General features: G+C 50.6%; 5 protein-coding genes and 1 pseudogene across 17 annotated transcripts; 3 read left to right on the top strand and 3 right to left on the bottom strand.

Annotated features, from left to right (window-relative positions):
* Nucleotides 1-5,506: 5,506 nt before the first annotated feature.
* On the top strand, nt 5,507-47,234 carry DOCK6 (dedicator of cytokinesis 6). 6 transcript variants are annotated; one of them, XM_081135909.1, is made up of 50 exons: nt 5,507-5,622; nt 11,677-11,764; nt 12,485-12,660; nt 12,931-12,999; nt 13,257-13,386; nt 14,237-14,449; nt 15,742-15,827; nt 17,586-17,652; nt 17,753-17,902; nt 18,962-19,042; nt 19,155-19,308; nt 19,465-19,592; nt 19,697-19,790; nt 20,176-20,338; nt 23,400-23,517; nt 23,588-23,658; nt 23,946-24,084; nt 24,171-24,272; nt 24,992-25,078; nt 25,479-25,710; nt 25,969-26,130; nt 26,800-26,963; nt 27,923-28,027; nt 30,041-30,133; nt 30,389-30,484; nt 31,040-31,180; nt 33,456-33,569; nt 33,681-33,851; nt 34,309-34,448; nt 34,535-34,704; nt 36,522-36,682; nt 36,833-37,015; nt 37,358-37,484; nt 37,799-37,883; nt 38,016-38,112; nt 38,247-38,381; nt 38,703-38,855; nt 38,992-39,150; nt 39,274-39,374; nt 40,529-40,721; nt 40,798-40,941; nt 43,241-43,372; nt 43,468-43,482; nt 44,798-44,923; nt 45,021-45,110; nt 45,423-45,659; nt 45,949-46,092; nt 46,175-46,281; nt 46,433-46,594; nt 47,009-47,234. In XM_081135909.1, the coding sequence occupies exons 1-50, from the start codon at nt 5,579-5,581 to the stop codon at nt 47,049-47,051; spliced, it is 6,342 nt and encodes a 2,113-aa protein (XP_080992035.1). In that variant the 5' UTR covers nt 5,507-5,578; the 3' UTR covers nt 47,052-47,234. The 6 variants fall into 6 exon arrangements, with proteins under 6 accessions (XP_080992035.1, XP_080992034.1, XP_080992038.1 ...); XM_081135908.1 differs by having other exon boundaries at nt 45,949-46,101; XM_081135912.1 differs by lacking the exon at nt 27,923-28,027 and having other exon boundaries at nt 45,949-46,101.
* On the bottom strand, nt 20,437-22,155 carry ANGPTL8 (angiopoietin like 8). Of its 4 annotated transcripts, none has more exons than XM_081135915.1 (4): nt 21,815-22,155; nt 21,467-21,628; nt 20,823-20,932; nt 20,437-20,713 (listed from the first exon to the last, which is right to left on the bottom strand). In XM_081135915.1, the coding sequence occupies exons 1-4, from the start codon at nt 22,103-22,105 to the stop codon at nt 20,686-20,688; spliced, it is 591 nt and encodes a 196-aa protein (XP_080992041.1). In that variant the 5' UTR covers nt 22,106-22,155; the 3' UTR covers nt 20,437-20,685. The 4 variants fall into 4 exon arrangements, with proteins under 4 accessions (XP_080992041.1, XP_080992040.1, XP_080992042.1 ...); XM_081135914.1 differs by having other exon boundaries at nt 20,582-20,702; nt 21,815-22,121; XM_081135916.1 differs by having other exon boundaries at nt 20,603-20,713; nt 20,823-20,889; nt 21,815-22,121.
* An 892-nt stretch (nt 47,235-48,126) lies between the features above and the next one.
* On the top strand, nt 48,127-71,375 carry KANK2 (KN motif and ankyrin repeat domains 2). Of its 2 annotated transcripts, XM_081134377.1 has the most exons (13): nt 48,127-48,211; nt 49,378-49,580; nt 50,534-50,648; nt 51,087-52,310; nt 61,142-61,309; nt 61,406-61,508; nt 62,462-62,698; nt 63,299-63,386; nt 63,917-64,136; nt 65,066-65,208; nt 66,778-66,978; nt 67,057-67,146; nt 69,304-71,375. In XM_081134377.1, the coding sequence occupies exons 3-13, from the start codon at nt 50,612-50,614 to the stop codon at nt 69,355-69,357; spliced, it is 2,565 nt and encodes an 854-aa protein (XP_080990503.1). In that variant the 5' UTR covers nt 48,127-48,211; nt 49,378-49,580; nt 50,534-50,611; the 3' UTR covers nt 69,358-71,375. The 2 variants fall into 2 exon arrangements, with proteins under 2 accessions (XP_080990503.1, XP_080990504.1); XM_081134378.1 differs by lacking the exon at nt 49,378-49,580.
* Nucleotides 71,376-77,636: 6,261 nt separating this feature from the next.
* SPC24 (SPC24 component of NDC80 kinetochore complex) lies at nt 77,637-82,596 on the top strand. 3 transcript variants are annotated; one of them, XM_081134375.1, is made up of 5 exons: nt 77,637-78,065; nt 80,817-80,961; nt 81,122-81,226; nt 81,351-81,427; nt 82,199-82,596. In XM_081134375.1, the coding sequence occupies exons 1-5, from the start codon at nt 77,906-77,908 to the stop codon at nt 82,303-82,305; spliced, it is 594 nt and encodes a 197-aa protein (XP_080990501.1). In that variant the 5' UTR covers nt 77,637-77,905; the 3' UTR covers nt 82,306-82,596. The 3 variants fall into 3 exon arrangements, with proteins under 3 accessions (XP_080990501.1, XP_080990502.1, XP_080990500.1); XM_081134376.1 differs by having other exon boundaries at nt 77,890-78,065; nt 81,131-81,226; nt 82,199-82,414; XM_081134374.1 differs by having other exon boundaries at nt 77,890-78,065; nt 80,817-80,995; nt 81,126-81,226; nt 82,199-82,414.
* Nucleotides 82,597-89,244: 6,648 nt separating this feature from the next.
* Nucleotides 89,245-124,095, bottom strand: LDLR (low density lipoprotein receptor). Its single transcript, XM_081136425.1, is given in 19 exon segments — nt 89,245-90,930; nt 91,653-91,810; nt 92,740-92,814; nt 94,697-94,798; nt 96,842-96,994; nt 97,104-97,245; nt 98,289-98,428; nt 98,746-98,864; nt 100,057-100,281; nt 100,361-100,532; nt 102,367-102,492; nt 103,195-103,314; nt 104,989-105,111; nt 106,053-106,175; nt 108,582-108,965; nt 111,939-112,061; nt 113,204-113,326; nt 123,921-123,985; nt 123,987-124,095. Coding segments are annotated over 19 exon segments (2,613 nt in total). The 5' UTR covers nt 124,091-124,095; the 3' UTR covers nt 89,245-90,894.
* Nucleotides 110,293-110,661, bottom strand: LOC308555610 (DNA-directed RNA polymerase II subunit RPB11 pseudogene; annotated as a pseudogene). The gene has a single exon. The product of its transcript is annotated as a DNA-directed RNA polymerase II subunit RPB11 pseudogene (transcript).
* Nucleotides 124,096-125,034: the final 939 nt, after the last annotated feature.

The following is a 125,034-nucleotide window of genomic DNA, read 5'->3' as shown; positions in this document are numbered from 1 at the left end:
CAGGAGCTCAATAAATGGTGGTAGAATGAATGAATGAATGAATGAATGAATGAATGGGGAAAGGGGAAGGGACAGGCTTATAGGGCAGATGAGGGGGTCTATAGGCCACAGGGAAGGGCATATCTCCCTCCCGGGGCAATGGGGTAATAGAGCAGGTTTTAAGCAGGGTAGAGGCATGTTGGGAAAATTCCTCTTATTTACAGGGGCCCTTTTTGTGCCATGGGCCCTCAACAATGGAAGTTTGTGAGTGCATAAGATAAAACACTTTGATCTCAATGGTAAAGGAAACCCATTACAAATCCATTACATTGGGATACAGTTATCAAAATATGTTTTGTGATGAAATGTGTGCATCTTTCTAAGCATACTAAATAGTGAGGCAGATCGGCAGGTCTAGTGACTTATCATTAGAAGCGGAGTGAGTGTGAGTGATACAAGCTCCCCCCCCCCCAAGTTTATGCAACCCCCTGAATTCTATTTGCAGACCTCTTGGGTGTCTGGGGACCTTGATGAAAACCCGTCAAATGCTGGGATGTGGTGAGAACACCTGGAAAATGAGCAAACTAGACAGAGGTGTCACCAAGAGGGACAAGTGATTTCCAGGGATAATGCAGGCATCCAGGCAGACAAGCGACAGGGAACAGGCAGCTGGGCCATCTGTCCAAAGACAAACAGGAAGCCTGTGGCCTGCCCCTCCGGCCTGTCTGGGCCCAGCCTTTGTGCTTTAAACTCCCAAAGGCAGGACCCCCCCAGCTGGCTTCTAGCTTCCTTCCCCAGCTCTGGCTCCGGATGCTGCAGGAAAAACAATCTGACAAGGCAGCACCTCCCCAAGTTCTGTGCTCAGCGTCTCCTGGGCTCTGTGCTCTCATGACAACACCTCTTGGGCCCCCATCACAGTCCCATAAGGGCCAGCTCAGAGAGTGCCGTCCAAATTTCACAGATGAGGAAATCGAGGCCTAGAATGGCCCCAGGTCACCCAGCCTGGCTGTGACTAAGCCAGGACTGGAATCTAGGTCTCTTTGGACTCTAAGTCTTGCTTGTGACAGTTCTTACTCTGAGTTCACCATTGACTGCAAGACACCCACCCATTCATTAATTCATTCATCAAGTGATTCACCAAGTTGTCAAAATGCATCTGAAGAACCAGGGGAGAGGTTTCTCTGAACACAGCAGACCTGGTCAACAGACACAGTTCAAGTTCTATGACTCAACTGGTGTGTGATTTTAGGCCAGTGGCTGTTCCTCTCTTGGCCTCAGTTTCCTGCACCTATAGGTTGATGACCTAGGGTGATGACACCACCTCCGGGGTAGTCGAAGCCTGCCCACAGCCGGTGCTCAGGAGATGCTTGGATGGATGTCCTTGCACCCTTCACCCCCACCTTGTGTTATCTGCTTACTCCCCCCACTCACCTCACCTTGTGGTGAGAGGGTTCCCTGCCCATGGGCAGGAGAGCTGGGGGCAAGACGAGTGCCCTGGGCTGACCAGTCCTGCTATCCCTGCTGTGGGCACCAAGGGGCAGTGGGCACCCCCATTCTGCCCCCACTCCCCATCCTCATGGCCACCTACCACCAGTGCCTCCTCAGTTTGGGAAGCCGAGGAATTGATCCCTCTGCCACCAGGCTGGCTTCTCCCACCACACTGATGGTGGGAATGGGAGGCACCAGGGGAGAGGAAGGCATCAGGGTCTTCTGGCCACTAGACCCCTGTCCAACTCTGCCTCATTCATTCTCTTATTGAGCACCTGCTGTATGCACAGCCCTCTCTGGTGCTAGGGACACAGCAGTGAATAAAACAGAAAAATCCTTGCCCTGATGGAGCTGACATTTGAGTGGGATAAAGGATACCAGGAGATTACAACTGAGGGTGGTCAGAGCTGTGATGGGAAACCCAGGGACTTGGGGAGGGGGCCCAGGAGAGCAAGCCCCTGACTCAACTTGGGCAGGGGAGAGAGGTGGTCAAGGAAGGCTAAAACCTAAGGAATGATTAGAAGTTCATTCAGGCAAAGAGTAGGGGAAACGGTGCTCCAGGCAGGGGTAAGGCTTCTGCAAAGTTCTGGAAGCAGCTGCACTCCCCGCCTGCCCCCAAGCACATGCACACATGCGCAGAAAGATTAAAAAAGCAGCACATTTTAATGCTACACTGATTCAAGGTGTGAGGTCCTGGAACAAGCACTGAACAGCAGATTAGAAAACAGAAGAGGCCAGAAGTAGATATTTATGGAGCACCAACTATATGCCAGGTGCTGGGGGCCTCCTGAAGACACATAACCTAGCCACATGGATGCAGCAAGATCGGGGCGGCGATGGGGATGCACAGGCAGCTGTGGGAGGCAGGCATGTCCAAGATGAGATTTAAGGTTGGAGAAGGAGTCCGATGAGGAGTAGGTGGAACAACATTCTAGGTGGAGGGAACAGCATTGGACATTGATCGGTGTGAAGAGAGCTGGTCTTCAGCTCCACTCCAGTGATCACACAGATGTTCCACTTGCCAGCAAGTTGATCTTCAAAAACCCACCCTCTCTGGCCATCTCCTCGGCCCCACTCCCACCCAGCCCAGCCGTCCCCCACCTGGACCAGTGCAGTCCCTCCTCCCAGGTCTGCAGGTTTCCACCCTCAGATGCAGTCTGTTCTCCCACAGCAGCCAAAGGAGGCCAGAGTTCCCACCAAGCTTGGCCTCTGTTTGAGCAGCTGTCTAGGTCACCCGGCCCCGCCTAGCTGAGTCAGGCCTGCGTGTACCCTGAAGAGGACCTGCCTCACCAATCAGGTCTAGCAGGCACCAGGGCAGGTACTCTGCTCCAGGCAGCTGGGCAGGGCCTTTCCTTGTTGGGATCGTTGCAGCGTGTTCCCACCAAGACAGGGCTTGGAGTTTATAGCTCTCATTGACTCTGGTGTGGAATCAGCCCCCACAAGGCCTGGAGCGTGGTGTTCCCAATGTCTGTGCCTCATGCTGTATCTGACCAGGAGCCCTCATGAAGCAGGCAAGGAAACAGAGACTCAGAAAGGTTGAGAGATTTACCTTGGGTTACACAGCCTGGCCTAGATGGGGGCCAGGCTGGTATTTAGATACCACATTGGGGTCAGCATCCCTGGGTCACAGATCTGACACTAATTCACTGGCCAAATGCAGCAAGTCACTCTGCCTCTCTGGGACTCAATTTTCTCATCTGTAAAAGGGAGATGATGATGGCACCCACATGTGGGAAGGGGAACAACACGTGCAAAGGCCCTGAGATAGAGCTGTGCCCTAGAGTTTAGAGGAACATTAAGGAATTGAGCCCCTGGAGTGGAGTAATTGAGGGAGAGAGTGAGAAGAGGGGAGGACAGGGAGGTGACAAAGGCAGATCATGCAGGGCAGGCCTGTGGGGCGTGGTAAGGACTTTGGCTTTTATACTGAATGAGGTGGGAGCCATGGAGCATTCTAAGCAGAGGAGGGACATGACCTGGAGGGACATTACCTGACTTGTGTGTTTCCATGCCACTGAGGAGTTAAACTGTGAGGGGTGAGGGCAGGAACCAGGAGACCAGGTATAGTGAGGCTGGACTGGAACAAGAGGGGAGGGAAGAAATCCCCCAACCTTTACTCATCTCCATATTTCCTGCCCACCTAGGCTCCCAGCAGTCTGAGAGGTGAGGCTGAGGCTTCAGCCCAGGAGGCTGAAGGTTGGGGTGAGGGTGACTTGGGGTGGGTCACAGCAGAGAGTGATGGGTGGGGTCACACCTGGCATCTCCCACACCAAAGTGGCTGGACCACTTGGGCAGATGCGTGGGCTGCTGACACACGTGCACATGCCACATGCCGAACTGGGAGCAACCCTGCTATGCCCTCACTGGGCTGGGACAAAGTGGCCAGGTATGAGGGTTCCCCTTCAATCCAGGCATCCCTCCTATGGGCTCAGGATCTGACACTGATCCACTGGGCAACTGGGGCAACTCTGCTTCTCTGGGCTTCAGTTTCCTCATCTGTAAAAGAGGAATAATAATAGTACCCATACACCGGAAAAAGAATAACATATGCAAAGGCCTTGAGGTAGAGCTGTGCCCCAGTATTTTTCAGCCTTAAATTCTCCCTAGGGTCCTGGCCCGATAGCTCAGCTGGTTAGAGTGTCGTCCTGATACACCAGCCAAGGTTGTGGGTTTGATCCCCGGTCAGGACACATACAAGAATCAACCAATGAATGCATAAATAAGTGGAACAACAAGTCGATGTTTCTCCTCTCCCTTTCTCTCTCTCTCAAAATCAATTTAAAAAATCTTTAGCCCTGGCTGGTGTGGCTCAGTTGGTTGAGCATAGTCCCATGTACCCAGAGGTCACCAGTTTGATTGCAGGTCAGGGCACATGCCCTGGCTCAGTCCTGGGGGCCGGGGGGGGGGGGGGGGGGGGGGGGGGAGGCATGCAGGAGGCCAGCAGATCGATGTTTCTCCCTCTCTCTAAAAATAAAAATTTTAAAAATCAATAAAAAATATTTAAAACAATTCTCCCTAGGACTGGAGCTGGAAAGGCCATCAAGAGGAAGAATCTGCCCTAGCCAGTTTGGCTCAGTGGTTAGAGCTTTGGTCCTCGGACTGAAGGGTCCTGGGTTTGATTCCTGCCAAGGACAGGTACCTCTGTCACAGGCTCCATCCCTGGCACTGGTCAGGGTGAGTGCAGGAGGCAACCAATTGATGTGTCTCTCTCACATCGATGTTTCTCTCTCTCTCCCTTTCTCCCTTCCACTCTCTCTGAAAAAGCAATGGAAAAAATATCCTCTGGTGAGGATTTAAAAAAAAAAAAAAAAAGAGGAAGAATCTGCCTGTGCAAAACGTGGAGGTGAGCAAGGGACTGGCACATCCAGAGGATGAGTGGGGGTTTGAGAATTCTCTGACTGCTGCAGTGGGGCTGGGAGAGGGGCCACCGGGGTAGGGTTGAGACTAGAGATTATTAACCAGCACATCCCCACGTCTTCCTCCCAGTGGAGGCTGCGGGGCCGGGCCAGCCCCCCGCGCCCGCTCACGCAGTCCCACCGCCGGAGATGTCCTGATTCACATCTCCTGGCGCATCCGAGGGCAGCTGGACCCCCGGGCTCCTCTCCCCCGACTGGGGCTCATCCCATGGAGGCCTCGGAGGCGCTGTGGTCACTCAGGCCCGGGCAAGTGCCGAACACCTCTGTGCTCTGTTTACTCACCTGCGAAAGGGGAGAAATGAGAGTTCCTGTCGCACGTATGAATGCAGGGCTGTGCTTAATAAGCGCCCGAGATTACACTGATTATGGTGATTATGGTGATTATTAGTCACCTGGAAGAAAGAGACTCCCCCGGAGTTCGAGGAACCCCCATGCCCTGGCCTCAGTCCTGGCGCCTCTCCCCCCCCCTTCGGAGCCTCAGTTTCCCCACCCCAGCTCCGAGGGGGGCGGCGGGGGCGCAGGGGCGGCGGGGCACCCGCCTCTGTGGCCGGCAGGGGCAGCACGGAGCGGCCCGGGACGTCCGGAAGGGCCCCGCCTCCGCCCGCCGCGCCCCGCCCAGCCCGGCTGCCCGGAGCCAGGACGCGGCGGCGGTGGCCGGGACCCGGACGGCGCGGCGGCGGTGTCGGGACGCGGGCGCCATGGCGGCCGCCGAGCGCCGCGCCTTCGCGCACAAGATCAACAGGTAGCGCGGCCGCCGGGCTCCCTCCTGGCGGCCCCACGTGCCCGAGCCCCGCCCCAGGGTGGCCCGGCCCCACCCCGCCCGTGCGCCCCCCTTTCGAGCCCCTTCCGCCGGCCGCAGGTCCGCCGGGGCCGCGAAGGCGGGAGGGCGGCGGGGCCGGGCTGGCGTCGCGTGTGGGCACCGAGCGCGGTGGCGGCCGAGGTCCCCCCTCGCAGCCGTGCACCGTGGGGGCGTGGCCCGGGGGCCTTCCTGGAGGCGGTGGTGCGGGGATAACTGAAGCCGGGCGTCCTCTGCATCCGCTCCCAACCTCCTGGCCCCTCTCCGGCCCCCGAGTCCGAGGGTATGGGAGTGGGGTGCGGCCTTTATGTCCCATCCTCTGAGCCTGGTTTGGGGCTCAGGGATTTCGGAACTGGGATAGTGCTCCTGGCAGCCTTTGAATCCCGTGGAGAAGTTTCCCGTGCTCTTCCCCCCACCAGGGTCCCGTGTCCAGCTGTCTGGGGGGCAGGGGACAGCTGTGGATGCCCCCCCCCCCGCCCTGCTTCAAGCTCTCCTAGCACCGGCTGGACTGGCTGGGGATGGATGGGTGATTGAATGGAGAGAGTGGGGGCTGGGGACGGAACCAGCTGGTGGGCAGACGGGGGAGGGGACAGCACCAGGCGCTGGGGGATCCATTTCCGTGACTGAAGATTATGAGAGGGATGTCGGACTCTGGGGATGGACAACCTCTTCCCTGTTGGGGCTTTTGCCTCTACAGAGGGATCAGAATCTGCTTAGTGGTCCTCTCCACAGGGACCTGACCTGGCCACCCCCAGGTGAAAAAGCCACCCTGTGGGTCCACCCCTGACCTGATGGAGACACAAGAAAAAAATCTCACCCTTGGAGGCAGATGCAGTGGGGGAGACAGATGAGAAGCACAATAAAGTGGATTATTTGTTAGTGACAAGTTCTGTGGGGATACACAAGGCCGAGAAGGGAGACAGGGAGGGTGGGAGTTATTTTAGTTATGGGAGGTGGGTCAGGAATGCCTGGGTGAGAAGCTGACGTTTGAACAAGTATCTGAAGGAGGTGAGGAAGGGGTCCATTCCCATATGTGGGAGGAGGGTCCAAACTCAGGGAAGGGCCAGTGCAAAGGCCCTGTGTGTTCACAAAGGCATAGTGTGCGAAGAGATCATCTGAGACTAGCCAGGCTGGTGAGAATGAGGAAGGGGACAGTGGTAACAGATTGTTTAGGGCCTTGTGGGTTGTGAGAAGGACTTTAATTTTATCCTGAGTGAGAGATGTGGCCTGGTGTCTGGGGCAGTTTTTATGTCTGTCGTCGCTATGTCTCTGAACTATCTCTCTGTCTTGGAACTTTGGTGTCTCTGAGCCTGTTTCTTTGCCTTTCAGTCCCTATGTCCTTGGGTGCTGGCTTCCACTCTGTGAGTAAGAGGGGTCCTGGGTCCCACTCTGGGGAACAGATGCTACCGAGCCCAGGGTAAGAAAAACAGAGAAGTTCCTGGGACCCCAGTGAACCATAAGCAAATGCCTGAAATCTTCTAGTTACTCTGTGATGAGTTCCCCAGAACTGTCCAGTGGACACCCAGATGTCTACATACTCAGATCTGGGCCTGTATTCATTCATTCATTCATTCATTCATTCATTCCACAAATACCATATTAACCTGAACATAAGATAGTCCCCCAGTTTCCTATTGAACAGAGTCTAGAAAAAAGATTTTGGAGGACAACTTCAAAGTACAAACTCCTACGAATGTAAATAATATAGATAAATGTTATTGTATATAATGTAATTTGTTCATTTTTTCACTTGTACTATTTAAAATAAAATACAATATAGAATGGTGATAATGACGAGCACTTATAATATGCTTATCACATGCTTATTTCCATCTGGGATGTCAATTGTTTGTCACCAGAGTCTCTTGATATAGGTATAACTACTGAAACTGAGACTCAAAGTGGTTAGGTCATTGTTGAAGGTCTCTTGTGGGGAAGTGAACCCAGGAGTGTGTGGCCCCAGACCACAGAACAATCTTGGAAACTGCCTCTTCCTGCTACCACATCCCCCTAAGCGAGTCTATTCATTCTTCCTGGGCATCTAACAGCAGCATCTTCATTCTGCCCCTCAGTGGTTTGATATGGGGCAGCTTGCATGTCTCATTTAAAGACATAATGATTTGTTGGACTAGTGGAGGTCCATGAAACAGACATTGACAAAATTCCAAAGGTACCTCTAGGATTTCAAGGAAATGGCTCCTTCCTGCTCTGTCCCAAAATATATCTGCAAATATGAGCACATGCAAATATCATTACCTTTTTAAAAATTGTTATGTAAAACATGCATGCAGGAAAGTGCAAAGTTCACTTATAAAACAAATGCCAAGGAAAAATCACTTAGGTGAAGATGCGGGCTATCTCCTGCTTCCTGGGCCTCCTCACTCCAGCAGCCCCTCCTGAGCTGCACCTGGTTCTGCCACTTGGGACCACCTTGCCAATGGTGGCTGCCATCCCTTCCTCACTTGTGTTATGGTTTCTCATCCAAGGTGGCTCCCTGTCTACTGTGGGTTAGTTTTGCCTGTTTATTTATTTATTTTAAATTTTAATTTTTAACATTGATTTGTTGTTCCATGTGTTTATGCATTCATTGGTTGATTCTTGTATGTGCCCTGACTGGGGATTGAGCCCACAACCTTGGTGTATCAGGACAATGCTCTAAACAACTGAGCTACCGGTCAGGGCTTAGTTTTGCCTGTTTAGAGCATCTTATAAATGGAATCATGTGGGATGTCTAGTTTGGGGCACAGCTTTCATCCAGCATAATGGCAGGAGGAGGGCTTATCTGTCCCCTTGCCTGTAGTCAGGTTCGTCCTTTACATTGCTGCATAGTATTCCCCCGCCTGTGAATTCTCTGTCTTTGGTCAAGGAACATGTCAGTTGTTTCACGCTGGGGCTGTCACCATCAGGGCTGCTGAGAACATTTTCGGCCATGTGTTTCCTGCTGAGTATCCATGTCTCCAAGTGGAATTGCTGGATGGGCATATCTTTAGTTTCCCTTGAAAATTACAGGTGGTTTTACAAGGGGGTTTTACCGCCAGCACATGAGAGTTACTGCTGTTCTACTTCATCACTGGCGCTCGTAATATTTGTTTTTAAAATTTTCTGCCAGCCCAGGGGCGTAGGGTGGGGTGTGAAGAGGAATCTCTTTGTGGTTTTATTTGGATTCACTTCTTCCCTCACTTTTTGCACAAGTGGGAACACACAGCATTCGGGGCTTCTGTTATTCTTGTTCTGGTTTATCGTCCTCCTCTCCTGTGAGGGTAGACCTCTGTTAATCCGGCCAGCCCTGGGGTAAGGTCCACAATCTCACATGAATTCCCAATGATGCTCTATCTTCCCCTCTGAGCATCTCTTTAGTGTCACATAGGGTTGTCAACTTTTTACCTTCAGAGGGTTGATCTCACTGATAGCAATAACCCACCACCTGATCTTTAGTTTCCCTCGTTGCAATTGTGAGATCACTTCCTGGGAAAATCACTCAGCTCAGCAGTTTGCTTGCGTTTTTGAAACCTGCTGTACATGGGGGCATCTGATATGGAGGTAGAAAGACAGGAGTTGGAGGTGACTCCCAGGGGTGGGTTCCAAACACTTGAGAGGGTGGGGCTGCCCTTAGTGAAACAGGGAGACAGTGGGAGGACAGGTGATGGTCATGCTATGTGTGGGATGCCTGTAAGACCCCCAACATGGGCACATGGAGGAGGCAGGTGTCACATGGGGCGGGCCAGAGGATTCATTAGTGTTTAGAAGGTGTTGAAGCTCCAAGGCTGGGTAGGACTGGTATGTAGGGTGCGTGTGGACCGGGATGAGGTAGGTTCGGGAGCCCCCTGTTCTGGGCCCTTTTCCTCGTCATGGGCCACATGGAGTGTCTAGCACTGAGGGGCACAGACTTTGACCTCCAGCCGCCCAGGGTTCAGTTCTGGCCCTGTGGCATTCAGCTGCTGACCCTGGGTGGGTTAGGACTCCTCTGAGCCTCCCTCACATTTGGTTCCAAAAACAGGGCCAGAATTCCAGTTTCCCAAGGTCCTCTTTGAGGCAACATGGTGACAGCGAGCCTTAATTGACTCCTTACTGTGTGCCAGGCCCTACACTCAAAACAGCTCCATAAAGTATGGATACTGTCCCCCCGATCTTGAGGCCCACAGGGGGGAGGTCAGCCACTCATGCTCGCCCAGCTCCAAGTGCAGAGCCCTGTGACTCAGCAACTGGCTCCAGTGGCCATGGCGTTGTGGTCCTATCCTTTTCACACTTCAGGGGCCTCTCCAAGCCTAATGACAAAATGAAGCTGGAGCTCCAGCCCTCCCCCCGCCCCTCTCCCTGCTCTGGGGCAGCAGCTGCAGAACAGCTGGGACCAGGACACAGACGGGTCCCCTATCCCGGCATCTTTTGTAAATTACCCCCAAAGTCCTGTGTGCCCAGGCTTCCAGAGGAGGCAGCCCAATTTTGGGAATTTCAGGACAAATCCCTAATTTTGAATACCCTTTGAATTTTCTAGAAGTTCCCCCTCCCCCACTCAATAGAAGCAAGACTCAGGGACAGTTGACAGAAAATAAATAGAATACAGGCAAAGCAATAGAATACAGGCAAAGGCTGGGGTCTCAAACTGTAGGCCCCATGTTGGATCAGGGTCATGGTGAAATTTTGTTGCACCCACACGAATTTGAATTCAGAGGCTTCTGGAGGGGGCTAAGGTTCTCAATTGGCCTCAGTCTCCCCCACCCCCATCCTGTCTTACCTGGGCCTACTGCAAACATCCATCTCATTGGTGGCCTGTGGGCCATCAAGTTTGCAATCCTCAGCATAGTACTTTTTGAGGTACAACTTTTTATTTTGAAAATTTCCAAGCACATAGAAAAGTGGGAAGCAGAAAGGAGGTCTGAACACTCGGGCAACTGCCTTCTCAATTTTAAGAGGAATTGAGGCCCAGAAAATGTGTTTCAACTGCCCAAAACCATACCGCTAAAAGGTCTGGGGCTTTCCCCAACTTTAAGTGGATTTAAGAAAGTTGGAACTGGTGGGAGTTTGGGAGGGATTCACTCATTCCATCAAAAAAACACATTTATTGAGCACCTGTTATAGGTAGGGTCCAGAGTTAGGGTTTCCATGGGGACCACACAGTCCTGGCTCCTGCTTCACAGAGATCTCAGGGAGCAGGAGTCCATGCTCAGAGCAGAGAGCCCAGCCTCAGGGCCTTTGCACTTGCTGTTCCCACTGCCTGGTACACTGTTCCCCCAGACAACTGCATGACCCTCTGTCCTTCCCTTCCTTCCAAGCTCTGCGGAAGGGTTGAGGGCCTGGAGGATCCCTGCCCCCACTGGGTCTGTCCCACATTTTCCTGCTGGCTCCCTCCCCTGTGGGTCTTCTCCCTCCCTGACTTTGAAAGGCAGTGCAGGTTTAGATTACTGAGGCAGGCCACAGCCCTAGCCTTGGTTGTGGGGTGTGCTCTGAGAGTTATCCTGGCCTCATACATCAGCAGCCTCACCTCAGACTCCCTGGGAACGTGAATGTGTGGAGTGCCCTCTGATTGCCAGGCCCCTGCTCAGCTTCCCACAGCAGCCCTGTGAAGTCAGGGCAGCCACAAATGGGTAAACTGAGGCTCAGAGGCAGGAGTGATCTGTCCAAGGCCCCCCAGAAAGCATGGGATGGGGCACACATACTAAATGAGTTGTTTGAGGGACCCCAGGGTGGACAGAGGTCCCCCAGATGAGAAAGCAGAGACCAGAGGGCTGGCTGGTTGGACAAAGAGGGATCTATGACCCCTCGTGGCCCTTCCCAGTGACAGTTGTCCCTGTGTGTGCTTGGAGAGGTGGCTAAGAAGGGCCCAGAGTATGAGATCTGTGGGTCTGGAAGCCTAAGTTCTCTTGGCCAAGTGGTCTGTTTTTTTCTTGCCACAGCCTGGATTTTTCTCTTGTAGAATGAATTTGTTGGCCCCAAAGCCCAGGTTCTCAGGGCTCCGCTGCCCAAGTTTTCCTACCCCCAGTGGCCCCCTTCCTGTCCCCACAGGACAGTGGCAGCCGAGGTGCGGAAGCAGGTGTCCCGGGAACGCAGTGGCTCTCCCCACTCCAGCAGACGGTGCAGCAGTTCCCTGGGGGTAAGTACTTGGGAGGTCCCCCTACCCAGACCCTGCCTTCTGGCAGAGGTGGGGTTCCCCTGGGCCTGGCCTCTGTCTCACCCACTCCACTCGCTACTGCCCTGTCCTCTGGGGAAGCTGAGATGACTTCAGTCCAGCTGTGGCAGGGGAGGGGTTCCTGGTCTGGCCCCAGTGCTGTCCCCATTCCTGCTTCCCTGTGAGTCTGGAGGGTGATTCCCCTCTCTGCAGCTGCTTCCTGGGGGCCAGGGTGGGGGGATCCCAGTGGGTGGTCAGGGTGGGTGGGGGAGAGGCTCCAGCCTGATGTAGCTCCACTTCCTGCTGCCAGGACCACCCAGACGAAGATGGGGGAGGGCAACCTGGGGGTTGGGAGGTACATCCAGCTGCAAAGGGAAGGGGGTGGGGCCATCTTGTCACTGGGCCTTAGGAATTGTCTGTTTCTTTGCTGCAGTCAATAGGCCTTTCCTTCCACCATTAGTTCCCTGCCCTTCCAGGCACAGGGTGTGATTTCCTGCCTGGAAAGAGGGGTGGGGCCGTCCAAGCTGGAATGAGAGAGGAGAGTCTGAGGTCACTGCCCTTCATAGAATCTCTACAGCTCCAGCACCCTCCATGGCTCCCACTGCCCTCTTATTTGAGTCTGAGGCCAGCCCATACCCACACTCACCCTCCACCCCCACTCCTAGTATCCAGGACAGGGGTGACAGCCACTTTGCTCTGACCCAGGTCCCACTGACTGAAGTCATTGAGCCCCTGGACTTTGAGGATGTGCTACTAAGTCGGCCACCAGATGCTGAGCCTGGACCCCTCCGAGACCTAGTTGAGTTTCCAGCTGATGACCTGGAGCTGCTGCTGCAGCCCCGAGAATGCCGGACCACAGAGCTCGGGATCCCCAAGGATGGGTGGGTTCAACTCCACTCCCTCCCTGTTCATAACTTCACTCTGCCTCCATGCACCCCCTTCTCATCAATACTTCCTTTCCCATCAAACTCTCAACAGCCCTGAATTCAAATCCTGCCTCCTCTGTGTGACTTTGGACAAGTCACCCTCCCTCTCTAAGCCTCTATTTCCCTATCTCTGAAGCAGGCAGAAGGGCATGCCCCACCTCACTAGTCACTGGAAGGACTAACACTAGGCCCTGCCTCTGTTTACCCTGATTTTATTTTGTGCAGAAAGCTAGATGCCCAGGTGAGGGCCGCAGTGGAGATGTACACAGAAGACTGGATCATCGCCCACAGAAGGTGGGTCTGGCTGGGGGCAGCTCAGGGTGGAGGGTCAAGAGGCCAGGTCTGAGCCCAGAAGAGCCCATTGTCTGCAGCCGGTCCTCCTGCTTATCTGCCCATTGTCCCTGCAAGGGCAGCTGGGCTTCAATGATGGTGTACGGGCGAGGTGGATGGCCTTGCAGGTATCATCTGGGCCTTGCAGATGTGTTGGAGTACATCGAGGAGCCCTGGGGATCCCTGATCCCTGCTACCTAACCAGCCCTGCCTCCTCCTAGGTACCAGCATCTGAGTGCAGCATACAGCCCTATCACCACAGAGACCCAGCGAGAGAGGCAGAAGGGGCTCACACGCCAGATTTTTGAGCAGGATGCTTCTGGAGATGAGAAATCTGGACCAGAAGACTTGGTGAGGGAGCCCCGGGTGGGGGTCACTGAAGGGGTGTATATGTGAGCTCCAGCCCCAGCTCTCAGTCACATGTGATGGCAAATGACCCAAATAACCTTGAATTTAAAAGGAAATATATTGACCCCATGAGCGGAAAGTGAAGGGTAATAATTATAAACATTTATTAAGCGCTTAGTGTATAGTAAATATTTAATACTTGTCTTTGTTTTGCATCCTGTGAGGCAGGGCAACCATTACACCCATTTTACAGATTAAAAAATTGAGGCACAGCAAGATGATTAGAGGGCCTTTACTGTCCCACAGCATCTCTAGCCTATATTTTGTCGACCGACATTTATTGAACAGCTATTTTATACCAAATAATAATTATACCAAGAATTATTGTTATTGTTTTCATTGTTACTACTTATAGATGTAGCTGGGGAAACTGAGGCCCTTACAGTTATGGTCCAGACCTGGGGTCACAGAGCTGAGCTGGGATTTGAACCAGGGCAGTCTGGCTCTGACCATAGTTCTGTCTGGGAGGTCACGCAGGATCCTGGGCCAGTGACAGTCCCCTAAAGGAACTCTCCCTCCCTTGGCAACAGGGAGCAAAGTCCCAGAGAAGGCTTTCATTGGCCCAGCCCAGGTATGTCCTTACCTTGGAGCCCATCTCTGGGACTGGTAGATGTCGTGTTCTGATTGGCCAGATGAGGGTCCTGTGAAGCTCAGAACATGGGGATAGGAGTAGTCTTCCCAACAATGGTAAAGGAGGGAGGCTCGCCAAATAAGTTTCTAGAAAGAGGGTCAGCAAAGCCCCTAGGTCACCCTTGTAGTGATGACTAAGTGCTTGTCCATTCTCTACTGGCAGGATGACCTCCGGCACTCCTCAGGCTCCCCAGAGGACACGCCTCGAAGCAGTGGTGCCTCTGGCATCTTTGACCTAAGGAACTTGGCAGCTGACTCACTGCTGCCCTCGCTGCTAGAGCGGGTGGCCCCCGAGGACGTGGACCGACGCAATGAGGCCCTGCGGAGGCAGCACCGGCCCCGCACCCTGCTCACCCTCTACCCAGCACCTGATGAGGTGGGAGCCTGCAGGCCCACATAGGCCCCGAGGCCAATACCCGTCCAACTGACATGTATCTCTATATCTTATCCCACCCACATGTACTGGGTGCTTACTGTATACCCTTTATTTTTATTTAGTGGCTTATATTGGATGCCTAATATGTACCCCCCATATTTATTCAACCAATACTTATTGTATACCTTCTCTATAGACCTCTCTTTAATCAAACAGGATTTATTTAGTGTCTAGTATATGCCTGTATTTATCTAACCAATGCTTATTGGACACTCAATGTGTATTTTTATTTATTTTTTCATTTAAAAAAATTTTTTTAAATATATCTTTATTGATTTCAGAGAGAGGAAGGGAGAGGGGGAGAGAGAGATAGAAACATCAATGATAAGAGAGTTGTCATTGATTGGCTACCTCCTGCATGCCCTGACTGGGGATCGAGCCTACAACCTGGGCATGTGCCCCGACAGGGAATTGAACCCCGATCTCCTGGATCCTAGGTCAATGCTCAGCTGCTGAGCCACGCCCGGCCAGGCTACATACTTTATTTTCATTCAATGGCTTTTATTAGACATCTACTATATACCCTTATATTTATCCAGTCCACTTTTATTGGGTACCTAGTATTTTCATTCAACCATTTATTGGGTCCTTACTGTATCTACCTATATTTATTGAATCAGTGCTTATTGGGTATCTGGTATATATATCTATATATGTCCAGTCAGCATTAATCGAATGCTTTCTGTATATATCTGTTTATCCAACTTTTAGTAGGTACCTACTCTATACCTCTATTCAGCTGACATGTTTGGGTGACTGTTATATGACAGGCACTGGGAATAAAGCCATGAACAAGACAGACCCAGTCCCTGCCCCCAAGTTCGCAGTCTAGTGGAAGAGAGACCCTACTACCAGGAAATTACAACCCAAACAGAGTAATACCATAATGATGTGCTGATAATTGTCCTTCATGTGGCCCTCAATGTCCCAGCCACATGGCCCATTGCAACAGAGCATTGTGAGCACTTGGAGGAGGTGCCTGCCCAGGCTTCTGTAGTCAGGAAAGGCTTCCTGGAGGAAGTGCCAGGTAAGCTGCAACTTAAACCATGAGCAGGTGTTGGCCAGTAAGGAGAAGGGGAGAAGAAAGGCATTATAGGAAGGGGAACAGCATGTGCAAAGGTTCAGAGGCAGTGGACTTTAGGTTTAGTCAAGCTGGGGGTAGAGCTGGTCTCAGGCTGTACATTCCAAGCTCTTCTTGGAGGATGTCCCAGCTGCCCCCCGGTTCTTGGCAGGACGAGGCCGTGGAACGCTGCAGCCACCCGGAGCCGCCCTGCGAACACTTTGGACAGAGAATCCTGGTCAAGTGTCTGTCACTTAAGTGAGTGTGCTTACCTACCCCCCTTCAGACATGCAAGGGGACCAGATAGATTATAGTGTCATACTATAATCTATCTATTTTGCAAAATGGGACTTGGTGCTCACTGCAAGAGCAGGACCATTAATGTGCAGCTATAAGACTCATGAGGCCTTGGGTTTTTAGGCGGGAAATAAGACTTCCTTTTTTGTTATTCAAAGCCACCAATCCTTAAGTGCTGTGTGCCAGGCTCTGTTCTCTTCGCTTCACATATATTAATTCTAATCTTCACTACAACCTTGGGAAGTGGGCACAAGCTGGGAAACTGAGGCACAGAGTGACAAAATCACTTTGCCTAAAATCACACAACTTGTGAGGCCAGATTCCCCATGCTCCCACTCTGTTGCTGGGACCCAGGTGGAGGGGGTACTGGTGACTCTGGGATTTGAGGCCCCCTCCACATCAGCCCCCTAGGGAGCAGCCAAAAATGCTTGGGAACTGAGCTGAACAGGATGTGGCCTTGGACCTGAGCCTGGCCCTGCCCCTTCCCACCCTGAGTTCCTGCTTGGACAGGGGCAGGAAAGGGAGGCCTGGTCTGGCTTGAGGCCCGAGTGGGCGGCCTGCCCCAAGCACAAGGGGTGGGAACTGGCTCTGTGGGCTCATCCAGTCATTCAACACTCATTGAGTGCCTACTGTGTGCAGGGTGTTTAATAGTAGGATGACCACACTGGGACACAGTACACACAAAGGCAGGGAGACATCTGAAAAGGGAAAAATGAGACCAAGAGGTGGGGTGGGGCCGAGCCATGCAGGAATTTGTGTTCAGTGCAGTGGGAAGCTTTAAAATTTAAGTTTTAAGCCTGGCCGGGTGTGGCTCAGCAGTTGAGCGTCGACCTGGGATCCAGGCGATCCGGGTTCGATTCCCAGTCAGGGCACATGCCCAGGTTGTGGGCTCGATCAATGACTCTCTCATCATTGATGTTTCTATCTCTCTCTCTCTCCCTCTCCTTTCCTCTCTCTGAAATCAATAAAGATATATTTAAAAAAATAAAAAATAAAATAAAATTTAAGTTTTAAGATGCTTCCTTAGAAGGCAGGTGGGGTGTGGCTCAGTGGTTGAGTGTCGACCTAGGATCCAGGGGATCTGGGTTCGATTCCCGGTCAGGGCACATGCCTGGGTTGCAGGCTCGATCCCTAGTCGGGGTCATGCAGGAGGCAGCCAATCAATGACTCATCACTGATGTTTCTCTCTCTCTCTCTTCCTCTCCTTTCCTCTCTCTGAAATCAATAAAGATATATTTTTTTTAAAAAAGAAGGCAGGTGGTGAGTGGGAGCCAGCAAGGCAGAGTAAGACATGCAGGTGGTTACAGTGGCCATTCAGGCAAGCGAATATGAGACTCGGCCCAGGGTGGCACAGGTGACAGAGGACACCGCGGAGAGGGGACACAGGAAGACCCAAGAGTGGAGAATTTTAAGCTGGGGGGAGGGGTATTGTGCCAAAAGCGGCTTCTGTGCCAGTTGAACAAGGGCCTTGATTTTGGTGCGAGGGGCTCTGTGTGTTACTGACAGAGGAGGGGGAAAACTCAGTGCCTCAGCTTCCTCTTTTGCCAAATGGGACAGGCCTTTTCTGCAAACCTGTAAATGGTAGTTCTGTGTAGCTCAGTGGGAATTAGATGCCCTCATGCTGTGCCAAGGTTGAGTTGGGCCTCAAGAGGGAGTAGAGGGTGTGGATGGTGGGAGTATCAGGGACAGCCTCTGCCAGATCGTCCCATTCACCCACAGGTTCGAAATCGAGATTGAGCCCATCTTTGGCATCTTGGCCCTGTATGATGTGCGGGAGAAAAAGAAGGTAGGAGCCCCTTTCTTCCCCTTCCTCCTTCATTCCCCTCCTTGTTGCAAGGCTGTGGACTTCCTGGAGGTGGTGGCTCAGCTTCCTTTTGTGCTCCCAGATCTCGGAAAACTTCTACTTTGACCTGAATTCAGACTCCATGAAGGGATTGCTGCGGGCCCATGGCACTCACCCGGCAATCTCCACCCTAGCCCGCTCTGCCATCTTCTCCGTGACCTATCCCTCGCCTGACATCTTCCTGGTCATCAAGGTGCCCACTGGGACTGGGCAAGGGGGGGTAATGGTGAATGTCATAAGCGTAGTCCCTGCTCTCATGGAAGAACACAGACATGTCCCAAGAAGGATCAGGTCTCTTGTGGGGGAAGCACAGGCAGTGGGCAAGCCTGGAGGAGGCTCCTGACCCAGCCCACGTCAACAGAAATCACTGAGGGCTTCCATGGAGAGGTGACAGCTGAGCCATGAGTGGGCAGCTTATAGAGAAATGGCATCCTGACATAGGGGGACAGACCATATATATATTGATTTTAGAGAGGATGAGAGAGAGAAACATCAATTTGTTGTTTTACCTATTAATGCATTCACCAATCAACTCTTATATGTTCCCTGACTGGGGATCAAGCCACAACCTTGGTGTGCCAGGACAGTGCTCTAACCAACTGAGCTACCCGGCCAGGGCCTAAAATATTTTTTTAAGCTGAGAGCTTTTCAGTTTATTAGGGGAGGAAAAACCTAGTTGGCACATGTATTTAGGATTTTCTCTTTCTAGGAGTGAGCTTAAATTTCCTTTCCCAAAACGTTCAATTAGGTTACACTAATGACATTAATTGAGCACCTATAGGCCTGCACTGGTCAGTCAGGCTTCACAGGGATTCCCACCTTTAGTCCTCACAGCATCTCTGGGAGGTGGGGGTTGCCATGGCTCCATTTTATAGGTGGGGAAACTGAGGCACAGAACATGTAAGGGACCTGCTCAGGATCCCACAGCCCAAAGTGGTCAGGATTGAAGTCTAGTCTTATGGCTCAGAGCCATGCTTGGAGTGGCGTCTGTTTATACTGACAAAGAATTGTAGATGTAGGGAAAATATGGAGCCTTGGCTTTGAGGTGGGTTCAAAAGGTGGGGAGGGGGCAGCTGGCCAGGCAAGTCAACTCCTAGCACTCAATCCCGAGGACAGGGGAAGCCATGGGAAGTGTTGGAACAAGAGCTCTAGTGTATGGGGTGTCTGGGGGCTTATGAGAGGTCCAGGAGGTTGGGGGTAGGGTGGGGAAGTTAGGCTCCTGCAGCTCCTCACTGGGCCTGCCTGTCCTCAGCTGGAGAAGGTATTACAGCAGGGAGACATCAGTGAGTGCTGTGAGCCCTACATGGTGATGAAGGAGGTGGACACAGCCAAGGTAAGCGGGTGGAGGCTGGACCTGGTTGTGAATGGGCCACCCTGCAGGGCAGATCCTGCATTCGGCAGGCCTGGGGCATTGAGCTTCTGGGTGTTGGAGGGTCTCCCCACAGAACAAAGAGAAGCTGGAGAAGCTTCGCCTAGCAGCCGAACAGTTCTGCACCCGCCTGGGCCGCTACCGCATGCCATTCGCCTGGACAGCCGTGCATTTAGCCAACATTGTGAACAGCGCCGGGCAGCCCGACCGTGACTCGGACTCGGAGGGTGGTGAGGAGGCGGGGCTGGTGGCCGGGGGCGGGGCTGTACCGGGGACGGGGAGGGGCGCCCTCTGCCGGCCGGAGTCTCTACCAGGCTGAGTCTCCGAGTTTCTCTGACTCGCCCGTCTCTGTCCCCCTCCATCCGTCACGGTAACTGCCTCCCTAGAGCGCCGACCTGCCTGGACTGACCGCCGCCGCCGGGGGCCCCCAGACCGGACGAGTAGTGGGGATGACGCCTGCAGCTTCTCCAGTTTCCGCCCTGCCACACTAACTGTCACCAACTTCTTTAAACAGGTGTCGAAGCCACAGGGCAGGGGGCTAGGGGAGGGGTGCCAAGGGACACCCCTGTGGCCACACAGCCCCAGGGGACCCAGCTCACGGGGGCGGGTCTGATGCAGGAAGCGGAGAGGCTCAGTGATGAGGATCTCTTCAAGTTCCTGGCTGACATGCGGCGCCCGACGTCCTTGCTACGGCGTCTACGGCCTGTGACCGGTGCGTGGCACACCCCGTAGACAAGAGGTGTCACTCACACAGTCACTCATCAAACACTGACCACCTGCTATGTCTGACCCTGGGGACTCAACAGTGAGCATGATAGACAAATCCCCAACTTCAGGGGCTGGACATTCCAGTGGGGGGCCACAGATTAGACACATTGGGTCACTTGGGGGATGTAGTGGCTGGGGGGACATGGATCTGGAGGGCAGAGCCAATCAAGTATGGGGGCCAGAGATGGGAGGTGAGGGTGATTTCTGGCCTTAGTACCTGAAGGACAGCCACCAGAGGGCATTGTGGGAGAGTCAGAGCCCTGACCCCAAAGCCCAGAGAGGGTGGGGCACCATCAAGAGGCAGGTGCAAACTGGCTCCCCCTCCCCAGCCCAGCTCAAGATTGACATCTCCCCGGCCCCCGAGAACCCCCACTTTTGCCTCTCCCCGGAGCTGCTTCATGTCAAGCCCTACCCAGACCCCAGGGGCCGGCCCACCAAGGAGATCCTGGAGTTCCCCACCCGTGAGGTCTACGCTCCCCACACAAGCTACAGGTACAGCCTCAGGCCCAGTTGGGCACTTGAATGGGGGTGTTCCGGCATCATGCAAAGTGAGGCCCCCTTTCTCCCAGAGACACACAGACACCCAGGGTGAGATGCCACTGCTTGCTTTAATGGTATGTAGGCATGAAGGAACACATGTCTTTCCTTCACTTCTCCTCAGTGGGGCCATGTCTTCTGCCTTCGTCCCCACCTGCTTCTGTCTCTGCTCTGTGGCCGGAAGCGGGGCCTGACAGCCTGGCTGACCCTAGCAGACAGGCAGCTCCTCCCTGTGCAGGGGCCACATGGGGCGTGGAAGCATCCCTAGGTGCATGGCTGGTCCTCAGTTCTGCCAGGTAGGCTCAGGCTGGGAGCGCTGCTGTGTGGAGTCTGCAAGGGAGATGAGGTTTACCCAAGGCAAGGAGTGGGGGGGGGCATCTGGCTGCCCTGTGTACCCCCAATTCAGTTGCCCTACACGCCCAACCCCCACCAGGCTCACCTCTCCTGGATCTGTCGCAGCCGGTGCTGCTGCGCCGCCATCTCCCGCCTTTGTCGCTGAACGTGGCCTGTGAGGGCCCACACAATGTGGCTCTGCTTGTCAGCACGGGCCTGTGGGGTCAAGACAGAAACCTCAGCTGGGGGCCATCTCACTTCCCATCCCCTGATCCTACTCAGCCCCCTCTCCTCATTGCATCTGTGTGACCCAGTAAGTCACTGCCACTCGTAGGCCTCAACTTCCCTATCTAGAAAATGGGAAAGAAATGGGACTCACTCGGTGGGATTATGAGCATGATATAATTAAAGGGCACAAAACAGTGCTGGGTACTTATTGGACACTCAAGAAATGTAACCAGTTGCTCTGTTTGAGTGCCTAGCATCTTTCTGGCTCTGTGCTGAGTATTTTATCTGCACTGAGTCCCTGGCCCCTCTCTGAAGCATCAATTGTTGCCTTTATTTGCAAATGGAGAAACTGAGACATGGAAAGGGACATGGGTTTTGCCCAGGGTCACACAGGGAGAAGCCATGGAGCTGGGAGGCTAACCTGTGTGTGTGTGTGTGTGGGGAATCTCTAGGACTTGCTCTAGAAGCAAATTCTATCTGGGAATCAGGGTCTTGACTCCCCCAGGGCTGGGAGCCCCTTACCTTTAAGGCCTCAAATTCTTGATGGGCAGGGCCCAGCCAAGCACCCCTCAGCCGGACTTCTAGCTGTTGCATGCTCTCCCGTAGCACCTGCTGTCCCTGGGCCGCCTCACCCAGCGCCTGGGCCGTGGCTTCTGCCTGCAGCTTTAGGGCATCCTCTTCTGTCTGTTCAAGTGACATTAGCAGGATGACCAATTTGTCTTTGCCTGAGACGTGCCTGATTTAAACACTGAAAGTCCTGTATTCCAGGAACCCCCTCTCCCTGGGCAAACCCAGACAGTTGGTCACCCTGGACATAACTCCACTGCAGATTCTTACCCACCCCATTAAGTAAGAAACTGCAGTGCCTACCTGCATCTCCAACAAGCTTGCTCGTAGCTCCTGGGCTGCATCCCAGCCATGGCTGACCTCCTGCCCCAGGAGCCCCAGTGCACGGCTGTAGAGGCCTAGGTTGTCCCTGGCCTCCATCAGCCGTGTCTCTGTGGCCCTGTATACACCATTGAGGGCCTGGCCCAGCTGCAGGGCCCCATGGAAGAGCAGGGTCAGCTCCTCGTGCTGTGCCGGCTCCAGGCTGCCCACGGGCGCCGTAGAGGCAGGCCAGGCCATTGTTAGCAGGCCACACAGCAGACACAGCGGGAACATGGGTATGCCTGAGTGGTTGGAGATGCAGTCACGGCGCCACTGCTGCCTCCTTTTATGCCTCAACACCCCTTTAACCCCCGGTCAATCGTTAACCAGCCAGTCGGGTGCCTGTGTTGTGCAAGGGCCTGGCAGTGGCACGATGGTTGCGTCAGGCGAATGTCTGGCCGGGCCACGCTGGAATCATGCTGGCTGGGGCTCAGGGCCAGGTGTGGGCTGGGGGCACTGGGAGAGGACAGGACCAGGTCTTGCTGGGGGACCATGAGTCTTTGAGCTTTGTTTTTCCCACCTGTGGACAGGCACAACAATAATGATAACAATAGGCTTTTATGAGTTCCACCGGTTTGCTCCGAGCTGTTCCACTGCCATTATAGTAACTGATCTTGTACCTTTCCCACAAACTTGTGATGCTGGCGACTTTGTTGGCCTGGTTGAGGACTGGGGGGTGGGTGCAGGTGGCGGGGACTCTCCCAAGGCCACACAGCCTAACTTTAAGACCCACACATGCCCCAGATCAATGCTAACTGCCAGTTTTCTCTGGATAACTGTGGGCAAGTGTCTCACTTTCCTTGCCTGTGAAATGGGGGTGACATTAGTCCTCCTTCACAAGCTGCTTGTGAGAAGTAAATTAGTTGTTTCATGTTGAGTGCTTAAACAGCCTGGCATGCAAGTGCCCCATTAGTGATTGGTACAATCATTGTCATTACTGTTTGTCATCTTTGGTATTGTTACAGAGGCTTAATGCCCCCATTATACAGATAGGGAAACTGAAGCCCAGAAGGAGGTTGGGGCTTGCACAGAGTTGCCCCTGGGGAGGGAGGCAGACCTCTGACCCCAGCCCAGCCCCTGTGCTGACTCTAGTCTGTTTTCCCACCTGAGAGACAGATCATATAACTAGTGGCTTCTCCTGGGGGAAGTGGTAGACAGGCCCCTGAGTGGGTGAGAGGCAGGTCAGCCCCGGCAGGGCTTATGCCTGATCACTGGCCACCTGGGCCACCTTGCAACCTCATTCCTGGGCATCCATTTGTCCCCCCTGCTCTTTGCCTCACCATGTCTCATTAGTGCCACCAAAGACCTCTGTGTTTCCACCCTTTGCCAGTTTCCCTACCTATGCTCTGAGGGTGCCCATCTGTCTACAGTTCTGCCAGTCACGTTTCTGGACCGTGCCCCTAATTGCTGCTCACCTAGCCCTTAGTGCCTCGGCCATGTGGCCATTGTCCTATGTCCCAAGCCGGCTTCGTTCCAGTAGCCCAGCCTCTTTTGTCCCTTTGACGCTCCCCTTCTCCTGTCCTCACAGGAACCTGCTCTATGTGTACCCGCATAGCCTCAACTTCAGCAGCCGCCAGGGCTCCGTGCGCAACCTCACTGTGCGAGTGCAGTATATGGCAGGCGAGGACCCCAGCCAGGCCCTGCCGGTCAGTGGCTGGACCCAGGAGAGGTGGGTGAGGTGTCCATGGCTGGCCACTCATGGCCCTGCTCCCCCAGGTCATCTTTGGCAAGTCCAGTTGCAGCGAATTCACCCGTGAGGCCTTTACACCGGTGGTCTACCACAACAAGTAGGTGTGGTGGGGGGACGGGGCACTGATGGGGGGACAGGAGCAGGAAGAGGGGAGGGGAGGGGAGGGGAGGGGAGGGGAGGGGAGGGGAGGGAGGGGAGAGAGGGGAGGGAGGGGAGAGAGGGGAGGGAGGGGAGGGGAGAGGAGTTTCTGGAAGTGCTAGTTGGGGAACCTGAGGCAGAGAGCAGAGACAGTGGGGTCTGCAGCGCTGGGGAACATATGATCGAGGAGTGGGTTAGACCAGTGGCATCCTAGTCCCCAGCTGAATACCAGTCTGGTCTTGCCAGGTCCCCTGAGTTCTATGAGGAGTTCAAGTTGCATCTTCCAGCCTGTGTGACCGAGAACCACCACCTGCTCTTCACCTTCTACCATGTCAGCTGCCAGCCCCGGCCTGGCACAGCCCTGGAGACTCCCGTGGGCTTTACTGTGAGACCCCCCTGTCAGCCCGCACGCCCTCTCCGCAGCCTCCTGGCCCCTGCCCGGCCCACCCCTTACCCCCAGCTTCTTCCTAGTGGATCCCACTGCTGCAGCACGGCCGCCTGAGGACGGGCCCCTTCTGCCTACCTGTGTCTGTGGACCAGCCCCCGCCCAGCTACTCCGTGCTCACACCCGATGTACGTGCCCCGGCCCTCAACCTCCCACCACTCTGGCCCCCCATAGCTCCCCAGGCTCCTGCCTCATAGGCATTATACACCTTCCTACCAACACCTGGTGCCTCACCAACCCCGTTAGCATTCCCCACTCTCCTCGTGGTCCCCCATTCATGCCCTGCCTTCCTTCCCACCAACACCCCTGGGAGCCTTGTTAGGGTTTCCAGGGCCCCTCTCTGCCTCATCACCCCTGTTATTGCCTCTATGTTTCCTACTGCCCCTTGTGTCCCTGTCTCCAACTATTCCTGCCTCATTAGTGCCCTTTCATCTGCACTCAGAGTCCCCCACTAGCAGCCCTGCCTGCCTCCCTGATCACTGTCCCTCAGGAGCACTTTAGGACCAGTCATCCCAACCCCCCTCCATGAATGCTTTATCACCCTCCCACATACCCTCAAGCTGCTCATTAATGCCCCTGGGGCCTCAAGTCTCCCTGATTCTGCTATTTCCTGATTCAGTCCCTTCAATTACTGTTCACCCTGGGTCTCCATTCTCAGCCTGCCCAGTGGAAGCCGATAGTGCTCCCTCCCAACTGCCCCCACCCCCATCTCTAGGCTAGGCTGGGGGCAGGGTGCCCAGGCAGGACCATGCTTAGGCTATGGTGTTGCAATTGCTGAAATGACGGGCTGGCAGCCTGATCAGTGGGGGAGGGCCAGTCAGGGCCCACCCGTGCGTCCCTCCCACAGGTGGCGCTGCCGGGCATGCGCTGGGTGGATGGCCACAAGGGCGTGTTCAGCGTGGAGCTCATGGCTGTGTCCTCCGTGCACCCTCAGGTAGGTGTTAGGACAGGAACCCAGGAGTTGGGCAACAGCTCCCATTGACCGGGGAGAGGCCTGGCCGTGGGCCATGGACATGATTTCAGTCAGCTGGCCGGGTCTCCCAGGAAGCTGCTGACTCAGGCATGGCAGTAGTGCTGGTGGCTACCCCAGCTGGGGCTTTGGCCCTTTGCATGGTCTCTCCTCCCTTCCATTTGCCCCTGCTATGTCTGTGGTTACTCCCCCTCTCTCCTTCTTTCCTTCATCTAGTGTCTCATCCCTCTCCTTATTTTATTTTGAATTCGTTGACTCCCTGGCCTCAGTGTCTCTGCCCATTCAGCCCCCAACTCAGTCCCCTGAGGGCTTCCTGGACCAGGGCTCCTGTCCCCTCCCCACTCACCCCTGATCCCCCACCCAGGACCCATACCTGGACAAGTTCTTCACCCTGGTGCATGTCCTGGAGGAGGGCACCTTCCCATTCCGTCTCAAGGACGGCGTGCTGAGCGAGGGCACTGTGGAGCAGGAGCTGCGGGCCAGCCTGGCAGCCCTGCGCCTCGCAAGCCCCGAGTTCCTCGTTGCCTTCTCTCACCACGTGCTGGACAAGCTCGTACATCTGGTCGTGCGGCCCCCAATCATCAGTGGCCAGATTGGTGAGCAGGCATGACCTCAGATCTCAGTTTCCCCATCTAGACAAAGGCCCCTCAGTCCCCTGATCCTGGGTGACCTCCCCTAGCCCATTATCCCTCTGGCCTTAGTTTTCCCATCTGGAAAATGACCCCACCCCACTGAGCTGAGAGCTGGTCTTCTGTGACCCTTTGATGACCACATGACCCCTTGGACCCTAAAGTCTCTCTCAGGAAGGTAGGAGGCCCTGGGCCCTAGAACCTGACCTCTGTTCTACCCGGCAGTGAACTTGGGTCGTGGAGCTTTTGAAGCAATGGCCCATGTAGTCAGCCTCATCCATCGGAGCCTAGAGGCTGCCCAGGACGCCCGTGGTCACTGCCTACTGCTGGCTGCCTATGTCTACTATGCCTTCCGACTGCCTGGCACTGAGCCCAGCCTCCTGGGTGGTGAGTATTGGTGGGAGAATCTGGAGGACAGGAAATATCCTAGACAAAGGGATATTTGCAAAGGGATATGTGCAAAGGTTCTGAGGCCACACAGACCTTGGTTGGTTTGGGCAACTTGCAAAAGGTGTAACTTTTTGCTCCACCCCCAGGGGTGTGGTCTTTGCATACTTGCTGGTAGGTGATTCAGCCAACCAGCAAGCAGAGACTCAAGCTGGGTTACCTGGGTTTGAATCCCAGTTCTGCCTCCTACAAACTCTAACCCTGGGCAAGTGACTTCACCTCTCTGAGCCTGTTTTCCCATTTGTAAAACGTCAGTAATGTGCCCCGTTTTTCTGTGGGTGCTGGCAATAGTAAGTGACATAGTAATCCATGCAAAATGCTTGGTACAATGAATACTCAATAAAGCTGGATTTTTTTTTCTCATTTGCTAAATAATTAATAATAACCACTACCCCTTCTGGGCACTTACTGTGTGCCAGGCACTATTCTTAGTGCTTTTAGTCTCCCCAGAATTGTTAAGACGCAGCAGCCATTACCATACCCATTTTACAGGTGAGGAACCTGGAGGCTCAGAAAAAGAAAATGACTTTGCCAAAGGCAGCCCACTGGGAAGGGGCAGGCCATCAGGGCAGGTATGCTTGTGGCCGACCATATTCCCTCCATGCTCAGGGGCCCCTCCGCTGACAGTGCAGCCTGCCACGCTGGCCCGTGGTCCTGGCCGCCCTGCAAGCCTCTACCTGGCTCGCTCTAAGAGCATTAGCAGCAGCAACCCTGACCTGGCTGTGGCCCCTGGCTCTGTGGACGATGAGGTCTCCCGCATCTTGGCCAGCAAGGTAGGGTGAGGGGGTCCCTGGAACCCTCAGCCTCAGTGGCCATGGTTGCCAGGTGGGTGGGTGAAGGATCTCAGTGTTGATGGAGGACAGGAAACAACAGACAACAGCTTGACCCTGGGCAGCAGAATCAGGCTGTGGCTGTCATAGGTTGGGAGCTATGACTTGGGCTTACACTGGGTTCCACACTCTGGGGCTGACCTGAGGATGGGTGGCTGGAGCTTGGCCTGGTTGTAAAAAGAGCAGTGTGTACATAGTGCAGTAGGTACATATACATATGTACCCCATACATGTAAATACATGGGTTCGTATATGTGTGCGCCCCACATATGTACTGGGGGCGCATATACATGTGTACACAGGTTACAAATGTGTGCCCCATGAGTGTACATACATGGAGCATATGTATGTGTGTACCCCATGTGTATATGTTCACAGATGCATATCCATGTGTCCCCCCTACATGTATATAAACAGGTACATATACATGTTTGACCCTATGTGTGTATATATGGGTATAGATATGTGTGTGTCCCATGCACATGTGAACACAGGGTCATATGCTCATGCACCTCATGCACATACATGCACACCAGTTTTCCAGGGTTGCATGTGGATACCTACATGGGCAGTGTTCACACTTTTTTAAAAAGATTTTTTTATTGATTTTTAGAGAGAGAGGAAGGGAGGGGGGAGAGAGAGAGAGAGAGAGAGAGAAAGACAGAAAGAAACATCTATATGAGAGAAAAACATCAATTGGCTGCCTACTGCACTCCCTCTGCTGGGGATCGAGCCCGCAACCTGGGCATGTGCCCTAACCAGGAATTGAACCAGCAACCTTTCAGTGCACAGGATGATGCCCAACCAACTGAGCCACACCGGCCAGGGCACGAACTTGGTTTTTCATGCTGGTTTCTTTGTTGTCTGCCCATGGATTCTACCACTTACCCATGTATCTCCAGGGTATCGACCGCTCACACTCCTGGGTGAATTCTGCTTATGCTCCAGGAGGCAGCAAGGCTGTGCTGCGCCGGGCACCCCCTTATTGTGGGGCCGACCCCAGACAGGTGCCCTCCCTTCCTGCCCTTGCACGTGTGTGACCCCACCTCAGCATGAGCTCCTTCTAAGTCCTAGCTGCAGCTGACTAACCTAGAGGGGCTGCCTAAAGGAGGCGGCAGAACCCTTCTGCTTTTGTTTGGGTTTATGGAGTTGGTATGGTAGACATCACAGGGTCATCTTAACCTTCTGCTGTCACATGGACCATGCCTCAGACAAAGACAGAAGGGATGGGTGGTATGTAAATAGCATGTAAATGATATGCAAACCCAACCACTATAACCTCACTGCCCTGCATGGCCTGTTTCTCTCCCTTTAATCCACTCTGTTCAGGAGACTCAACTGTTCTCTTGACATAGCAACCTGAATGGTCTCAAGGGGACAGAGCTGAACCTCTGGGCTCCCCCATCCTGTTTCAGACAAAAAGGGAGCCCTGTGGGCACCTCCCTTTATTCTACCCCTTCTCAGGTACCTAGTATGTGGAGGGACTTTGCTTTCAGACAGACTTGGGTTTGAATCCTGGCTCCACTGTGGGTTCGCCCTGCACCCCAGGCCCTGAATTTTCAGATGTGGTAAAGATTCGAAGTAAAGTGCTCAACGCAGCAGTCTCCAGCCTACGAGAGTGTTAGGGCATTGCAGGTGGGGTGTTGTTGGTGACATAGATCCTTGGCCCAGCCTCGCCCCTGAGCTGCTGGCTAGTTGGGGAGATAGACACCAATTAAACAAATGCACCAGTGTATGAGTGTGCAGTGTGAAAATGCCTGAAAGGAAACAAGCAGATGGGGCCACAAGCCTCCCTCTGTGTCGTCTGGGGGCTTTTCTCCAGAGAGATGACATTTTTGCTGGGACCTGAAGGGTAAGATGGAGCCAGGAGGCCACAAGGACTGGTTTCCTTGCACACGGGGCCCTAGGCCCTGTTCCAGCTCTGTGTCCATCATTCAGGTGACCTGCACGATATGGTGGTCACAGGGACTATTAGCAGTATGGGCAGGGGGACTTTAGGACAGACTTTTCCCAGGATTGCTGGGAATCTGGGTTCATGGGTTCTGCTAGCCCCCCTGCATTTTTAACAGGACTCCCCCCACTCACTGCCCTCAGATTTCTGAGGTGTCAGCTGGGCCTTGAAGATCACGTAGGATGTGACTAGGTGGCAAGAGGGTGGGCATTCCAGGTAGGAGGTGGCACTGAGGCTGGCCTTTATAGTGGATGGCCCATCTGGTGCATGCTTGGAAGCCAGGGCATGTGGCTGGGATTGTGGGAGCTGGGGGGCCCTCCACTGCCAAGGCAGAGGCAGGGCAGGTCCCAGGGCAGGGCCACCTCCATCATTGGACCTGTTCTCCCTCCCAGCAACCTCTCCTCCTGACCAACAAAGGAGGAGGGGAGAGTGGAGCTTGTGCCCCATACCCGTTTTACAGATGGGGACACTGAGGCCTGGTGAGGCCTCGAGGAAGGCTGGAGTGGGGCCAGGCCTGGAACCCGGGGCTCTGAGCTGCTCCCACTGCCTCTCATCACCATCTACCTCCTCTGTCCTGTAATTCTTCCTCTCCTCTTCCATCCTCACTTTAATCTCCCTGTCTACAGTCTTTCCTCCACATCTGTCCACCCTGAACTCACTCGCTCACACTCTCCACCCTTGTCCACACTCACTCTTACCTCTGACCACACTCTTTCTTTACTGTCTACAGTGATTTTTCCATCTCCACCTACACTTCCCCACGCAGTCTCTCAGCTGTGCCTCTGCTGGCTCCTGCTCCGTCCTTGCTCACCTCGCACGTCCCGCCTGTGGGCTCTCTGGTCCACATTCTCACCTGTTCTGTTCACCCTGCTTGTCACCCCCTTATTGTCTTCCTTATTGTTCTCGTCTCCGTCACACTCTTTCCTTCTCCATCCACACCCCTGCTGCCTGTCCACATGGACACATCTTTCCTCTCTCCATGCCAGCCGGGTCTTTTCCCGTCCATACCATTTGCACCCACACTAACCCCTCCTTGCCATCCCATCCTCTTCACTCCATCCCATCGTAGGCCATCGACCGCAGCTCTACCCGAACCTCTTCCTACCTCGAGAGCTCCTCCTCGGCCCCACCAGCCACCCAGCTGAGACCCACTGTGAAGAAGGTAGCAGGAGGCAGGGGGTGGGTGACACAGTTTTGGCCTGGGCCTGCCAGAGGGGTCCGGAGCTCCTATTCCCTGAGCCCAGCAGGGTGTGGAGAGCCCAGGGGAAGGGCACATCTGACTACTGCTCCCTCTCTCCTGCATGGCCTTCTGCTCCTCTAACCCCAAGCCCTCCAGCTTCCCCCTCCCCCTCCATGCCCTCCAGAGGGGGTAGGGGCGGGCCCCTCTGCTCTCTGTGACCCCTGCCCCTGCCTCCAGCTGCTTCACGAGGAGCTGGCTCTGCAGTGGGTGGTCAGCGGCAGTGCCGTGCGCGAAGCAGTCCTGCAGCACGCCTGGTTCTTCTTCCAGCTCATGGTGAGACGTCTTCCCTGCCTGAGAGCGAGAGGCCCCAGGGGAGACTCTCTCCTTGGGGAGAGAAGCCCCCTGAGATTATACCTGAGACTCCTGAGAAATGGCCCCAAGAGACCCCCCCACACATAAGGAGAGAGATAAGAGACACCTAAGGGGATCTTTCCCTGGAGAGAGACCCCCTGAAACCCTTCATAGAAGACCTTCCCCCACCTTCCCTATGAGACTGTCTGGAGAGGACCCTGCCCAGTGAGGAGACCCCCCCCCCCCAGGAGATATCCACAGAGAGAGAAGGAAAGCTCTGTGGAAATACTGGGGACGCCACCAAAACTCTTCAAGAGGTGCCTTCAAGCCCCCACCCCCAATTGTCTCAGACCCACTCAGGCTCTGCCCATGGCCTTCTTAAGTCCCGCCCTCAGCCTCTCAGGCTCTGCCCTCAGCTCAGAGCTACCATGGGGCTCAAGCCCCACCCCTTATGCCCACATTTCCCTCACCTCCCTTGCTGCTAAAATACCATTTGCAGCCCCTCAAGCCTTGCCCTGGCTCTCACCCGGCCCCCAGGTGAAAAGCATGGCCCTGCACCTGATTCTGAGCCAGCGGCTGGACACGCCCCGCAAACTTCGCTTCCCCTCGCGCTTCCTCGATGACATCGCGGCTCTGGTGGGCTCTGTGGGCCTGGAGGTCATCACCCGGGTCCACAAGGTAAAATGGCAGGGGCCTCCGTGGGGGAGGGGCTTGAGAGAGGACATAGAACCGGCCAGTCAGGGACACCAATCCGGCCCAGGCCTGTGAGACCATGAATCCCATTTACTGGGTGAGTCTGTACATTCAGTATCATTTTTTGACTACCTATGTGTGCACAACCCTGTGCTGGGCGCTAGAGACACTGCAGTGAACAAAACAGACCCAAATCCTTGCCCTCATAGAGCAATTAGGGAGAGACTTGAAGGAGGTGAAGATGTCTATTTGACCTCTAGAGGAAGGGCATTTCAGGTAGGGGGAATAGCAAGTGAAAAGTCCCTAAAGTAGGACTGTGCCTGGGTAATTTGAGGAGCAATGAAGTGATGACTATTGCTGGAATGGTGTGAGCAAATCAGGAATGAATGGGAGCTGGGGGAGGCAGAGAAGTGACAGATCCATTAGCCCTTACCACAGCGTCAGTATACAATAAGTGCTCAATAAATGGACATTAATGTTCTGAGACCTTGACAGTTGTCTAGGCCCTAGATCATTAATTCCAATGCCCTCAGGAGTTAGGTAGGCAATAATAATGATAGTAATAATACTGAGCATTTATTAAGTGCTTACTGTGTATCTAAACACTTGAGATGAATCACATCATTAAATCATCCCAACAACCCCATGAAGTTTGTATTATTATCTCCATTTCACTGATGGAGAAACTGAGGTGAAGAGGTAACAACCTGATACCGCACAATTGAGAAGGAGCAGAATCGGAGATTTGAACCCAAGCCACCAGGTCCAGAGCCTACACCCTTATCATCAGCTTTAGTTGGGAAAGTGGGGGGATGAAGGACCAGAGGGCATGTGCTCATTAGCTGTAGCCAGAATGTCTGATTTTAAAAGTGAAATGGGACTTCTGGATTTTATGGGAACTTTCCAGATTTTTGAAACACCAGTCTGGCCCAAGCCAGCCCTTGTGCAATCCCCTGTGACCTCTGGGCTGGTCTCAAAGGCCTCGACCTTGTTCCACTGGAGCCTCCCCAAGGGCTGACATTCCCAGGGGCTGACCCAAATTATGAGGAAACCACCCTGAGAAAAGGTTGCAGAACAATGCCCCTGAGAAGCACCATCGTCATAGCTGCTAGTGGGGCATCGGTGACGGGCCACAGTGGTTTCACTCATGGAGCACCAACTGTATCAGGCCCAGTGCACAAGGCAGACCCAGCCGCTGCCCCACTGTGGACTCAGAGCTCAAGCAGATTTTGTATTTTGTTTCTTTGGGTTGCAGGGAACTAAGAGGCACTGAGGCTGACTTGTGAGGCCAGAGTGACTCACGAGAGCATGAGGGAAGGACAAGCATCAGCTGGGCCTTGCAGCTATAGCAGCCTCCTTGCTGTTCCCCACATTTGCTGGGCACATCCTTCCCCAGGGCCTTTGCCGTATTCTTTCCTCTGCTTAGAATACCTTTTTTCTCATCCTTTGGGCTTCTCTCAAAATAGCAACCTGTTCAATTTGTCTTCGAAACACATAGAATTATCTGGAATCCTTTGGTTTATTGTGGTCCCCACCCTCCCTGCCCCCACTGAAACTGAGCCATATGCTAGTACATGCTCTTTAAATGATTGCTGAGAGCTTATCAGTTAGGGCAGAGGTTAATTTGCTCAAACATAATCACAAGTGGTTTAAATGTGACCGAAGTTTATTTCTGAGCATAAGTGGGCTGTGGGGGCTCCATTGTGTGAGCCTGGCCATCACGGTTCATTGTGGTGTTCATCACACTAGTTGCACAGCTGTGCTCAAGGCTGTGGGAACAAGAAGACCTGCCCCTTCCATTGAACTGACCATGGTACTTGCCCTCGAGTCCCATTGGCCAAAATTTGATCATATGGTTATTCTCAGCTGCAAGGAAGGCTAGGAAATGTAGTCTTTACTCCTCTCTGAACTCATACCCTGAGTGATGGGGAGAGGGGATCTAGCAGGGAGTCAGTAGCCAGTCTCTGCCATCATGTTGTGTTATTTAAATCTGGTGAGAGAGGAAAGAAAATAGTGTCCTAAACAGGCCCCTGAGTAGTGTGGACATGTAAGTGTGGGAAAGGGAGGGGACAGTCAGAGGGAGGAGACAACCAGGAAGGCCTGGCGAGAGTGCAGAGATGGGTATGTTAAGACCCAAGGCTCTAGGGCAGTGATGTGGCTCCTGGAGGTCACTGGTGGCCTTGGTGAGAGCCAGGCCCTGCGTGGGGACTGAAGTTTGTTGGGCTGTGTGAGGGTGGGCTGACAGGCCCTGTGTTCCCAGGACATGGAGCTGGCTGAGCGCCTCAATGCTAGCCTGGCCTTCTTCCTCAGCGACCTGCTGTCCCTGGTGGATCGTGGCTTTGTGTTCAGCCTGGTCCGGGCCCACTACAAGCAGGTAGGGGTGGGCATATGGGAATGGCGCACCTGCCTATGGGTGACATGGTGGGTGGTGGGTATGGCACGCAGAAAAACTATAAATGTTACTCTCTAACGCCCTCCCTGGCAGGTGGCCACACGGCTGCAGTCAGCCCCCAACCCAGTGGCACTGCTGACCCTACGCATGGACTTCACCCGTATCCTGTGTAGCCATGAGCACTATGTGACCCTCAACCTCCCCTGCTGCCCCCTGTCGCCCCCAGCCTCACCCTCACCCTCCATCTCCTCTACTACTTCCCAGGTGGGTTGGCCTCACTTCTGGCTCCTCCCTTGACCTATGACCTCTCACCTTCAACTTGTCTTCTGGGGTTCCCTAGTCTGTCCATTTCACAATGGGCCACTGCCCAGGGGGACCACTCTCTTACCTCTGACCCTTCACCTCTGACCCCTCATGCTTAGCCCTTTCCTGGGGACCAGGTTCTAATTTCTCACCCCTAAATCTTAACTCACAGACCTGTCTTCCATCTGCTGTTTCTCAGACCTCTGACTTTTGACCGCATTCCCTTCACCTCACAGATAGGTTAACCTCATTCTCTTACCTCTGACCCTGAACTCCATGCTCACTGTCACCTCCAGATAATTCCAATCTCTCACCTCTGACCCTTAACTTCAGATGAGTTCATCCTAATCCCTCACCTCTGACCCTTCACTCCTGGACCCCTAACATCCCTGCTTCCTGCCCCCTTCACCCTCTGCAGAGCTCCACCTTCTCCAGCCAGGCCCCAGACCCCAAGGTGACCATCATGTTTGAGCTGAGTGGACCATTCCGACAGCAGCACTTCCTCGCTGGGCTCCTGCTTACAGAACTGGCGCTGGCCCTGGAACCTGAGGCTGAGGGGTGAGCACAGGCCCTGTTTGGCTTCAACAGGTGGGAAGGTCTAGGCACTATGTCTGCTCTATCCTGAGCACCTCACTACTCCACAGGGCATCCCAGCTGCACAAGAAGGCCATCAGTGCCGTGCACAGCCTGCTCTGTGGCCATGATGTTGACCCCCGTTATGCCGAGGCCACAGTGAAGGCCCGTGTGGCTGAGCTGTACCTGCCGCTGCTGTCGCTCTCCCGGGACACACTGCTACGGCTGCATGATTTTGCTGGTCAGTGGGCTAGGGCAGGATGGAGTCACACAACCCAGGGGCTTGATTGACACAGAAGGCTCAGGTTGGGAAAGGTGGGAGAGCACAGTTAAGAGTAAAAACATGGCGTTAGGGTCAATAGATTGGGTTCAAGTGCTAGTGCAGGGCTCTGGCTAGCCATTAACCTCTCTGAGCCTCAGGTTTCTCACCTGTAAAATGGGGACAGTGGTAGCGCCAACTACTTCCTATAGTTATGTAAAAATTTGCAGAGCTTTGGCACTGGTACATTGCCAGCCCACAATAAATGGGAGATGTTATAATATTTATTAGCTTCTAAGAAGAGAGGATGTGAGGAGGGAAAGTGGGGAACATTAGGGTAAGAGGGCAGTTGGACCCTGCATTCGGTCATTCACTCATTGCACATTCATTAGCACTACTGAGGAACATATATACAGTGGTTGGAAGCACAGACTTGGGATTTGTGGGTTGATCCCCTTCATCATTTGGATGAAATTCTTAGTCTTTATTTCTTCAAATTTTTTTCTGCCTTCTTTTCTTAATTCTTTCCTTCTAGAACTTCAATTACACATATGTTAGACCTTTACATCATGCTCTCTTCTGTTTCCTATTCTTTTTTCTCTCTGTGCTTCACTTGGGAAAATTTCTGTTCACCTATCTTTGAGTTCACTACTCTGTCTTCTTCTATGTCCAGTGTTCTGTTAACCCCATCCATTGAGTTCTGAATTTCAGGTGTTACATTTTTCAGTAGGAAAATGTCTATTTGATTTTTTTTTTTATAGGTTCCAATTCTCTTGAAATTCTCCGTCTTTTTACCCATTTTAGTTCATCTTTCCCACTACTTTTTATTTTAGTCTTTGTTTGCTTTTGGTCATCTACATGCCTGCTTCTATTGTCTCTTTTTATCTCTTATCGATTTGTTCCCTATCTCTTCACACATCTAGTAGCTTTTTATTGTATTTTGGACATTGTATATAAAGGGATCATCAGGATGGAAGCAATGTCATTTTTCCCTAATGAGGTTTCCTCTTTCCTTCTCATCAGCAGATGAGTTAAGGGGCTGATCACCTCAATCCAGTGAGAAATTGAGCTTGGTTAAGCTGTACTGGAGCTATAGTTAGACTCAGATCACCTTTTGTTTCAAGAATCTCTAGGGTGAGACCTATTCTGTATTTGTTGGCTGCTCCTCTCTCTGGGGAGACTTTTTTTGGGGGAAGGGGAAGGTAAGGGGCACTCATAGTATCATAGATTTTTAGAACCAGACCATTTAGGTTAAAATCCTCGCTTTACTATGTACCTACCTGCTCGTATAACTCCAGGCAAGTAACTTAACCTCTACAGAAAGGTTAACCTCAGTTTTCTCATCTATAAAGTAGGAATAATAAAAGTACTTATCTTACAAGGTTTTTTTTTTTAAAGATTAGTACTTAATATTTTTAAAGTTAGAATAGTACCTGGCACATAGGAGATGCTATGTAAGTGCCAGTTGGTGCCATAATAATAGCAGCATACATTGTTGTTGTCATCACCATCATCATCTTTACTATTACTACTTCTGTGGGCCAGCCCATGTTCTGAGTGTTGAGCATATAGCAGTGGTCAGAGTAGATATAGTCCACACCTTTGTGGGTACAATGAATGTATCTGATTACAAGTACAATAAGTGAGTTCTGGGAGTAGTAACTGGAGACTCCACCCTGGTCTGGGGGATTGTATCAGGGAAGGCTTCCATGAGGAGGTGACCTGTGAGCTGAAATTCGAGGCAGAGGGACAATACTTACCAAGGACTCATTCTTCTCTCCCCTTGCTCTTCCCCCTAGAGGGCCCAGGTCAACGGTCAAGGCTGGCTTCAATGCTTGATTCAGACGCAGAAGGGGAAGGGGACATTGGAGGCACCATCAACCCCTCAGTGGCCATGGCCATCGCTGGTGGCCCCCTGGCCCCTGGCTCCCGGGCCAGCATCTCCCAGGGCCCAGCAACTGTGAGTATGGAGCTGGTCTCCAGAGACACTATCCAACCTGGTAATAGAAGTTACTTAATGAGATTCAGATCAGCCAGTTCTCATCTTATTTGGAGAAAATAAAAATCAACTCTGTCCCTTCTGAGCGCCTTGTTCCCTCTCTGGCCCCAGGGTTCTCGCTCAGGCTGTTCCCTCTCTGCCGAGTCCAGCCGGACCCTGCTGGTGTGTGTGCTGTGGGTACTGAAGAATGCAGAGCCAGCCCTCCTGCAGCACTGGGCTGCCGACCTGTCCCTCCCTCAGCTGGGTCGTCTCTTGGACCTGCTATACCTCTGCCTGGCTGCCTTTGAATACAAGGTTCGGGATGGGGGGGTGGAAGGCAGGGGGATAGGAGCCAGGCTGAGTATGCACACAGGGCTCTTGGCACTGTGGTCTGGGCATCAAGGGGTGGACTGTCCCCATGTGCCAGTTCCTGAGGGTAAAGGGGTAAACTGTTCCTGTGCTGAGCCAAAGAGAAAAGGGAGACATGTTTTCATGAATAGAATTTGGAAGGTGCTGAGAGCTTGCAGTAAAGAGGAGAACTGTGTCTTCAAGCATAGGGTCCCAGAGGTCGGAAAGAGCCGGAAGAAGCGGGACCAGGTTAGCCCAGGTCCCATGGAAAAGGGCAGTCAACCTGGAACCCGTTCTTTGACCTCCTAGGGGAAAAAGGCCTTTGAACGCATCAATAGCCTCACATTCAAGAAGTCACTAGACATGAAGGCTCGACTGGAAGAAGCCATCTTGGGCACCATTGGAGCACGACAGGAGATGGTGCGACGGAGCCGTGGTGAGAGGGAGGTGTCCCCACCAGCTGCTCCTACCCTGTGTCCAAGGGGCCCCAAGAGGGCCCATCCTTACCTCTGTCTGACTCACTTTTCCCAGAAGTCCATGCATCATCCCCATACACATGGGTATCTGTGTCCCCATATATTCTCACCTGTCATTCATGTCTAACTGTGTAGGTCCACTCAGCAAGTATCTGTACCACCCAGTGTCCTCACAGGTTATTGCACCTGTGTATCTTTGTGCCTGCGTACTTCTCACAGTCATGTGTGTCCTTATGTTTTTGCACATCTGTGAACATGCGCCTACCCATCTCAGAGAGGAGCCCGTTTGGGAACCAGGAGAACGTACGCTGGCGGAAGAGCGTCACACACTGGAGACAAACCTCAGACCGTGTGGACAAGTAGGTGTTGGCCAAAGTAGACCAGTTTCCAGAGAACTGGCACCTCAGGGGCACCCTAAGGAGGAGAACAGCTCAGCTATAGGGTAGGGTCTGGCTTCAAGAGGCTCCCCAACCCCCTCCTCTCCCCTTTAGGACCAAGGATGAAATGGAACATGAGGCCTTGGTGGAAGGGAACCTGGCAACTGAGGCGAGCCTGGTAGTTCTGGATACACTGGAGATCATTGTGCAGGTCAGGCTTGGTCTAGCATCTCCCTAACCTCTGACCCCACCCCAATGCCTTGTGATCTTGGACTCTAGAATCCCTTTCCTTTCCTGATTCCATAACCAAACCAGTCTCTAACAGCTGGATTTCTGATCCCGCAGACGGTGATGCTGTCAGAGGCCCGGGAGAGTGTCTTGGGTGCGGTACTAAAGGTCGTGTTGTATAGTCTGGGTAGTGCCCAGAGTGCCCTCTTCTTGCAGCATGGCCTGGCCACACAGCGGTCCCTGGTGTCCAAGGTGAGCACCACTCGGGAGCTGCGGGTCTCAGAGTCATAGTGACAACCCAGTCATTGAGCACCTACTGTGTACTCAGCAACTGCATGAGGCAGACACTCCTTAGCCACTGTTTACAGAGGAGAGAACTGAGGATCAGAGTGGTAAAGTCACTCACCCAGGGTCACACAGCAAGGGCTTAACCCAGGTTTGACTTCAAAGCCTGCTGTTCATGGCCAAAGAAGGTAGAATACAGAGAGGTGCCCCTGCCCAAGTCCCCATGGGGGACCTTCTGATCTAGCATGAGGAGGAGCTGACCAGTGTCTGTCTTGGTCCTGGGGGTAGTTCCCAGAGCTGCTGTTCGAGGAGGACACAGAGCTGTGTGCGGACCTCTGCTTGAGGCTCCTGCGACACTGCGGCAGCCGCATCAGCACCATCCGCGTGCACGCCAGCGCCTCACTCTACCTCCTCATGCGCCAGAATTTCGAGATTGGCAATGTAAGTAGGGGCAGCCGGCCAGGGGTTGGGTGTGGTAGATGGAGGGTGGGCAGAGAGGGGGTAAATTCAGCATGTCGAGCAGGCCCTGGTGAGTGTCCGAGGCCCACAGGTGTGCTCTCCCTTTCTTCCCCCTCAGAACTTTGCCCGTGTGAAGATGCAGGTGACCATGTCGCTGTCATCCCTGGTGGGGACGACACAGAACTTTAGTGAGGAGCACCTGCGACGGTCACTCAAGACCATCCTCACCTATGCTGAGGAAGACGTGGGGCTGCGGGACAGCACTTTCGCTGAGCAGGTGACCCCACCAGGCCCCTGCCCTACTCTCGGCAACCCAAGGGTCTTTGCCCTGCCGGCCTGAATCCTGATCCCACCACCTTGGCCCTCTCACTTCCCAATGAGGTCCACTTTGCCACTCCAGGTCCAGGACCTGATGTTCAACCTGCACATGATCCTGACAGACACGGTGAAGATGAAGGAGCATCAGGAGGACCCCGAGATGCTCATCGACCTCATGTACAGGTGAGGAGGGCTGGGGGGACCTTCAGCCACTCACACCCAGGTTAGGGCACAGATGAGTAGATACATGAGAAAGTGAGGAGGGAGCAGGTGAGTAGATACATGAGAAAGTGAGGAGGGAGCAGGTGATATGAGGGACAAGTGAGGAGGGCCAGCTGAAGAGGGGCCAGGAGAGCAGACAGATGAAGAAAATCAGGTGAGCGTGGGAACAGGCAAGCAGACAGGTAAGGGTACAAGTAAGGTGGGGGCTCGTAAATGAACAGATGAAGGGGTGCCAGACGAACCTACAGGACAAAGACTAGAGGAAACAGGTGGGAGAGGTAGGTGAAGTGCAAACAGTGGGGTGACACATCAGGGGAATAAGCGATCTGGAGGAGAGGTAAGGGGTATTTAGTAAGAAACTGGGGAGTGGGAGATGGAGAGGCAGGTGATGCAGATAGGGAAGTTAGGGGCCATACGGGAAGGATGGGCCTGGGTAGGTAAGGTGAAGTGGTGCCTGTGCAAGGGGATCGGTGAGTAGGCTGTGGCCCAGGGTTCCACAGGTAGAGTAAATGGATGAACAGAAGGACAAGTGAGAGAATGACACTTGTGGACTGGGTAGTGAAAGGATGGACAGTGAGGACTGGATAAGTGAGGGACTGGACACAGTGAGGACTGGATAAGTGAGGGACTGGACACAGTGAGGACTGGATAAGTGAGGAGACAGGTGAATAGAGGAAGAGGGGAGATGGGGAGACAGGTGAGAGGTTGGACGGGCAAGGAAATAAGCGAGGGACTGGACAGGTGAGACAGAAGGGGGATGGACAGGTGAGTTAAGGGGTAAGGGGATGGATAGGTGATTTAGGTGAAAGGATGGAAGGTAGGACAGGTAAGGAAACCGGTAAGAGGATGGACAGGAGAATGGATGGACAAGTGAAGACTCAGGTAAAGGATGGACAGGTGAGACAGGTGAGGGATGGATAGGTGAGACAGGTGAAGTGTGGACAGGTGAGGAAATAGGTGACTGGATGGACAGGTGAATAAGGTACAGATGAGGAGACTGGCTGGTCGGTGGGGCAGATGGGTGGGGTAATAAGTGAAAAGGTGGACAGGTGCGAGGCAGACAGGGTGGGCAAGGTGAGTCCCCATCCTCACATCCCCCCTCACCTGGGCACCAGGATTGCCCGGGGATACCAGGGCTCCCCAGACCTGCGGCTGACGTGGCTGCAGAACATGGCGGGGAAGCATGCCGAGCTGGGCAACCACGCGGAGGCCGCACAGTGCATGGTGCACGCGGCCGCGCTCGTGGCTGAGTACCTTGCTCTGCTCGAGGACAGCCGCTACCTGCCCGTGGGCTGCGTTTCCTTCCAGGTAAGTGGGCAGAGGGAGGGTGGGGGCTGGCACATGTGGGGCCGGGACTAGGCTCTGACACCACTTCCCACCCCAGAACATCTCGTCCAACGTGCTGGAGGAGTCAGCCATCTCCGACGACATCCTGTCGCCCGATGAGGAGGGCTTCTGCTCCGGAAAGCACTTCACGGAGCTGGGGCTGGTGGGGCTGCTGGAGCAGGCGGCCGCCTACTTCACCCTGGTGAGGCCCGGGCTGCTGCAGGACACAGGGCTCGGGCTGGGTGGCATCATAGATCTGCTGATGGTCCAATACCTGCTCCCCGTTACTCAAGGGGAAGCTGCTGCCTGGCCCTTTCCAGGTGGGGGATTTACAGAGAAGAATAGGGACCCTTAAAGGCCCCCATTACCTGCCTTTCTCCCTATTAAACCCTTAACATACAGGCTGGATATTTTAAGCCTTTAACACATTTAGCTAGTATTAAAAATGTTTTTATTATAGAAAATTTCAAGCACACATAAAAGAAGAAAGTTGTACCCCTAACACCCCCATACCCAGCACTCAAATTCATCAACCATCTTATTTACCATCTTGTTTCATCTCCTCTTTACCTCTAGCTTTTTTGGGTTTTTGTGTGTGTTTTTGACATCTGAAAAAACAAGATCCCAATTTTCACAAATTGATGAAACCGAACGTGATCATTTGGGTTTATAAACCCTTGCTACTCAGTGTGGTCAGAGGACCAGCATTGTAGACATCACCTAGGGCCTGTTAGAAATGCAGAGTCCTGGGCCACCCAGCCCTCTGAACTCTGCATTTTAACAAGATCTCAGATTCCTGTACACACTGGAGTCAGAGAAATTCCAGCTTAAAACAAATATGATATCAGTGTCACACCTGTGTGCAGCTCTGGCTGAGAAAGTCCCATTTACGCAACTTTTGTCCCACATGACCAAGTTAACAGGAATTATTATTTTTTTTTCATCCTCACCTGAGGATATTTTTTCCATTGCTTTTCAGAGAGAGTGAAGGCGGGGGGGGGGGGACATTGATGTGAGAGAGACACATCGATTGGTTGCCTCACACATGCACCCCGACCAGGGCCAGGGATCAAGCCTGTAACTAAGGTACGTGCCTTTGGCTGTAATCAAACCCGAGACCCTTCAGTCTGTGGGCTGACGCTTTAACCACTGAGCCAAACAGGCTAGGGCGAGGGTATGTTTTTTATTGATTTTAGATAGAGAGGAAGGGAGAGGGAGAGAGAAGAAAAAAAACATCGATGTGAGAGAGAAACATCGATTGATTGCTTCTTGTACTCAGCCCAAACAGGGATCCAAACCACAGCCTGGTTATGTGCCCTGACTGGGAATCAAACCCTCAACCTTTTGGTGTACAGGACAAAGCTCCGACCAACTGAGCCACCTGGCCATGGCATGCATTTCTTTCTCTTTTTTTGAGATAAGTTTCTTTTTATTTTTTTATTGATTTTAGAGAGTGAGGAAGGGAGAGAGAGAGATAGAAACATCAATGAGAGACATCGATCAGCTGCCTCCTGAACGCCCCCTACTGGGGATTGAGCCTGCAACCCAGGCATGTGTCCTGACCAGGAATCAACCAGGAATCTCTTGGTTCATGGGTTGACGCTCAACCACTAAGCAATACCGGCTGGGCAGCATGCATTTTTTGATAAGTTGATGCCTGGGCATTTATTTTCCATTGCTGTAAAGGGACTTCTCCTCCAATTTTCTTTTTGTATGAAAGCAATTGGTTTTTTCTGCATTTTACTTGTTGGAGATGGGGACTTTGTTCCAAAAGGTTTTCTGGCCTGCTGGGGCTGGTTGTGTCCCTATGCTGTAGAGTTCCTGTGTTTCTGGAAACTGGTAGTTACATCTGGGGCCCCACTCAATTTCAGGGTCAGGTTGCCCATCAAGATCTCTTTTCTATGGTGCCAGCTCTCAAAATGATATTGTTTCATTATTATCACTTTACTGGAGTCTCACAGACAAAGGCCTGTGGAAGAAGGGGAAGAAGCCAGAAGGTAGACATAGACCTGATAGTCAGCAAACATCCCAGGGCGCTTGCTGTATACCATGCTTGATGTTAGGGATAAGGGGCACCCATGAGCGGTCATTACCATGTACCAGGAGGCAGTGGCAAGGGAGGTCTTAGACACCAGCTAGGTGGGCTGGTGTTCGGCTCCTCGCCTTGAGGAGCATCTCCATGTCTCTGAAGTTCAGTTTCCCTTCTGAGGAATGGGGTGGGTGGGGGAACAGTACCTCCTCCCACCAATGAAGGAACATGGGCAAAGTGCAGATGTACATAGTGCCTAGTCTATGGTAAACATGGTGGAGACCACAGTGGGGGTCTGTAGGGTCCAAGTGGAAAGGCTAGTGCCCCATGTGGGTGGGAGTGACCAGGGTAGGCTTCCTGGAGGAGGTGGTGGAGGATGGAGCCTTGGAAGGTGGGTAGGAACACAGAGAAGAGGGCAGGAGAGGACCCGGGAGGGAGCTGGGGATCCTGACTTGTTCCACCCCACCCACAGGGTGGGCTCTATGAGGCGGTGAACGAGGTGTACAAGACCTTGATCCCCATCCTGGAAGCCCACCGTGACTACAAGAAGCTCGCTGCTGTGCACGGCAAACTGCAGGAAGCCTTCACCAAGATTATGCAGCAGGTGGGCCCACGATGCCCTCTGGGACCCTGCCCTTGTCCTCCCCACCCCACCCCCTTCCCAGGCTCAACTGATCTTGACTCTTCTCTTCCCCACAGAGCTCTGGCTGGGAGGTAAGTCAGCCTGGTGGCCATCTGCCTCTGGGGCCCCCAAGAGGCTAGTCAGCAGTTGTCAGGGACAGCCACCAGGGGGCGCTGAAGGAGCACAGCTGCCTGGACACAGGCGTAGGGGCGTAGAGGGAGATGACACACCCCCACTACTTTCCCCCAGATCCCCCCTCCCTGCCCCGGATCTCCAGGGCAGCCTGTGACTCACCCAGCTGGGAGCTCTCCTGAGACACCCCTCCCTCAGGCAGGGCCTGCTCAGTCACTGCCTGGGAGGGGGGCTCTGACTCTCCCTCTGTCTGTTTCGTTTTCTCTCTCTTTGTGTCTCTTGGTCTCTTTCCCTCCATTTCTCCCTGTCTCTGTCTCTCTCCCTGTCTTGATTACTCCCTCTCTGTCTCTCTTGGTCTGTCTCTCCCTATTTCCCCAAGCTCCCCCAGGAATCTCTGCTCCTCATTGCCATTTAATGCTCCCCCTCTCCCGCCTTTCCTCCACTTGGGTCTATTTTTAGGCATCTCCTAGTTTGGGGAGAATTTTCTGGCCAAAGATGGCAAGAACCCAGAGCCAAGGCAGGAGAGCTGGGTGGGGGCCGGGTGGGGCGGGCAGGTCCCCTCCCTCCCTGGATCTCTGGTCTCATAGGGCAGCAAAACCAGGACCTGGGGGTTTGGGGACTCTGACCTCTGACCTCCCCCATGACTTTGTCTCTCCGTCTCCTGCTCCCCACCTCCATCTCCTGGTGCCCACCCCACTCCTGGATCTGCCTTGGTGAGTGAACATGGAGCCACCCCTTCCTTTCTGGTGGTAGTGGTGGGGTCCCTCCTTCTAAACTTAGGGCTTGAGGGGGAGAGGATGCCCTGGAACAAATGAGGCAGAGCCTCTATACCAAGCATTTATTGAGTACCTGCTGCATACCTAGCCCAGTAGGCATTGAGGACACAGCTGTGAGCAACATAGCCCCAGTCCTTACTTCATACTGGTATCCAGGCTCCGAAGAACTGCATGGGATGAGAAGGAGAAGCAGAAAGTAGAGGCTTGTGTTAAATGAAGAGGAAGATTTGGGGGAGGTAGGAGACGAAGATAGGGAGAAAGAGCCAAGGGTGTAGGCAGTTGGTGGTGGTCTGGGTCCATGCCCCAGTATTCAAGAGATCCCTCCTGCCTGTGGCTCTGATATGTTCTTGGGGTCCTCACATCCCCACCTGAAGTTCTCTGGATCCCCCCTGCCTGTGTCTACCTCTTCCACATGTGGGGCCCAAGGACCTGCATCTCTGGGGCAGGGGGACCTCCAGCAGGGCATCCTGGGCAACAACATCCCTTCCCACAGCCCCAGCGTGTTTTTGGAACATATTTCCGTGTGGGTTTCTACGGTGCCCGCTTTGGTGACCTGGACGAGCAGGAGTTTGTATACAAGGAGCCATCCATCACGAAGCTGGCTGAGATCTCACACCGGCTGGAGGCACGTCCCGGTGGTGGGGGGTGAATGGGGCACAAGGCTGCCCTGGGGTGGAGTGGAGGCTGCACCTGCAAAGCCTGAGTCAGCCCTGTGTCCCCAGGAGTTCTACACAGAGCGGTTTGGGGAGGACGTGGTCGAGATTGTCAAAGATTCGAACCCTGTTGACAAGACCAAACTTGACTCCCAGAAGGTGAGGGCTCCCGACCATCCCCTTAGGGTCCCCAAAATCCTGTAGTCAGGGTGTCTCTAAGTACTATTTCCTGGAAACCCTTAAATCCTTTTTCTCTGGGAATCTCCAAAGCTTATCTCCCTCGGGGACCCCAAAGCATTAACCTCAGGTAATTCCCATACATAAGGAGACCTGGCAATACCAGGTGCACAATTCCCAGACCCATGAAGGCCCAAATCCCTTTCTCCAGGGACAGAGTCCTGCTGGGAGGCGGGCAAGCCCCACGGGGTATGTTGTGACTGTGGGAATCTCACACCTGAGCCCTGTGCCCAGGCCTACATCCAGATCACATATGTGGAACCACACTTTGACACCTATGAGCTCAAGGACCGTGTGACCTACTTTGACCGCAACTACGGGCTGCGCACCTTCCTGTTCTGCACGCCCTTCACACCCGATGGGCGTGCTCACGGGGAGCTGCATGAGCAACACAAGCGCAAGACTCTGCTGAGCACAGACCATGCCTTCCCCTACATCAAGACACGCATCCGTGTGTGCCACCGGGAGGAGGTAGGTGGGGGCCCCAAACCTGGGTTGGGGGAGGTGAGGGGACTCCAAACTCCAACCTCCAGACCCCAGTCTCTAGCCTCAAATCTCTACCTCCAGCTGATCCAAGGCTGGACAACAACCAGACCAAAGGCAGCTGAGCCAGGCCCTGGCAGACTCAGGCAGGCAGGAGCCCCCACACACTGTTCATTACACAGCCACTTAAACCCCTCCCTCCCCAGCTGCCCTGGACTGGCCTGGGTCAGGATATCTTCAGGCCCCAGCCAGTGCATGCTGTACCCTGACTCTGCAGACAGTGTTGACACCAGTGGAGGTGGCCATCGAGGACATGCAGAAAAAGACACGGGAGCTGGCCTTTGCCACCGAACAGGACCCACCTGATGCCAAGATGCTGCAGATGGTGCTACAGGGCTCTGTGGGGCCCACTGTGAACCAGGCATGGCCGGTAGGGGATGCAGGCTGCCCGAAGCTCCCCAGGGTCCATGCAGACACCCTCACAAGGCCCTCTCACCCCACAGGGTCCCTTGGAGGTAGCCCAGGTGTTTTTGGCAGAGATCCCGGAAGACCCCAAGCTCTTCAGGCATCACAACAAGCTACGGCTCTGTTTCAAGGACTTCTGCAAGAAGTAGGCCTGACCTCACCCATTAGAGCCCCTCCAATCTTCATCATGGCTCTCTGCCTACTTTACCCCCCATTCTAGCTCCTGCCCCACCTCATGAACTCCTCCATCTCTGGTCTTGCTTTCTCTCCTGAGTGCCCTGCCATCTGGCCCTCAGGTGCGAGGATGCGCTGCGGAAGAACAAGGCCCTGATTGGGCCGGACCAGAAGGAGTACCACCGTGAGCTGGAGCGCAACTATGCCCGCCTACGGGAGGCTCTGCAGCCCCTTCTCACACAGCGCCTGCCCCAACTGCTGGCACCAACCACAGCCAGCCTCAGGTGCCTGACCCGGGCCCCCCATCCTAGAGAGGGCAAGAGGAGGCAGGCACAGGATAGGGATTGTCGTGCATATCAACACATGCACTTGGCTTTACACAAAAGGATGTGACTACTTGGACGTGTGCATAAATGTACGCTCTGGGCAGCCATCTCGAATCCTGGTGGGTCAGTTCCCAGACATGCGACTTCATCTTCCTGAGGCTCGGTTTCTACATCTATAAAATGGGCATGATACAGCTTTCTGGTGGTAGGTTCCAGGAGAGAATCTGTGAATCCATAGCCAGATCAGAATGGATGTGAAAGGAACAGGGAAGACTCTAGAAGAAGCTCTGGAGGAGGAGGAGGGAGAGGGCTGGGAGCATTATGGCATTGGGGGCCCTGCGTCCATGTTGACCCACCACATTCCTCCCCCAGGAACTCCTTGAACAGAGCGAGTTTCCGAAAGGCGGACCTCTGAGCTCATAGGGCCTGAAACCACACCCAGAGGAACCAGCACCCTAGCCTCAGCTATGTGCCTTTCTGGGAGTCTGTCCCACTGCCCACTTGGGGTGACCACATTGCATGTGGTGCTGGGCCCTCTGTTCCTGTCTGTGCACTGATACTTCTTACCTTTTTTAATTTAAAATGTTTTTTATGAGCAGCCTGTGTGATGTGGTCCCTGGGGGCTGGGTCTTGCGTGCAGTCTATCCACATACCCTGATCTTTGACAGCCACTGAGACCCTATTGGGTGCCAGGGACACAGCAGTGACCACAAGCATAAATGCCTGTCCTTGTGGGGCTGACGTTCTGGCAAGGAAGGCAACACACAAATGAAAATGTCACATATGCACATAGGGAATAATAGTAACATTTATTTTTTTAAAAGGAACATTTATTATTAAACCCTTGCTGATTGCCCAGCCCTGTACTAAAAGGCTCCGAGAGAGACACTGCCCCATTCATGGGTCTTTTCGCCCAGAGGAACTCCAATAGGCCCCTGCCTCATGGTCAGTGAATCTTCTCAGCACCACTATCAGGCAGAGTCTCAAGCTGGTCTTAGAGATGGGGAAACTGAGGCACCGAGCACTGAAAGGCATGGTGGGGCTGGGTGTGCAGCCCAGGTGTTAGCCAGGGCCTGTGCAGCCTTGAACTGACCCAGCCCCCCGCCTGCCCCGCGCAGCCGTGTACCAGGCCTGCACTGGGCCGCTTCCAGCCCCGGCCTGCTGGGGGAGGGGTGATCTCCCGCCGCCGCAGCCGCCCTCTGCGCCCTCCCGCAGCTGGGGCCCGGCCAGCCCCGCCCCTCCCCCCTCAGCGGCCCGGCTGCAGCAGGCGGGGCAGGACAGAGGGGGGCCCCGACCCGGGGACTCAGGGAGCGGAGGCGCGGGACCGGGCCGGGCAGCCCCAGGCGCGCGCACACACCTGTCCGCCGTGTGACCCGCCCTCGGGGCCGCATCTCCCCACCGCTGTCCTGCCCGCGGCGACTTGGGGGCGGCACCGGGCCTGGGGGCGGGCACACTGGAGGGGGCGGGGCGGAGCTGAGCCCGGGCCGGGAGGCCGGGAGGCCGGGAGGCCGGGCGGCGGCGCGCGGACGACTCGGGCGGCGGGACGCGGGCACGGCGGCGGCCGGAGCGCGGGAGGCGAGTAGGACCCGGGGTCGGGTTGGGGTTCGAGTCCGGACCGGGGTTCGAGCGTGGTCCCTACACCTCCGCCAACTCCGGGGCGTGACCTCGCGCGTATCGACCAGTCGCTGCCTCCAGCTCCACCATCTCAGCCCAAACTTCACGACTTTTGAGTATCTCTGCCCTGTTCTCATCTTTGACCCCCGTCCCTGCTTCTCTCCCCAACCCCGTCCTCCTCTTCCATCTGCAGCTCTCGCCCTGCCCCCCGCCCCATCACTGCCCCCCTCTGCCGCTGCCCCATCTCCGCCCTCCCCGCCTCGTTCCCTCCGCGCGGTCCCCCTGCGCCTTCGCCCTCCGCGGCCGGCGGGAAGGCGACCGGGCGTCCGGCTGGGCTGGGCCTTGGCCTGGCGGTTGGGCCGGCGTGGGGAGCGGCAGCTGTTTGCCATTAGCCCGGGACCCCGCAGGCCCCGCCCCTCCCTGCACGGGTGGGGTCCTCCTCACCCCCATCTTTGGGGCGGGCAGAGGGGCGGGAAGACCCTTAGAGACATCCAGCCGGGTCTGCGAGGGGGAACTTAGGGAGACCCCGTCGGACATTCGTGCCCACCCGGAGCCTGTGCCCCTTCCTTGAGCCCCTACCTTGTCTCCTCTTTAAGTGTCCTATCTTCCTTTCTCTCTGTGTCTATCTTGTGTCCCCCGCCCTGTCCCCCAGGGGTTCCATAGAGGGAGAGGGGCCTCAGCCCCAGGCATCCGCCCCCCCAATCTGCTTTCTCCACCTGGGGTCACCTAACCTCACTGAGGATGACCAGACCTGTCTCTGTCTGGGAAATGGGTTAGAGGGATGTGGAGTGAGGGTGAGGGTGGCTTGGCCCGCAATGGGGGAATCGGCTAGGTTTCGGTTCAAATCCAGGACCAGCCACTTACCCGTCCAGTGACCCTGGGCAAGTCACTGCACATTTCTTTGCCCCCAAGTTCCCTATCTGGTGGGGTTGTCTGATACTCGGATCATTATTGTAGTTATTACTATTATTCACCCCATCCCTGTCCACCTCCAGGGGTCCCCACAGGCTATTCCAATCCTGCTCCCTGTCTCCAGTCTCTCGGGTCCCCAGAAATTATTTGTAATCCTGTTGTGCAGGGGATGAATCTTCAGGTGGAAGACCAAATTTCCTACATTTGTGTTCCAGGCATTGCAAGACAGAGAAGTTAGGATAGAGACAGGGAGAGACAAGTAGAGAGAGACGCAGAGAGACAGAGACGTGGAGAGAGATAAAGCAAGACGCTAATCAAGAAACAGGAGGGGTGTGAGAAAAGGACCAGCTCGGCAGCCCCTGGAGCCCCAGCCCCGCCTTCATGCCCAGCAGGTGTCCCACCTGGCTCATCCTCCCAGGTACCCACTGCTCTGGCACCCACAGGTTGGAAAGGGTCCTCCCTGGTGGTGGGATGGGTCTGGGCCTCTGCAACAGGGTAGCTGGAGGTCAGACAGCAGAAAGGACTGGTTAAGCTCAGGCAAAGGGTTTGGGACAAAAGGACCCTGGCTGGACTCCAGGATTGGGAGGGTGAGTTAGTGAGAGGCCCTGATTGTCCCTCCCCTTTGCAGCCTCCAGGCACCCCCTCTTACTTCCTTCTGGCACCCCCATGACTTCCCGGGCCACCGCCCTGGCTGCTGGGCACCCCTCTCCCCAGCAGCCGGACATGCCCTGGGGGTGGGCAGGAAGTTCTCGTGTAGCCCGGCAGCGAAACTGTTTATTTTTAGAGAAAATTGTTTCCATAAAGGGGAAAGGCTTTGCTCTTTTTTGCCTCCCCACAATTTTCCCTACCCCCTCTACCCCAGCTTTCCTGACAGAACTCTTTTGGGGTCCCCTACCCTGAGCTGTAGCTCTGTTTTTGTCTCTGGGTCTCTGCCTCTTCAGATCCTTGCAGGATAGCTGTCCCCCTATTAGCACCCCAGCCCCCTGCCTACCTCAGCCCCCATCTGTCCCCATAACCAGCTCCTGGCCTGGGCTGAGGGAAAGGGGTGCAGGAAGGGTCAGGCCTGTAGGGCTTGGGGCCCCTGGCCTGGGGGCCTTGTGGAGGCGGGCCTGTAGGAACAGCTGGAGACTGTCCAGGAGCTGGACAGATGTGCGGGCAGGCTGTGAGGTTTGGTTTCTTTGTTCCAGGCCCTAGGGCCCCCACCCCACCCCACTCCTTTCCACAGCTTGGTTGGGTGTGCACCTATGAGAGGGTCCTTATTCAGGGAACAGGGGTGTTGGGAAGGATAGCTGTGGAGGGTGGTAGCCACATCCCCTCTCCTTCCCCTGCAGACCCTTCCTGACTCCAGTCTCCATTGCCCCCTCCTCCCAGGTAAGCCTCAGCCTGTGCTGAAGGCAGTTTGATTCTGAGCCTCCCAGTGACTTTTGAGGAACATCTACAGAGGGGAAGATGGCCCAAGTCCTGCACGTGCCAGCTCCCTTTCCAGGTCAGACTTCTGGAAAGGAAGAGGGCCCTGCCTGGGGGTTGGAGGGGAGAGGGGTGGGAAGATGGGCCTGACCTGGAGTTCTGAGGGAGGGAAAGGGTTCTGGGGGTAGGGGGAGATACATGGCCCTTCCTGGGATGGGGGATGGGGGTTGGGGGTGGACACAGACCTGCCCTGAGGGCCTGAATAGAGACAGCTTGGCTCTGTCCTGGAGGGAGACAGGGCCCTGTCGGGCGCGCGCGCGCGTGTGTGTGTGTGTGTGTGTGTGTGTGTGTGTGTGTGTGTGGAGGGGTGTTCTAAGACTGGAGACAGTTGAGCAGTTGAGGGCCCGGTGGGCTCCCATCCCTTAGGCAAATAAATCTTGACTCTCCCAGGAGGGGATCATTAGTTTTCACCCCCAGACAGCAGTGTTCAGTAGTTCTAGCTTTTCTCCTACCCTAGGGACCCCTGGCCCGGCCTCCCCACCTGCCTTCCCTGCCAAGGAGACTGACCCTCCCTACTCCGTGGAGACACCCTATGGCTACCGCCTGGACTTGGATTTTCTCAAGTATGTGGACGACATTGAGAAGGGCCACACGCTGCGTCGCGTGGCCGTGCAGCGCCGGCCCCGACTCGGCTCGCTGCCCCGGGGCCCTGGCTCCTGGTGGACCTCCACCGAGTCGCTGTGCTCCAACGCCAGCGGGGACAGCCGCCACTCCGCCTACTCCTACTGTGGCCGCGGCTTCTACCCCCAGTACGGCGCCTTGGAGGCCCGCGGCGGCTTCAATCCCCGGGTGGAGCGCACCCTGCTGGACGCCCGGCGGCGCCTCGAGGACCAGGCCGCGGCGCCCACGGGCCTGGGCTCCCTGACCCCCAGCGCAGCCAGCTCCACCAGCTCGTTGGTGGGCGTGGGGCTGCCGCCCCAGACGCCACGGGGCTCGGGAATGTCCACGCCAGTGCCGCCCAGCGCCGGGCACCTGGCCCACGTTCGGGAGCAGATGGCGGGTGCCCTGCGGAAGCTGCGGCAGCTGGAGGAGCAGGTGAAGCTGATCCCCGTGCTCCAGGTGAAGCTGTCAGTGCTGCAGGAGGAGAAGCGGCAGCTCACGGTGCAGCTGAAGAGCCAGAAATTCTTGGGCCACCCTTCAGGCGCCCGGGGCCGCAGCGAGCTCTGCCTTGATCTTCCGGAGGCTCCCGAAGACCCGGTAACACTGGAGACCCGAAGCGTGGGCACGTGGGTCCGAGAACGGGACTTGGGCGTGCCTGATGGCGAGGTGGCCCTTGCCGCCAAGGTCGCGGTGCTGGAGACCCAGCTCAAGAAAGCACTCCAGGAGCTGCAGGCAGCTCAGGCCCAACAGGCTGGACCCCAGCCTGACCCCCAACCCCAGGGCAGGCCACCGCCAGACAGCCCAGTTCCTGTGGACACCGTCCGGGTGGTAGAGGGACCTCGGGAGGTGGAGGTGGCAGCCAGCACAGCCGCTGGGGCCCCTGCACAGCGGGCCCAGAGTCTGGAGCCCTATGGAGCAGGCCTGCGGGCCCTGGCAACATCTGGAGGAACGGAGAGCTCCCCTGTGTTCCGAAGCCATGAAGTGGTGGAGGCAGTGTTCCCCTCGCCCACTGCATCCACTGGCAATGTCCACTTGGTGAAGAAGATCAGCATCACAGAGCAAAACTGCAGTGGGGCAGCAGGTGAGCCATAACGGGCAGGGAGGACAGTGGAGGGTCCCTCTTTCTTCATTTGAACAGCAGGGTCCAGCCACAGCCACAGCCCTAGCCCTCGTCTTCCACCATACATATCGCTCCCTATCTTGGAGCCTCTGTCTTTTCATCTGCAAAAAGGGAACAGAATTGTGCCACCAACTCAATGCTGTAGGGATCATGCTGAAAAATTGGGTCTCTATTAAATGTATGTTCTCATGCTTATCTATTGCATTGTAAGTGTCCAGAAAACAGAAAGTATTTGGTGAGGAGCATCCCCAAGAGGTTGGTTTGCTGAGCAAAAAACCCTTCCTGTTTATTCAGTAAGTGGCAGGAACCAATCTCAGACCAGTTTAAGCAATGAAAAGGAAATGTGTTGTTCACATAACTTAGTGATAGCTTCAGGCATAGCTTGATCCTGGTGCTCTGGAATCTCTAACTCTCTTTCTCTTCCTCTGTGCACCCTGGAGGCTTCTCTCTCAGGCCAGCAAAGGTGGCCCCACCACTCTGGGCCTCTGTGCTTGCAGCTCAGTGGAAAGGGAGCCCCTCAGTCCAAATATTGCCAGTAAAAATCCCAGAGGTGGCACTCATTGGCTGGCTTGGGTCACATGCCCAACACTGAGGTAATCATTGTCCCTCACTGCCTAGCTCCTCTGGGTAGAGGAGCCCCACTCAAGTCCTGTGGCCAAGTCCTGAGGGGTGCTCCCTAAAGGAAGTGCTGAGTCCTCATGACAAGAAAGGGGATGTGGGATATGCAGCTGCCCACCACTGCTGCCCTGAAGCCCCTGGGAGAAGTTGCCAGAATGATTCATAATAATAACAACAGCTGTTCTTTATCAGACACCAGCCTGATGCCTGGTGCTGTGCTAAGTGTTTCACCCATAGGGGAGCTAAAGACAGGGAGCTGTGCAGCCAGGCAACCTGGGTTGAAATTCCACTTCTTGTGTGTCCCCGAATGAGCAACTTCTCTTTGGACCTCTGCTTTCCTATCTGTAAAGTGGCATAATAATGGTCCCTACCTCTAGAATGCCTGTGAATTAGCACACACAGTAAGTACTCAATCCTTGCTTATTCCATGTCTGCTGATGATTTTCAGGTCGACTCTATTTATAGTTGGGGAAACTGGGGCTTAGGGAGAAGCTGCACTTGCCCTGTGTCACATAGCCAGGAAACGGCCAAACCAGGATCTGAACCAGGATCTGGCCTGAACCTGCAGCAGGGCTCAGAGGTGGGACCCAGGTTCTCATCCCAGCCTCATATGTAGGATGCCCAGAGCCTCATGCTGGGACTCGAGGGCGCAGCTGGAGGGTGGGGACCCAGCTGTGTTTTCTTGCTTTTCCATGTTTTTGGCCAGCGCTGGGCACCACCCCTCTGTTCTGTATCTATTCCAAACACCCAGCCCTGTGACTGGCCTCTTGCCAGGGGCCCCGCCTGGCCCAACCTCAGGGTCTCTGAGAGGCAACCTTCATTCCAGACATGCCTCCCAGGACAGTCATGGGGCCTTCTGCCTGCAGGACACACAGACATAGCAATGATCCCACCCTAAGCAAGCTGCCACCCCCAGTAGTTCTTCCTTGTGTCTCACTTAACTCCGTCTTGATGTAGTCAGCCCCAATGTGCTAATCCATTTTAATGTCTGCTCATTCAGCAAATGTTTATAGAGTTCCTGTTATGTACTAAACTCTTCTAGGCACTGGGGACATAGCAATGCACAAGATAGACAAAAGCCCCTGCAATAAACAAATAAGAGACCATAATAAATAAGTGAAGAAATATTATTTCAGAGAACACCAGTTTGAAGCAGATAATGTGTTCGATGGGGTGGAGGCCTGGGTTTCCCTGCTCCCTAGCTCTGTGCCCTTGAGCAATTTATTTAACCTCTCTGTGTCTCATTTGCAAATTGGGGTCCTGACAGCCTGATGCACCAGATTAATGTGAGGCTTACATGCATCAATTCATGTTAAGTGTTCAATGGGGGCACCAAGATATAGTGGGTACTCAAGGATTAGCTGTTGGCTCTGAACCAAGATGTGAAAGTAAGGAAGCAGCCAGATGGCAAAGAAGTGGGAAGAAGAGTCTTCTGGGAGGGCATATAGCAGGGGGAAAGGCTCTGAGGTGAGGAGGGGCATGGGTGCATCCTAGGTGTTGAACAAACTGGAATAGGATAAGGCTAGAGAAGTGAGGTCCAGGATAGCCTGAGCACAGGGGTGGGTCCTTCAGGCTTTGTAGACTGGTGAGGAGCAATATAGGAAATAAAATGAGATACGACACTAGGAGGACTTGACAAATGTTTGGACCATGTATTCACTTAGGTGGGTCAGCTAGATGCATAGTTGAAGGGTGGGGAGGCTGAGTGACAGTCTTCCCCTCCTGGAGCACCCCAAAGTCCTGGCAAAGGCACCACAGAGAGATCAGTGGAAGAAAGGGTGGCCAGACACATGCATCCCTGGGGTCTCTGCAAGACTTTGAAATTTCCTCTGCTCTTGTTTGAAACATGTTTCTATGAAAGCAATTTATATTCTCTGCGGAAGCTTTGGGAAGTACAGAAAAATCTAGAACACCAACCCCCCCCATAAACCTATCACTGCCCAAACGCAGCTGCTGTCAACACTTCTGCTTTTTTCCTTCCAAATTCTTTTTAATATTTTTATTGATTTCAGAGAAGAAGGGAGAGAGAGAGAGAAACATCAGTGATGAGAGAGAGTCATTGATCGGCTGCCTCCTGCACGCCCCCAACTGGGGATCGAGCCTGCAACCCAGGCATGTGCCCTGACTGGGAATCGAACCATGTGCTCCTGGTTCATAGGTGGACATTCAACCACTGAGCCATGCTGCCTGGGCTTCTTCTGAATTTTTTAACACAGAAAATAATATGTATTTTTCAAATCTGGTAACATGGGGCTGGTGGAATTTGTTGTTTCTTTTTATTTTACTTTTAAAAGCATTTAAGCAGCCCTTACTATAGATCAAGGCATTATTTGACTCCCTTTTAATATTTTAATTCATTTTAATCCCCATGTTATAGATGAGGAAACTGAGGCACAGGCGGATTAAGGGATCTGCCCACAGTTCTCAAAGCAAGAATTTATAATTTCTTTGATTTCTTTGATTTAACATTTTCCCAGGGACATTTTCTCATGTTATTAAGAATTCTTGGGATGCATTATTTATTTTTGAACAGCCACATCACTCTTAACTCTCAAGGGTGCCATGCAGACGTCTTTCCTCAGGAACTGATCTGTTTTTTCAGCACAGGTTTCTGAAAGGGCATTTTTGAGGGCCTTGATGTCTGTTACCAAATTGCTTTACACTCCCTTAGGTTCACTCCTTTCCAGCACTGGGTGGCTAAGTAATTTACGTTGTTAACAATTTCTTTTGCTCTTAAGGGGCTCAAACCCGAGTTAATGAAATTTCTTCTGCCCATGGTAACCACACTGATACTGTTTTACTTTACTCTTTTTTCACCTTCATTTCCACCCTCAATGAGGAGAGTCAATAAATATTTTCAGCTTTGTGGGCCCTATGATCTCTCTTGCAATGACTCAGTTCTACTTGTTTTTCCCCAGTTTTATTAAGGTATATTATATACAATAATATGTGTGTGTATATATATATATATATATATATATATATTTTAAGTTCTCTACAGGTTTGGACATTCTTTTTATTATTATTGATTTGAGAGGGAGAAAGAGAAAACATCAATTTGTTGTTCCACTTATTTATGCATTCATTGGTTGATTCTTGTATGTGCCCTGACTGGGGATCGAACCTGCAGCCTTGGCATATCGGAACAACACTCTAACCAACTGAGCTACCCGGCCAGGACAAAAATGTGTATTTTTAATTTTATTATTTTTTTAATCCTCACCCAAGGATATGCTTAGAGGGGCGGGGGGTAGGGAGAGAGATGACCAGGGATCAAACCCGCAACCCAGGTATGTGCCCTAACAATGCTCAACCAAGTAAGCCACTCCAGCCAGGCAAAAAATGTGTATTTTTAATGTATACATTTTGATGAATTTGGTGCCTCAGTTCTGCCTTTGTTGCATGAAAGCAGACTTAAACAATATAGGTATTAATAAATGAGCGTGGCTATGTGCCAAGAAAACTTCATGTCTCAACACTGAAATGTCAATTTCATATAATTTCCATGTGTCCCAGATGGAATCCTTCTTTTAATTGTTTTTCCAACCATTTAAAAATGTAAAAACTGCCCTGGAGGCCAATCTCTGCTCTATGCCATTCACACACCCCCTTCATCAGTTCTTAGCCTTCATCCCACTTAATATCATTCCTAGCAATCCACTTTCAGAAGCTTATTTAGATATTTGGGTGTCCTTGAAAAATATGCCTTGTGTGTGTTTCATTTCCTAAAATGGTATTGTGCTTTAGGGGGGAAAAAATCTCATTTCTTATTTTTTCCTCTGTACACAGTTTTTGAACTCTTCATACTGATGTTTATAAATCCGGTTTGTCACTTTTAATGCCCTAGTATGTGCTATACTTTCCTTTTCTGATCCCCCCTTGGTGGGCACCTGGGTTACTTCCAACTCCTGACTGCCGTGAACAGTGCTGGGACCATCCTCACCTGTTCCCTTCAGTAGGGTCACTGGGCCACAGGAGATGCACAGTTTCAGAAGTTCTGTCTGATCCTCTCTGGAAAAGCTGCCTTTGTTCACATTCCCACCAGCCACGCTTGGTTCGGAAGGCCCATTTCCCCACACCCCCACCAACATACAGTTTTATATGTCTTTCTAATGTTTTGCCCATCTGGTGCTGGTGCAAAGTGGTATCTCCTTGTTTTAATTTGCATTTCTTTGATTTCTGATGAGGTTGAGCATCACTATATGTTTAATAAGATCCCTCTGTGGATCACTTATTTGCCTTTGTCCATTTTTCTTTGGGCAGTTTTGAGAAGTTTCTGACATATTCCAGGATAGGGGTTGGTGAACTATGGCTTGTGGGCCAAATGCAGCCTGATGCCTGTTTTTATATGACTCACAAGCTAAGAATGGTTTTTATGTTTTTAAATGGTGGAACAATATGAAAAGAAGTAACATTTTGTGACATGAGCAAAATTATATGAAATTCAAATTTATAAAAACACAGCCACGCCTATTCATTTACTTAGTGTCTAGAGCTGCTTTTGCACTATTTTCTACTGAGACCTTATGGCCCACATAGCAAAAGTATTTACTGTCTAGCCCTTTACACAAAAAGCTTGTTGACTCTTGTTCTAGAAGATTATCACTTGCCCATTTTTGGCATTGTATCTCCTCCCAGTCTGTATTCTTCTATCTGTTGATTTTGTCTATGAGTCTTGGGTTTTTTGTTTGTTTGTTTTTATCAAATAGAAATCTTTATGTCAGACATAGTTAAACCAATCGTATTTAAAAAATTTTTTTCCATTATTATTAAGATGTAATTGACATATAACATTGTATTAGTTTAAGGTGTACAAATTAATGATTTTATATATGTATATATTATGAAATGGTTACCACAATAAGTTTTATTAACATCTGTCACCTTACAGTTGTTTTTTTTTTCTTATGATGAGAATGTTTAAGATTCACTCTCTTAGCAGCTTTCAAATATACAGTACAGTATTATGAACTACAGTCACCATGCTGTACATTACATCCCCAGGATTTATTTATATTATAACTGGAAGTTTGTACCTTTTCACCCCTTTCACCCATTCCCCATCCCCACCCCTGGCAACTACTAATCTATTCTCTATCTATGAGTTCAGTTTTATTAGATCTCACATATAAGTGAGATCACCTTCTATTTTTCATATATGGTCTGTGCTTTGTGGAATTTTTTTATTTATTTGAAGTCTCATTTGTTGAGGGTTGAGTGTTTTTTTTCCCCCATTACAGTTGTCATTCAATATTATATTAGTTTCAGGTGTACCACATAGTGGTTAGACATTGAGGAATTTGTAAAGGAATCTTTCCCCTTCCTGAGGCCCCAGATATTCTACATTTTCTTCCTGTGGTTTTGTAGTTGTGCCTTCATATTACCCCTTCAGAGTTTATTTTCTGTGTAAGGCCTGAGATAGGGTTCCAGCTTGATTTTCTTGGCTAGAGTAAGCTGCTTTCCCCAGCACCACACCACAGAGCCCACCCTTGACCACTGGTTAGTGGAAACCCCTCTGTCTTACTCCCAGTTCCCTGAGGGGGCCCTGTGCTGGGCTCCCTCTCCTCTGTTCCCTTGGCCCATCTTTCAAGTAACAATGCCCCACTATTTGGACTGTTCTGGCGTTGGCATATATTTTACTCTCTCCTAGGCTGGGTTCCCCATCTCTGCCCATTTTTGTAAAATTATCTTAGCTAGTCATGGACTTTAGTTTTTCCATATAAATTTTGGTATCAGTTTGCCCCATCCACCAGTGAAATAACAGCAATAAATATCATCATTTTTATTATTGTTATTTTAGCATTGCAGTGTCTGACCTTGACCTCATCATGCTGGAAGGAGTCACCCAAGGTTTTGGAAGCAGGGTGTGCTTTTCCTTGGGGCGGAATGGGCCGTGGTACTACTCCATTTTTTTTAATCTTTAAAAAAAATTGTGGTAAAATACACATAATATTTACCATCGCAACCATTTATAAGTGTCCAGATCAGTGGTATTCAGCAGTCATATTTTTTGTGCAACCATTACCACCAACCATCCCCAGAACTTTTCTATCTTCCCAAACTGAAATTCTGTCTCCATTAAACACTAACTCCCCCTCTCCCTCCTCCAGCCTCTGGCACCCACCATCTACTTCTTGTCTTTATGAATCTGACTCCTCTAGGGACCTCTTGTAAGTGGAATCACACAGTAGTTATGCTCTTGTGCCTGGTTTATTTCACTCAGCAAAATACTGCTTTACCTGATTTTTTTACCCTCCCAGGTATTTAAATTAGGGGCATGAGTTTGGGGCACAAGGTACAAACTGGCCATCTGCTTCCTGACACATTTCACTTGTCCACATAATGTTTTTGTTTGTTTGATGTGAATTTATTGACAAAGTTTAAAAAAAAACCAGGAGCCCTGGCCGGGTAGCTCAGTTAGTTAGAATGTCATCCAGATACACAAAGGTTGCAGGTTCAGTCTCCAATTAGGGCACAAACAAGAAGCAACCAATGAATGCATAAATAAATGGAACAACAAATTGTTCTCTCTCTCTGCCCTCCTCTCTCTTTCTAAAATCACTTTTTTTTTTAAATCAGGAGGTTCACGTAAAAACCAGCTCTGGAATTGGCCTGGCCCAAGCCACACCCTGGGCTGGGGTGCTGTCTGTGTGCTCATGGCCAAGTGTCTCATCTTTTCTATGTGCTTGTCCCAAGTATTTACTCCCTGTTTTTAACTCAAGTTGAGTGTCGCCCAGGGACTTGAGGAGGTAGTTACTGTGGATATTAGAAAAAGTTTTAACTGTTAAAGAGAATTAAAATGAATTGGTCTGTGGAGCCTGTGGCCAGTGGCAGGAAGGGGACGTCCTGGGGAAGTGGTGACAAGGAAGCCACACATTGGCTGGGGGGGCCTGAACCATTCCAAGACTTGGACAGCCACTCACAGTGGCGACTAGACTTTTGTTCCTCATTTTAGGCTGGTGATCTGGGCCTGGAGCTCCCTGCCAGTTCCATTCCCAGGTGGACAGGGGGCACCCTCAGGGCCTTGTGCCCACAAAGTCACCTCTGTCCTTAGACCAAACTAGGTGGGTTTTCTAAAAAATTGTGATAAGATATGCATAACATAAAATTCCCATTTTAAAGTGTCTGGCTCAGTGGCATTATTAAGCACATTCACGCTGTTGTGCAGCCATCACCACCACCCACCTCTAAAACTTTATCTTCCCAAACTGAAATTCTGCCTGGGCGAGGTTTTAATTGTCATTTTCCAATAGCTCTATTGTTTCTTTTCCCAATTTATTAAAGTAACACCTGCTTAGAGTTAAGTAAAGAAGGAAAAAAGAAGCCGAATACAAAATGACGTTTTTAGCACAATCCTTCTGTAAAAAATAAAAATGAAAATCATAGCCCTAGCCAGTGTGGCTCAGTTGGGCGGGCTTCATCCTGTGCACCAAAAGGTTGCCGGTTCCCTTCTGGGTCAGGGCACAGGCCTGCAGTGCAGGCTCAGTCCCCAGGACGGGTCATGCAGGAGGCAGCCGCCAATTGATGTTTCTCCTCTGTCTCTCCCTTCCTTTCGCTCTAAAAAGTCAATAAAAAATCTTAAAAAACACTTTAAAAAAATCATAATATTAAGTCTTATCAAAATAAAGTTTGCAATTCTCTTGAATTAGCAGATGCTTCTTGAGCACTCTTGAAGCGCAGCCATTGTCCTAAGCACTTCATCTCACCTCACTGTCTAGTCTACAGAAGATGCCAAGAGTAGGAATGTCATTCTCTGGAGGCACTGAGAGGTTAAGTGAATTGCCTGAGGTCACATCTGCTCCTAGAAGATGTGATTCCTTACGATGACCACCACATTCAGCTGTGATTCAAACCTGGTTTCCAGACACACTTAGTATGTTGTCGGAGGGGGGTCATGAGCCAGCACTGTGGGGCCATAGGACCTTCCCTGTCCCTGACCAGTGTGGGGCAGGCAACAAACCAGGGTTGGAATCAGATTCTGCTGCTTGATCACTGAGCAATCCTCTGGGGCCTCAGTTCGCTCATCTGTAATAATTCCACTTCTCATGGGCTGGGAAGAGTTGATGAAGTAATGGAATTAGCCCTCAGAGCCCCAGACCCCAGGAGGCAGTATTATTACTGTTACTACTTTGCTGTTGTTACCCACAGTGAGCGCCTCTTTCCTGCCCCTCCAGGTCTCCCACAGCCTTCTGCAGAGTCATCCTCATCACCCCCAGAGTCTGCAGCAGCCTCGCTGGCACAGCCCAAGAAGAACACAGGCTGGGTGCCTACCTGCAACACTACCGACAGGGAGCCCACCAGGCAAGCAGCCTCATGTGAGTCAGAGGAGGCCAGAGGTGCAAGTAAGTGTGCGTGGCTGCCAAGAGGGACAGAGCACTGGAGGCCCGGGCATGGGGTCTGGCTGTGGGCGAACCTTGTGACACCACCTCTCCCCGCAGGTGGGCCCCAGGTGGGCATGCGGTCCATCATGAAGCGGAAAGAGGAGCCTGCAGACCCCAAGGCCCATCAGAGGAGCCTCCAGTTTGTGGGGGTCAATGGAGGGTGAGAGGAGCCCCTAGCACACTCCCCAGCTTCCATGCCCCTGTTTGTTCCAAGAATATACCAAGGACCTGGCCTAAGCCCCTCACTTTGATTCATTCATTTAACTAATGCACGATAGACAAGTGAGGAAACTGAGGCACAATGAGGCTGAGTGCCTTGCTGGAGCTCACGTGGTGACCAGGAGTCTGCCTAGATGGTCTGGCTCTAGATGTATGCTCTAACCACTGTACTATGTTACCCCCTGGAAGGTGCCAGATTAAGCTCCCTGCCCTGATGAAGCTTTTGGACTATCGGGGCCTCAGGCCCCAATGGGAGGTCCCAGCAGTGTGGTTGGAGCAATGACAGGGACGCTCAGGCAGTGTGGGATCTTGGGGAGGCACAGATGTCCCAGAGAAGTCACTGAAGGATGAGCACGTGTGCTACAGGACAGCAGGAGCTGGCAAAGTGAAGGGGGGGGGGGGGTGAGAGGGCTTGCCTGGTGGAGGGCACAGCCTGGATAAAGGCTCAGAGTGAGAGGCAGCACAGTGACATGATTAATGGGGGGCATGGGGAGCGATGGTCAGGGACAGTTTGAGACCTCAAATGCCAGGAAGCTTAGACTTTGTCCAGAGGAAGCAAGAAGCATGAGGGACCCATTCGAGGTAAGGCAAGGGTCTTACATCTGTGTAAGGAGCAGAGTGTGTGAGAGGTACCGAGAGATAGAAGGAAAAAGCAGTGTCCCTCCCTGACCTCCCCAGCGTGATCCCAGTCACAGCTAGTGTTTATTGAGCACTTACTAAGTGCCAAGTGCTGTTAAGACACATTCCTGAAGACCTGTGAGGTCCATGCTGACGTTATCCCCATTTAACAGATTGGGAAACCAAGGTCCTGTAGTCAGAGCCCCACACCCCTTCTCCACCATTTGCTATCCCATCTGCAGCATCTCTCCTGCCCCACTTATCCCTCTTCCCCAGGTGTGAGTCCTCATCTGAGGACTCCAGCACGGCAGAGAACTTCTCGGACAATGAGAGCACAGAGAATGAGACCCCAGAGCCCGAGGCAAGGGTGCCAAGTGTGGCTGAAGCCCCCCAGCTCAGGCCCACAGGTGCAGCAGTAGCCAAGAACAACCGGGAGGAGTGCCAACTATCTCGGGAGGCTCAGCATGTGCCCACAGCTGAGGGGGCATCAGGATCAAATGTGGAAGAGATCCGGTCAGTTTTCTGGGTGGGAGGCAGGGCCAGGGTTGTGTGTGGGGTGACCTCAAATCCCTCCATCCAAGCCTTTTGAGTGAATATCCCATCAGTCATGCACATCTTAGTCTAAATTAGCAGAGAAGTACTTTTCTCCCTCTGGGCATCTTGAAGGCTTGGAGGCTTTGATGAAGAGCCTGATGGGAGCAATTGGGCTGTTGGGTTAGGCAAGTAAAGTCCTTAAGCTACCCACCTTTTGGGGACATTTTTGTCCCACCTGTCTATCCTGTTTATCTCTTTTTTTCCTTGATGAAAAATCTGGCATTAGGAACATATTTTCCACCTGCCACTGACCACTTGGAGTAAACTAGCCTGTGTGCCCACTTTCCCTTGGAGTCTGTTTGTCCCCCATGTATGCCTGTGGAGTATAGTGTAAAAATTTGTTCTTGGTGAAGGGGCCTCTGAGGTTCTACCAGTCAGGTGAGCCCTGGAAGGACTGGGTGAGTGCCATGGTAGAGAGCACTGAGGCCCTTTCCGAGCACCCCAGCCAGATGTCGAAAGTAGGGGAAACCCAGGAGGCTGAGGTGGGTGTTCCTGAGATAAACTCCCTCCCCCTCACAGGATGGAGCTAAGCCCTGATCTCATCTCAGCCTGTCTAGCCTTGGAAAAGTACCTGGACAACCCCAATGCCCTCAGCGAGCGGGAGCTGGTACGCGGGGACCCTGGGACTGGGAGGGCCCTCCTCTGCACCCTGGCTTCTCCTCATCTGCAGTGCTCCCTGTGCCAGCCTCAGGGGGACCCTGGGAGCTTGGGGGCAGTGTGCTTGAGTCGTGGGCCTTAGAGAGGGACCGGGGAGGTGGGGAGGGGCCTGAGGATGATCGCCTGCTGGCAAACCTGGCCTTGGTTCCTGGTCCTTCGGGAGCTTGAGGGAAGGGGATGTCGTATTTCCCTCCACTGGTGTCCACACTTGCCTTTGAAGGACATATCCAGGATGGAGGCGCTAACAACTTTCTCTGGGGGGCAGATCTTGGACTGCAGTGTCCCCACTTCCCTCTAGGGTCCTTGTCTAGGATGGGGATATAACACTTTACTCTAGGGGCTCCTCTTGGTGGGGTGCCCACACTCCCCTCCAAGGCTCCGGTTCAGGATCGGGACATCCGCACTCCCCTCCTGGGGCTTAGCCCTGGAGAAGGTGGGCTGCCGCCTGCCCTCACACCCTTCTTTCCGACCTGCATCCAGAAAGTGGCCTACACCACAGTGCTTCAGGAGTGGCTGCGCCTGGCCTGCCGCAGCGATGCCCACCCTGAGCTTGTGCGGCGCCACCTGGTCACGTTCCGGGCCATGTCATCACGGCTGCTGGACTATGTGGTCAACATTGCTGACAGCAATGGCAACACTGCGCTGCACTATTCTGTGTCCCACGCCAACTTCCCAGTTGTGCGGCAGCTGCTGGACAGCGGTAAGCCCTGCCAGGCAGGCTGCGGGGGCCCTGGGAGAGCTGGTCAGCTGCCACCCTGCTTTGGTGGTCTGATGGGGAAGACACCGCCCGCCCACTCTGGTGGGGGAGATGCAGGCCCTACCTGTAGCCCCAGTATTCTGGGAAGGCCAGCCATGGTTCGGGGAAACATGTGGCCCTTCCACCATCCACTTAGACCGCTGTACAGTGGAGGTCATGCCTCTGGAACCCTAGTCTGAGGGATGGACATGTCCTCCAGTCTGGGGCTTGGAGAGAAGATGTGGTCCTCAATTCGGCAGGAAAATATTTTCCTTTCCCTAGTCAGACTGGGAAGACACAGACTCCTAGTTTGATGAAGGAGGTGGAACCCAGAATCTGATGGAGGAGACATAGACCAGTCTGAGGGAGACTGGTGTTCAGGTTAATGAGGGAGACACATCCTACTCCCAGTCTGAAATGTGGGTGCCAGTGCCGGGGGAGCAGTCTGATGGAGGAGTGGGATGGCTTCAATTATAAGTGGAGTGGCTCCATTTAGAAGAGACAGGTATCAGAATGGAAATGGGGGAAAAAGAAGGAAAAAAAAAGAATGGAGACAGGTATCAGAATGGAAATGGGGGGAAAAGAAGGAAAAAAAAGAATGGAGACAGGTATCAGAATGGAAATGGGGGAAAAAGAAGAAAAAAAAGAATGGAGAAGGACATCCTGGGGCAGAATGGGGTTCTCAGTCTGAGAAGAGAGAGGAATTAGGCCACGTCTGGACTGATGGAGGAGACATGATGCCCAGTGCTCATTATGGTCGAGTGAAACAAGCTCCATCCCGGTCTGATAGCAGAGATGTGGCCTGGTCCTTGGGGACCCGCCCCCAGACCGAGGCAGGCCTAGCTCACATCAGCAGGGTCTGAGGGCTCGTGTCGTCCTGCCCCCTCCATCAGGTGTCTGCCAGGTCGACAAGCAGAACCGTGCTGGCTACAGCCCCATCATGCTCACCGCCCTGGCCACCCTGAAGACCCAAGATGACATCGAGACTCTCCTGCAGCTCTTTCGGCTTGGAGACGTCAATGCCAAAGCCAGCCAGGTACGGACCCTGGGCAGCCTTTCCCATTTACTAAGTCCTGGCTGTGCCCCAAGCCCAAACATGACCTCGTTTCATGCCCAGGAGAGAGTTCCCACTCCACAGACAAGGAAACTGAGGCTCAGAGAAGCAGAGTCATTTTCTCAAGGTCATATTAGAGGAGGGGGATTTGAAGGGAGAGGATCTAGCTCCAGAGCCCTGTTCTTATGCCCTTCCCCGACAGGCCGCCTCTGTTGCAGGACCTTTTGGTGGAAATGGGTGGGGGATGGGAGAGGACATGGGGGTCCTCAGCCTTTCTTAACCTGACACCATCCCCCATGCTGCTTGGTAATTCATTGGGCAGCAAGTGGATGCCAGAGGCTCAGATAGTGGAAAAGCAGGCATGGCCCCCACGTCCTGAAGCTCACTAGCCAGTGGGGGGCTCTGGGAGCCATGGGCATTTCAGGCAGCATGGAGGTTGGAGAGGTTTGGACACGGGCTGCAAAAAGCCACTAGAGGCGTTGCATCGGTGCAGTGGTGTGGCCCACTTTCTGATTTGAAATCTCCCTCCAGCTGCATGTTGGGAGCAGAAGCTGGGAGGCAGGGGAGTGGACAGGTGTAAGGCAGAAGAGTAGGGCAGCTAGGACACAGCGAGGAGGGGAGGGAATCAAAACAGCATAAAAGCGCGGAAAGAAAGAAGCAGGGAGCTGTGGTGCGCATACAGGAGCAGACCCTGCTTGCTTTTTTTTATTGATTTCATGTTTTTTAATTAAAAATAATTTTTTAGTGGTTTACTTTTTTTAAATTGAGGTGAAATTCACATAACATTAACCCTTTTAAATGTACAATTTAATGGCACTTAGTACATTTATAGTGTTGTGCAACCATCACCTATATCTATTTCCAGAACATTCCCATCACCCCCAAAGGAAACCCTGCACCCATTAGCAGTGACTCCCCACTCTCTCCCACAGTCCCTGGCAACCACCAGCCTGCTTTTTGCCTCTGTAGATTTACCTATTGTGGGTATTTCATATAAATAGAGTCAGGTAGTGTGTGCCCTTTAGTATCTGGCTTCTTTCACTGAGCATAATGTTTTCAAGGTTCATCCATGGTGTAGTGTGCATGCCATAGTGCTTCATTTCTTTTGAAGGCTGAGTAATATTCTGTAGTATGGGTTTACCGAAGTTTGTTTATTGTTCATGTACTGGTGAACACTGGTTTACAAATTTTTATTGAGGTTCAACTGACATAGAGAAAAGTGTACAAATCTTAACTTGATAAATGTTTACATATGTTTACACCTGTAAGTTAGGCACCTGCTTTAGGTGGGGGTGGGGAAAGGAGTAGCATTTCCCTGAGGAGGCGGCATTTAAGCTGAGGCCTGAGGAGTGAGAATGAGACAGCAGGAGGAGGGGGTGATGAGCAAGTGCAAAGGCCCAGTGGTGGGAAGGACTGATTGAGGCACAGAAGGAGGCCAGGGAGTGGGGTGCTGTTAGCGTCAGATTAGTCAGGAACCATGAAAGGTTCCAGTGCAGGGTGACATGTCTTGGAGCCTGCGTAGTTCATAAGCCTGTTTCTTGTCCTGCCCAGGCAGGGCAGACAGCCCTGATGCTGGCAGTCAGCCATGGGCGGGTGGATGTGGTCAAAGCTCTGCTGGCCTGCGAGGCGGACGTCAATGTGCAAGATGATGACGGCTCCACAGCCCTCATGTGTGCCTGCGAGCATGGCCACAAGGAGATCACGGGACTGCTGCTGGCTGTGCCCAGCTGCAACATCTCACTCACTGACCGCGTGAGTCAACACTCAGGTGCACCTCAGGGAGGGCAGGAGCTCAGTGCCAGGTGTCATTATAGCAATGGTGCTTTTCAGGATGGGAGCACGGCTTTGATGGTGGCCTTGGACGCGGGGCAGAGTGAAATTGCATCCATGCTGTACTCTCGCATGAACATCAAGTGCTCGGTGAGTCTCAACCCTGGCAGGGCAGGGGGTGGGGGCCTTGGGAGGGGACAGATGCTTCTGAAGAACTGATGGTGTATGGATCCTGAGCCAGGGACTTAATAGTCATCTGCTTGCTGAACTTCCATGGTGCCCCATGAGGAAATGAGTCACAGAGAGCTGAGACTGCATGGTCATGGTCGACATAACTATTTGAACTTGGTTCTCTGGTTCCAAACGCATGCTCTTAATCACTATTCACTCATTTGAGAAATATTTACAGAGCACCAGCTGTCTCTGGCCCTATTGTAGGTCCTGGCAGTCACAGCACTGAACAAAACAAAAAAGTTTCTGCCTTCATAGAGCAGACATTCTAATTAAAAGACAAAATAAGCAAATTAGTGTATCATAGCCAGAGAATGGTAAGTACTGGGATAAGAGGGAAAGTGGGTGATGGAGGAGCTACTTGAGACCTTGATGAATTGGTGACATGTGAGCCAACACTTGAGGAAGTGAGAGAGCAAGTTATGTGGCTCTCCAGGCAGAAGGAACAAACAGTGCAAAGGCCCTTAGGCAGGAACATTCTTGGTGTGTTTGAGGGGCATCAAGGAGCCCCAGAGGGAAGAGACGAGGGCAGGGAGATGACGCCACAGATCATGCAGGGCCTTGTGGGCCACACAGTGAAGACTTTGGCTTTTAAAGCATGTCATTGTATCAAAGGCCTTGAGAGGTCTCACTGTAAAGAAACCTAATTTAACTGTGTTTAACCCAACATTGCTCTTATTTGATCACAGAAATCTGGGTTTTTTAAAAATCTTGTCTGTTAGCAAAACACTCTTCCAGAAGAGTAATAGGAGGGTGATGTTGATACTAGCTGTGTCGTAAGTGCCTGGTGGAGAAAAAAGCCCTTCTAGTCTGGTGGAGCACAGTCCCTTCCAGTCCAATGGGGGAGACGGAGACAACCCCTATAGGTGCTCAAAGTGATACTCTTGTGTAATGGAGGAGACAATACAAATACCAAGTGCCTACTGGGTGTGATTTCTTGAACCTTCCACAATAACCCGATATGTTTGCATAAAGTACTATTATTATTTCTGTTTTTCAGGTGGGAAAGTTGAGGCTTAGAATGGTTACATCCTTGGTTCAGGGTCTCACAGCCAGGAAGGGGCAGAGGCCCTGGGGCCTGTCTGACTCCAGACCTTGGGCAGGATCCTCGCTGCCCCCTCCTCCTCACCCCCACTTGCACTTGCCCCAGCTTCCCTGAGGCATATCTGGGACCGGGTTCAAGAGTAGCATGGTGGGTGTCGACCACAGCAACTCCCCAAATGGTCCAAGAGAGGGAAGGTTGCAGAGACATATGCCATCTGTCTCCACCTGGCTCTCAGGTTCTTCTGAGGCTCCAAGTTTTTCTGGCTTCAGGATGCCTGGGCCTCAGTGGTGACACTCAGGATCACCTGGGGATCAGCTTTCGACCTCAGTTTCCTCAACTGGAAGATCGGGGTGATGGGCTGGTGATGCCTTGCTATCTGATCTGTGCTCCTGCCCCCAGGGACTCCTGAGGGAGGAACCCCAGTTCTCCATCACTGTCTACCTGGACCACTGCCATAGCCTCTGCCCCCCCACTGCCCCCTCCTGTCTGCTCTCCCCACAGCAGCCAGAGGTCACTGTGGACACCTGAGTCAGAGCACACCCCTCCTGTACTCACAGCCCTCTCTCACTCCCACCTTAGTTGGAGAAAAAGCTAAAGTCATCTGTAAAGCCCGTCAGGCCCTGCACAACAGCCCTCGCCTCCACCCCTCTGTCCTTCCTCTCCCCCCGCTCACCGAGCTCCAGCCACACCAGCCTTACCACCACCCCTGCTTCAGGACCTCTTCACTGGCTCTTCCCTCTGCCTGAAATTCCCTGCTCAGCCCCCTTGGCTGGCCCCTCAGCATCATTCAGCGCAGACATCCCCCTCCCTGACCACCTGCCATCCACTTTCATTCCCTTCCATCTCTTATCCCTGATGAAAACCCTCTCCTGCATTTATGTATTTGCTTCTTGGAGGCACCTCCCCCAAAGGTGGCCTCCTTGAGGCCAGGGGATCACAGCCTCTTGTTCGCTCACCGCAGCTGCAGGGCTAGCCAACAGCGCGGCGCCTGGGAGGCAAGGATGCCAAACAAGGAATTCTTCTCGTTTCAGTTTGCCCCGATGTCAGATGACGAAAGTGCTGCATCGTCCTCCGCAGAAGAGTAGCCATGAGAGGGGACCAGAGGTGCCTCCCCTCGGGGGCCAGTCAGCCCCAGAGCAAACCGCCCCTCCTCCCTTGTTCTTCCTCCCGGGCTCCTTCCTGCCCACCCCCCTCGTACCCACCAAGGCCTCGGTCTCAAAGGCAAGTGAGTTTTTCTTCTGCTTCCCAGGGGGAACCCTTAACAGTGACAAGACTCCAGCTTAAAGCGGGGTTTTCCCTGTACCCCAGTTCAAAGCAGCCACAGTGCAGACCAAAACTACATTCTCATATAAATTGGCGCCAGAGGCCGATGCTGGGGCGTGGGTTTGTGGAGAACCCTGAGAACACTCAACTGGCAGTGACGGGGAGGAGGGCAAGAGGAAAAAGTATTGTAGTTTTTGAATCACCATCGGGGAATGGGGGAAATCATACTACTTGTTGCCAAATTTGAAAGTCACTGGAATTGCATATTCTCGTTTTAATCCTGAGTGTTATTACACACGGGTGGCGTCTGGAGTGGCTTAACTCCCCTTTGCCCCCCTGCATTTAATTGTCTGGTATATAATAGTGTTTTGTCCACTCCCCCCAGGCAGCTTCTTGGGGGAATTTTGTTCACAAAACAGATTCTGTCCTTGTCACCGGGAGTAGGAAATTTAGTCCCTTCTGCTTTCTCGCTGCCACTACAAGTGTCGCCCCCATTCAGGTGGGGGGAGCCTCAGGACTCTCAGCAGCTGAGATGTGTGAGCCGATATGTGTGAGTTCATATCAAGAAATTACCCCCAAATCTGACCCCTCCCCACATGGAGGCCCCAGCAAATATTAATTTTCCTAGAAAATCCTTCAGACCTGGAGACACAGGAAATGAATCCTGTTCCCAGAGCCACTGATGAGTCCCTGGGCTTAGAACCCGGGTTACGGGCCGTCCTGATCCTCCTCAGACTCCAGAATTTCTCTCTTCAAAGGAAAGAAAACAGGCCGTGTGTTTGTTGGCAGAGCATGGGGCCGGCTCCAGAAACCCCATGTGTGCACAATTAAAAGTTGGCTGCCCCCGGAGGGCTCCCAGTGCAAACTTAAAGAGGCAGGGCCTTGCTGAAAACCAAACAAGGGCCAGCTGGGTTTTTTTTAACCTACACGCTTTCCGGAGCTGCCTGGAACAAGGCCTGCTGGAAATAGGGCTTGCCAGACACTCACAGTTTCCTTAATGGCCTGTTTTGTCCCCAGAATCTCAACATAGTTTTCTTTCCTGTTCCTTCCTTTTGTGAACCAAAAAAAGAAAAGGGATAGATTCCGAGCCTCCAGAAGTGCCTTTGTGACAGGGGAGTAAGACCTCTAGCTAATAGGTGTCCTGCCCTCCCTTGTCCAGTTCTCAGCTTGGTTGCCAGAGTCGAAGTCAGACCACAGGAGGACAGATCAGGCCCTGAGTGCTCACATGTTCATTCAATAAAGCCAAACGCTGGCTTCTCTCCTACAGAAGTGGGTTTCTTGGCTTGAGGGAGTCTGGCTTGCTTTGATTTTGATTGAAGGGATCAAAATCTTTTTTACTTTGTACCTAAGACAAAAGAGCTTGATGGTCAAAGGAGGAAGGCACCCTAGTGTGTGTTTGTGTGTGTGTGTGTGTATGTGTGTAAATTGGAGAGAAAACAAAAACCAAAGCTGCTTGGGGATGTCCACTGGTATCTGATGGAAGGAAGGCTGCAGCTTTGGGCAGCTTTGAGAATCGGTACAAGAGTTGTGTGCCTATGTGTCCTGGCCCAGAGTCAGGGGGTGTGTTTATTTTAAGCTTCTAGAAGCAGCTCATTGACACCGCCATATTTGTCCCTGTGTTCTCCTCTCCCCTGGGACCCATTGCGCTTGGCGTGATAGACTACCAGGGGTCCTGCCTTTGTCCCCATTCTCTTCTCACATGTATTCATGACCTTTAACTTTACTTTCCAACCATGGTACGTCGATAAAGACAGTATTACACTTAAATGAAGTATTCCTTTTTGTAATCATTTTTTAGATAGTAAAGGAATTTAATAAAGCTACCTTACAATAATGCCGATATCTGTGTCTGATCTGTCTCAGTGTATTCCTCTTTAAGCTTTAAAATAGGTACCTTTTTTAGCATTTACTTATTTTGAACAATGTTCATAACTACAAAAAAGTGACAAAACTATTATACCAAACTCCCTTATGCTCTCTCCTAGACCAGCACTGTCCCTTACTGTTGCCCAGTTACTTTCTCACAAGTAATTGCCCTGGACCATGTGGCTGTTTCTATTTAAATGTAAATTAATTATCATTAACTCCTGCCTAGTATAATTAATGTGTGCCTGGTGACTATAGTATTGGGCTCCAGAGGTAGAAAACATTGCATTGTGGCAGAAAGTTCTAACAAACACCCACAGTGAAGACCTCAAACAAAATCTTTACAGAATATTTTTTCCTCATGACAGTAATTCATAGCAATTATAAAAGGCAAAATTCAAACAATACAGAAATGTGTGGCATAGTGGAGGGTGCCATGGTCCTACCTAGTATAAACACCTGCAATGTGAACACTTTGGAGTATCTCCTGCCAAACCTTTTTCTAAAATGTTTTGCTGTTTTATTTTTTGAGTTATGCATACATTTTGTGCACAAGACATGCACAAAAGTGGACTGCTCCATGGCTTTTCACAAACTGAGCATCCTGGTGTCACCAGCACCAGGTCAGGAAGTGAAGCATCCTGGGCTGGCCCTCAGTCTCTGGGCCCCTTCCTCTCATTCCCTCCAAAGGTGATTGATGATTCACGATTGTTCTCCTGACTTCTCACTTCCTGTTTTACCTCTGGATTTTTCTACCAGGAGATAATGGGTGGTTTTCAGAGGTTTTAGGAAACCCCAGGAATTTTATGCAAAGTTGTATATTTCTGAGCAGAAGGTCTACTGCACTCATCAGTTTTTCAGAGGAGTTTGTGAGCCAAGAAGGAGCCTTTGGAAAAATTTTTTAAAAGTTTTTTATCACAAGTAATTGCCCTGGACCATTTTGTCATCTTTGTTAATCTTGTTCAGCTAATGCTGAAGAACCCATTCCCCACCACCATCCAGTTTCTTGCTTTAATTTTTTTAATATATGATTTTTTAAGTATCTTTTTGTTAATCCTCACCTGAAGATATTTTTTCCATTGATTTTTTTAGAGAGTAGAAGATGGGGTGGGGAGAGAGAAACATCAACGTGAGAGAGACACATCATTGGTTGCCTCCTGCACCTGCCCCAACCAGGACCTGGAATCGAACCCTCGACCCTTTGGTGCTTGGGCTGACTCTTCAACCACTGAGCAACACCAGCCAGGGAAATCCAGGGAAATATATGATTTTTAATTGTGGTAAAATATACATAACATTTACCATCTAAACCATTATTAAGTGTCCAGTTCAGTGGCATTAAGCACATTCACATTGTTGTGCAGCCATCACCATCATCTATTTCTAGGACTCTGTCTTCCCAAACTGAAACTCTGTCCCCATTAAACATTAGCCTTCAGCCCCTACCCCAGCTCCTGGTGCCATTCTTTCTGCACCATGAATTTGCCTGCTCTAGGGACCTCATATAAGTGGAACCATACAGTATTTGTCCTTCATGTCTGGCTTATTTCACTTAGCATAATATCCTTCAGATTCATCCATGTTGTAGCATATGGCAGAATGTCCTTCCCTTTTAAGACTGAATAATATTTCATAGTATGTATATACCACATTTTGTTTATCCACTCATCCAACAATGGACACCTGGGTTGCTTCTACTTTTTGGCTACTGTCAATAATGCCAGTGTACAAATGTTGTAGACAGCGGGAACAGCACCAGGTGTTAGACTGGTGGGGTCGGACTACATCTGGGTTCAGCAACCTTGGTACTTGAGTTATGGCTTGGAAAGAATTCAGAGCCAAGACTCAAACTATAAGAGAGCATTTATTTGGTAAATCACAGAGGTAGAAGTAACATGTAGAAGAAATGGGCTTAGGAAACAAGTTATAGAGGTAAAGGAAGGGCCCTTGGAGCTTGGGAGTCAGGAAGTTAATGGTAGAGCGCCTGGGGGAGAAGGGGAGGGCGAAAGTAAAGGCCCGGGTGCCCAGGTAGGGAGAGCACTCTGGGTCTTCAGTCCTAAGGGTTTTAAGGGTGGAGATCATAGGGATGGTCCCAGGGGAAGATCTTAATGGAATATTCATCAGCTTTCCAGGTGTGTCCTTTCAGGGTCAGGGTCTCCACTGATTGGTTGGCACCAGGGCAGGGGGTCATTATCCAATGCAGCTGGTCCTGAGGTCAGCCATGGGGTTGCTGGTCTGGTTTTGTTGCTTTTCTGGGCCTGGAGCTGAAATACAACTGAGCCCTACATGTTATCTCTAGGGAGGAAAGGTCAGGGGATCCATACCACATGATCATCTATATGCTAGGGGAAGAAAGGTCACCCTGGGGGTGGTGTCCCACCCTACAATTGTCCTTTGCTAGGCACCCAGGGCTTCCCACCCTGGTGACCTTCTGTACCTGGCCCATCATCCTTGCTCTGCTCATGTCTAACTGCCTACCACACAAATATCTCTTCAAGTTCCAGCTTTCAATTTGGGGGGTATATACCCAGAAGAGAAATTGCTAGGTCATATGGTAATTCTTTTTAATTTTTTTGAAGAACTGCTATATTGTTATCCATAGTAGCTACACCAAGGGTGCCAACTTCTTCACATCCCCGCCAACACTTGTTATTATCTGTTTTGTTTTGTTTGTTTTGTTTTGTTTTGTTTTGAATCCTCACCCCAGGACATGTTTATTGATTTTAGAGAGAGGAAGGGAGAGAGGGAGAGAGAGAAACATTGATGTGAAAGAGAAACATCAATTGGCTGCCTCTTGCACACACCTCAACAGGGTACAAACCCAAAACCTAAGTATGTGCCTTGACTGGGAATCGAACCCACAACCTTTTGGTGTAGGGGGGATGCTTCTCCACCAACTGGGCCACATTAGCCAGAACTGTCTGCCCTTCCTTCCTCCCTCCCTCCCTCTCTCCCTTCTCCTCCCTCCCTCCATCCCTCCCTCCTTCCTTCCCTCCCTCCCTCCCTCCCTCCCTCCCTCCCTCCCTCCCTCCCTCCCTCCCTCCCTCCCTCCTTCTCTCTCTCTCTCTCTCCCTCTCTCTCTCTCTCTCTCTCTCTCTTTTTATAGTAGCCATTCTGCTGGCTGTGAAGTGGTTCTAGCTTTGCTTTTTGGAAAGGAGATGAGTGGCCTTTTTTGACTGGAACATTTATAACCGTCAGGCTATGGTTGTACAATCTCAAATGGCTTATCTCTTGAACATCCCCTCCCCCAGCTGATAAGAGAGCTATCATTAGCCCATGGCTTAGAAAGGTTAAGAACTTGCCAAGGTCACAGGTAAACTGCAGAGCCAGAAATTGAACAGAGGTCTTATCGCCTCTTTATTTCACTCTGCATTGTTAAGTAATCCACCCCATTGCCTTTAGGCACAGAAGGTGAACCCCTGCCACCAAAGGTCACACAGCTGATGATGACAGAGCAATGTCGTCATCCAGTGTTCAGCCATCGGGAGGATGAGCAACACTGGCCTTGAGTGCTACTCTGGAGACCTGGCTCCATGCCCAGACACCAATATTTCTGCAGGAAATAACTCAGGTGTCATGACTTCTTATATGTGAGTGTGTGTATAATATTTTTATTAATTTTCAGAGAGAGAGGAAGGGAGAAGTAGACAGAGAGAAACATTGATGTGAGAGCAGAATATCAATCGGGCTGCCTCCTGCACACCCCCTACTGGGGATCCAGCCTGAAACAGCAACCCAGGCATGTGCCCTGACCAGGAATGGAACCGATGAACTCTTGGTGCACGGTGCATGGAACGATGCTCAACCAACTGAGCCACACTGGCCGGGTTAGGTGTCATGACTTCTATATCTTCTAGCTGGTCCATAAGACAAAGGCTGGGGAGCTTCTTAACCCAAAAATCTGGGAATGGTCTTTTGGGGTCCTAAACTCAAAAGCTATTCAAAATCCCCAAATGAATGGATATTGGTTCATTTTTTCAAAGAAGAGCCTCTTTCATTGCTTTCATCAGGTTTCAAAGGGATCCATGACCCAACGAAGACTAAATAAATATATTTATTAGTCCTAAGTGTGTCCCTAGCTACGTGACCATAAAAACATGACCCCTGGGTCTTGGCAGAAACTATTTCATGGAAGTAAGCTCTGAGTAGGAAGGTGGCCCCAGGCCTGGGGCTTAGGACCTGTCAGATTCCTAATCGTCAGTTGAAAACATTTCCTGATGGCTCTTTGATAGCTTCTTTCCTCCTTTCCTGGCTGTGCCTTCTCTGTTTTGCTGGCTTCTCTTCTTTTCTACAATGTCTATAGTTGGAAGGTTTCAGAGCTTAGGCCTTAGACCTCCTCCTCTCCTTACTCTCCCCCAAGGTGGTCTCATCTGATCTCAGCTGCACCCTGACAACTCTGGATTTTTATTCCCAGCCCAGATGTCTCTGCAGACTCATGTAGCCAAGCAATCATCTTCCTGATAGCTCCATGTGGCCATCTTCCAGGCATTAGCAACTTCCCCAAACTGTTCATTTCATTCAGTCCCTTACCTCCAACCCTGATCCTCCCTCTCTTGGCCACTAGCACCACCATTCATCCAGGTATTAGACTAAATACCCAGGAAGCTTCCTCTTTCTCTTCCTCATTCTATACATCCAGTCTTTCCGCAAGTTCTCTCAATTCCAAAAGATCTGGAATCAAGATCTTCCCTAGCTCACCCCTACTTAATGCATTCCAATGCTTCCTATTACACTAGAAAAAACTTCAGGGCTCCTGGCAACCCTCTCACTCACTCCACTCCAGCCACACCAACCTCCTTGCTATTCCTTAAACAAATTAAATTTTTCCCACACCTGAGCAGCCTTTGCTCTTGCTCTTTCTTCTCCCTGGCTATTTGTATTCCAACACCTTTTCATCACTCAGGTCCTAGTTCATATGTCTCCTGCTCAGGAACTCCAACTCTGATCACCCTCCCCGACCCCAAATCTAGTGACTATCCTATGACCCTGTGTAACTGCCATCTTAGCAGGTGTTCCTGTCTAAAAAGATTCTGTTCATGTTTTCTTGCTTATTATGAGGTCTTGCCACTATAGCAGTGACTTTCAATGATATTTTTATGTGCCCTATAGTAATATAAATTTCACATGTGACCCAGCCATCCAGGTGTTATGGCTGTGTAACAAATTACCCCCAAATTTACTGGCATTAAACAATGGCATTTACTTTCTCACAGATTTGCAGTTTGAGCAGGGCTTGACGGGGATAGCTCATTTCAGTGGCTCTTGATGTCAGCCAGGATGGCCTGAAGGCTGAGAGCTGGAATCATTTTTGTATTCATTCACTAGTCTGATGCTTCATGCTGGCTTAACTAGGGCCTTATATGGGACTTTTATGTTGCCTGGGCTTCCTCTCAACATGGCAGCTGGGCTCAGAGAGAGCATTCCGAAACTGAGAGACAGAGATACAGAGAGCTAGCACCAGGCAAAAGATGTATCCTAGTTTCTGACTTAGGCTTGGAAGTTGTACAGTGTCCTTTCTGCCACATGCTATTTGTTGCACAAAGTCCTGCTCATGTTCAAGAGGAAAGGAATTAGAGTCTACCTTTTGATGGGAAGTGGCAAGGTTGGAACTACAGTATTTCTGTAGCCATTTTTAAAAAATACAATCTGCCACACTTAGTACACAAATGCAGAGTTAGGAGTGTCCCCAAACAATACAAGTACTTAACTCGCCTTCCATACACAATGTACAGAATTTTTCCATTACATTTTGTAGAAACCATGAGCCACTGCATATATTTCTTCACCTCAGTTTGAGGAACATGTCACAAGCGTGCAGTTTGTCTTTCCTGTAACCCTGCACATAGCATGATGCTTGGTGCTTCAGGCACCTCGCCGGCTAGCGTTTCATATGTTTTATTTAACACCTATATAGCTCTTAGTGAGTAACAGATCGTCCTAATTTAATCATCACGCCAACCCTGAAGAAAGTGCAATAATGATCCTCATTTTAGGGAGAAGGAAAGTGAGGCACAGAGGGATGAAGTTATCTGCCCAAGGTATTAGCTAGTAAGCAAAGCTGGGATTGGAATCCAATAAATCTGGTGTAGACTCCATCTTGCTATGCGGCCACCTGGAGAATTTACCGATGTATTGTGAGTCTCCCACGCACACTGTAGAACCTCAGCTCCACTAGAAGCAATTGGCTGCTTAGCCGCCAGAACGTCGCCCCGCACGCTGCGGGTGCTCCACCCGAGAAGTTCTCAGCTTCAAGCTCTAGCAGCGGCTTTCTAGTCTGCGCACGCGTATCGGGTAGGACTCCCGGCGGCACCACCCTCCCCTGCGTTCGTTTGGCCAGGGTCGGTGACTGACGCACGATCCAGCGCAGGCGTACTAGGCGAGAAGGGGCGGGCCCCCATTTGTTAATGACTGACGGAAGACCAAGCCAATGGAAATGGGTCGCTTCAGGAAGGGGGCGGGCCGCGCAAGCCGTTAAATCTGCGCGGGATTGGCGCTCGCGGAGTCATGGCGGCCTTCCGCGACATGGAGGAGCTGTGCCAGGGCCTGCTGAGCCTCCTGGGCGCCAACCACGCCGCAGCGCAGCAACGGCGGCTGCTGGGACGCTACGGGCAGATGATGGACCGGCTGCTGGATACGCAAGATGGAGCCGAGCAGCAGCTGCGAGGTGAGGGCGGGGGCCACCGCGGGGGCGTGGCCCGGACCCAGGGCCTGCAGCCGGAGGGTGCGGCCAGGAGGGCCTTGAAACACCCTCCCTCCTGGGTGCCCCCAAGCCTTGGCCTATTTCCCTTGGGACTAGCAGGCGGGCGCTGCTCACTCAGAGCCTCAGTTTCTCCACCCGTAAAATGGGCTTTAGGATAGCAGCCATCTCCAGGGGTTTAGTGGTAAATATAGGAGTTTGAGTGCCTGGCGCAATTCTGAGTGCCTGGTGAGCAGGGACTGGGGGACTCCGGGTTTGAATTGGGGCCCAGGAGTCAAAGCGCCCGGTTTGAAACCCAGCATCTCCACTTCCTGAGGTTGTTTAGATGTTTTACTGAGCACCTGCTATGTGTCAGGCATAGTGCCAGCCCTGGATGGCAGCAGGGAACAAAACAGACAAAGTCACTTAGGGGAGGTGATACGCTAGTGGGGAGACGATGTAGAATAAACAAGAAAAATGGAAAGGTGAAGTGGTGAAGGGCTAAGGTGAAAAACTAGGTTGTGTAGGGAGGAGTGGTGATGTTTTGGGGGCGGGGTCAGGGAAGGCCTCCTGAGAGGAGATTTTAGCCAGAACCTCAAGGAGGTGAGCGAGGGAGCCAGGGCTATAGTCAGGATTAAATAAATTGATGTGGATAAAGTGCCTCCTGCTTTATGCGGAAAGAACACTGGACAAATAGTACCATTTTTGTAAAATCCAAGACGCCATCAAACATGACTCTTAGCCCTGGCCGGGTGGCTCCATTGGTTGGAGTGTCTTGCAGTGCACCAAAAGGTTTCTGGTTCAATCCCCCATAGGGGCATGTCCAGGAGGTAACAGATTGATGTTTCTCTCACACATCGATATTTCTCTCTCTCTCCCTTCCTCTCAAAATCAATAAACATATCCTCCGGATGTATTTGGGGCTGGAGAGAAGAGTCAGTGTTCTAGAGAGCTGGGGCTTTGAATCAGTGAATCCCATTCAAATCTAGGCTTTGGAGCTATGTGCCTGTGAACAAGTCCCTGAACCTCTCTGGGCTTCTGTTCTTCACCTCTCAAATGGTGGGAGGGGTTAAGCCAATTCTCTCAGAGGGTTGTGAGAATACACAGAGTAGGGGCTCCCAGGTTATCCTGCACACTTAGCACACACTCAGGAGGGTGAGTGGAGAAGGGGCAGGAAGTCTTCATAAGAAGGCCAGACGCTCAGCTCTCCTAACAGGAAATCAGCAGGCACCATCTCAAATAGACAAATCAAGAAATAGCATTAGCAAATTATTTAGAAGTATGAAGGTCAGTGCCTAAGAAAATAGTGAAGAGTTGAGAGTCCCTGCCTCAGAGGGGAGGAGAGGCTTAGAGAGGGGGCGTGTGTGCATGCATTTAAATTTTCACAACCAGCCTGGTCAGTGCAGCTCAATGGTTGAGTGTTGACCCATGAACCAAGAGGTGGAGGTTCGATTCCCGGTCAGGGCACATGCCTGGGTTGTGGGCTAGATCTCCAGCAGGGAGCGTGCAGGAGGCAGCCGATCTATGTCTCTCATTGATGTTTCTGTCTCTATTCCTCTCCCTTCTTCTCTCTGAAATCAATAAAAACATTAAAAAATTAAAAATTTCACAACCATATACATGTAATAATACTTCGATTAAAAATTAACAATGTCAGTTTGTAAACACTTAAATGCCAGCCCTTTGGGAAGCATTTTCATCTGTGCTTTCTCTGAGTTGGCAGCTTCCTCCAACTCTATGGGAAGGAACACAGTAACCTTAAGATGTTTTTAATCTTTCTGGGTGTTTTGTTCAACTTGTGTTTATTCCGAGTAGGTATTGGCAATACATGGTGACTATAAGATGTACTCTCTGATTTGAGAAAAAAAGAATAAATAATTCAATGTGAAAGGGGCTGTCATGGGAGCACAGTCCTGCCCCAGGAGGGAGAGGAGAGTGCCCCACTGTCTGTGTCTGGCATTACCTATGAGGTCTGGATATGGTCCATGGAGGACAGGCAGGTAGAGGCCCAGGACTGTGAAAAACCGGGCATTTGCACAGTGAGGTGTCTTTGCAGCCAGAGCAGAGAGAAAAGCATGTGTTGGGGTGAAAAGTAGGGAGAAAAGAGGCTGGCAGGGATAGTGAAGGTGCTCAAAGGGACCTGGACCTTGTCCTAGAGACACTGGGGAGCCATGGGAGGTCTTTGAGGAGGGGAATGACTTCACATTTGGCCTCTAATGCAGCCACTCTGAAGGCGGAGGGCAGAAAGGATCAGCAGATTGGCAACAGGGGAGAGCAAGGCAGGGCACCGGGGGAGGCTGTCCAGGTGGTCCAGGAGGGACAAAGGACTTGCACAAGGGAGGTAGGTGGACCTGCCAGTCCTGGATGGCCAATTGGAGGCAGAAAGTGAGTCAATCCCAGGTTTCTTGCTCAAGCAACAGGATGGACTATGACGTTGTAAATTAAGATTAGGTGTGCAAAGAAGGACCTGATTTATTTATTTATTTATTTTTGAGGATTCAGACGTGTTTCAGTGAAATGGCAGCACTTAGGCAAGGTCCAAGTGGAACTGTCTAGTGGATGTTCAGAAATAGGATGAGCAGTTGGGGAGCTGAAGATAGGGATGCGGGAAAGTTCATTGTTGATGGGGGTAGTTGAGGCCACAGGCGGCTGATGAACCACTGTCTGCTCCTTGGGCTCTCCCAGGACAGACCCCAGGAAGCCCGAGTTGAAGGGCCTCAGCCTTCTCCCACCCTGCAGAGATCCTCAAAGCAGAGAAGGATGTGGCCCAGAGCCTTCTTGATGTGAAGGAGCAGGCGTGCCAGGGGGTTGCTGAATTGCAGCAGATTGAAGCCAAGCTTCAGAAGGCCAGCGAGGAGGATACTCACCTGAAAGCCAGCCTTCTATATCCTTTCGTACTTGGGCCTCAGCCTCACCTTGTAGGTGTGAAATCATTCACACTAGAAAACGTGCTTGGTGGTAGAGGCCCTGGGCCCCATGTGGCTGGTTTTAGCACATAAGCAGCCCTCCCTCCAAAACCAAGGATCCTTAACTGCCTGCTTTACTCAGCTCACCAGGGAGCTAGAGGACCTCAAGGAGATTGAGGCTGATCTCGAAAAACAGGAGAAAGAAGTTGATGAAGACACAACTGTCACCATCCCTGCAGCCATGTAGGTCCCATAAATGCCAGTGTGAGTGTGTGCCTGAGTCTGTGTGTTCAGTCCCACAGCTCTTTGTTGGGGTTGACGCTGGAGTAACTTTCTTTTCTCTTTTTTTTTTGGTCTTTTTGTACAGATATGTGGCTCAACTTTATCACCGAATTAGTAAAATTGAGTGGGATTATGAGTGTGAACCAGGGATGATCAAAGGCAGTATCCTTTGTGGAGAAAAGGAACCCTGTGCACTGGTGGTGGGGCTGTAAAATGCTGTAGCCGCTGTGGAAACGGGATGGCAGATCCTATACACTTCTGAGTATAAACGCAAAGAATTGAAAGCAGGGACTGGAACAGATACATCAATGTTTGTAGTAGCATTGGTCACAATAGCCAAAAGGTGGAAGCAACCCAAGTGTCCATTGATAGATGAATGGATAAACAAAATGGGGTGTACACAACACATATACAATGGAATAGTGTTCAGCCTTAAAAGGAAGGAAATTCTGACACATGTTACAACATGGATGAACCTGGAGGACAAGCTGGGTGAAATAATCCAGGCACAAAAAGACAAATACTGTAAGATTGCGCTTACATGAGGTCCCTAGAGGAGTCAGATTCATAGACACAGGAAGTATATGGTGGGTGCCAGGGACTGGGGAGTTAGTGTTTAATGGGGACGGAGTGTCAGTTTTACAATGACAGGGTTCTGGAGATGGGTGGTGGTGACGGCTGCACAATAATACGAATGTGCTTGATGCCGCTGACCTGCACACTTAAACATGGTTAAGATGCTAAGTTTTATGTTGTATGTATTTTACCACAATTTTTAAACAAAGATAGTGGGTTATTAGAGCTTAAATTTTTCTTCACGAAAATTTGTTTCAGCCTCTGAATATTTTACTAACAAGTTTTTAAAGGCAATATCGTTCCGCTGGGGGTCATGGCGAGGGCTGTGTGGCGGGTTTCCTTACATCGTGCCCTCAGTCCATCGTGGCCCCAGCGTTGCCCAGCCCATCCACCTGGACACCACCCAGCTCTCCAAGAAATTCATCAGCGACTATCTTTGGAGTTTGGTGGACACAGAGTGGTAGCCAGGAGCCTCGTGGACTGTGTCTTGCACATAGCAGGAATCATTTGTGGTGTGTGGTTAGTGCCTTGGTGCTGAGATCAGCTTAAAATTAAATGTTACACATAAATGGGATTTTTATTGGATTTCTTTTCCCCCCTGATTTTGGCCTCAAATGCTGGACTGGCCTGGGCTAGGCAACCATAGAGAATGGACTTAACTGTGCCAGGCCTGTGACTTCACTTCTGTGACAACACTGTACAAATGACACCGTAGTGTATGATGACAAATTCCAGGTCTTTATCATTTATTATTCAAGTTTGGCCCTTTTTTATTGATTTAGGGTGTATCTTTGAGTGCCACTGTATGCCAGAACTATGCTAGGTACCCAAGACAGGTGAAGGTGACAGAGATTCCTTTGGCCCATGGAAGAGTCATGTGTGAGCAGATGCCACCCTGGAGCTATGCCTGGCCAAAACATTTCCCAGTCTCTTTTGCTTAGTTCAGGCCAATGAAATGTAAGTGGAAGTGTTGTATGAGACTTCTGGAAGGATCCTTAAAAGGCAAGGGAGTATACCCTTTCTTTCCCCTCCCCTGTCCTCTATTTTCTGTAATTTGGGTGTGATGGCTAGAGTCCTGGCAGCTATATTGCCACATGTAAGGAGGGGTGCAGTTCTCTAGGAATGATAGGAAACTGGCTCCCTAATGATGGTAGAGCTGGTATCAGCTTTGGACTTCTTTAAGGGGGGAGAAGTTAACCCTAAAATACCTTGTGTGTGCCATTATTTTTGTGTTTCTATCACAACCAGCCAAAATAAGCCCTAACTGATTAAGCAGGTAACCTAGACCAGGGCTGTCCAATCAGTGTGTTCATCTAAACCTCATTTTTGGTGATTTGGGTACTGCTAAGAGTGGGGAGCTTGTGGCCTGCCCACCTGAGGAGAGATGTAGAGTCTCATTGATACCTGTTGCCCCCTGGATACAGCTTTGCCTGAAGCCAGGAGCTAGTTACATGAACCTCTGGGTGTTGGGTTCCATATACCTCTATACAGCTGAATTGTTTACAGTAAGCACAATTAGTGTTTTAATCAGAGAGGGAAATTCTAGGCAGAGGGAACAGTAACTTCCAGCAGCATCTGAGCACATCCAGTGAGCACTACATACAGTCCATTTCAGTGACCCTCGGAGGTCCTGGGGCAAGAAATCCTGCCTGTTGGGCTCTAGAGAGATGGACCCAATAAAGAGGGCTTGATAGTCCCTGAAGTGTAAGAAACCCCAGTCCATTTGTCTCACAAGATATCCAGAACTTCAGGGGCCCCGCTTCAGTGCCAGTGCCTGGCTGTACATATTCAAGTAAATGTTCACACAGCCCTTCTGGGCTGCTTCTATTTTCCAGATCAGTAGAGTCTTACGATGTGAAATGGGAGCAGAGTCCCCATCTGTACCATCAACGTCCAAAGGGCAAAAGATGACCTGCACCAGGGTTTTCCCACCTCAGCCCTGATGACTGTCAGGGCCAGTCATTCTCAGTGGTGGGGGCAGTTCTGGACATTGCAGGACATTTAGCAACATCTCTGGCCTCCACCTGCTAGATGCTGGGAGCACCCACCTCAGTTGTGACATCCACAGATGTTTCCAGCTATTGCCGGTATCCCTGGGGGAGGCCCCCACAAACAAGGCTATGCACCAGCCTTGCCACCTCAGCCAGGAATAATCCAAGCTTTGGCCTGTGGTCGGCTGAGTAACAGTGTCACTCTGGTGGACATTTATACTAACAATGCTGGCCTCCCCACTTGCTCACCTGTGTGGGTGAGGGTGCCAGGAGTGCCCCTCAGCCCAGCTGAAAGTCCACGGTGGGAGAAGAGCATATTTCCCTCTAGCAGAGTGCCTGGGAGAGAAAGCAGGCAAGGAGATGGGTTCCGTTAAAGAGGCTTATCTGTGCCCCTGGCCCAGGGCCTAAGTCCCCTATGGGCCTGCTATCCCTCCCCAAGCAATAGCCTGGCTTTGTTCTAGGGCGGTTCCATGGAGGCCTTTGCCTGCCTGGAGCTCAGTTTCTCCAAGAGGAAGAAGGTCCCTTTAGGGAGGCTGCATGAATCCAGGCTCAGAGGGCCATGTCTGTCCCCTACACTCCAATCTCCAGACAGTCCCAGGGATTGACCCAAAGGAGTGAGCAAGTTGGGGCAGAGGGGAGGGGAGAGCATGGACTGGCCAGGCCCCTGCCTGGATAGGTTCTGGGAGGTGCTTGAGCTCACAGGAGCCCTGAGAGGCCCTGGTCCTCTAACATGCCTGGGCCCTGACTCACTGCTGGGATCTGGCCAGATGCCTGGGACAGCCAGCAGGATAGGCTTAGGCCCACAGCCTCTAGCCTGCGCCCCCGCCCCCGCCCATTCTTTCTCTGAGAGCCTCTCCATTGGCAGCTACCAGCTCTTTTCTGAATTCCGGAGGCTGGCCAGAGGCACGCAGAGCACTAGGCCCAGCCCTGTGGAGGAAGGAGGAAGATTCATGTCCCCAGGACCAGGGAGTGGGGAGCCAGGTCACCAGACCTTTGAACTGAGGGTCAACCATACACCACCGCTCCCATTCCTAATCTTGCACCCCTACCTCCAGGGCTAGTGTGGGCCTGGCACCATCCTCAGTGGTGAGGAATATACATTTTACAGATGGGGAAACAGGCATGGCACGGACCAGTCAATTACCCAAAGCCATAGAACAGTGATGCCCAGCTGTAGGGCCCCAGGGTCCCTTGGCTTTTCAGATGAGAAGAAGCCTCTGAGATGTCTGCCCCTTGTCCAAGGTGACACAGGTAGAAAGAGACCAAATGAGAACTGGAACTAATACCTCTTCTTGGTCAAGCCCTAAAGGGTGACAGAAGCAGGCCTAGGTTTCTAGATAGGAAAAGTTATTGACTGGTGATGGCTGGTCAGATATTGCACACCTGGTCAACCTGGCTAATAGTGTAGCTGAGAGGCCCCCTTACCCTGGACCTCTGACAGGCTTGGCGAGCTGAGGCTGGGGAAGAGGCCAGGAGGACCGGTCTCTGGGCATCAACACGGTGTTTGGATTCCCTGGGACTCTCCATGTGTGGCCCACACTGGTTCAACTGCATGGTGGCCCCAGGACCTCCTAGTGGCCTCCCTGACTGACTGAGAAATGTGACTGCACGTCTGTGACCTGCCAACCCTCCTTCAGGAAGCCATACTCCGGTGGAAATCATGGTTGAGCAGATGCGGTGTGCCTGGCTCCATGTTTTCTTACAGGTAAGGAAACCGAGGCACAGAAAGGTAAAGCTATTTGTGTAAGGGTTTGTTTGCAGCTGATGGTTGGCATAGCTGGGGTTTGAATTGGATCCAGAACTTGAACTTAACCCTGACCTATGAGTGAGGTCATTTCATTGATAAACACTGTTGCTATTTGAAGGGAGGGCTTTGTAGGAGGCCCAGGGAGGAGGTGTCATGTGAGCCCAGACCTGAGCCCCCAGGGGACAAAAGTATGGAGACAGTGATCCAGGCAGAGGGAATAGCAAGTGCGAAGGCTGGTTGTTCTGGAACCAAAAAGAGGCCAGTATGGAGGGAACCCTGAGGTCACAGGGCTTGATCACAGATTCCAGGGGGGCTGTTCTCACTATGAACCCCCAAGGCCCCTCCTTCATTGTAGGCAGCGTGGGAAAGGAGGCCAGAGTGAGTGGGGGCAGCCGGGCTGGGCAGGGTGGGGCTCGGGAAGGAGGAAGCCCCTCCACTGAGGGCAGGAAGCTGCATTGAAACATGAGCTGAACTGCCTGGAGGGGAGACTGGACCAGACCCAGGGGTGAGTGTAAGGCCTGTGCACGCTCACACAGCCCTCAGCCTATTCCTTCATCATCTTGGGGATTCACTTCCTGAGGGAAAGTGTGCTGCTTCCCCCCACCCACCCCCATGGAGGAGGGCCTGCCAGGCAGGGCATTGGGGGGCAGCTTTCCCCCTGCCCCCCTTCTCCCCCTTCCCTTCAGAGGACCTGGGCCCAGCCTCGCAGGCTCCAGCCTGACTCACCACAGGCAGCTGTGGTTTGGGATGCCAGGCCTGGGGGCGGGCAGCATCAGAGGACTTGAGATGGAGCATGGGGCTTGGGAGAACAGCTTCCTCTGCCACCCACCCGACCTGCCAGAGCTGTCAAGCTGGCACCCCATATTGGGGTGGCAGCCCCCAAACTCCAGACTGCTGCCCCTTACCCCTCCAGGACCAACACCTTGGGTGTGTGCCAACCACACAAACCAGAGAACTGGCCGTACGTCCAAGGGCTGAATCTTACCTGGGTGATACACCTTTCACTAAGGGACCCCATTCTGAGCCCAGAGAACTGCAGCCAGAAAGAGGATCACCCCCATGGTGAACATCTCAGGCTGGTGGTGGAAAAAGGCAAGGAGAGTCGGTCCAGGGACCCCAGCCTCTCCTTTCCCATATGTAAAGTGGGCACTGGTCACCGCTCCCTCAGGCAGCCATCTCCGGGAACAGATGCGTTAATCCTGGAGACATGTTTATCCTTATTTGTCACGAAGCTCTAACCCCAGTATATGCCATAGTCAGTGCCACAGTGGGGGCCTGATGAAGGACAACAGTGACTATTCCTTTAACAAAACCACTAAGGCCAGAGACCAGAGACTCCCACTACCTCTGGCCTCTCCCATGTACTCCATCCTGCCCCCACCTCCTCCCAGCTCCCTCAGCCAGCCCGGTCACCTCCCAGTGCAGGTCATTCAAGTTCATTTGGCCTGTTTGACACATGACTGAGCATAGAATCAGTCAATCAACCAATTATTGACCGCCAGTGTGCAGGCCCCTGATGCTTCCTGTTCGGCCTGTTCAGCTTTCACTGCTAGAGGCATTTTGGAACCTTCCCAAGACAAAAGGCGGAAGGAAGGAAGTGCCACCCTGTGGACAGAAATGATAACAGTCCCTGTGGCTCCTGGCCTTCATCTCCAACTACAGATCCCCACCCCCCAACCGACAGAACAGGGAGGTGGGATTAACCTTGGCCCTGTTTTTCGTTGGGGAAACTAGCTCAGATGGGCTCAAGGTCGTCCATCTCAACCCAGGTGACCAGGCCTAGCCTGTCTTCTTTCCCACTCCAGTGCCCTGACAGCCCAGGTCGCCTGCTCCGGGGTCTATTCCTGCCAAGCCTTCTCTCTGCTGTGTCATATTTCTAGTTGGCTCCTTGTCTCCTATTTGGTCTTTTAAAAAATATATCACTAAATATTTTTAAAATATTTTTATTGATTTTTAGAGAGGAAGGGAGAGTGAGAAACATTGATGTGAGAGTGGAACATCAATTGGTTGCCTCCTGCACACCCTGCAAAACCCAGTCACGTGCAACCTTTCAGTGCACTGGACAATGCCCAACCAACAGCCACACTGGCCCAGGGCCTCACTATTTTTAAATGTGATCAAATACACAAAATGTATCATCTTAACCATTTTTAAGTATACAGTGGCATTAAGCCATCGCCACCATCCATCTCCAGAACTTTCTCATCTTTCCCAACAGAACCTCTGTTAAACACTAACTCCCCATCTTCCTCCCCCCGCGGCTGGCAGCCACCATTCTACTTCCTGTCCCTGATTCTGACTCCTAGGCGCCTCCTATGACCAATCAGACAGTGTCTGTTCTTTTGTGACTGACATTTCACTGAGCAAGGTTCACGTTGTAACATGGGTCTGAATGTTCTGTTTAAGACTGAACACTATTCTATCGTAGGAACAGACCACACTTTTCTTACCCACTAATTTATCAATGGACACTTGGGTTGCTTCCACCTTTGGCTGTTGTGAATAGGGCTGCTATGAACCTTGGCATACAAGCAGCTGTTTAAGTCCCTGCTTTCAATTCTTTTGGGGTGTATATACCTAGAAATAGAATTGCTGGATCACACGGTAATTCTATTTTTAATTTTCCAAGGAACCACCATACTATTTTCCACGGCGCCTGCACCATTTTACATTCGCACCTGCAGTGCGCAAGGGCTCCGATTTCTCCACACCCTCACCAACACTTGTTATTTTGTTTTGTTTATTACAGTCATTCTCATGGGTGAGGTGGCATCTCATGCTCTGCCCCATTTTCTTATACTTAGGTCTCTGTATTAAGTTCTTTCTGTCCAAAGACCTGCTGTGGGCTCTGACTAGACCCAGTTGATATTTCGGGTCTGTCTGTGGTTTGACTGCCATGCTCAAGGGCAGGGGTCTGAAATGGCCACAGGCCCCGGCTCAGGTAAAGCTGGGGCGCATGAGTGGAAGCGTGGGGTACTGAGGTGGACTGCAGTGTGCATAGCAGACACCCAAGGCTCTAGCCAAATATTTCCATGTGGAATTTGAAGTTAGATTCACCAAACTTCTTTGGATTTGGATTGTGAAATCTTGATTTTTGTATCAGTGATGAATGCAGTCAAGTTTTTATCCTTTGTATTATCTTTTAAGGGGCCCAGCAATCTGAAGGGACATGCCCTTCAGAAATACCACGTCCATGAGCCTGTGTGTGTCTCAGACCTAACGACTCCCCCCCCCCCCCAAATCCTCACATGGCCAGTTCCTATTCTTTTGGACTCAGCTCAAATGTCACCTTAGAGAATCCTTCTCTGTCAGGTATTTGTCTGTCCCATTATCCTGTTAACATTCTTTTAAAATATAGTAATTTTATCTGTTTCCCTTTCTAAAATGTCATGTCCTTGAGAGCCCAGACCCTTAGTCACTTCTATTGCAGTGTCCTACGTGCCTAGAACAGGACCTGGCAACACAGTGGGTGCCCAATAAATGTTTGTTGAATGAATGAACAAGCAGGAGATTTAGTAAAACCCCAACTCAGGGGAGATGCAGCAGAGTCACTCCCCAGCTGAGCACTCACCCCCAGGCCTGCTCCCTCTGCATGCCCTTCTCCCAGCCCACTAACAAGGTAGGGAGGAGGGGACAAAAGACAAGAGTGCGCCAGGTTTAGCCAATGGTTCATTTAAGAAATTTAATTGGTCAAATAAGACATTCAGACTATAAAAACATTCTATACAGTGGTTTAAAATCAAAATCTGTCCCCCCAAAAGCAGCCCATACAGACAACGTGGACACGGCTCTCCTGAAGAGCACTGCGCACAGGCTGCGCAAATCATCTGCACAGAAAGACGAAGCATCTCAGTCGCCCCTGATGCAGACCCCTGAGGGGTCACCCAACAAACGCAGCACCCAGGGTTTGCAAAAATAAATAGATCTATTTTTCATATATGAGTGATAAATGTTTCAACAAATATACAAAGTGCAAACATAAAATGCCCCACTCATATGTACAGGGCTCTATTTACAGGCTTCAGAAAGAAACACCTTTCACAGTTTCCTGCAGGTGGGCACAGTGTGTGGTGGGTTTTGTAGTGCACGGCTGACAAGGGAGCCACAGGAGCTCCTCCCACTATCTCTTGGGTTGTAAATATGACACATGTGACAACTTCTGAAAGCATTCTTGTTTCATAAGCCCCATACAATGACCGCACCCAGGGCATGTCTTAGAGCTGAAACACCATGCATATTTCAGATGGACACCCATCAGTGACAACTGTCCTGTCGGGGAGATTAATGGCTCAGGGGCATGTGCGTAGAAGTGGAAACACTAGTCAGATAATCACGATCTTGGCTTTGAAACGCTGGGAGAAAGGTCCTGAGACAGCACCTCATCCCCTCCCCACTCCCAGGTCCTCCCCAACCTGGGAGCCCATCCCAGCCAGACCAGAAAACAGTGCAAAATAATATCGGATGTAGCCTTACAGAATGTACAAGCCTGAACTGGAAAAGTGCAAGGGCACCTGGAAGGGGCTGGGACTGGGGCATGGGGCTGGGGTCCAGACAGCCACCTCAGGGGCTGAAGGACACTGCTAGAGGTTGGAGGTCACTTATCTTCACCCACAAGGTACCTGGGTATCTTAGGCACTCAATAAATATTAAGGACAATGGGTGGCTCAGTCTTTCCCGAGGAACTGTTGAGGTCCTAGTGAATGAATGGGGCTCAGTTGGCCATCCCCGGTGTGCTGGATTCAGCCATGTCATCACCAATGCCAGAGGCCCTTTCCCGGCTTAAGGGAAGGGCACACACCTGGCTTAGAAAACACTAATTTCATCCTGATCTAGGGGTAACAGAGCAAAAGCTTACTCTGCCATCCATCAAGGCTTGCAAGGCAGAGGTAAACACATTTACTCCTGAGGTTAGGGGCTCAGCAGTTGCCTGACCCTGTGGGTAGCACCTGTTCTCTGGTGTTCAAAGCCACTTGCTTTCTCTTAGTGTCCCTCTGTCTCTTAGTTCCTCAGGTGAAGAGCCAATTGAGTAGAAAAGGTCAAGAAAAAAATTTCAACCAAAACCCATTCTGTGTGCTCTTTCGCCTGCCTCCCAGACGAATAAATATATGAAACACAGCTCTGGCAGACAGGCCCATGGCTGCCAGCGTCGAGGTGCAGCCGCCAGCAGTGCTTTTGGCCACTCCTTTGAACGGAACAGGAGGGTGTCAGAGGTCTGAAGAAGGGTTTTGGGAAGGTCAAGGGTTTGGGGAGAAAGTGTTCTTCCTGTCCTTGACCAGCAGCAGGTTCTGGGGAGGGACAGGACTCGAGGCAGCAGCTTATGCCATGTCATCCTCCATCCTGACCATCTGTCTCTGTCAACAAAACGATAAACGCCGGAAATAATCAGTCCAACATCCAGTAAACATGGCCAGAGGCCACCTGCTCCTCATCACAGGCCCGGACCAGCACAATCACTTCCGCCCTGGTCTCCTGGCTGCTGACCTCTATTCCAGCCTGTTTCCCCCAAGGCGGCCAGAGGGCGCGTGTGAGCACCCAGCCCAATTTTGCCCTCGCCCTTACCCTTATCCAGTCTGTCCTCCCACCGCAGCCACCAGGGGGTGCTTGTGAGCAGTAGAGTCAGGCCGCATCCCTCCTCTTCCCAGAGCCCTCCATGGCTTCCCCTTCACTCTGAGCAAAGCCCAAGTCCTTCCCATGGCCCACAAGGTCCAGCTCTATCTGTAAGGCTCCCTCACTGCCCTTGTCTCCTCTCTCTTTCCCCCTCTCCCCACTGTAGCCACACTGGCCATGGTGTGATCACAGGACTCAAACACACCAGGCATGGTCCAGCCTCAGGGCCTTTGCACAGGCTGTGCCCTCTGCACACCATACACTTCCTGCTTAGGGAAGCCCGCCCAAACCACCTTATCTAAAATTGCCTCCCCTCTCTCCCAGCCCCAATGGCTTTCCTCTGTTTGTCGCCATGACTTATGGTCTCTCCTATCCACCCCTTTGCTCCCCAACCATGAGGATGGCTTTGGAGGATCTTACACCCTCACAGGGAAGCCATGGGCCCCCAGCTGGGTGGGGCACTCACCGAGGGGTAGGTGTAGCCATCCTGGCTGTGGCAGATGTGGACCTCGTCCTCCGTGGTCTTCTGGTACACGGGGTTGTCAAAGTTGATGCTGTTGATGCTCTTCAGTCGCCAGTTCTTCCAGACGAGGAAGGTCCCGAAGCACAGGAGGGTAAGCAGCGCTGTGGGACAGGCAGCCTGGCGTCACTCCCTGCCTGAGCTTCGCCCTGTGCCTCGAGTGACCCAGTGACGCTACCTTTGAACTCCCTGCCTTTTTATTTGTTAATGGTTTTGTTCTGACTTAAAGAAATACTTGCTCATTGTAAAAATTCTATAAGCACAACCAATCTCTCACTTGAAGACCACTGTGATTGCCTCACCCCATAAATGCTCAACTGTTGTGGATCCTTCCAGGTTTCTTCTGGGATTACCCACACGTGGGGATGACCCACCCTGCCCGGGCATGTAAAACAGTCAGGCCTGTGCCCAGAGGGTGGGAGACACTTAGGCTCTGCTGGGAAGACCCAAGGCAGGTACACGCTTGGAGGCCACTGGAGAGGCGAGGGTCCCACCTGCCATGTCTGTCAACCCACAGTAATACCACTGTTGGGCACCAAAGCGAAACTATCTGTGGGCAGTCTGGATGTTGAAGGGACACCTCAAAAGGATTTCCTCAGAAAAGGGCAAATGAATGTGATGCTAAGCCAGCTATGACTGACAGGCTGCGGGAGGGAAAGCGGAGCTCTCCAAACCTCCCCTGCGAGAGAACCGTTCACCTCCCCTCCCCCAAGGGTCAGGGAGGCCCTTCGTGCAGCCGCTGTCACCGCACACAGGGACCCCGGCCTCATCTCTCCACCTGATGTGTCAGCTGCCTCACTTTGCTCACTGTCAGCTCCCTGGGGGCAAGGTGTTTATTTCTTTCACAGCTGTGTCCCCAGTGCCCAGGATTTGGCACACAGTAGGCGCTCAACTAGATTTGTTAAATGAATGAAGCTAGAAAGGGGAGTGCCGTGATAAACAGGACCCCTGGTGGCGACACCCCACTCCTGAGAGAAAAGGAGCCTAAGCAGGGAGGTCAGGGAACTGAGGGAGGGCCCGCCGGTGGGCTTACCGATGGGGAGGACAATGTACAGCGCGTCCACACTCCGGGGCCTCTCCTCCACTCTGATAGGCATGTCACCTGGGGCTGCATGGGAGAAGGGAGAGAGTGAGGCTCAGACTCTCAGCCAAGGCCATGGGAACGCAGCAGGTATATGATGGCTGACACCCGAAGGAAAACACCTGATGCCTCTCATTGTCCTTAAAAGTTCAGAGGAACTTGGGGCATCTCCCAGGTTTGAGGGGTGCCATGCTGGCCTGTGCCAGGGCCTTGTTAGCAGTTGGAGTTACGGGACTCAGTGTGGTATTAAAAGGGTTCTTTAGCTCAGCACTGAGAGGCACTGGGGAAGGGACCATGGGTCTCTGAGGTGAAAGCCTGCAGTTACATTCCCAGTGGTCCCCCGTGAAAATTTTCAACCTGGTTCTGCATTTGATGGCAATGAGCCTTTTTTGCATTGGGTTCACCAATTCCAGAGCCTGGGTTAGATCACACCAAATCCCATAGTCCTGTGTCAACTATCCCTGGCTAATAAAAAATATTGGGGTGGGGAAGACGCCTCATTATATAACCATTTACCATGCAAATGCACCTGGGCCAGACAACAAAGGGGCTCAGTGCAAATGAAAATTTAAAGGTCTCTAAAGAGAAAAATGGGCTGGGAAGGTTGAATAAGCCACATCTGGGCCTCATATACGCTAATGAGCCGTGGTTACCATTGTGAGTCACATTCAAATCCACTTGAGTTTTAATTCTACTGGCTGTTGGACATGTGTATGCAAAATTTATACCCAATATTACATTTGTGCATATTTAACAAACCTTGTAACAACAATAATCTAGGGTAGCAGCAGGGTTTTTGAAGAGTTTTTCCCTTAAAAGGGCTCCTCTGCCAACTTCCACAACACTGAATGGGCCTGTCTGTGAAATGGTTTTTCAAGCAGTGTCCCCTACCCCCCACTCCAAGTGAGAAGGGTTCCAGGCATCCCATATGCACAGCAGTTCCTGTTTTATCTCATTTATGGTTGAACAAAGGCTTCAGCTACTCGGAGGTGGGGGAAAAAAATGTCTGAAACGTGCTGATGTGACTTTTTTTTCTGGCCAGAAAAGTCCATGAGCTCCATTTCCGGCTGCTCAAAAAACAGGTTGGACGCCCTCTGGTGGACAAAGACAAATGGTGGATCATCAATTCACCGAGCCTAGTTCTGACATCCTTCAAGGAGGTCATGACCTTAAGGACAGGCTAGGGTGAGGGGAGTCACTGGCCTCAAGCACAAGACTTAAAGGGCCCCCCAAAATTCAGTAATTCAGTAGTATTTTAATACATTATTTTTAAAAATCAAAATTAATTCCAATACCCTGTGATGGACAAAATATCCAGATTTTTAGGAAGACTGGATCTGAAGCTACACTTGAATGATCCTGCTTACAGAACCCTAGGTCCGATCAAACTTTATTTACAAGACCAAGTGGTTGGCCCCACAGGCTATAGTTTGGCGATTTGATTTTTTTTTAAATGCCAAATAAAAATATTATTTGAGTCCTGAGTTTCTTGGTGCTCCCTCAGATGCTGCCCTGGGGAGTACCTCACCTGCCTCACCCTAGTTGTGGCCCTGCTGGGCATACACCTGAAAACAGGCAGTGAGTGGGCCTGGACAACACTTCACACTCCTAAGCCCCTGCACCTGGTGGACTCTGGGATTAGCAGCCATGATGCGCTGGGCTCTTCACACAAGCTAGCCTATGGGATCCCCACTGTTACCGGGAAATGAGTGGGCGCTGCTACTAGCCTCATTTTATAGGTAGGGAAACCGAGGCTTCAGAGATACACAGACCATGTCAGAGAGAGTCAGCAAAGGAGCCAAAACTAACTCCACTCTCTAGCTCTTCATCAAGGTGCTCTGGCCTCTGAAAAAGCCCATCTAGATGCTCATCAGGATGAGCTGGGGGCCAGGGTGGTCCTAGCCTTTACCTTGGTGGGGCTTGGTCACCATCTTGGTGGTGGTGAGCTCAGGAATGGCCACAGTTGAGTGACCCATGGTGGCTCCCCGGGTGGTCACAACAGGTTCAGTGTCTGAAAGAATAAACATTTCCTGAGTGCCCTGTGTCCCGAGGAGCACTTTGATAGGTCTGTGCTGTTTACAACAACACATGCCAGTGAGTGCCAGTGGCCATAAAGAAATAACTGAAAACAAAAGCAGTGAAAATACAAACCCACTAATATCTACTTTCAAAAATGGAGATCTGCAGTATTATGGACACACTGGCTCCAAACTGAGACTTTCTCTGAGGATGAGAAGAATTGAAAAGGGCAGATTCTATTTCAACAATATACTTTCTATAACTTTTTTTTTTGAGCGAGAAACATCAATTTGTTGTTCCATTTATTTCTACATTCATTGGTTGATTCTTGTATGTGCCCCCAGCTAGGGATTGAATCTGCAACCTTGGTGTATCCGGATGATGCTCTAACCACCTGAGCTACCCGGCCAGACCTCAACAATATACTTTCAACACATAAACTTTGGGGAGGAGGAGGGAATCACAGCATTCATTACACAGCACCAGGACTTTGAGAGTAGCTTTATGAGTCACTCAGGCAGCCCTGTGGATAGGCCCATGCAGTGGAAAAGTAAGACTTTCTGCCAATAACAAGCATGAAACCAAGTCCTGCACCGACAGCTCCTGAGTGAGCAGCCTTAGAGGCAGATAGTCCAGCCCCAGTCAAACCTTCACGTGACTGTAGCCCTCGCTGACAGCTTCACTGCAACCTCCTGAGAGACCTTGAGGAGTGTACCCTGCCTAAGCCTTGAATCTAATCTGAAGATCTTTTTCTTTGAAAGTTTCTGGATAGAAGGGCAAAACAATGAATATAATGAAGAAGGACAATACTATGAAAACAAGATGAATGACCCCAACTCTGCAGAAAGAAGGAAAAAGAAAAGGGAAGATGGAAGGGAGGCGGCAGTTTTCTCCACATTGCTTGTTATGGATGAGAAAGGGCTGTTAGCACGCACAGCGGCCTGCTCAGTGCCGGGAGAGCACATGTGAAATAATGAAATTTACTCTCCTGGTATCTAAGGCTATAGTATCATCAATTACAAGCAAGTAGTTCCTTAAGAACAGAGCCCAGCTGCCACTGTCAGGGGATACTTGTATCACACGGGCACAAGTGTATAAGCCACCAGCACCTGAGCACAAGCTTTCCCTGGGAGGGACTTACGATGCTGCCAGAGGCACCTGCACCCTTTCTTCCTACACACCGGAAACGGACTGGTCTGGTCAAGGACCAGAAAATCAACCTTGAGCAAATGTACCCCAATTTTTCTGTGAAAGTTTTATAATTTGAAAATAGACTGAATGTAAGATAATAAAAAATAATCAAGATAAGCAGAAAAAGAGAAATAAAACAAAACAACCAACCACACAATAATGTAATATTTTCATAGGAGTTAAAAGGATTCACTTAAACGTAGTAAGAAACAGGGTTCTGAACTGAAATGAACAGAAATATTTATGGCAGCAACAAAAAAACACAACAGTTTGTAGTTTTTTGGAAGGAAGGCTCAGAATCACATATTAAAGTCCACAGTGGTTTTTTAAATTCCTAAATATAAAGAGATTTCCCCTTCCTCAAAATAACCCAACTTATGAACTTTGGGGAAAATTAAAGTATATTAAGCTAATGGGTAAACTTCCTGACTAACTGTACTGCTAAAGGGTGCAAGCGTGGACGTGCCAGAAGACTTCAGAAAAACACTAATATTTGAAATAAAATAATTAATTGTTTTAGCAACATTAAAAAAAAAGAATTATTGAAAAGGGCCATTCCTCACCCAATGGTAGTGTGTAAAATCAGTCACCTCCCAAGGAACCCGGGAAGGAGTAGACCAGACAGCAAAGGTAAACTGAGTCTATCTGAGTGCCCAGCATAGTGCTGATATGAAAGGCATTTAACATTCACGAAAGGCAGGCTATGGTGACCCCAGCTGAAGAGTCCTCACAGCGGCCTCCTGGGACCTCGCTCTCCCATTTGACAGATGGGCAAACAGAGGCTCAGGGCTGAGCCGAAAGGGTGAGAGAAGCAGTTTGTGCCGGGTAGGCTGGCGCCCCCTACCTGGGACGCAGCTCCTCTTGTCCTCAGCCAGCAGCATGCCATCGGGGCAGGCACAGGTGAACTTGGGTGAGTGGGGATTGATCTGCGGGGCCGGGAGACACAGGTACTGGCAGCCACCGTTGGGGAGGGTGGTCTTCTCACACCAGTTCACCCCTGATGAGGAAAAGGCAGGGAGTAAGGGCAAGAATGAGGTCAGAAAATTCTAGAAAATTCCAGAGCTCCGTCAGGGAAGTGGGGGAGGGGGCAGCCACTCCACCTTTACCTCTTGGCTGTATGAGGTTGTGGAAAAGGACGATGTCCTCTGGGGACACCAGGTTTTCTGCCATCAAACGAATGTCGGACCCTGTGAGACGGTTGGCGCTGAAAATGGCTTCGTTGATGATATCCGTCCAAAATACTTTATCCTACGTGGGCATTAAGGAAGATGACAGATCCCATCAACCACTGGGACGGGACAGACCACTATCTTCCCAACCCCTGAATCTCTGAGGTTCTCTGGGAAGAAGCAGTTCTAGGTGGTAGCATCATTTCTTCTTTTTTACAATAAAATTTAATTGTGGTAAAATGCACATGACATAAAATGTACCATCTTGACCATTTCTGTGTTCAGTTCCACAGGGTTAAATGCATTCACCCTGTTGTGCAGCCGTCACCACCATCCATCTCCAGAACTTTCTCACCTTCCCAAACAGAACCTCTGCCCCCATTAAACTCACTCCCCAACCCCTGGCTCCCCCCACCTACCTCCTGTCTCTATCCACGTGACTCCTCTAGGGACCTCCTGTGAGTGGAATCACACGGTGTTTGTCCTTCTGCGTCTAGCTTGTCTCACTCAGCACAGTGGCCTCATCCATATTGTCACAGGTGTCAGGGAGAATTTCCTCCCTAGTTAAGGCTGAATAATATTCCACTGTATGGATGGACCATTGTGTTGACTCATCCTAGACAGACACCTGGTTGCTTTCACCTCTTGGCTATTATAAATCAGGCTGCTTGAACATGGGTCTCCCAGCGTAACATTTCTTTAGAGCAGAATTCCCTCACCAGGGTGCTCTTTGGGGCCAGATAACCCTTCGTAGTAGCTCCCTCTTGTAGGCTGTTCAGCAGCACCCTGGCCTTTACCTGCTAGATGCCACTAGTAACCCTCCCACAAGTTCTGACAGCTGAAAAGTCTCCAGACATTTCCAAATGTCCCCTGGACACAAGATGCCTCCACTTGAGAAATGCTGCTTTAGACCTTTTAGGATTCTTTTGGAGAATAAAACAGACATAACTGTTTAAGAGGCCTAAGACCTCTTCACCGTTGCAGGCAGTTTTCTGAGTTAGCCTTGGCTTGAATGAACTAGAAAATGTTTGTTGACCTGTGTGTATGAGCGTTCATACAAACAGCACTTGGCCACGAATGCCCTCAAGCCCCAAAGAGGAGCCAAGTGCTCCCAGCCCCCACCTCAAAGATGGCCAAGGAGAAGGGGTGTGCCAGCCTTCTCTTGTCCTCCAAAATTGTCTTCCGGTTCCTCCCATTGACATTGATGCTGGAGATGGAGTGGAGCTTGGAGTCAACCCAGTAGAGGCGGCCACTGGAAAGATCTATAACCCACAGATGGACAAGGAGAGGTCACATGCTGATGCTTGAGGAGTCTTTGGGCCTGGCCACTCTGCTACAGGAAGGGGCCCCCAAATGATCCAGTGGAGATGTGTCCAGAAAAGCAGCTCTGATCACACCCCTGTGGTGTGTGAGCCTGAACCAAATGCTGGGGGGGGGGGCGTGGAATTGGATGGAGGGTTTAGTTTCGGGTTATAAAAACCTTGAGGAGTGCATGGTTGTGTTTAGGGGCAGCCTGGCCACTCTCCTCTCTCCTCTCGACTGTGCTCAACCCCTGGGGACTACAGTCCCTCTAACATACCCAGGGTGATTCCATTGGGCCACTGGATGTCCTCTGTCACCAGTGAGTGAATGTCCACACCATTCAGGCCCCCCTTCTTGATCTTGGCAGGAGTCCCCCAGTCTGTCCAGTACATGAAACTGGAGGGAGAGCAGTGAGAACAGATATTCAGATGTCAGTGGGGGCGGCCCCCAGCCAAGGATGAAGAGCAGCTTCCACCTGAAGCAGCCAGGCCAGGGCTCTGAAACAGTCCACAGGGAGACCCCAGATTGCTTCTTTCTGCTCCCCAGCCTTGCCTACCCTACCTACCCCAGGACCTGCCACCTGGCGAGATCTGGCAGGATTTTAGAACCTTCAAGAAAAAAGAGAGGTTTTGATTCCAATGTCAGGATGGGGCCCAGGAATTTGCACCCTAAACACTACTTTCTGACGGGTCTTATGATTTTTTAAATCATTTTGCAATTTTAAATTTTTATTTTTTTGCTTTTCCAATATATATATAGGCATACCTCAAGATACTGAAGGTTTGGTTCTAGACCACCGCAATAAAGCAGTGCTACTTCCTGAGTGGCAGGAAAAAAAGGGGAATAAAATTCTAAATTTTCATGTACTAAATAGCAGTGAAATAAATCGTGGCCCCTCCAGGGGACCCATGCCTGCTTTGCCCCCCTGTACCACAGGGTCTGTCCCATCTGTCAAGCTCAGAGCCAAGTGCTCCCTTGTCCTCTGATTTCAGCTGTCCATCCTGGGGTTGTCAATGCCCCTCTGGAATTGTGAAATTCCCCACATGACATGCTGCGGTGGCAGGTGTGGTCTGACACGTACAGACAGGGTCATGCTTTCCTTCAGGAGACCTGCCCTGTGGGCCCTGGAGTTGCTGCGTCAGCCACCAGCCCCTGTGGACACCAGCCTGGAGCCTCCACAGGGGGGTAACCTTCACTCCCTGTCACGTCCCCAAAAGATCTGTCTATCGATTAACATTAGACCTGCATAATCTTACTTTTCTCGGATCCTATCCTGGCACAAGAGACTAAATCCGAATTTTATTTTCTAATTTCTAATAAGTATTAATTTCTAATATCAATTTAAATCAGTATTTTAATTTCTGGGTTTGGATTCTATTCCACAGGGAAGACTTTTCAGAGTTTGCCTCCACCTCAGGTGATACAACAGACGTCAGAGGATGGATCCTCGTGGCCCCAAAGGGCATGTGGGGAAGGCCCCCATTCCAGCCCCCACCTCAGTCTAGTCTACTTTAGGCACAAACCTCCCCCCCAGGAGTCCTAACTGGTTCTTCATTCTCTCTGACCCCTCAGCTGGGGGAGTACCCACCCATGAACGGGATCCACCACAATGGCCCTTGGCTTGGAGTCTTTCTCCTGGAACAGGGTCTTTCTCTTCACACCCTTGGTGTCAGCCACAGAGACGGTGCCCAGGATGGAGTCGGTCCAGTAAATGTTGCTGTGGATCCAGTCCACTGCCAGCCCGTCGGGGGCCTGGAGGTCCTCCTCGATGACAGTGTCGTAGGAGGAGCTGGGCACTCTGTCAATCTGGGTGCTGAGGAGGGAGGAGGAGAAGTCAGTACCGGAGGCCATCGTTTCATCCAGGGCCAGGCTGGGCGCGGGCTGAGGCCCACCTGAAGATCTTCCTTAGGGACAAGTCCGACCAGTAGATTCTGTTGCCGGCCACTTCCATGTCCAGGGCGACCACATTCTTCAGGTTGGGGATGAGGCTGGTGTATTCACTGCGGTCCAGCGACATCTTCCTCACCTCGTGGCGGTTGGTGAAAAAGAGGTAGGCGATGGTGCCTGTGGGGCCACAAAGGGCGCTCAGGGGAGCGGAAGGGGCCCCTGACCCGTTAGTCACCCTGCGGGGCCTGGCTGATCCAGGGGAGACACCCAGGACATGGGATGGATGGTGCCTCCGGGTGGACGCGGTTCTGACGCTCTGACTCTGGAGCCTTGCAGATCTCGAGGGACAGCCCCTCCCAGGCCTAGCAGTTCCTAGGCATAGCCACCCACTTGCTTCAAATGCAAACTAACCAGCCCACACCCACCACCTCCTTCCCCTCCTCACACTCCAGGCCACTGTACCCTTGCCCTGGTCACAGGCCAGGAACCAGACAAGCAGGGACAGTTCCTACACCCCAGAGCCCACTGAAATTATTCTAACTAGCCAATCCTAAGCCTGTTAACTCTGCCTCACCTGTTCCTTCCCAAGGAAACCGCAACAAAGGCTCTTGCCCACATTTCCCCTGCTCCCTCCGCTTCCATACCAACCTGGTGCTATCCCATGGAGCCCTGCCTGGTGCAATGTGTCCCCTCCTCTTGGATCTGTGAGTAACAAACTATCTTTTCAATGGCAGTGTCTCCTGATCTGTTGGCCTCACCACAGGTGCATAGTAATAAAATCTACATTTTAAAATACCTGGGGTCCAGTATTTTACATTTGAGAACAGAAAGATGAAGAAACGATCAAGGTTAATGTGTACAGAGTGGTTCCTTAGTGTACAGAGTGATTCCTTAGAGCAGGGAATCCTTTTTAGTGCTTTTCCTACTAATTTTTCCCTCATTGATCCTCACACTCCTACAAGGCAGGCACTGTTGTCAAACCCTTTTTACAGATAAAGGGATTGAGGCCCAGAGAGGGAAAGTGACTTGCCCAAGGTCACATAGATAGTGAGTGACAGAGCCAGGATTTGAACCTGGGTCTCTCTGACTCTGGGAGCTGTGCTGTAACCATGACACCAATATGCACCAACAAACTGGCCACTTCTACAGCTGACCTCACTCAGAATTTCCCTTCCCCTGGGATGGCATCTGTACAGATACTGACCCCTACAGATTGGAATGAAAGTAAAATCTCAGATCCTGGAGGATTTCAGGAATTCAGCCCCCGATTTTCTCCAGAACCAGGACATTCATGAGGATGTGACAGAGGGAGGACAGGAGGCTGTCTAAAGGGATGACAACAAGGGAGAAGGAGTGAAAGCCTAAGAGACGCTTGGGGAAACAGAAACAACTCTAAAATATTTCTGCAAAATTGACCCTCGCTGGAATCAAACTGCAAGGGCCAGAACATGATGCAAAACAAAGAAGGTTTGGGCGGCAAATCTGCAGAACAATTACACCCCCGAAAACACAGGATCCCTTGGTTTAGGCGATTCTAAGAATTAGCGCACGCTTACAGTTCCAACCTAAAGTTCAGGTAGGGAAAAAATTCAACTATTTCTACTATTCTGTTTCATTATGACCTATTATATCTTAGTGTCTCTTAAATGCACTTACTTTTTGGAGGGTACAAGTACCTTTTGCTAATAAGAAGAGCTGGAGGAGGTGCGGGCTGTTTGGGGCCATGACTTTCTACCTCATGCTCCCTAATGTCCCCAGAGGGGCCTGAGGGCTGCAAACCATCCCCCAGGGGGTTGACCTTTGTCTGCTGAGAAACCAGACACGTGAGGGCAGCCTTTCAGCAAGCCCGATTCCTAACTGCACGTGTTCCTTTACCTGCCAGAGGTCTCTCGGGAGCAAACACTCTGTCCACAGAAGTTCAGATGATGCAAAGTTCAGATGATGAAATTCCCCACCCATTTGTGTTCCGAACAGCCAGGCCAGGCCCTTCCTGCCGCCTCCGCGCACTCACCCACAGCCTTGCAGGCCTTGGTGACGGGGTCCAGCTGGAAGCCCTCTTCACACTCGCACTTATAGCTGCCCTCAAGGTTCACACAGAGCTGGCTGCAGGCGCCGGGGTCCTGACACTCGTCGATATCTACAAGTTGGGACAGAGAAAGAGGTTTGGGGCACGTTCCCTACAGGTAGAGTGATGGGCTCCAACCCAAAGCTATGCCCCACAGTGCAAATGGGGGACAGCATCTCCTCTGGGGAAGATCTCCAGGGTTGGCGTCTCAGTAACTATGAGGTTCAGAAATAAAGTTATAAAAACAGCTAAGAATCGTCTCCAACAATTACCCCTTACCTCACCACTCACTTCTGGGTTAAGGCCAACAGGTCGAAGTTGTGTCAGCTGAGAAGTTTTTTTAATTACTATTTTTATTTTTAAAATTTGTTGGTTTTAGAGAGAGAGAGGAAGGGGAGAAAGAGAGAGGGAAAGAGAAACATCAATTTGTTGCTCCACTTATTTATGCATTCACTGGATGATTCTTGTATGTGCCCTGACCAGGTATTGAACCTGCAACCTTGGTGTATGCGGACAATGTTCTAACAAATTGAGCTACCCAGCCCGGGTTCTATCTTTAAATTATTAATCCCAAAATGCAAGAACCAAGTGCTCCCCAAGGGCTAAGCCTGTGCTAGACTCCTCGTGCCTGTGACACATTGTTAAATCCTCCTAGCAGCCTTGTGAGTGCAGATGCCCATGTAACAGGTAGGGAAACCAAGGCACAGAGGGCTTGGCCACCATATAAGAGGAAAGGGCTGAGGAGGCCAGGAGCCCACGGAGCTTGGGAGTCACCTTCACATCTTAGCGGGTCCGCCAGCTGGAAGCCCTCGGGACACAAGCACTCATGGCCAATCTTGAGGTCTTTGCAGATGTGAGAGCAGCCGCCCTTTTTGTCCAGGCACTCGTTGGTCCCTGTAACGGGTGGGGCACAGATGGTCACGCTCAGGCTTCCGGCCACCCTTCCCAGCCACCCTCTATTTCACTCTCTGTATCACAATCACCACAATGAATGTGAGGCCAGTGAAGTACCATGACCCCTAAGGGGACTTAAAATAACCACTGTCATATGCAATGCCATAGATGAACCTGGAGGACACTGTGCTGAGTGAAATAAGCTAGTCACAAAGGACAAATACTGTATGATCCCACCTATATGAGATCCTTAGAGGAGTCAAATTACAGAGACAAAGGGTGGAATGGTGGGTACCATGGGGAGAGGGAGGGAGAATTAGTGTTTAACGGGAACAGAAGTTCTGTTGGGAAGATGAGAAAGTCCTGGAGACTAATGGTGCCGATGGCTGCACCACTATGTGAAAGTGCTTAATGACACTGAATTGTATGCTTAAAAATTATTATAATAAATCTTGTTACTTCATTCAATCACAATTTAAAAAATTTTAATGATAAAAACTGAAAACCACATATCACAGTTACATACAGGGGTGGGCAAAAGTAGGTTTATAGTTGTTTGTATGGAAAATAATACAATAATTAATAAATAATACAAGAATAAACTCTGTGTTTTATGAACTCACATCTGTAAACTTACTCTTGCTCATCCCTGTATATTTACTCATTTAATCCTCCCAGCAACCCTAAAGGTAGCTGGGAAAACTGAGGCATGTTGAAGTTAAATGGCTTGCCCAAGATCACACTGCTGAACTCGAACCCAGGGCGGTTTGGCTCCAGAACCCAAACTCTAACTCTCTCCATCAAGTGTAGGCCAAAGCCAGCCTACCACCTGTTCTTAAACAGCCCAACAACTAAGAATGGTTTTTAATATTTAAATAGCTAAAAAGAAAAATAAGAATTGGCGTGGTCTCTCTTCTTTCCAGTCCCCCTCTTCTTCCCCTGTTCTTCCCCCACAGGCATGCATCTCCTAAACTCTAAGGGACCCCAAGAGATTTGCAACCAGGGAAGCAATAGGCAGCAGCAACTCATCCTGGGTTAACCCCTTGAACCTGTCTCCAAGGCCCTCTCTTCTCTGACTTCTCAGTGAGCCAAAGCAGCCCAGCCTAGTCTCTTTCTTGTTGCTTCTTCTATCCTAAATCCTTCCTTGTTTCACTATTCTAGCTTGAATAAATGTACTCTCAAAAAAATAAAAAAAAATAAAAATATTTTGCACCACATAAAAGTTCTATGAAATTCAAATTTCAGTGTACATAATAAAGTTTTCTTAGAGCTTAGCCACACACATTCATGTGCATGCAAATGCATTCATATGGCTGCTTTCCTGCTACAATGGCCTAGTTGAATAGATGTGACAAAGACCGTGTGATGGGAAAAGTCCAAATATTTCCACAGCTATGGGTCACAGAACATTGCTGAAACTTTACAAGCATCACATTGGCCAATCCCCAGCAGCCTGAGGATGTGTGAGCAACTACGGTCCCATCCTACAGATGTGACACTGACACTTGGAAGCAAAACCACTTATCCCCAAGACCCCCACATCTGTCTCGCCCCAGAGCCAAAGCACTTGGGGGCATGGATGGGCTGGAGCCTTGCAGCGCCACAGCACCCATGTCTGGGTCCTGCTTCCAGCTCCCCACAAGCTCCAAGAGCTGCCCGCACCCCGGGGCTCACCACACTCCTTGATGGGCTCATCCGACCAGTCCCGGCAGTCTCGGACCGAGTTGCACACTTTGTCCATGGGGATGCATTCACCACTGTGGCACTTGAACTTGTTGGGGCCCTCGCACACAGTCACTATGAGAGCCAAAGAAGAGGGTCAGGTGCTTCTGAGCTGCAGGACCCTGTTTAGTGCTTTTTAATAATATAATAATTTATACAAGATTATATGCAAATATATTCACTAATAAAACATAATAACTACTGAACACCCGTAAACCCAGTTTAAGAATTAGAATGACACCAAAAGCAGGATTGGGCAAACTATGAAACATGGCAAAACTGCTTGTTTATTTACATATTAAAATATTTAAATATTAAAAGTTTTACTGGCATGCAGCCCAGTCTATTCATTTACATACTGTCTGTGGCTATTTTCTCACAACACAGCAGAGTTGAGTAGATACAACAGAGACTATGGCCCACAAAGCCGAAAATATTTACTATTTGGCCTTTGTGGTAAAGGTTTGCAGACCCCTGACCTAGATGATCACACTCCCTTCTCTGTCTCATCCCGCCACCCTCTGCTACACTCCCAGAGCAACAATGATCCTGAACTTTGGGTTTACCATTCCCTTATTTTTTCATTAATAGTCTATTGAAAATGTATGAATGAACAATATATTACTGGATTTTCCTTGTTTTCGAGTCTTGTAAAATAACTGCATTCAGTAACCTCCTGCAACTTGCTCTCAGCTCTGAAGTTATGAGGTTATGAGAGCTTCTTGCTCTCAGCCCTGAAGTTATGAGGTTCTGTTGCTTCTTGGCCTTTGGGCTAAGTTCAAGTGAAGTTATGAGGTTCACCTGCCGCCTAAGGGCTGTGGCTTCATTTTCTGAGCTGTATGATTGGTATTCTACTGTGTGACTACATCACCATTTTAATATTATTTTCATACACCCGTGTTCATAGCAGCATTATTTACAATAGCCAAAGATGGAAGCAACCCAAGTGTCCATCAACTGATGATTGGATAAACACGTGGCCCATTGACCTAGGGCTCTCAAGGCATGGAGCTCACCATTGATGCAGCCAAGCTCATCACTCATGTCCTTACAGTCATGCTCCCTGTCACACTGCTGGCTGCCATGGATGCAGGTCCCATCCAAGCACTGGAACTCATCTGGCCGGCATGTGGCCACAGCTAGGAAAGACAAAGCACATGTCAATTTTTCTCAAGTAGAGGCGAAAATGGAAGAACCCTCACCTTTGAAGAGTTGATTTTCCAACAGCCTAACAGGAGTCAGCCTTGGGGACAGCATGTAGACGGAGGAACTTCAGACATGAAAAACACACCCAGCCTCCTCCACTAGTAGAAGACAGTGGCTCACCCATTTTATCTGTTTCTTTGAACAGGAAAAAGAGGAAAGAGGTGGCCTTCCTTCCCACCATGCAGAGAAGCTCCCCAGGTACATTTGTTTTCATATTCTAGAATATAACCAATGTAGTCCTGGCTGGGTGGCACAGTTGGTTGGAGCATTGTCCTGTACACCCAAAGGTGACGGGATCAATTCCTGGTCAGGGCACATATCTAGGTTGCAAGTTTGATCCCAGTTGGGTTGTATATGGGAGGCAACTGATCATGTTTCTCTCTCTCCCCTTCCTCCCCCCCAACCCCCACAAGACAAGTAGTCAGTTTTTTAAAATAAAATAAAATATAACCAACATAGATTTTAGAAGATTTTCTTTTATGGCGGAAAGTACTTTTTTCTTTAATAAAGAAGAATCATAAAAAATTATTACTAAAATAACAAAGCAAAGTTTGGAAAATTGGAAAGGGGAAAAGTATCCCAAATCCAAATATCCCAGCACAACGATTAAGGTTTTCCTAGACTTCTCTCCAGTTCTGCTTCATATGCATTTTTTAGATCACATAATTCATTAAAAAACTACAGACCCAACAAGCCATTCTCAGCAGAAAAGCAATAATATGGTCCCAATCTAGACAGAGGCAGGCCAAGTAAGTCATAATAAATCAGGTAAATACCACTGAGTATAATGTAGTCATTCAAATGACTGAGACAACAAACATGAATGAATGTTGATGACATGACACCATGTGATAGACGACATTACAATTAATACTCAGAGGACGCACGTGGTGACTGGAATGGGGTACTGCCGGCCATGGTCCAGACCTTGACCTCACACAGGATTTGTTTTATGCTAAGTTGTTACACTATATGTGTATGTTTTATGCACTTTCCTGTGGGCTACATTTCACAATAAAAATGTACACAATTTAAAATTTTGATTTTAGGATGTCAGTGAGAAGAGATAATAAATCTGTGAGCAGAAAAATTCCCTTCCCACCTTTAAAAAAATATATTCAGCCCGGCCAGCATGGCTCAGAGGTTGAGCATCGACCTAGGATCCAGGAGATCCCCGCTCAATCCCCAGTCAGGGCACATGCCCAGGTTTCAGGCTCAATCCCCCGTAGGGGGCGTGCAGGAGGCAGCTGATCAATGACTCATCATTGATGTTTCTCTCTATATATCCCTCTCCCTTCCTCTCTCTGAAATCAATAAAAACATATATATTTTTAAAAAAGCCAAATTCTTGGAGCGCTGTGTGTTCAAGCAGACTCTTGCTCTGCTGTAATCTATGTAAAAGGGGGAGGACCCTATTTTTAACCCATATGTATATCTTTGCAAAGGAAAAAAAAACAACCAAAGGCACTTTAACAAAGCCTAAACTCTGACGACAGCTAAAATGATAGGAGGATGGGATTTTCGTTTTCTCAGTTATGTGTCCTCAGAAGATTATGCGGCCTTTCAGTGCCCCAGCTTCCCTATCTGTAAAAAGTAAGGGAAGCCTGCTCACAAGTGATGGAGATTAAGTGAGTTTGTGTTAAGTTTTAGAACAGATCACATACAATGTCATGGCATTGTTTTTAAAACGTGATGTTTCTAAAGGTTTAATTACATCTACACAGTGATTACAACTCTATGAAAAGTGACACAGAAAGAGGAAAATACACAAGAGGATTCACAGTGACTCCACACCGCCAGCCTCAAAATAGCGGTTTGTGGGTCCAAGGAGCACTGACACAGGGCCAGAGCCAAGGCGAGAGCTGTTATCTGCACTGTTCCCAACACAGGAGCCACTAACCGTGTGTAGCTTCTTAACTCTCAGTTAATTAAAATGAAGTAAAAATTCTGTTCTTCGGTCACACTACCTGCGTTGGCTAGAGGCTACTGCACTGGGCACGACAGACACAGGACGCCTCCACCATCGCAGAGAGTTCTATTGATTGGCAATGGACTCTAACCCCGGCCTGCCAAGGCCAACGCTATTGCTCCATCCTAAGGGGAGGACACCGCGGCACAGTGAGGTTGAGTCCTTGGCCAGGGGTCACAGAGCTGCGCCCCCAGCCAGGCCTGGAGCACAGGATTCTTTCTGAACCAAAATAATACCGCAGCTGTGGCTTATTCCCCTCTCAAAAAAAGAGGTTAATTAAATAGGCAAGTGATTTGAAATCGTTTAACCGCCTAAAGGCACCACCAGCCCCACACCTGGGGGAGCACAGGGACAGGGGAGGCGCCCTTACCGCAGTTCTCCTCGTCAGACTTGTCCTTGCAGTCGGGGCTGCCGTCGCAGCGCCAGCTCGGGTGGATGCACTCGCCACTGCGGCAGTGGAACTCGAGGGCCAGGCAGGGCTTGTCCAGCTGCTTGGCCGACGTGTTGCGGCCCCCGCAGTGCTGCGGCCACTCGTCCGAGCCATCGTCGCAGTCGGGGTCGCCGTCGCAGGCCCACAGCGCAGGGATGCAGGAAGAGCTGTTGCACTGGAAGCTGGCGGGGCCGCAGGTGGGCGGGGGGCAGGACTCCTCGTCCGAGCCGTCCAAGCAGTCTCGGTCGGTGTCGCAGACGAAGTCGGGGGCGATGCACTTGCCGTCGTGGCAGCGGAACTCGTCCTGGGAACAGGTCTTGGGGGCTGCGGGGACGGAAGGAAGAAGAGCCGCTCACCAGGAGCCCAGCACAAGCCCAATGCACAGATGGGGACACTGAGAGAAGCCAGACCCCAGTTATGTGGACCCTGCAGAGGTGGGGGATAGCGGTCGGGGGTCCCAGGCTGGGAACCTCGGACTCTCAAGCTCCATCCAGGGCCCCCTCGTGCCTCAGGGCCCCTATTACCAGGGCTGGTGAGTAAAGCTCCCAGGTTGGGCTGGCACGCAGGAAGCGCCAATTAAGGGTTTGCGGTTATTATTATTATTAAAAGAGACCCTACCCCCCAAAAAAGTGGTAATTATGTGAGTTGGTAGAGATGTTAAGTAATCCTACTGTGGTAATCATTTCACAGTATACTCATCTCTTGGTATCCTGAGGGGAATGGTTCCAGAAACCCTGCGGATACCAAAACCGAGAATGCCCAATCAAGTCCCTTGTATATTTGTACTTGTCTAAAACCTGTATTTGCATGGAAACTGTACATAGGCCACAGCAGGTTATACTTACACATCACTTCATTTGCCTAAATTCAGGATAGTTCTCAATATGTGGCAAATTCAGGTTTTGCTTTTTGGAGCATTCTGGAATCCCCCCCACCCCCCGAATATTTTCAATCTGTAGTTGGTTGAGACCGCGGAGGTGAAACCAGCTATTACAGAGGCAGGATACATATGTGTATCAAATCATCGTATCTCAAGCCGTACTCTTTAAACATTCACGTTTTGCTATCGTTGCTTGCTTTAATCGGTGAATATTTTTATTAAACTCTCTACTATATAAGAGAAACCTAGGAAAGCTGTTTGTGGGCCTTCTGGTGTTGCTCCATTGAGTAAGATAGGCTGACCTGGCAGCTAAAGCTTCTACGGCAGAGACTCATGGAAGTACACGGGTTTTCAGTTCACATCTGCTCAAGACTGCCTCCACGGCAGCCCCCCAGGTTCGCAGTTGTTGGTCCAGAATCAGTTTGTTCCTGCCACCCTCTCAGACAGAAATCTGGGTCTCTGGGCCAATCAGCTCTAAAATGTGGCCTGAGTGTCCTGGAGACAGGTAATCCACCTCCACTGAGTCTGACAGTTCATTTGCTGGGAAGTCACCTCTGCAGCAGCTGACATCCAGGTCTTTTCCTGCCATATTTTATTAGGAAGATGATACAGAATCTGTGTATAAGACACACTGGTGTTGGGGATGAGGGGCTCTCCAGGATGTCTGTCCAGGATGCCCACGGCTAGGATGAGCTGCTCTCCTTCACTTAGTGCTTAGAGAAGGGCCCAGTGCTGAGTAGGAACCGGCCAAGCAAGACCCCTTCCAGCCTACTATTCAGTTCCTTCTTTTTTTTCCCCATTTCCTCTTTGCTTATCTTCGATGGCCACCTGGAATTACTCTTCCAGCAGGAAGAGCTTGCTGATGAGGTCTGCAGTGGCACTGGTGGAGGCCTGCTGGGGGCTGTAATCTGGTGTGGTCTACACACGGATGATGATTCTGTGCTCAAGGGGGTAAGGGGCTTTGTAGCCAGCAAACAGCACCTGTGAGTCCTTCAACAGCTGTGATTTAATAATGTTTCCTAGAGTCTGATCTTCTTTGTTGATGGTAAACAAACAGGCATTGGGTACCTTGGAGTCCTTGTTAATGGTGATCTTGCTTTCAAACAGCAAGAATGACTTGAAGGCTGGAGGGGCGTTCATCATCTTAATGCCATGGCTGCCTCCAAAGTCGCACCTGCAGCCGCCACCACCTCCAGAGCCTATACTTACACAATGTTATATGTCATTCATATCAGTGAAACTGGAAGGAAAAAAAAAAAAAAGAGTGCCTGGAAAAGAACACCTATCCACTTTATTTTAAAATGCTCCCCAAGAAGTCATTTCATCAGATTACCACTAAAGAAGGTTAATTGTGTATTTGTAAGGTAAATGTAAGTAAATGCATTTTGTTGTTTTAAAAAGTCTCTTAAGGCCCCAGCTGGTGTGGCCCAATTGGTTGGGGGCATGCAAGAGGCAGCGGATTGATGCATCTCTCTCACAACAATGTTCCTCTCTCTCCACCTCTTTCCCTTCCTCTCTCTCTAAAACTCAATAAAAATCTTTTTAAAAATCTCTTAAGGATTTTTATATTTTGTGAATTTGAAGATTTAATGTGATCTTAGTTATTTAATTTTTCCCAGTTATTTGGGTTTTGAAATGAAAAAAAAACCTACACAAGTAAAAAAACAATAATAATAATACATAAAATCAAAGAGCTGCCCTAGCTGGTTTGGCTCAGTGGTTCGAGCGTTGGCCCGTGGACTGAAGGGTCCCAGGTTTGATCCTGGCCCAGGGCACGTACTTCAGTTGCAGGCTCAATCCTGGCCCTGGTCGGGGCACGTGCAGGAGGCAACCAATTGGTGTGTCTCTCTCACATTGATGTTTCTTTCTGTCCCTTCCACTCTCTCTGAAAAGCAGTGGAAAAAATATCCTTGGGTGAGGGGAAAAAAAAAAAAAAATCAAAGAGCGAAGACAGACACCCAAATCCAAAGTGAGCTCCCTTCTAGGACTCTTGGCCTTGTTTCTTTGCAAAAGCCTCAGCTTTGTGAAGCTTTCTTCCTCTTAATGGTTAGTTGGATGAGCAAGTCTTGGTGGGTGAGTACCTACTGTGTGCTTAGCCTCCTGGGGTGGCTGAAGGTGGTCACAGTGGCTCACTGATGGAAGCATATGCCATGTGGAGGACACTTGGCAAGAACAGCCTCACCAAGCATGCTGATAACCCCAAGAGGGGCACCATCACTACCTGCTGCAATGCCTTCTAGTCGAGGTGGGTTTCAATGGGTGGGAGGGGATTTGGTACAAGCCCCAGGAGGTAGAGCTGAGTGTAAGAGCAGGCGATCCACACTTTGGGCAAGGCTGCCTGGGGAACAATCTCTGCTAGCAGCCCAGAGCCCCATCGGGCCGCATGGACACCCTGTCATGCGAGGGGCCACACTTACAACAGCCTTGCTCGTCGGAGCCATTCTCGCAGTCCACCTGGCCATCACATCTCCAGAACTCAGGAATACAGCGGTTAACACGACCCCCACAGGCGAAGTCCTCTAGCCTGCAGGTGACAGACTCTGTGGGAAAAACAGGGTTGAGTCTTACCTTGAAGGAAAAGCCAATCTGCTTCACCAGTCCTAGCTGTGCAAGGAAGAACCCAGAGTTTTCAGAAAAAGGGTGCCTTTCTAGGTCAAAATTTAATGGAACTTGTTAAAAATCAGACACTAGGTTCTGGAATGAGATAGAGGTGGTAGGTTGTTCAACATTGTGATGTATTAATGTGACTGAACTGGTCACTTTAAAATGGTTAATTTTGTTTGTGTGAATTTCACCTCAATTTTTTTTTTTAAAAAAAAGAGCCCGGCCAGCATGGCTCAGCAGTTGAGCATCGACCTATGATCCAAGAGATCAAGGTTCGATTCCCAGTCAGGGCTCATTCCCGGATTGTAAGCTCGATCCCCAGTAGGGGGCGTGCAGGAGGCAGCAGATCAATGACTCTCATCATTGATGTTTCTCTCTCTCTCTCTCTCTCTCTCTCTGAAATCAATAGACATATTAAAAATAATAATAATAATAATAAAGAGCTGTTCAGCCCTGGCTGGTGTGATCAGTGGTTAGAGCGTTGACCTGTGCACCAGAGGGTTGAGGTTTTGATTCCCAGTAAAGGGCATGTACTTGGGTTGCAGGTTCGATCCCTGCCCCCAGTTGGGGCTTGCGGGAGGCAATCAATTCATGTGTCTCTCTCACATCAATGTTTCTCTCTCTCTTTTCCCTCTCTCCCCCTCCCTTCCACTCTCTCTAAAAAAATCAGTGGAAAAAATAATGTCACTCCTTGGGTGAAGATTAAAAAAAAAAAAAAAAAAGAGCTGTTCAAGTAATATCTTGGCTTTCCATCTCCCAATTCATGGTTGAACATATCAATCTAATGGCCAAAGTCCATCTCATCTGTCACCCACTATCATCAAAAAGGGTTGGGATGGCCTGGCCAGGGTGGCTCAGCAGTTGCATGTCCATTTACGAACCAGGAGTTCCCTGGTTCGATTCCCAGGTCAGGGCACATGTTCAGGTTGCAGGCTCAGTCCCCAGTAGGGAGAGTGCAGAAGGCAGCCGATCAATGTGCTCTCTATCCCTCTCCCTTCCTCTCTCTCTAAAAAAATAAATTTAAGAAAACATATTTTTAAAAGGGTTGGGATAGGTGTAATACCCAAACGGGACTCACTGCATGTCTCCTGGGACTCATCAGAGCCGTCCTGGCACTCAGCACTCCCATCACAAACCCACTTGTAGGAGATGCATTTCCCGTCCTGGCACTGGAACTCATTTCTCTCACATTTGTCTTCCGCTGTGAGAGGAGAAAAGGGGGAAAAAGTTTTAATGCCAGGATCAGAAACTGACCATACTACCTATGTCCATTTCCTGCCAACTGAAGAACGAACCAGAAATATACCCCTATCGTAAAACTCTGGTTCCCAGGAAATGAAACATGCACAACAAATTCAATTTCATGAACTAAAAGTATAGTGGAGGATGCAAAAAACATATCCAAAAGTGAGACTTGTCCACAATGTGTAAGACTGACATAATAGTTTGGTGAGTCCAAAGTATGAATTCACTGGGATCTGGGAACAAAATATTAGCACTTTCATGCACGTTAATAAAGTAAATTATTTAGCATATTATAAACCTATATTGGAAACAGTAATAACAAAAATTGACACTGCAAAACCATTAAAACTGAGGTGATTTCTCCAGTAGGTAGAGAGGAAATAGAAAGAAAAATTATGATAAATTATCAATGTGGAGGCCAGAGAGCAGAGACCCAGCAGCAAAGGTAATCAAATATCTGAATGTCAGATCAAAAGAAATGGAACAGAAACAGTAACCTTAGATGTAATAAGAGAAAACTTTTCCTAGAAAAAGAAAGACTCTGGCCCCGGCCAGGTAATTCAGTTGGTTAGAGAAGCGTCCCAATATGCCAAGGTTTCGGGTTTTGATCCCATGTCAGGTCACAGACCAGAATCAACCAGTCCGGCCAGTGTTGCTCAGTGGTTGAGCATCAACCTATGATCCAGGAGATTCCGGTTCCATTCCCGGTCAGGGCACATGCCCAGATTTTGGGCTTGATCCCCATTAGGGAGTATGCAGGAGGCAGTGGATCAATGATTCTCTCATCATTGATATTTCTATCTCTCTCCCTTCCTCTCTCTGAAATCAATAAAGACATTTTAAAAAAAAGTTGTTTAAAAAAAAGAATCAACCAATGAATGCATAAATAGGTAGAACAGTGAGTCAATGTCTGTCTGTCTGTCTCTCTTTCTCTAAAAATCAATTTTAAAAAAAGACTTTGCTTTTTAGGTAAAAATGAAGACAAAGTGTTTGGGAAACTTTCTAAAACGCTATTCTTGCACCTTCGAAAAGAGATCAAAATTATATTGACTGTGCCCTGGCCAGTCTGGTTCAATGGTTAGAGTATCAGCCCACATCCTGAAGGGTCTTGGGTTCGATTCCTCATCAAGGGCACATACCTGGGTTGCATGTTCGATCCCCAGTCCTGGTCTGGGCAAGTGTGGGAGGCAACCAATTGATGTGTCTTTCTCGAATTAATATTTCTCTCTCTCCCTCCCACTCTGTCTAAAAATCAATAGAAAAAATATACTAGTGTGAGGATTAACAACAACAACAAATTATATTGGCTGCATTTCCTTTTGGATATATATATATAATCCTCACCAGAGGATATTTTTTCCATTGCTTTTCAGAGAGAGCGTAAGGAAGAGGGAGAGAGAGAGAGAAACATTGATGTGAGAGAGACACATCGATTGGCTGCCTCCTGAACACACCCATTGGGGTTTGAGCCTACAGCTGAGGTACATGCCTTTGGCTGGAATCAAACTCCAGACCCTTTAGTCCATAAGCCTACACTAACTACTGAACCAAACCGGCTAGGGCTCCTTTTGGATATTATACTTTAATTTAGAATGCACTGCTATGTGTAAACTGGAATCAAAGCCAACTTTTATTGGTTGGTGATTACCTGATAATAATAATCTTTTAAGCTCAAAGTATAAACTTTGATTTCCTATGTAAACTAAGACAATGAGGCAATTAAAAACTCTGATCCGGCTTATTTCAGCATACTTTATATTGAATAAGGAAATAAGACAAAAATAATAAAAGCAGCTAGCAGGATTTTCCTCATGAGTCAGATGTTATGTAGGCAAATAGTATGTAAAATAAAAGTTTTGATTTATGGCTATATTACTTATATGTTTCATTATCCTTGAAGATGGGTAAGAAGACTTTTCCTTTTATCAACTGATTTTGAGTATTAGCCATAACAAAAAAATTGTTTAATTGTTTGTGCAAAATTTAGTCATTAGCTCATTTTGCACAAAGGTAATTTACACATGCATCATACTTGAAGCAGAAATCACATCTCCAGAAAGTTATTCCATTCTGAGAGAAACCCCAGACAAAAAGATCTGAAGAGCGTAAATCCTTTATGATGCTGCTGCCCCTGAGAGGAGCCCTTCCTTCATTCTTGAATCGGAAGAAACAAGATCTTGGCCTTGGCCAGGTGGCTCAGTTGGTTAGCGTGTCATCTCCATAAGCCAGTGTCGGGGGTTTGCCTGGTCAGGGCACATACAAGAATCAACCAATGATGCATCAACAAGTCAATGTCTGTCTGTCTGTCTGTCTCTCAAATCAATTTTTTAAAAAAAGATCCTACAAGCTGTGTCATACAGTCTTTTTTATTTTTTCCTGTTTCTTTTCTCCTTGATATTCTCTTTAAATGCCCACCAGTTTGAAAACCACCTTCCTGTAGACACCGTTTGCTATGCTTTATTACTCTCCTCTGGCTTACTTCAGGAAATTGTTCCACTATCCAGAGTGTATTACATTTATATAAGGGGCAGACAGCCATGAGATGCCAGGGAAAGGTAAGATGGGTTGTGATTTTCCATGACCTGATTCCAGCTGTCAAGGAGTGTTCTGCATTTGTAGTACTTTTGGAGGACCTTGCAAAAAGATTATCTTTCACTGCCCTGGCGTCTGTGGAGCACAATTAAACATTCGGGTTGCTTTTCCTTGTAAAAGTTATTTTAAAAATAACTTATTTTACTTACAGATGTATGTATGTATTTGAGTTCTCAAATATGCGTGGACAGACAGAGAAATCTGATTTGGTGTTCCTGGCAAAGGGAACCATGGAAGGGATTCCTTTTTTCACTTCTACTATGATGATTTCCCCAGCACTTTGGTGCAGATTCCCTGAGAGGCAGTGTAGTGAGTTGTTTAGACAGATCTGGGTGTAAATGGCTTTCTAGGCCATTTAACTAGACTGATTTGGGCAACTGACTTAATCCTTCTGGGCCTCAGTTTCCTCATCCGTAAAATGGGAGAGAAGCTCAGTTCCTATTTTCAAGAGAATGTTGTGAGGATTAAAGATCAGAACAAAAACAGAGCCCTACCCAGATGCTGACATAATAAACTCAGCTTAAAAACAAGCTGGTGATGTCTTCATCCAACAGACATGACTTTGCAATAAAAAGGGACAAATAGCCCTGGCTGTTGTGGCTCAGTTGGTCGGGCATCATCCCATGTCGCCGGTTCGATTCCTGGTCAGGGCACATGCCCGGGTTGTGGGCTCGATCCCCAGTAGGGGGAATGCAGGAGGCAGCCGATCGATGTTTCTCTCTCTCCCTCTCCCTTCCTCTCTCTCTAAAAAGATCAATACAAACTTTTTTTTTAAAAAAAGGGTAAAAATAGCTGATACAATGCATCGACACACATGACTTGCTGAACATTACTTGTGTCTGACTTATTTTGTTCAAGAGTACATACTCTGCATCTATATGAAGTTCTAGTTCAGGTGAAACTAATCTAAACCAGAACACAGATTAGCAGTTGCCTCTGGTGTGGGGGCGATAATTATATTAGAGAAAAGGGCACAAGAAAACTCTGGGAGGCTAGAAATAGTCTATATCCAAATGAGAGGTGATTATATGGAAACAGACATTTATAAAAACTCACTGGCCCTGGCCTGTGTGGCTCAGTTGGTTGAGCATTCCTCCCATACATCCAAAGTTCACTGGTTTGATTTCCGGTCAGGGGGAAAAACCAGGTTACAGGTTCAATCCCTGGTCGGGTGCCTATGGGAAGCAACCAATCAATGTTTCTCTCTCACTTCCTCTCTCTCTAAAAAAATTAATTAAAAAAAGAAACTCACCGAGCTGTTGTTCACTTTATATCTGTCCATTTTATAGTATGTCGATTATACCACAATTAAAAACAAAACACTCTGCTTCTTCAAAGTTCAATTCCAATGCTCCTACCCAAGATTAGGAAACCAGTCAAGTGAGATTAGGAGATATATTAGGGGGCCCAGAGGAAGAGAGAGGTGATCAAGAGAGAAAAACAAGGACTGTTTCCAAGAATCAACAGAACTTGGTAAGTGTGAATTAGAAGGCCCAGGTGACAAAGACAAGAGTAGAAGAGAGGGCATGAAGAGGGAAGGGAGTGAGTTGACCTTTGGAATCTGTCATCAGTGCTGATAATTGTATTGCCCAACCACTGATCATAACAGGATGTCTCTTTTGGGGATGCCTCTACAATACACCCCACTGACTCACAGCTGAATCATAATCATAATTATGCCAAAAGCAGGAAATGATACTTCTCCCTGCTGTTGGCACACAAGGTGGACAAAAAGCAATTGGAATTTGAGGAATCTCCAAAAAAAAACTAAAAAGGAAGTTCAGGCAAGGGGCACTGGAGATGAAGATCTTGGAGGAAGAGCTTCTGTCATCATCCCCCTCCTCCCATTGCAATCAAAGCTTCGGTTACCACTATAGACATAAGAACGTCCAAACCTGTAAAGAATTTTTTAAAAATCCTCCCCTGAGGATATGTGGGGTTTTTTAATTGATTTTAGAGCTAAAGGAGGGGAGGGGGTGTGAGAGAGAGAGCATCGATGTGAGAATCCGTTGCCTCCTGCACTCGCCCTGACCGGGAATTGAACCCAAAACCTTTTTGGTTCACAGGACTACACTCCAACCAACTGAGCCACCCGGCCAGGGCCCTGTAGAGAGTTTTTGTAAGAGTTTATTTGAGCCAAACTGACAACAGTTGCCAGGATGCAAGATCTCAAATGCTGGGCAGAAAACGACAGTGTTGCAGTTTCTTTTATGCATTTGAGATTACGTGGAAGGTAAGTAAAATTACATGAAGGAATGAGAAAGCAAGGTGGGGATTGGATTATAGGACAGTTAACAAGATCATGTGCTATCTTAAGGGTGGTTATGCTTATTTCAAAGGTGTCTTAACCTAGATGCACAGAAACAATTGACAGGGCTTGCTTAAGGCAAAGGTAAACCTTTTTTCAAGTTACATGCCTGATGTGTGACTACCCACCATGACTGTCAAGTCAGACATTTATGATCAGAACATCCTGTGAAGTTACTTTCTGTAGAACCACTTTTTCGTCCACACCACTAAAGCTCTTGCTGCCCAGAGTTTGCACAAGGACCCATCTTACAAATAAAAGGTGCCACTGGAAATAATAACATCTTAAGGCCCTTTAAAGAGCGATAAAGATAAAAAACAATAAACCCCTTCTCTGGACATCAAGCCTTCACTTGGTAACAGTTCTCCAAATATTTACTAGGCCCAGATGGCTGAAGACCTCACCACTACCTATTTCTTTCAGACCAGGTCATCCAATAGCTGGCCATCAGTTTCAGACAATGTTTGAAAAGTGGATGGATTTTATTGTTATAGGGTCAGCCAGACAGCAGTTGGCTGAGAAATAAGTCCCAGGGTGTTGCTGGGGGATAGGGGGCGGGGGCGATGGCAATCAGAAACAGGGAGCACTGCCCTGGCCTTTTTTTTTTTTTTTTTAATATATCTTTATTGATTTCAGAGAGAGAAAGGGAGAGGGAGAGAGAGATAGAAACATCAATGATGGGAGAGTCATTGATGGGCTGCCTCCTACACACCCCTGACTGGGGATCAAGCCTGCAACCCGGGCATGTGTCCTGACTGGGAATCGAACCCCGATCGCCTGGATCCTAGGTTGATGCTCAACTGCTGAGCCACACCCAGCCAGGGTGTCCTGGCCTTGATAGCTCAGCTGGCTAGAGCATTGTCCAGATAATCCAAGGTTGTGGGTTTGATCCCTGGTCAGGGCACATACAAGAATCAACCAGTGAATACATAAATAAACGGAACAACAAAATCGTTTTTCTCTCTCTCTCCCTCCCTCCCACTAAAAAAAAAAATCAATGTTGAAAAATATTTAAAAAACACACACAACAACACAGGCAACACTAAGTAACAACACATCAGAGAGGTGTCCCCACCGCAGACAGAACTATCTAAAGTAAGGGAACAGAACGAATTCTGTTCCAAACACCACAGCCCAAAGAAACCACACATCTTTCTTGTTTCTTCCCTATTGCAGAAGCAGGGTTTGGGTTTCCCATGTCAGTTTCAGTTAAATTTCAGCAAAAGTAAAAGAGAGCACACACTTCTGTATCTCCTTCTGCTGGGGATGGCTAAAATTACATAAGCACTGCACCCCACCCCACCCTTGAAATGTCTAATTTTAGCCCTTAAATCTTTCCTGTTATCAGTGACAAGTCAGGAAAAAGTTATCGAAACAGAAAAGGAGAAAACACGTTTCTGTTTTTTCTTAAGCACACAAATGAGGTAGTAAATGCCTTCGATGTTTGCTGTCCCATGCTACTTGTGGACAAAAATGGGGCCACATTCAAACTCAACAAGCTCAGGGGAGGCTTGCATGGCAGGCTCTACAAACTCAGAGACTGAAAATAACCACATAGGATGGCCAAAACATAAAAATTCCTAACTAAAAGCGAGTCATGGCAGGTAGTCCATCCTAAGCCTGTAGCTTCCTTGACAAAGGTCAATCTCTATCTTAAGTGAGCCTGCCTACTGTCTTTTTGCATCTAGGATAACATATCTCTGAAAAGTCAGAGTGTGCTCGCTTGGGCAGCACAGATATTAAAATTGGAACCATACAGAGAAGATTAGCATGGACCCTGCACAAGGATGACAAGTAATTCATGAAGTGTTCCATATTTTTTCTGAGAAAAAAAGAAAGAGTAATCTTTTCCAAATCCCTCGGGCACAACCTCTGCACCAGACCAGGAGACCACAGAACCCCTCATTTTTACCTTGTTCCAGAAATACTATCTGTTTTGTAGGTTAATTGTTAACTATCCTGTATCCGCCAATGTAAAAGAAGTACGTGTCTCTCCGGTTTACTCTTTTTTTAATGTTTTTATTGATTTCAGAGAAAGGAAGGGAGAGGGAGAGAAACATCAATGATGAGAGTCATTTATCAGCTGCCTCCTGCATGCCCCTTACTGGGGATCGATCCTGTAACTCGGGCATGTGCCCTGACAGGGAATCGAACCTCCATCTCCTGGTTCATAGGTCGACACACAATCTCTGAGCCACACTGGCCGGGCCGGTTTACCTTTATCCAGTCTTAGAGATTTCCCCACTTTGCTTTCTCTCGCCCCCTTAACCTACCACTAATGGATTTCATGTAATTCTCCTTATGCTTCCTACTTTGATTCTAATGTATAAAATTAGCTGCAAAACTGCTATTTTCTGGAGCATTTTTTTTAGTCTGTTGAGATTTTGCTTCCGGGCAACTGTCATTATTTTGGCCCAAGTGAACTCATAAAAATTCTTTGTAGGTTTGGATGTTTCTTACATTGACATACTGAAGATAGTTGTGGTAAGGGAAATCAAAACTATAGATAAAATCATTTCCTAGAAAAAATAAATGACTGGAACTAACAGACTCAGCTGAAAATGAATGAGAAATCAATTTACCAGTGCTCTTTTCCAAGCTCAGATGCCAAGTTATTTTCCCCAGGAGTAATCTCAATGGTAGATTTTGTTGCCAGCAACTTTGGGGAGCGGTAGCATCTCCCTGTCAATGTTCACTGCTGGTTACTTACACAGTGTCTTAGCAACAGTCACTTGTTTGATAGCTGGACAAAGTGTGGATGTTATTAATGTACTTAACATGGAATGCTAAGGGACCATCAAAGTACCCAGCAACAAAGGCATCTTGAATTGAGTCTTATCAGGGGAGGAATCCCAGATAAGAGCAGGACTAGCCTGAAAAGACAAAATGAGGTACATAAATCCCCTTAAAGGTTTGCAGCCTCAAAAAAGCTCTCCCTATCTTTTCCCAGTATTGCCCTGGAAGAAGTTACTAAAGCAGATACAAGTCTTAACAGGATGCGCTATTTTCTCTGAGTTTGGGTGTGCCCTTGGCATATTTGATACTCCACACAAACTGTTATATCAATGTAGATGTGAACAAAAACCATCTCCAATTTTGTGTCCCTTCATGCTGTGACCTTTGACCAAACTCACTGTCCTTAGTAAACATATCATATCTTTCTGGTTAACGAGTATCTGTGTTCCTTAAAATCAAACTATAAATACTTTTGTTAGTAATGACCAGGATGAAAACAGAGATGAATATCAAACTGGTGATAGTATGGACTACCAAGGATGTATGGCCCTTGGCACTACTCCATTCTTTGTCCCTTGGTCTTATCAATCATTATTACCTGAGTTATAATATTTAAAAAGGTGCAGTAACAGGAGTCTTTTTTCTTTTTAATCCTCACCTGAGGATATTTTTTCCCACTGCTTTTAAGAGTGGAAGAGAGAAACATTGATCATTGTAAGAGAAACACATCGATTGTTTGCCTCCCACATGCTGCCTCCCACACGTGGACCAAGGGGCTGGGGATTGACCCTGCAAAGGAGGCATGTGCCCTTGGCTGGAATTGAACCCAGGACCCTTCAGTCCTTGGACAGATGCTCTAACCACTGAGCAAAACTGGCTACAGCAGTAACAGGAGTCTTTATCGGAGGATAATTTGCACAAAACTGTTGGGTTGTCTCTTCCACTCCAACCCAATCTTCCCTCAAGTAAACAGATTCTGTGATAGTCTATGGAATTGCCTGTTTCATTCATCGGTCTTAAGATACCTTCTCCTATGGTGGCCATTACATTTTTGCTCCATCGTCAGACAACTACTAAGGGATATTTATCAACTAAGTGAAAGCCTGCAGTTCAGATTCTAACTACTTTCATTTCCAAAGGAAGTGGACAAGAAATCCCCACCACCACCACCTGAAAAGCTTTGAAGACAGCCAAGGAGCAACCTGGAGCAACAGGGCTGCTACAGCGTTGTGTTTGCACAAGAAGAGAGAAGTAGCTGCCAGCTGTCAGGAGTCTGGGGAACACATCAGGACTCAAGCTTCCTTCAGAACAGGATCTCCAGCCACCCAGTGGGAGAGAAAACTAAAGTAAGCTACACATCTTGCTCAAGGCCTCACTGCCATTATTTCCTCCTGGGGAAGGAGTCAATCAGCGTGTAAACTACAGGTTAGTCAAGTGTCTCTTGATGGAACCACCATCCCTGCACTTCACAACTGGTGGCTGAATTATTACACTAGTCCTCTGCTATGTGGCTGCAACCTACCTCCCCCTCCCTCCTCTCCCAGCAGAAACTCATGTGTCACAGGTAGAGATTCCAGAGTTCAAAGTTCTCCAATCAAAGCCAACCCCCTCCCTTATTTAAAAAAAAAAAAAAAAAAGCTTCCTGCAATCCTGTTAATCAGACAACCCCCCTCCTTTTATGGGTTGAACCTGTTCTAAGTAGGAAAAGGACTATATTATCCAGGGCAAGGTCAAAGACCTCTGGCAGTTCATTTCAAGCCACTCAGGATTGCGCACCAATTAACCTCTTGTCCAAATCTAAATTTGAAACCCCCTAAAGTGAAAAATCGTCAGAGAGGCAATTCAACTAACTCCACTTAGGAGCCTCTGAACAAACAAGGCAACTGAGGGGCCGTTGGGTGTCGCACCCTCGCAGTCCCTGCCCAGCCCCGAATTTCCAGTCCCCCCCAACCAAGGAGAGCAGGTGTTTCTGAGGCAACGTTTCAGCCTCGGAAGGAACCGAGGTCCTGAAGGTCCCGGTTCTTCACGACAGCTACAGGCACCGGGCGGGCGAAGCGAGCGCGGCCTCGAATGAAAGCCTGGGCACGGGTCGCGGAGGAAACCGCGGCCTTCGCCGAGGGGACCAAGGCGCTCAGCGGGCTCCTGGTCCACGCTCGCGGAGGTGGCAGCAAGATTCCGGGGAGTGTCGCCTCCTTTGTGATAGGAGCCCAAGACCCACGTGAGAGATGGGATCTCTGCGGGCCGCCTCAGTCACAACACTGCGGCGCGAACCCCGCGCCAGCCCCGCCCCGCGCGTGCGCCAGCCCCGCCCCGCGCCGCGCGGCGCGCGCGCCTCCGCAGTTGCCGCGTCCTATTGGTCAAGGGGAGAGACTCGAGGCTCGCCTGTTTGAATCGCGCCCAATGGGAGATCGGGAGCGCCCGCCGGCTGGCCGGGGGGCGGGGTGGGAGGCGTTGGCCTTGGGCAGAAGCGCGCGTGCAGCGGCTGGGTAGGATGCCCTCTGCTCTGCTCCCAGAGCCAGCGGAGCCCTCGGGCAACACAAAGCGGACTTGGCCGCCTCAGGCGGGCGCGGGGAAACCGAGCTTCGGGTCACCGTCGCCCCTAGAATAAGTCTGGGAGCGGGGTTCCCCTCCCCATTCCAATGCTGGAGATCCCGTCCCTGGGTCTGAGGGAGACAAGGGGAATATCCCCGTTCGACAGGACTTGTGGGGAAAGCCGTACTCCGTTTCCTCTGACTCCCCAAACCCTCGCACCCCTTAGCGTTCTCTCCAGCTGTTTGGGAGGACTTTGTGCCATTTTCCCAAGTCTCCCAAGGATGGAGTGATTTTTCGCTGCCCCCCCCCAAATTACCAAGGGGGCTCCCGGATTTCGGGGGGCTCACCCCCATCCTGCGTGGGCGCCTGGAGCCAGCCTTACCTGCAGCCACCTCCGCGGTGAGGAGCAGGGCGAGGAACCAGCACAGCCTCATGCTCTCAGCTAGGCCCCGGCCCCGGCTGCTGTTCCCTGTTCGCAGTGTCCGCGCTGGAACCCCGGGCTTCGCGCAGCCCGGCGGCAACTGCACGCGGGGCCCCAGTCATTTGAAGCATTTCAATGTGAGGTTTCTCATAGGGGGAGGAGCTTGCAGTGGGGTGATTTTCAAATATCTTCACCTCGCTGCTAGAGGAGGAGTTTCGAATAGCTGATGTGACAAGGCCCCTTAACCCGTGAAGCCCTGACTGGGATTCCAGTGCTTTCCAGTGCCGCTCCAGGGCAGGACCCTTTCTTTGTCGAAGTTAGGCAGCCCGTGAAGAGCTGAGCCTCCCCAAACTGGAAATGTGTCTCCTGAAAGATCTTCTTTAAATTTCCCTCAACTTTTCATTGCTACGTTTTTGGTGTCCAAATATGAAATGTCCTTCCAAAACGTCTAATTGGCTAGTGACAATCTCTCCTCTGCCTCAATAGGAAAAACTGGATGTTGGAAAAGTTTCCCTTTCATTTCTCTACTTGCCTTATGTAGATTTTAACTGAGTTTAGTCCTATATAGTTTTTTGATGGTTATTCCAAATCACAGTATAAACTGTAATCAATGAGGCATTTAAATAAAATCCTTACAGAAGTACAACCAAAAACTGATTTTGTCTTGTGGGATTCAGCACTTGGATGAATTATGAGCAAAAACATCTCTAAAACAACTGACCCATAAATACTGATTTATCCTTTTAGGAGAAGGAGATGAACGAGCAGGCCACTTCCTCTCCCCAAAGAAAAATCAAAGCGGAGCTTTCAGAGCTGAACCTCACTGCCCAACCCACAGAGGGCTGATGGAGAGCAGCTTTTAAGAATCAGAAGTCTTTTGGGATTTGTGCAGTTGCCAGTGGCCTCTGGCCAAAAAGGCTCACATGAGCATCTGGCAGTCTTGGAGAATTACCCCAAGAATGAGTGGAGTTCTCTGGGGTTTACAAACTGAGCATGGCAGGGCACACTAAGCTCTCAGTACGCTGGTGGAGAAACCCATGAGAGAAGGCAGAAAAGAGCCAGAGCCCTGGTTGGG

The sequence above is a fragment of the Miniopterus schreibersii genome (assembly GCF_964146895.1).
Source record: "Miniopterus schreibersii genome assembly, chromosome: 4".
Lineage (NCBI taxonomy): Eukaryota > Metazoa > Chordata > Mammalia > Chiroptera > Miniopteridae > Miniopterus > Miniopterus schreibersii.
This window is presented reverse-complemented; position numbering and strand designations above follow the sequence as displayed.

Bases quoted from the DNA above. Each gene is read 5' to 3' on its own strand.
- DOCK6 (XM_081135908.1), top strand. From the start codon at position 5,579: ATGGCGGCCGCCGAGCGCCGCGCCTTCGCGCACAAGATCAACAG. The intron at 39,375-40,528 runs GTGAGGAGGGCT...CCTGGGCACCAG, and splicing joins CTCATCGACCTCATGTACAG to GATTGCCCGGGGATACCAGG. The intron at 44,924-45,020 runs GCACGTCCCGGT...CTGTGTCCCCAG, and splicing joins AGATCTCACACCGGCTGGAG to GAGTTCTACACAGAGCGGTT.
- ANGPTL8 (XM_081135914.1), bottom strand. From the start codon at position 22,105: ATGTTCCCGCTGTGTCTGCTGTGTGGCCTGCTAACAATGGCCTGGCCT. The intron at 20,933-21,466 runs GTAAGGGGCTCC...TTGACCCCACAG, and splicing joins AAGAATTTGAGGCCTTAAAG to GCCCGTGCTGACAAGCAGAG. The intron at 20,703-20,822 runs GTGAGCCTGGTG...GACTCCACACAG, and splicing joins CTGCGACAGATCCAGGAGAG to CAGCGCTCCCAGCCTGAGCC.
- SPC24 (XM_081134374.1), top strand. From the start codon at position 77,906: ATGGCGGCCTTCCGCGACATGGAGGAGCTGTGCCAGGGCCTGCTGAGC. The intron at 80,996-81,125 runs GTAGGTGTGAAA...TGCTTTACTCAG, and splicing joins TTGGGCCTCAGCCTCACCTT to CTCACCAGGGAGCTAGAGGA. The intron at 81,227-81,350 runs GTAGGTCCCATA...CTTTTTGTACAG, and splicing joins GTCACCATCCCTGCAGCCAT to ATATGTGGCTCAACTTTATC.
- KANK2 (XM_081134378.1), top strand. From the start codon at position 50,612: ATGGCCCAAGTCCTGCACGTGCCAGCTCCCTTTCCAG. The intron at 52,311-61,141 runs GTGAGCCATAAC...CTGCCCCTCCAG, and splicing joins AAACTGCAGTGGGGCAGCAG to GTCTCCCACAGCCTTCTGCA. The intron at 65,209-66,777 runs GTACGGACCCTG...TGTCCTGCCCAG, and splicing joins TCAATGCCAAAGCCAGCCAG to GCAGGGCAGACAGCCCTGAT.